The 144,179-nt window shown below is 33.3% G+C and overlaps 12 protein-coding genes across 23 annotated transcripts; 5 read left to right on the top strand and 7 right to left on the bottom strand.

Moving 5' to 3' along the window:
• Positions 1–7,471: 7,471 nt before the first annotated feature.
• Positions 7,472–7,995, bottom strand: LOC137809294 (uncharacterized). Its single transcript, XM_068610425.1, has 2 exons — positions 7,798–7,995; positions 7,472–7,708 (listed from the first exon to the last, which is right to left on the bottom strand). The coding sequence occupies exons 1-2, from the start codon at positions 7,993–7,995 to the stop codon at positions 7,472–7,474; spliced, it is 435 nt and encodes a 144-aa protein (XP_068466526.1).
• A 3,789-nt stretch (positions 7,996–11,784) lies between these two features.
• On the top strand, positions 11,785–13,968 carry LOC137811143 (large ribosomal subunit protein eL13x). The gene is made up of 5 exons (XM_068612756.1): positions 11,785–11,899; positions 12,562–12,677; positions 12,779–12,912; positions 13,259–13,417; positions 13,540–13,968. The coding sequence occupies exons 2-5, from the start codon at positions 12,569–12,571 to the stop codon at positions 13,759–13,761; spliced, it is 624 nt and encodes a 207-aa protein (XP_068468857.1). The 5' UTR covers positions 11,785–11,899; positions 12,562–12,568; the 3' UTR covers positions 13,762–13,968.
• Positions 13,969–16,728: 2,760 nt separating this feature from the next.
• Positions 16,729–19,861, bottom strand: LOC137809293 (probable LRR receptor-like serine/threonine-protein kinase At3g47570). Its single transcript, XM_068610424.1, has 2 exons — positions 17,221–19,861; positions 16,729–17,108 (listed from the first exon to the last, which is right to left on the bottom strand). Exons 1-2 carry the CDS (start codon positions 19,859–19,861, stop codon positions 16,729–16,731), a joined length of 3,021 nt encoding a protein of 1,006 aa, XP_068466525.1.
• A 13,153-nt stretch (positions 19,862–33,014) lies between these two features.
• LOC137811142 (acyl-CoA-binding protein) lies at positions 33,015–34,988 on the top strand. Of its 2 annotated transcripts, XM_068612754.1 has the most exons (4): positions 33,015–33,277; positions 34,250–34,367; positions 34,506–34,568; positions 34,653–34,988. In XM_068612754.1, the coding sequence occupies exons 1-4, from the start codon at positions 33,266–33,268 to the stop codon at positions 34,730–34,732; spliced, it is 273 nt and encodes a 90-aa protein (XP_068468855.1). In that variant the 5' UTR covers positions 33,015–33,265; the 3' UTR covers positions 34,733–34,988. The 2 variants fall into 2 exon arrangements, with proteins under 2 accessions (XP_068468855.1, XP_068468856.1); XM_068612755.1 differs by lacking the exon at positions 33,015–33,277 and having other exon boundaries at positions 34,223–34,367.
• Positions 34,989–45,107: 10,119 nt separating this feature from the next.
• On the bottom strand, positions 45,108–51,103 carry LOC137811140 (uncharacterized). 2 transcript variants are annotated; one of them, XM_068612752.1, is made up of 4 exons: positions 49,437–51,103; positions 46,810–46,865; positions 46,535–46,727; positions 45,108–45,609 (listed from the first exon to the last, which is right to left on the bottom strand). In XM_068612752.1, exons 1-4 carry the CDS (start codon positions 50,085–50,087, stop codon positions 45,259–45,261), a joined length of 1,251 nt encoding a protein of 416 aa, XP_068468853.1. In that variant the 5' UTR covers positions 50,088–51,103; the 3' UTR covers positions 45,108–45,258. The 2 variants fall into 2 exon arrangements, with proteins under 2 accessions (XP_068468853.1, XP_068468854.1); XM_068612753.1 differs by having other exon boundaries at positions 46,535–46,724; positions 49,437–50,315.
• Positions 51,104–55,230: 4,127 nt separating this feature from the next.
• On the bottom strand, positions 55,231–58,001 carry LOC137811139 (mediator of RNA polymerase II transcription subunit 32). 3 transcript variants are annotated; one of them, XM_068612749.1, is made up of 3 exons: positions 57,789–58,001; positions 56,489–56,723; positions 55,231–55,869 (listed from the first exon to the last, which is right to left on the bottom strand). In XM_068612749.1, exon 3 carries the CDS (start codon positions 55,862–55,864, stop codon positions 55,424–55,426), a length of 441 nt encoding a protein of 146 aa, XP_068468850.1. In that variant the 5' UTR covers positions 55,865–55,869; positions 56,489–56,723; positions 57,789–58,001; the 3' UTR covers positions 55,231–55,423. The 3 variants fall into 3 exon arrangements, with proteins under 3 accessions (XP_068468850.1, XP_068468852.1, XP_068468851.1); XM_068612751.1 differs by having other exon boundaries at positions 57,717–57,892; XM_068612750.1 differs by lacking the exon at positions 56,489–56,723 and having other exon boundaries at positions 57,789–57,989.
• Positions 58,002–58,748: 747 nt separating this feature from the next.
• On the top strand, positions 58,749–84,190 carry LOC137811137 (transcription initiation factor TFIID subunit 1). 6 transcript variants are annotated; one of them, XM_068612742.1, is made up of 21 exons: positions 58,749–59,508; positions 59,882–59,988; positions 61,018–61,080; positions 61,243–61,288; positions 63,069–63,317; positions 66,507–66,625; positions 68,261–68,417; positions 68,656–69,769; positions 70,886–71,088; positions 71,224–71,461; positions 75,033–75,369; positions 75,612–75,821; positions 76,287–76,379; positions 76,777–76,980; positions 78,268–78,474; positions 79,878–80,364; positions 80,539–80,723; positions 80,868–80,990; positions 81,613–81,675; positions 82,141–83,217; positions 83,540–84,190. In XM_068612742.1, the coding sequence occupies exons 1-21, from the start codon at positions 59,463–59,465 to the stop codon at positions 83,903–83,905; spliced, it is 5,694 nt and encodes a 1,897-aa protein (XP_068468843.1). In that variant the 5' UTR covers positions 58,749–59,462; the 3' UTR covers positions 83,906–84,190. The 6 variants fall into 6 exon arrangements, with proteins under 6 accessions (XP_068468843.1, XP_068468846.1, XP_068468849.1 ...); XM_068612745.1 differs by having other exon boundaries at positions 66,479–66,625; XM_068612748.1 differs by having other exon boundaries at positions 58,800–59,508; positions 61,243–61,339.
• A 1,511-nt stretch (positions 84,191–85,701) lies between these two features.
• LOC137811136 (formin-like protein 14) lies at positions 85,702–96,875 on the top strand. The gene is made up of 17 exons (XM_068612741.1): positions 85,702–85,971; positions 86,044–86,741; positions 87,043–87,264; positions 87,402–89,341; positions 89,552–89,678; positions 90,032–90,103; positions 91,445–91,543; positions 92,424–92,465; positions 92,543–92,623; positions 92,717–92,767; positions 92,849–92,930; positions 93,074–93,168; positions 93,341–93,412; positions 93,516–93,632; positions 95,191–95,259; positions 95,436–95,502; positions 96,265–96,875. Exons 1-17 carry the CDS (start codon positions 85,899–85,901, stop codon positions 96,417–96,419), a joined length of 4,062 nt encoding a protein of 1,353 aa, XP_068468842.1. The 5' UTR covers positions 85,702–85,898; the 3' UTR covers positions 96,420–96,875.
• A 1,318-nt stretch (positions 96,876–98,193) lies between these two features.
• On the bottom strand, positions 98,194–101,727 carry LOC137811135 (urea-proton symporter DUR3). Its single transcript, XM_068612740.1, has 9 exons — positions 101,307–101,727; positions 101,033–101,140; positions 100,846–100,941; positions 100,640–100,722; positions 100,306–100,526; positions 99,954–100,216; positions 99,576–99,814; positions 98,805–99,454; positions 98,194–98,667 (listed from the first exon to the last, which is right to left on the bottom strand). The coding sequence occupies exons 1-9, from the start codon at positions 101,490–101,492 to the stop codon at positions 98,372–98,374; spliced, it is 2,142 nt and encodes a 713-aa protein (XP_068468841.1). The 5' UTR covers positions 101,493–101,727; the 3' UTR covers positions 98,194–98,371.
• Positions 101,728–108,274: 6,547 nt separating this feature from the next.
• LOC137811134 (ubiquinol oxidase 1, mitochondrial) lies at positions 108,275–112,058 on the top strand. The gene is made up of 4 exons (XM_068612739.1): positions 108,275–108,663; positions 108,766–108,894; positions 111,140–111,628; positions 111,766–112,058. Exons 1-4 carry the CDS (start codon positions 108,382–108,384, stop codon positions 111,823–111,825), a joined length of 960 nt encoding a protein of 319 aa, XP_068468840.1. The 5' UTR covers positions 108,275–108,381; the 3' UTR covers positions 111,826–112,058.
• A 772-nt stretch (positions 112,059–112,830) lies between these two features.
• LOC137811133 (uncharacterized) lies at positions 112,831–127,479 on the bottom strand. 2 transcript variants are annotated; one of them, XM_068612737.1, is made up of 23 exons: positions 126,878–127,479; positions 126,131–126,413; positions 125,887–125,955; positions 125,668–125,805; positions 125,447–125,564; positions 124,876–124,958; positions 124,161–124,256; positions 123,721–123,889; positions 123,428–123,570; positions 123,227–123,313; positions 122,842–123,027; positions 121,630–121,797; positions 118,969–119,089; positions 118,788–118,857; positions 118,125–118,212; positions 117,908–118,028; positions 117,460–117,653; positions 117,229–117,337; positions 115,736–115,891; positions 115,480–115,582; positions 115,149–115,304; positions 114,342–114,487; positions 112,831–113,432 (listed from the first exon to the last, which is right to left on the bottom strand). In XM_068612737.1, the coding sequence occupies exons 1-23, from the start codon at positions 127,024–127,026 to the stop codon at positions 113,239–113,241; spliced, it is 3,147 nt and encodes a 1,048-aa protein (XP_068468838.1). In that variant the 5' UTR covers positions 127,027–127,479; the 3' UTR covers positions 112,831–113,238. The 2 variants fall into 2 exon arrangements, with proteins under 2 accessions (XP_068468838.1, XP_068468839.1); XM_068612738.1 differs by having other exon boundaries at positions 118,797–118,857; positions 126,878–127,328.
• Positions 127,480–130,994: 3,515 nt separating this feature from the next.
• On the bottom strand, positions 130,995–134,171 carry LOC137811132 (uncharacterized). Of its 2 annotated transcripts, XM_068612736.1 has the most exons (6): positions 133,529–134,171; positions 133,208–133,326; positions 133,049–133,123; positions 132,743–132,856; positions 132,483–132,653; positions 130,995–131,187 (listed from the first exon to the last, which is right to left on the bottom strand). In XM_068612736.1, exons 3-6 carry the CDS (start codon positions 133,069–133,071, stop codon positions 131,139–131,141), a joined length of 357 nt encoding a protein of 118 aa, XP_068468837.1. In that variant the 5' UTR covers positions 133,072–133,123; positions 133,208–133,326; positions 133,529–134,171; the 3' UTR covers positions 130,995–131,138. The 2 variants fall into 2 exon arrangements, with proteins under 2 accessions (XP_068468837.1, XP_068468835.1); XM_068612734.1 differs by having other exon boundaries at positions 133,208–134,171.
• Positions 134,172–144,179: the final 10,008 nt, after the last annotated feature.

The raw sequence follows: 144,179 nt of genomic DNA, 5'->3' as shown, positions 1-144,179 counted from the left end.
TCATTTTATATGTGAACTAAATGAAGGTAAGGGTAGAGTCTTTCTTTCTTTATGTTTTTACCTTGAAATAAGAAGTCAGGAAAGAGTGGAAGTTAATAAAAACGGTCTCTTAACATTAATTTAAAAAATAAAATAAAAATATTAATTTAGTGAAAATTTATTTTTTCACTAATGACAAAATATTCCATTGTACTAATAAAATAAGATATATTAAATAAGAATAAAACTATAAAATTTATTTAAAGCGATTATAAAAAAGGAAACTTTCTTTATAAACAAAACCATGAGTATAATGCATATAACACCTCTTGCAATTAAAAATATGCTATAGTATAAAAAATAATAATATTTTATATTAACAACTCTCATTTATTTAAAATGTACATTCTTTTACACCTTTGAATGAATAAGTTAGTATTTGCTGGAAAATAGTAGTCCTTTGCTTGAGTATCTCAATATATAAAGGTCTGTAATACATTTTAAAAATAAGATATAGATAATTATTTATTGAAATAGCGATTAATAGTATTATAGATATAAGTATTTCTAAAGTAAAAGATAAAATTATTTATGTTTTAGTTTTCATTTTTGTTCATGCTGCTGCATTTATAAAACTGAAGAGTAATACATGTAATTATTGATTTAGGTTTTTTATGTGAATATTAAATAGAGTGGGGTGGTCAATTATTAATAGTAAATATTACAGAAGGAAAGAAAGAAGAAATCACATAGTAATAAAAAAAATGATTTAAAATATAAGAAGGCTAATATTTTAAATAAGAAGAATTCCTACATCCTATTAGATATGGATGGATTCTGAAAGTCTCAACAATTTGTAAGAGTCATTTTTTAATAATATAATATAAATTATTAGAAAAATATTTATGTTAAAAATGAAGTTTAATACTTATACTTTCAAGATATTCATATTTTACAAAAAAAATTATATTTTTTAAAATAAAGCTCAATTATTCTTGTTTATTGTGTTAATTTATTTATTTTTCTCTTATTCTTCTTGTTTAATTATAATTTATACTTATTTTATTCTCCTATTTAACTGTTTTTAATTATTTTCTTATTTTATTCTTATATTAATATTTGATTTTATTTCAATATTACGAACATTGCGTTATTTTTTATTATTTTTTTTAAAATATTTGGTATATATGGACAGGTATTGAATTAAAAGAAAATGAATGTATGATTTATAATTAAAGAGATGATTTATTTTAAAAAAATTTGAATAGAGATTGGAGTGTTTGTTCAAATTTCGAGAGAGATATTACGAAGTGGACTTTAAGCCTAACTCAACCCCATAAAACCGGCTCATAGGGTTGAGGTCTGCACCCATTTATATATTATGAAATGTCTTTATCTCTAGTCGTTGTGGGATCTCCAACACACCCCCCTCACGCCGAGAGTGATTAGCAACAGAAATAGAGTAATTATTTGATAAAAGAAAAGTAGAAAGTTTAGCGTACCATTGGCGACCAGCTTGACGAAGGCCATACAAAGACCGTTGAAGCTTGCAAACATGCTGGGGAGAAGGAAGAGAAAGGCCAGGTGGGGGGGTCATGTATATCTCTTCATGGAGATCACTATGAAGAAATGCATTATTGACATCAAGTTGTTTTAAAATCCAATTTTGGTAGTGGCAATAGCAAGCAGAAGGCGGAGGGTAGTGAGTTTAGCAACAGGTGCAAAAGTGTCTAAGAAATCAAGTCCTTCAAGTTGGGTAAACCCTTTGGCAACAACTCTAGCTTTGTGGCGCTCAACAGTGCCATCAGAATGGTATTTGATTTTATATACCCATTTACAACCAATAGTTTTCTTTCCTGGAGGGAGAGGGGTAAGTTGCCAAGTATTGTTAGCAGCAAGAGCTTGAAGCTCATCTTGCATGGCAGATTGCCAAGAAGCATGTTTGGAGGCTTCATTATATGTCCGAGGTTCAGGATGAGAATTGATAGAGGAAATAACATTTCTAAAATTGGGAGATAAGGAATTGTAAGACAAGTAATTATGAATAGGATATCTACTACTTACAGTGTTGGTTGCAGTGTGGAAATCTGCAAGATAGGCAGGTTGTCGGTGAGGACGAGCTGATCTTCTTGGAAATTAGGGTGAGATGCTTCCTGGAGATGCAGGCGGTGATAATTCTGATGGAGGTGCAATGTTGGATGCAGGAGCAAAGGCACTATTTGTTGGAAGATCATAGGATAATGAGGCTGGTAGAGGAACAGTATTGGGTGCAGGAGTAGAGGCAACGTTCAATCTCCCTAGTGCGACGTTCAACCTCTCTAGAGCGATGTTCATCCTCTCTAGAGCGATGTATACAAAAGAAGACAAACAATAAGGCGACAACGATCAGAACCACAATAAGAATGTGAAATTTTTTTAATATCTCAGACATTTGATAATGATGATCTTCCCCATGAACATCATCATAATCCTGAAGAAATCTACGATGGTGTCCATCAATCAGGTCAGTGGCTGCCAAAGCTACTGTTGAGAACAAAAAGAGAATGCACATGAGTTTGGTGAGTGATTTTGTCCACATCATTTTGTATGAAAAGAAATTTGTTGAAAGAGTTAACTCTGAAAACAGTAAAAAAAGGTTTGTGGAAGAGTTAGTTGTTTTCTTAATAAATGTTATTCCTACTCCATTACTTGATAACATCACTCCTCATGAAAAGTTGTTTGGAAAACCATATGGCATTTCTTTTCTAAAAGTGTTTGGTTGTCTTTGTTATGCTAGTACCATTACTGCACATAGGAAAAAATTAGATGATAGATCTATCAAAGGTATTTTTCTTGGCTTCCCGCAAAATACAAAAGGTTATATTATCTTAAATTTAAAGTTTCATAGCATAGAGATATCAAGACATGTAATCTTTCATGAAAACCACTTTCCATATAAATTGGACAGTGGCTTGCCTAAGAACCCTAACACTTTATCTCTCCCTATTTCTAATGCATATAATTATGCTTTTGATTTTTTTTCTGATACTGCACCTCCTGTCGAGCCGGTTTTATGGGGTTGAGTTAGGCTTAAAGTCCACTTTCGTAACATGGTATCAGAGCCATTTCGAGCCTATCCTAGCAAGTGTTTGTGTTGGGCCTATCGTGCCACCCGCTATCGGGCCGCTATCGGACCACCCATAATATATAGTCCCACGCACGAGCTTCTATCTATTACTCTCGGCGTGAGGGGGTGTGTTGGAGATCCCACATCGACTAGAGATAAAGACATTTCATAATATATAAATGGGTGCAAACCTCACCTTATTGAGTCGGTTTTATGGGGTTGAGTTAGGCTTAAAGTCCACTCCTTTTATAATTATTTTATTTTATTATTCTATTTTTGTTATATTATTATTTTTTAGTTATCAAAACATATTTTTTATATTATTTAAAAAATAATAATTAGAACAGTTAACAGTTATTGAATTTAGATAAAAATATATTGTTTTTTTTTACAGAAACAAATTATAAAGTTGATGATATAAGAGTTTTTTAATACAATCTCTTTAAATCTTAGCCCCTTTGCTCCATCTTGCCTCACCGACATCAACGTCTCTAGAATCCGATACAGTTTCTTCCCACATGGTCTTACTACGCTCACTTCTTCACCATCTTTACTTTCATTATCATCATCTACTATGTCATGTTGGACCTCTTCCCCTCCTCCGACCATCCCCACGATGCCCCGCGGAACTTTGATTCTCAGATGAAGATGACTTTGATCTCGAGAAGCCCTCCTTATGGACATCAAAGGTTAGATCTATGACGTTTGGTAAAACAGGTATAGGGAGAATAAGACCACTTTTGTGTTTTTTATTTTTGTTCTTTTTTTAATTTTTTTATGTTTTTGGATTCTAGGTTCTTGGAGGCATTTTTTTCTGTTTTTTTTTTCTTTCTTAGATGTGCATTTCAGAAATGGAAAAAACTTACAAACTCATTGTTTTGTCCTTGTTAAGCACTAAACCCACAAAAAGGAAGTTTTTGGGTTCAAATTTTGGGTGATTTTGGTATCTCGTTCTCTTAAACAAAACTATGAATGATTACACTTTGTTGCACAAGAGGACGTTTGTGTTTTCAGAATTGAACTGCTCACAAGTTGGAAAACTCCAAATCTAATCTAAAGTGCAACATTTTGTATATAGGATTTTTGTTTCTAAAATTTACTTTGTTTTTCTATCATTCCATTAATATTTCTTTGGGCATTGCCTCTATCATTAAAGGGACTTTGCCTTTGTCTGGGTCTCCTTTTGGGAATTGTGTTGTGCGTTATTACATTTTAAGATTATTATTTTGTCCTCAACGTGGCGAAGTGGCGATGAGTGTGCACCTGTCCATTGGAAAGAATGGAAAAGGTGAGAAGACAAAGCTTTTGGTTCAAGGGGACTCCATTCGAGGCGGCTAATGTTACCAATGAAAATGAAAAATGAAAGTAATAAAATTAACAATGCAATGATAAGGAGAGGGTGGGAAAGGTCAATATAAATATTATTAAATAATTATAAAATATAAATATTATTAATGAGAGTTGTAGAGTAAAAGTAAAAAAGAAGATAAATGCAAAACAATTATTTGTGTATAATATTTGCTCTTATACATTCATTTAGCACAAACATCATTGACCTTTCTCTCCCTCTCCTTCAACATTACATTGTTAATTTTATTAATTTCTTTCTCATTGGTAACATGAACCAAAGTCTCGGAAGCGAGTTCCCTTGTCTTCTCACCTTTTCCATTCTTTCCAACAGACACACTCATCTCCAAGTTGAGTACACAATAGCAAAAACCCTATACTAATAGAGGCAACGACCAAAGAGATATTAATGGAATGATAGAAAAACAAAGTAAATTTTAAAAACAAAAATCCTATATACAAAATGTTGCACTTTAGATTTGATTCAAATTTTTCCAACTTGTGAGCACTTCAATTTTGAAAACACAAACGTCCTTCTATGCAACAAAGTATAATCATTCCTCATGTTGTTTAAGAGAGCGAGACACTAAAATCACCAAAATTTGAACCCAAAAACTTCCTTTTTGTTGGTTTGGTGCTTAGTAAGGACAAAATAATGAGCTTGTAAGTTTGTTCCATTCCTGAGATGCACATCTAAGAAAGAAAAAAATAGAAAAAAATGCCTTCGAAAACCTAGAATCCAAAAACAAAAAAAATAAAAATAAAAGGACAAAAATAAAAAAAAACACAAAAAGTGGTGTTATCCTCCATGTACATCCTTTGCCAAACATCATAGATATAACACTTGATGGCCATGAGGAGGGGCTTCTCGGGATCAGAATCGTCTCCATCTGGGGCTCGAATTCGCGGAGTGTCGTGACGGTGGTTGGAGGAGGAGAAGAAGTCCAAAACGACATAGTGGATCGCGAGAATGAGAGTGAAGAGGGTGAAGGAGTGGGTGTAGAAAGGACATTGTAGGTCATGTGAGAAAAAAAAATCAAATTGTAAGTAACTGTTCCGTAAAATGTGAAAAAAATAACAATATATTTTATTTAAATTAAAATTTTGCTCTATCATATGCTCTGTAATTTGTTTCTTGCAAAAAAATGACAATATATTTTATCTAAATTCAAAAACCTGCTCTATCAACTGCTCTGTAATTTTTTAAATATACTTTGATAACTACTCATACAAAATGACAATATAACCAAAATAGAATAATAAAATAAAATATTATAAAAGAATACAATATAAATAAAATTGTATATATAAAAAACAGTTATAATAGGGAATTCTCTTTATATATAGGTATAAATTTATATTTTAAAATTTTTTAAATAATTTTTCTAATGTTTATTATTTGTCTAGATTTTAATAGATTATATAACAAAATGGAAAATATAAGTGTTAAAAGACTAACACTAGAACGATAAAGACAAACTTGAAGACTTCTTTTAAATGACAGGGAAAATAAAAGCCATTTTGAATACCAATCTTTATTTAGTGTCTTAGAATTTATTACGATAAAATCATGACATTGTAAATTACTGCTTTCTTCTTTAGAATATATATATATATATATTATAATTTTGCATGACATTTGTAAATTTACCATATATAACTATTGTGTTAGCTATATTTTTCACAATATATGAGTAGGTGCACTTAGATAATTATGTGCCTTCTCATATATATTCATATTTATTATAATGTATTATAAATTTATATTGTTAATCTAAGAGTGTGTTTGGATTGAGTAGGAGATGTGTGAGGATTTGAGGGAGTGAATGTGTGATGATGTGAGAAGAAAATGTAAAGAAAGTGGGATTCCTTGAATTGAGGTACGTTAGAGTGAATATGTTGGGAAAGTTTACGGGAGTTTGTCAGTGATGTGATACTATGAGAGATTTTTTTTTTAAGTACAAAATGTTATTTTACAAATTTACCCTTGTGTGTTAAAAATATTTAATAATGAAATGAGTTATTTTTGTTTAAAAATAAACCACTTTCACATATTCCTAGATTTGAAAATTACAATTAAAAAATAAATATGTATTAAATGTAAATAGGTATAATTTTAAAATTACAATTAGAAAAACATATGTATTTAATAAATTAAATAAAAACAGAACTTCGGGTAATTTATTAAAATGTTAAACATCTACTATAAAATTAAAAAATAAATCAGAAAATAAATCATATCTTTTATAAAAAAAAATTACTTTTTAATATTAAAAATTGTAGTAATGAAAAATAAAAAATACTACAACAATAAAAGTATAATATAAATAACAATAAAAAAAATCTTATAACAAATTATTATGAAATAAATTACAACTCATAAACATAATAATTATAAACAAAATATATTAATATAAACATAAAAACAAATTAAATAAAAAGAGAACATCAAGTAATCTTTTAAAATATTAAACATATATTATAAAATTGGAAAATAAATCACATTTTATATATAAAAAATACTATTTTTTAATATTAGAAAATCTTACAGTAATGGAAAATAAAAAATACTAAAAAACAGTATAATAAAATAAATGAGGGTAAATTCAAACAATTCGAACATAACACATGCTTACTTGACTTTTCATCTACATCTCTTTATTTTGCATGGAGATGATATTTACTGCTCACAAGTATACTCTCTCATTCTATTCCTCCACAAAATCCTCGATTCAAATGACAAATCCTCGATTCAGTCCCACTAGTTATAATTGGAAAACGTTTTTTGAGCACCCCAAAAGTTCTCTCAATTACATTTCTAAGGGATGAATGTTGATGATTAAACAACTCTTTTGCATTTTGTGACTCTATTCGCGAATATTCTTTCAAATGGTATCTCACCCCCACGATAAGGTGTTATTATATTTCATTTTAACATAAAACCTGCATCACCAAAATAGTATTTTCCTACAAAGATTGTGGAAAGCTAGGTTAGTATATACTACTACAACCTTTTAATTTTTTTGCACACCCAATACCCTATAAGTAACCTTCTGGAATAACCAAATGATCGTCTTTTACCAAAACATCTTTCAATATCCTTGAATCGGAGGCAGTTCCTTCCCAACCGGCTAGGACATATGTGAACTTCATGTCAAAGTCACAGCCTGCAAATATGTTTTGGGTTGGCCAATCTTTTCTCCCTCGAAAACGAGGTGCATCAGCACGTGCAACCTTAACACGTACATGACTCCCATCTATGGCCCCTAAACAATCCTAATGTAAACAAAATTTCATAACTTTAATTGAACACAAAATAAAAAAGACATTAGACATAATTTAAAGTAATGTTATCATCAACAAACCTTAAAGTAGGGAAAAAATCGACTGTTGTTAAGGATGTGTGGTTCTACAACCGTTCCATTTGGTTGAATTAAGAATTCTCCCTCCAACCTTAAAATTGCAGTCAAAACATTATGGAAGTGACGTGAAACTGTTTCTCCAGACCAATGGAAAAAGAATGACACACTTTGATTTTTCACATTATGCCCAATAATGTGCATAAATTTCGGTACTTGTTCTGCCACGGTTGATCGATATGCATCTTTAGCACGTCTAGTTGTCCGTATTCATTCACATAATTTAATGAAAGCTTTCGGTCCCATGCGAATAATATCACGAGATTGTTCACTCTGAACCAAGTACTCCATCAATTCTTGTCAGTGACACTCTTTTTGTGGTTGAGACTCACTCATACAGTTACTTATACTAGGCACCGTGCGTAACAAATTCAATCCAAAAGCAATCATACAAAAGATCATGACTGATGCACCTTCATTATTATTTTTTATTTCTTCGATTTGTGAAATTAAATTTATGTTCGCCGCAACAAGATCGTCATAAATTACAACTGTTTCCTCAAAGTGTACCATCTCTACCTCGTCATAATGTCTTTCCGAATTCATACCGAAGGCGATTACCGTTTCGGTGTAAAAGTACACCAATACAGTGACCCTAAAACATATTTTTAATTAATTTTAATGGAAAATTTATTATAAATGACTATATCATTTAATTTTTGTAATATAAAAAAATTATATAAATATATACATAAATTATATTTTTCAATCACATAATTTAATCAAACAACAAATAAATATAAACAAACAAAATAAATAATAACATAAAATTAATAACTATCATAACAAATATAATTATATATAAATATTCAAATTTCATATATTTATTTCAAATGTATAAAAAAAAACCTAAAAATTTAAAAATTCTATTTCATTTATGTCTAAATTTTTACTATTTATTTTAATTACTATATCATTTTGTATAATGTTTTTAATTATAACATTAACAATTTATGTCAAATAAAATTAAAAAACCCTAAACATTAGAAATTATTTTTTCCATTCTGTCAAAATTTTATTTATAAATAAAAAATTCATTTTTTTAAAAAGAATTCAAATTTTAAAAAATAAAGTAAAAATCATATTTCTTCTCTGAACTTTTACTGCTTTTTTAAATTACTACGAAATTTTTATAATGTTTTTAATTATAACATTAATAAATTATGTTAAATTTAAAAAAATGAAAACCCTAACATTATAAATTTTGAATTCCATTCTTTCAAAAATAATTTTTTTAATTTTTTTTATAAACAATTCAATTTTAAATAAATAATTACTTTCTACATTTATTATTAAAATATCAGATTTCTTCTCAAAAGTTTTACTGGTTTTTTTAATTAATACAACATTTTTTATAAATTTTTTAATTATAACATTAACAATTTATGTCAGATATAAAAAAAACCTACAAATTACAAAATTTTATTTCCAGTTATAAAAATATTCATTTTAAATAAATAAATTTTTTTTATAAACAATTAAATCTTATAAAAAAATTACTAAAACATTTTTTTAATATTTTTAATGATAACATTTCAAATCTAAAAAATATTAACTAAACATTATAAAATTTTATTTCCATTCTGTAAAAATATTATTTACAAATAAAAAACTATTTCTTATAAATAAATTAATTTTTAAAAACTAATAACTATCTACATTTATTATTAGAAATTCAAATTTTTTCTCTAAACTTTTTCCACCTTTTTAAATTACTATAACATTTTTTTATAACATTTTAATTCTAACATCAATAATTTATGTAAAATAAGAAATAACCCTACAAAATACAAATATTCATTTTAAATAAATAAATTTATTCTCTTATAAACAATTAAATGTTAAAAAAAATAACTATCTACATTTATTATTAAAAATTTAAATAATATTTATCTAAACTTTTTCAGTTTTCTTTAATTACTACAACATTTTTTTAATTGTTTTAATTATAACAATAATAATTTATGTTAAATATAAAAAAAACCTAAACTTTACAAATTTCTATTTCCGTTTTATAAATCATTCATTACAAATAAATATTTTTCTTAAATGTTAAAAAAATAATAACCATCTACAAAAATTAAAAAAAAAATCACATAAAGGACTTCAGAAACAACATTAATTTACTAACTCATTAACATAATTAACTAATATAAACTCTGAAAAAAATTAAATTACCAAACCATAATCAACCAAACATAAATATAAAACAGAAATTTAAAACAAAAACCAAAAAATAAAGAAAAAATTAAAAAATATGAAGAACAACACTGAAGAACACCACAATAGAAAACACAATAGGGATGAAGAACACACCAGGAGAGTGATTGAAAACCATATTAAGCAACACCATATATGCACGTTTAACAAAAGCCATAATCGATTATCACCATATATGCACGTTTAACATAATCGATTATGTCTTCAAATTTTAACAGATAATCGATTCCTGCCTTTGCATAATCGATTATCAACTCCATAATCGATTATGTGGCCAGTGTTTTTTCAGCCATAATCGATTAACCATCATTGAAGCAAAGTCAATGCTCACCCGAGATGAACCAAGCACAACGTAAGTGAAATCCCTACCACACTCTGATGCCTTACTAATCTCTTCAACCGCAGTAGAACTCAATACATATGAGGAGAATGTTCAGTTTCATTGATCAGTGAAGTGAAACAACCATGCATGGTTTAGTTTTATATACTGAAAAACCAAGTTATTGCACACACCTACTCCTCACCCACTGCATTCACAACCTTCACAGCCTTCAATGGTCAAACGATTCCTGAGCCAAAGTCATGAATCTCACGCTCTGATCTCGCATGCATGCAGGGGCAGTGCTTTATCGTGGCATGGAGGAGAAAAGCAAGGGCACAACGGTAACTTCCTAGGTTTGATGTGGCACTCGCTCTGCTCATCTCTACTTTCTCTTCATCTTGGAGAAGCCCCTAAACCCACTCCACTTTCTTTACACTTCCCTCCATCACCCGCATGGAACACTGGAAACAAACGGGGTGGCATTGAGACTTTCGTCGTCGACAACAGTACCACCCCATAACCAAACAGGACCTAAGTGTTTGAATAATAATAATATTTAATTAAATTTTAATATTAAGTATAAATATATAAATAATAAAAATAAAAAATACAAATACTCGAAAACATTCCTCTACTTTATAAATATAAATGTAATTAAAATAAGCTAAAGAACGATTATAAACTTTTGTCATAAAAATTGAATAAGATAATATAATTATAATAGTAAAGTTAGGTTAAGCTCTATCATAAAAAAATGCATGATTACTATAAACTAAACAATATTTTTAATTTTTAAAACTTTACCATTTGCGTCGTCTGAATAAAACAATCACTTTATCATTGTAAAAGATGATTAAATATATTTTGAATTGAAGTATAATAGTTTGTAACATGTATAAATAAATTATATAATGAAAACATAGTTATTGAATTTAAATAATTAATATTTTATTTACATATACTTGTTTTTGTTTTTTTAATATTATATTTACAATTTATTAAATTTTTATTATAGATTTAATCAAATAGAAATATTAATTAATAATTTTTAAGATAACATTTTAAATTACTCTAAAGATGTCAACTTAAAATTATTATGCTTATTTTATTTTAATTTCATGAATCCAAAACCTGACAAAAATCAGTAATTTTCTATAAGATCTCAAGATTTATTTTAACATAAATTTTAAGAAACAAATAAATATAAACATAAAAGCACATAATAATATATATACTCATAATATATATATATATATATATATATATATATATATAAATGAGAATACAAATTTCTAAACAAACATGCTATTTTGTTATTGGGTCTGTAGCCCAAGCTTTGATCCAATAACAGGCCCAAAAGTATTAAAACCTAAATACAATCCTAGCCGTTCAATCTAGATGTTGTGTGACTCATAGGGTACTTTAAAAACAAGCACAAACCCTAGTTCTGCCTCTGTCTCCGTCATTTTTCGGCAGTTGCAGTTCCTGTGCGTGACCGAGACTCAGGTAATTGTGCATTTCTCTTGTTAAAGCTTCATTTCGCTGTTACGTTTCCGTCGCACTTCTGAATGTAAGACGTTCTCCTGTTTTCGTTTAGTCCTTTATGGATTCGTATTTGGGATTGAATTAGACTTACAGCTATCACAGTTTCTGATATTCAAGATCCCTCTATTTGGTGTTTGATTTGTATTTGTATTCTTCAACTGTTATTGTTTTTTTTTTTTATATAAATATGACTCTGAAATTGTTTTTTATCCTCTGCTCTGTGAGATTAGCCTCTTGAGTGGTGTGACTACTCTTACTCTTTAAGAAATGTATGTATTAATGTATTCAGCTAGCGAGGCTATCCGATCTTTTATAAGAAGGAACTGTTGCAAAAGAGCACCTTTTCTTTTTATCTTGTGTGTTCAATCATCTGGTTTAGTGACTGCTTTTTAAACAAAATTATTTGTAAGTCCTTTAATTTCTGAAGGGACGGAGGTCTATTATGGATGAATTCCTCTTTGTTTTTTCTGCACCAAACTAATTTTTCTGAACTTTTTGTTAATACTATATTCCTCATTGTTTACAGCTTAATTCTTAGTGTGTTTGATTTGTGATTCACTCACTCTGGTTATTTTATAATTAAACAATCTCATTTATTGTTGTGGTTGGCTTTTATATGTTAGGTAAGCCATGGTTAAGCACAACAATGTTATCCCCAGCGGGCACTTCCGCAAGCATTGGCAAAACTATGTGAGGACATGGTTCAATCAACCAGCGAGGAAGACAAGAAGACGTTTGGGTAATTGACATATTTTCTTCCTCCTTTTGAAACTCCTTACTAGCTTGAATAATTGTTGGTTGCTTTAATTTCTAACAAGTTGACGTTGTTGCATTGTTCAGCTCGTCAGAAGAAAGCTGTGAAGATTTTCCCCAGACCCACTGCAGGACCTCTTAGACCTGTTGTGCATGGTCAAACTTTGAAATACAATATGAAAGTTAGAGCTGGAAGAGGATTTTCTCTTGAAGAGCTGAAGGTAAACCTTGTATCTCTTATATTTGGTTAAGATTCAGTGGTTGTAATTATTGTTCGATTTGGAATTTAAATTTGTTACTCATTTTATTTGTTATACTGAACAACACAATCGTTTTTTTTTTCCATTGATAAAAGTATGGGAATATGCTTATTTCTTTATTTTTTTTTTATTTTTTTATTTATTTTCAGTGATAATTTTTTTAATGAATTACTTCATTGATAGCTGATGAAATTATCCAAAAGTAATTTCAAGCATTTATTTATAAAATGTGAGTGTGTAGAAGCAATGAATTCTGCGTTTTTAGTATATCTCTTGATATTAGGTTTGTTTCTGTATTATGTTATAGGCTGCTGGTATTCCCAAAAAGCTTGCTCCAACAATCGGAATTTCTGTTGATCACCGCCGCAGAAACCGTTCATTGGAAAGTATGCAATCAAATGTGCAGAGGCTGAAAACCTACAAGGCCAAATTGGTTGTCTTCCCAAGACGCGCACGCAAGGTCAAGGTAATACAAATGTTGAATTATATATTTTGATTCTGTCGGCAGTTTTTTAATGTTTGATGCAATAATTCCTTGCAAGGATCTTAAAGTAAAATAAACCCTTCCCTTTTGTTAATCGTTTGCAGGCTGGTGACTCTACTCCTGAGGAACTTGCAAATGCAACACAAGTCCAGGGTTCATACTTACCTATTGCGAGGGAGAAGGCTCCTGTTGAACTTGTGAAGATCACAGACGACATGAAGGCATTCAAAGCTTATTACAAGCTAAGACTTGAACGCACCAACAAACGCCATTTTGGTGCCAGACTGAAGAAGGCTGCCGAGGCAGAGAAGGAAGACAAGAAGTGATGATCTTTTTGTAAGTCCCAAGTTTATATAGTCCCTTCATATGATAGTTGTTGCAAGACAATTTTTGCTCGAGATTAGTTTTATCAAGAACATCCTCTGTCGAAATCAGGATCTCTCCACCTATTTTTATTTTGTTGGTTTATCTACAAACCTTTTATTTTGTCTGGATTATCGGGCAGAATTTATTTTTGCTAAGAATGTTTCTAATTGTTCGCATTGTTATTTACTTAACACTGATCGGGAACGTCTTTAATTTTACTGGGATGCATAAAAATATCTTCAAATGATTTTTAACTAATTTTAAGTCCGTAATTACTATACACAGTGAATAATATCGTTAAAAAAGATCCATTAACCCGATTGTCAGTAATTTTTGAGAGAATAGTGTGTTGTTGATTTCCGTTACTCTTTTCAAGAGATACAATATCCTCTTCTGGTTTCTGGTTCATAAGTTCGACTATATCCTTTATATCTCTTTGATTTCAATTTAGCCTTTTGTGCCATTAGTATAGCCTTTTGATGAGCTTTTTATGTTGGCCTCCAGTTTGTAGTACTCGTGAAATGTAGTTTCAGAATATTCATAGAACTATTTTTGGAACTATTTAGAATTGTTGTAGATTATTCTGGGATTGAAATGAATTAATTTCTAAAGTATTTATGCCGAACAAATATTTTTAAATGTATAAAGTATTTTTCTAGTTAAAATTAGAAAAAAATGAAGAATGATATTTTTGTTATCCTTTGTTAGAAAAATATCATTTTGTTATCATTTGTTATCCTTCCAAATTTACGGCTTTAATATTTTGTTATATATAAATATAAATATTCGGATATAAATATATTCATTACCTTTTCTCAAAGAATTGTATTATGTATGCACTTAACAAATTAGATATGATAATGTTTTTAACACAAGTTATTTCGTTATAAATTATTTATCTACAAGTAACAATGTTTTATCCTGATAATTACATAGTATACTGTAACTATTTATTTACAATTTTAAATTTCAGTCACAATAAACCGGCGTTCTTAATTTCAGGAATCATAATGCAATCAAATTTTATACGAAATGAATATTTATAAATACATAATTTTGTATTTATTTTTAACAAAAAAAATTTGAAATTATAAGATAAGAGATAATTGAGTAAGCCTTAAATTAACCATCCCTCTGTATTATGGGAGTAGAGAGTCAATTAAGCCTAAAATTAAATAGAAGTGCCAGCTATGAACATGATTTATGTTAAAATGGTATAACTTTTAGATTCAATGAAATAAGAGTAATTACATCAATGGATGTGAAAGAGTTCTTTGTTTTTCACCTTTTAAAATTTCCTGCATAGATTATAGATAAGAAAAAAACCCCTAAAGTATAGATATTTCTGGAAGAATTTATACACTACTTCAAAAAAAAATAGAGAACAAAGGTGAATCAATTAGTTTACCATCACTCTAATATCATAGTTAATGAATTGAATCTCATCTTAGCTAATAATAAGAGAATATTTCATCTCACATTAAACTTTTTAATTATGAAATCAAGAAAATAAGAATATAGGATAAACGTAAAAATATAATGTGAGCATACTAATATAAAGATTATGAATAGTTAAAAGAAAAATAAAAGAGGAAAAATCAAGTAAAATAAGATGGAGAAGACCGTTATTTGAGTTTTTTTTTTTTTTTATAAAAAAGTTGGTGTATTATTACACTATTATTATGTAAATGGATAAATTTTAAAAAATTATATATTTTACTAAATGACGCGTGAGACTGTAATTCATAATAATATGCACTATCATGATAAGAATGCTTACAAGATTTCTCTGAGAAAAATGTATTCATTTAAAAGTATTTTAAAGAGAGGCAAAGTGACTATAATACTCAAAATCAAATGTAGATGATAGGAAAATTTCAAATGAAAGATCTAATTAAATTCTTTATACACCTAACCTAACCTGCACCTCACACTTTTAAATTTCCAAAAATATCCTCCATTCTGAAAAAAAATCTGGAATTAGAAAAAATACATTCTGAAAAAGTAATTTCAAAAAAAGTAAATCCAGAATAAACTAGTGTTGTAGAAATAAAAATTCAGAATAAAATTAAAATATATTTTCAGAATAGAAAAATACGTTTTGTAAAACAAAATTCATTAACATATTTAAGAAAAAAGATCCAAAATATATTTTTATCCAATATCTCTTTTTTATTAAGGATATTTTTATTATTTCACATTTTTTTATTTAAGGATATTTTATTATTTGATATGGTAATGAAAGTAATTGCCTAAGATCTATAATAACCCATATGTGTGGCCCACCTAGGTGAAGGTAACTCACTTTTCTTGCCTTTATCTTCCCATATTTGACTTGGTGTTTCCTTTGCTATGGTTTGGCTGAGATTCTTTTTACTCTCCCTAGTAATTCAGTACTTTTCAATTAAGACCTAATTACAATTCCAAAGTTACTGTTGCAATTTAAAATCATATAGTAAAAATAAAATATACAATTCCAAAAATTAATGAGTTCATAAAATACTGAATACATAAAGTAAATAATTATTTTTGTGGGTAAAGATGTTTTTATTTCCTTTCATGCTTTTTGTAATCTTTCATAATCTTCTTATTCAATTTCTTTTGTTGATTTATGTATTCATCACAACTTTCCTGAACCAAAAAAGATAAATACATAAATGATTTTGACAGATATTGTTGTTTCATTTAATGCTTCTTGTAATATCTGAAATGAAATAAAAATAGCAACCAAAAAAAATTATATTTGAAAACCCAAAAAAAATAAATTACTATATAACTTGTTACCAAAATAATCATGAAAGGGATTCGAAAAAAAAAAATAGAAGACAAAAAGAATAAAGTATATGATAGAAACATGAAACTTTTTTTAGAACAATAATAATTTTCTGTTCTATAGTTATACAGTGCATAATTAAATAGATTCTGGTTTACCCAGCAGCAACAGCAAGAAAGACCCTTTTGATTCGACTAAGCTCCTTGATAAGATCAACCACACTCATTCTTTCTTTTGGTGATTCCTTAGAACAAGCAAGTCCAACTATGAAAAGTGAAACTATGCATTCCTTGACATTTCGATTAAGATGTGAGTTGTTTCCATCCAATGTTGTTGGTTCATATGTTGGAACAAGTTGTGGGTCCAAAATTTGCAGAAGATTACTAGGAAATGAAATTGAAACAAAGTTATGAAGATTTAGACCATCTTCAAACACTTTATCTGTAGGTCTTCTGCCTGTTAGAATCTCCAACACCAGAATTCCAAAGCTATACATGTCCCCCAAAGTAGATACCTCAGAGCTCATTCCATACTCTAAATATACACAAAAAACTGTTAAGCACAATGCTAAAAACAATAACAATTTGACACCAAAAGATATCAGAATTTAAATGAAAAACATGGTGATTCAAACTTTAGAATGTACCTGGAGGAGCATAGCCAACAGTACCCTTTATTCCAATTGTACTTGTTTTCTTAGAAGTGGTGGCATCAGTTGTAGCTGAGAGAAATCTAGCTATGCCAAAATCACTCACATGAGCAATCATATCATCATCAAGAAGGACATTGCTTGGCTTCAAATCACAATGAATGATTGTTGGCTCACAATCATGGTGAAGATAATTTAAGGCAGTAGCTACATCAATGATGATATTTAATCTTTGATCAAGACTCAATAATCTTGGATGTTCTTCAGGGTGTAACCATTGCTCCAAGCTTCCATTTCTCATGTACTCAAAAATTAAAGCTTTAAATTCCTGACCTTTGTAATCTGTGCTAGAACAACACGTCAAAATCTGAACCAGATTTCTATGTTTAATGCTTCTCAGTGCATTGCATTCAGCAAGGAAACTCTTGTGAGATCCTTTATGTTTAAGGTTTAGAACCTTTATGGCAACTACTTTATCTTCTGACTCAAGAGTTCCTTTATAGACAGAACTAAAAATCCCACACCCTATCAAATTTGTAACTGAGAAGCCATCAGTTCCATTGTATAGGCTTTGGTATGAAACTTTAGCTAGCAGGTTAATTGTTGGCGAATCCAAAGATGCTTTTTTAGTCTTTTTCCTCATCCAATAGATAGTTAGAATAACTAGCATGAGAAAAACAACAACCACACTAACCATCACTGACACTATGATCAACTTGAACTTGTGTTTTACAAGTTTCTTACCTTTGACAGGACATGAGGGTAGCTGTAGTTTTGAAATACCTCCACAAAGGCCACTATTTCCAGAAATCACTACCCCACTTGCATTTCGGAAGACACCTTCAGTTGGCACCTCACCATCCAACATGTTAAATGACACATTCAAGTATGCTAAGAATGAAATAGTCTGCAGAACATTAGGAGTTGATCCAGATAATTGGTTTCGTGAGAGGTCTAACTTTTCAAGTCCTTTGAGTGATGCCAAAGAGGATGGTATGCTTCCTTGTAAAGAATTCCCTTCCAAATAGATTTCTTCCAACATTATGCATTTTCCAATGCTATCAGGAATGACACCCGAGAGATGATTATCAGACATATACAACGAATTAAGGTTTTTTAAATTGCCCACTTCTTTTGGTATACTACCACTCAATGAGTTTTGTGACAAACCCAACACGTTTGTTAGAGATGAAAGCTTAAAAACCTCTATTGGTATGATTCCTGTAAGGTTGTTATCCGAAATGTCTAAGTATTGTAACTTTTGACAGTTTCCTAGACTTGGTGGAATATTTCCTCGTAACATATTTTCTCCTATTTCCAGATGAAACAATTGACTAAGATTCCCTATCCAGTCTTTAATGTCTCCTGACAACTTGTTTGAGCCCAAATTTAAAAACTCCATTTTCTGAAACTTTCCAAAAGTTGTTGGGATATTCCCAGTGATATAGTTATTTTCCATGGCCAAAATATTTAAGCCAATTAGATTACCAAGTGCAGCAGGAATTTCCCCAGATATCTGATTACCTCCAAGATATAGTTGAGGGAGTTGATTGGATAAGTTGCCCAAATAATTTGGCAAATGGCCACCAAAATTATTGTAGGCTAAATCTAAGACATTCAACTTACTACAATTTGTTAATGATTCTAAAAACACCAAATCATCAACTGAATTTTCACCAAGAAAGTTTTTATCAACAACAAAATAATAAAGATCTTGTAGATTCCCCATACTTGGAACTCGTCCAGTAAGTTTGTTTCCACCCATTTCAAATATTGAAAGATTAGATGCATTTGAGATGGATGGTGGGATTGAGCCTGAGATTTGGTTGAGATTAAAATAAAATGTTTGGAGATTGGAGAGGGTGTGAAACATGTTGGGTGGAAGGGAGCCATTGAGCTGATTTTCTGTAGCTGAGATCACAGTAAGAGAGGACATATTATAAACACACAAAGGAATTGTTCCACTTAGTTTGTTGAAATTAAGTGATAGAAGTGTCAAGCTTTTCAGATGACATATTTCTTGTGGAACACCTCCCTCTAAATTGTTTTCAGACACAGAGAAACGAATCAAAGATGAAATATTTCCTATGAAGGATGGGATTACTCCTGTCAAATGATTCCTATAAAGGGCAAGAAGTTGAAGCTTTCGAAGTGAGACAATTTGAACAGGTATTTTTCCAGTGAGATTGTTCCCATTCAAGAGTAAACTTGTGAGATGAGCAAATCCTGTCAAATTTGTAGGAATTTCACCTACTAAGGAGTTATTTTGAAGAGAGAGTTGTTGTAATTGTGACAACAATCCTAACTCTTGTGGGATTTTGCCGTGGAAGTTGTTGTTTGCAATGTTGAAATCTTTCATAAAAGAAAGATTGCCAACATGGGGAGATATGAATCCCTTCAACTTGCATCCCTGCAAGTTCAAGTGTGTAACTCTTTGAAGCATGGAATTGCATGTGACTCCATGCCAGTTACAAAAGTGAGAAGAAGTATTCCAGGAGAGGAAGATTCCATATGGATCATTGGATATGGAGGCCTTGAATTTCAGCAATGCTAGATTATCAGTATCATTTCCTGATGTAAAGCCTTCTGTGTTTGGGGTAAAGCACAGTGTGAGGAAGATGAAAGCAAAATACTTCATTTTGATGAGAAATTGAAGATTGGTTGGTGGTGATCTTCTTTTGTTTCATGACTCTATATATAAGAATTGGTGATTAGAAGACATCATAAATCAACATAATCAGTGTAACAGTGTATTAGTGTAAAAGTAAAATGTTACTTTTAACAATTATAATATGGTGGAGATTATCAATATAATCAACACATAAAATTTATTAATGGATTAAAATATTGATGTAAGAGTGTAGTAAGAATTTTTTTTATTTAAATTTATAAAAATGGATGGGATTTTATATAATTAAAGAAATTTATAAGTTTTAAAACAGGATTTTTACAACGAAATAGAAGTAGAGTTTTGAATATATAACTTCTGTTTTTTAAATACGAATAATTTATTTTTATAATTTTTCAAAGATCTAATTATTTTGGTAAATTGTAAAAGAAATTATCTCGGTAAAAAAACTCTAAGGCATGTTATTCAAATATAATATCATGTTAATTATTTTTTCAATTAATTATTATAATAACTTAAATTAAGACAATAGATCTCACTGCAAATAAGAAAAAACATGAAATAGTCTACTAAAATACATTATTTTGATTTATTTATATTTATTAACGTGCATAACAACAAGTAATAAATTATGACAGAACCATCTCTGTTTTTTTATGAGAGTGGGTTGATTAAACAACTCTCAAAACTATAATGAATTGCATATAAATATATAGACTTTTAAAAAAATACTGTAATTATTATATTGTTTCAGGAATTATAGATACAGAAACATGTTAATATATGATTTTTTGATACCAATTTGGATAGAGGTATGAGTAACTCCAGTACTTTTATTTATATTATATTTTATGGTTGATTAAAAAATTAATAAACTATGACAAACTAAGTGATTAAACTAATTACTATATAATATGATTTAATTATTTGTTTTATTGTTCCCCATCAAAAATCATGGTTTGAACGGCTGCAAATAAACTATGTTTTGTTTGTCACGTAGGAATTGTTTCTTATGTTCTCAGCTTTTATCACGGTTTGTTCTTTCTTTCTATCAACTTTTCCTTCACTCCAAATTGATACGACGTCTTTAAATAATCAATTTTTATTGCTTCCACTTATACATAATTTGTGTTAATTAATTTGTCTGTTTTTCAAATAAAGTAAAACTAATTCATCCATCAACTATTTACTTAAAATCTTTATTATTACCTAAATATAGGAATTTATAATGATTTTGATATATGAAATGATGTGATCAATCCAATAATAAGTAAAGTTCAAGTTTAATAGGCTCATCAATGAAGAGATGAATAGTTTTTTTAAAGTAAAAAAAGCCACATATATTAGTTTCGATTTGTATGTTTGATTAATTATGTTATCTTATTTACATAATTAGGGTTTGATTTTGTTGCTTAAGTTACGTTTATTTCTATTAGGGCATTAGGTTTCAAAGGGGTAACCTAATTAATTATACTATTATGGAAATTTTTGGGTAAAATTCACATGATTTTATTAACAATTATGAAAATTCAATATTATATAGAAGCTCATCAAGATTGTTTGAAGATAATATATTTTCAGTCTATTATATTACATCATATGGATCTTGTTAGTTACTGTTGGACACTAGCTAAGGAACTTAAAGTATATTTATATTAAAAAAATTATGAAATATATTAAAGTTATAGGAAAACACATTTCTTTCTAATGATGACCTCTATTTTAATATAAACCCTAAATCTAACAACACTTATGAGTGATCAGAAGTAAGATTTCAACTTATATTATATTAATTTGAAAATAACTTTGTATAAAATATATCTGAATACGTGGCTTAATTATTTGCATTATTATTGTTACCCACAAAAGTCATTGCTTACGTTCTTCACATAAACATTTTTTTGTGTCCCCTTTTTTCCCATTTTCTATCTCACTTCATTGTTTATCAAGTCTTTTGATGGAGACAAGAATGAAACATTTAATAGTATAATTTTTTTGTTTTTAATTTTAATGGTTAGAGTTATAAATTATTTCAGTACTCTGAGTTAATTTGAGTTAACTTCTCATTTTTCAATTTTAAAAATAAGTTTTTTACTCAAAAATATTTAAACTATTATGCTTATTTAAATGTTTTGATATTTTATAATGAATTTTACAGAGGGGGTAAATTAAAAAAAATAGTAGAAAGTATTAAACAAATGGCTAAACAATCAAAGAAGGTGAGTGTTAGCCTCCGTAATTTCCTTTTACTTTTCCACATTAATGTTCCTCCTTTTTAGATATAACTACTTTAAAAGTAAAAAACAAACTAAACAAAAAGAGGTATCAAGTTTTTGGTCTTCCAGTTTTCAGGGTTTTTGTCTTCCGGTTTTTATGTTCATGGTAAAGACATTTTTTATTATCTTTTAACTTTAAGGTGTTTATAGTGATTGTATTTGGACCTTATATATACAGATAATTAAATTAGGCTAAAGTGGTCTTAGTCATAATTTTATATGTTATTTATTATTTAACATTTGTTAATTACATTATTAAGACATTGATCTTAAGAATTAATAGTGCATGCGTTCGAGATGTCGAAATTCCAAATGAAATTTAATATCTCAACAACTCGACAATAGAATATATTATAACATCTTATTTACTTTCATTGTAAAATAATATAAAAAGTGTGATGACATTATTATCATTAAATGGATACTTTATATTATTTATATATTTAACAATACAAAAACATTTTTATATTTCTCAAATTCTAATGTAATGTTTCATATTCTACAACTCTAACAATATTTATGGAGTTTAACGATATAAAATCGATGAAGATAGAAACATTGTTATTTATATGAAACCTAGTAAAGTGTTCAATGAACATTTGTGCGTTTATTATAAGTTTTACAAATTACAAATACTATGATTTGGTAGTGAAAGCTATTATTAACCTTAAGGCTTTGTTTGGATTAGAAGTTGTGGGTGAGTGGAAAGTTGAGGGTGTGGGGGAGTGGAAGTGTGAAGAAAGTTGAGGGTGTTTGGATTGGGATATGTTAGAGTAGATGTGTGAAGAAAGTTTATGCACTCTCCCCTTTCTCTTCATTTTGGAGAAGATGCAAGATCTCCTACACTTTCCCTGCAATCTCTCCCTCACCCGCACACATAACTGGAAGCAAACAGGGTGGTACTGTGACTTCCGTCGTCGCAAACAGTACCACCCCTAGAAGCAAACGGTACCTAAATCTCCAAAAAGGACTTGAACCAAAGACCCGTAACTAGAGAGATTGATTAAAGTCATGAAAAGCTTTTTGTATAACAACTTGACCATAGCATAGATTCCCTAACCTCCCACCTTGTGACCATTTCCTTTGGTATGCTACCACTAAGAATTTCCTCACAAAGTGATTCACTACCCTCCCACCTTGTAACCACCTTCACCATTTCCTTTCGTTTGCTACCACTTGAGAATTTTCTCACAAATCCAACAACTTTGTCACTATGATTGAAAACCTCTTGTGGTATTGACTTGTGAATGAAAAGAACAAGAAAAAAAATTGTGGAATTGACCTGTGAATAAAAAGAAAACTAAATAAAACTAAAAGATGAAATTTAGAAAATATTTTATAAACTGTACTAGATAATAAAAAAAATAAAACTTTTAAAGGAATGATGAAAAGAAGAAAACTAAAAAAACAAGAAGATGAAATTTAGAAAACATTTTATAAAGTGTAGTAGAGAATGCCTTCCCACGACTAGTTGTGTGATTGTAAAAAAAAATAAAAAATTCATAAACTTTTAGAAAATTATTTAGAAAGTGAGAAGTTTATTTAGAAAGTGTGATAGAGAATATTCTAACATGTTTAAGAAGTTTTTAGAAAATTCTATGAGTTTTTAAAATGATTTCCAAAAAAAATGACTTAAGATGTATGAACTTACATAATTACCTCATGAGGGAATTATGCAAGTTCTTAAACTTAATTACTTCATCAAGAAGGTGGTTTTGACTTTTTCTTCATATTACTATCATAGAGTTCTGGCAAAAGAAGATTCCATGTATTTGCATTATTTTGTTTTGCTTCTAAATGTTTTTTTTTGAACTCTATCTCTTCTAAATGCTTCAAATAAATGGGAATTTTTGTAAGATCTTCAAGTCTATTGAGAGTTTAATACTCGAGGTTATGTACTTTTTTTTTGAGTTTTTTCAAAAGACAAATTAACCTTGCATTTATCATTTGACGGCATGTTCTTCCATATTTCTTACTTTGTGCATTTGATTTTTTTTTTTTATCATTTGTTCTTTGATTTTTTATTTAGCAATAAAATCATCATAATTCTTAATTAAGTTATTTTTTCCAAATCTTTCTTCAAGTTGATAGGTTGTTTTTAAAGATAAGATGACTCATTAATTCACTAAAGTGTTATTCACTAAAACATTATATTTTAGATAAAAACCTACTGAATTTTATCTTAATTATTCAAGTGTCGAAATGGCAGAAATTTTTTACTACCTTTGTTGTTTATGAATTTTGAAATACATAACAAATGGCTTAAAACCAAATTGTAACTACACAAACAAATACTCAAGTAAGTGCCAAAGTCGGCAGCAAATTCAACTAATGGGTGAAATAATTCCAAAAAATAAAAATACAGGGAAAAAGAGATAATCTCCTACAAATTTCTACATACATCAAATGAAGATTGTGTTAAAAATACTTTTCTATGAATATGAGACTTGTAATGAGACGAAATTAAGGTAACCTTTATCTACCTTCTATGAATAGAAAAAAAATAAAAAATCACAACGATTGAGAGAAAAACCTGATTAAAAGGTAAAAAAAGGGGTTTAATAAAGCTTATACCTTTTTTAGAATGAAAAATAATAAAAATAACTGAAAGGGGATAGTATGTACGAATTAGGATGAGTGCAAATAACAAAAACAATAATGGCAAAAGTCCATTGAACCAAAATAAATTGGGCCAAGCCCCAGTTACTCATCATTCCGACAAGGACAGTTTCTTCCTGCACCCCTACATTTTTCTTCCTGCAACCCCATAATATTATGCAAAGACCAAATTGTCTCTATTATTCTTTAAAAACCTTAAAATGCACTTGAACTGTATTTATTTTTTTGCATTATGGATTATGGAATCCGGAAAAATTTTGGATTGACACTTCCGGTAAAATTTCAGATCCACCAATCCGTAATTCAAAATATGCACCATTCTAAAAAAGCATTCTGGATCCACAAATCCGTAACAGAAATATGCATTCCGGATTTAAAAATATGTAATTTAAAAAAAAAAACATTCCAGATCCATGAATCCGTAATAGAATTAGACTTCTAGATTCAGCAATCCAAAAATCAATAATTTATGCAAAAATTGCTTCCGGAACATCCCCCTCATCCGGAAAAAAAAAATATTCAGTTCCAGATTGCTGAATCCGTAGCACACTCCTAGATTCCTATTTCCGATAACCACAGTGTCCTTTTTCAAATAAAATATTAAGGTCAATTTCGGGATTTAAAAAATTATGGTGGTGCAGGAAGAAAAATGTAGGGGTGCAGGAAGAAGAAGCCTCCGACAAGAATCCAAAAGGACAGTCTATACATAGTTTCTATTTTATAGTTTTATTTGTAAATATCATAATGTATCAAATACTTGTTGGAATTTTTCTTTTGGGTAATAAATATTTGTCTTATACTTTTTCCATTCGAAATATATTTCTTCTTCAATACTTGTTAGATACTATTGTTATAAAGACAATTTTCAAAAATAATAATTTATTATGATTTAGAAGTGACATAATAACATAAGAAAACTACGAAATGAATTAAGAAATCATTTCCAAATTGTAAATTATAATACATGAGCAATTTTAAAAAAAAATCATATTTTAAAAAATGTATGAGTTATTTCCAAATTGTAAGTTAAAAGTGTTGTAAAATTTATTTAATATATTTATTGTTTATTGTCATGTTATAATAATATTATAATTATAATGATATGTTATGTATATTATTTATTTTTCAAAATTAAAAAAAAATGTTACAACATCTAAGTGTCTAGCCTTTTTTACAAGTAAAATAAATGTTACAACATCCCGTAATTTTTAAAATAATCATTTTATCTTTTATATTTCAGATTATCCATTTTACTTTTTTAATAAGTTTTCCAATACTTTTAAAATAATATTTTTAGAATCAAATTTCTGGAGCATGATTTTTAGAATAAAATTTCAGGAACACCTTTTTTGGAATATATGAAATGTATTTCAAAATAAATTTTCAGAAACAAACTTTTCTAAATATAAGATGTTTTTTGGAATAAGAAACTTTCCAAAACAACCTACTTTCTCAAACATGTACAATAAATTCTGAAAGAAGCTTCCAGAACAACTCTCCATCTCTTTCTTCTTCATTTCAAGAGTGCACCAATGATGGAGAATGGAGGTGAAGTTGTTGTAAGATGCACGATAACAATATTTTAACCTTTTTATCTTAGTATGGGTTCTAGTTAGTAATTATTAGGATACATGAAGTAAAAGTCTAAACTAAGGGACAAATGGGCTTGAAAGGCACATGGGTGATAACCCAAATTTTATTATGTGATTGGATAGCGAGTTATGTTCTGCACCTCCACAATCTAACCCCCCACCCCCATATAATCTGAAAATCCAATTTTACCCTTTTAAAATTATATTTTGGACTCTACACTCCGAAAAATAAAATATAAATTCCAAAGTGCACATTCCATAACAGATATTTTAGATTATGCATTCCAAAATACATCTTTTATATTATGGATTACGTATTTTATATATCTCTTTTGTATTTCAGATTGTACATTTTGGAATGTCCAATTTAAAATACAATAGATGTATTCTCGAATACACAATCCTAAATACATTATTTTTTTTAATTAATTTTGAACATAATTTATTTATTTTAAAGATCCATATTTTATTTTAAACACAAATAATTTATTTATTTTATTTTTTATTAGTAACAATGTAAAACACAATAAATCATGACAATATATTTTATATTAATGATCAAAAGTTTTGCACAATATTATTGCTAAATTTAAAATACAAAATATAAGTATTTTGGGAAATTGTCTAAGAACTATAACTACGTGTCTATCATCTATCATCTGCTCCGTACAACACGTGTATGTCTTATATAAATTATCCTCTCATTTGTGTTGTTATAGGTTAACTGCAATAAACTGTGAGTTTCGTCTCATGCTGGAGTACCTTATGACACATATCTATAGTCAAGCATGCACTACAAAATGTCAGTAATCCTCCTGAATGTATCTTGCATTCATTGAAATTACATCAGACACTTCAAATGTTAAAACAAAAATCATGATAAAATAATAATGGAAATAACCCACTGGGCAAGCATTCTCTTGCTTTGGCGACGATCATGTTTGACCACCATCCGAACTATGTGGACAATGATGTAGTAATATAGTCGGTCGATCTTCATCTGCTTGAGGAAATGTGTAGGGATATGGCATGGATCTGAAGTAGTACATGTATCCAATTGCATATGCTAAGAGATGAGAAACCAATGTCATATGAGTACGAAGATGGTTAAAAATGTGGGGGAGGTTGAAGAATTGTCTACTTTTACCCAAACTATTGTAGTATCTGCTTTGGCAAATAGCGTTGGGAGCACATCCCGATTCGATATATTTATGGAACATGATTATTGTCTCAAACAACCGACTAGGACCATGGTTATCATAAAGACTTCAGAACACCCCAACATGGGTAAGACCATCTATCTTCACACGCCCAACACCAACTATATATATATATATAACATCTAATGACATAACGAGATGTCTGAGGGAAAATCTCTTGATATGTGGCTCTTGATATGTGGGATTGATATTGTTGTGTCTATTAGTGTCTAAGTTCAAGAGGGGAGGGGTGAATTGAGCTTATAAAATTTTCGCAAGAACACACAATTTACAGTATACCAGAGGCAAAAAGAACAGATTGTTTTTACACAAAACAGATTGATTCTTCAGAGCAGTCTAGCAAAATTTGACTTTGTTCAAATTAGAATTGTAATCAACAGAGGATTATAACAGAATCAGATTAGTTGGATTTTATGAGTATGAAGAATACAGCTATGCCAAGAAATCAATCAACTTCATTCAACACAAGGTTTTAATGAGAATAAATCTTTGACAGGTTTTAATGAATAGACAATTTGTTTTCAGATCAATTAAAACAGCATATACAACTGCCTTGATTGTGATTAGAGAGCTTTAACAGATCAGGAAGAACAGTTTTTATTAAACCCAGAATTAACAGATTCAATTTCAAAAGAACAGATTTAGTTCTTGACAGAAATAAGCAAAACCAGAAATGAGTGCAGGGATGAGAAGAAAAGGCACACAAGTTTTTATACTGGTTCACTCATACAGAGCTACGTCCAGTCTCACCTTACCCCAAGGTGGAATCCACTAAAAACAGTACCAATTACTTACAAACACAGCAGTTCTTGAACACTACAAGAACAACACAATCAATGCTGAAAAACCCTATTTCAGCACACCTTGCACTCCAAGAAACCCTATCAAGGAGTGACTAACACTTACACCTTTACAAACCAGAATAAAGGAAAGATTACACCTGAAAAGAAGATGCAAGAACTCAAAACCAGTAGTTCAATTTGCTGCAGAACTGCACCAGCACCTTCACCAAGATCAAAGGTTTCCTAGAACAAGCACACTTGAAAATCTCTTTGGAAAACCTTTCAAAAATCTTTCAATCTTTCTTCTCACATGGAAATTGTTTGATCTCTGTCAAAAACGTAATTGCTCAGCACTTTTTCATGTGAGAGAGACTTTTCTTTATATAGAAAACAGTTTCTAACTTCTTTTCAAAAAACAGTTGAAAAGCAGTTATGAAAACAACAGATTCATTTTTGAACTTAACAGATTTATTTTGTGAAAACCGCCAACTCAGCTAACTGAAATAACTGTATGAGTTGTACCTTTGGTGCCCTAACTAAATTATGAAAAACCTTTCAACTGACCAAAGAGCAAACCGATTCTTTCACAGTGAAACAGATTAAATGATAACAAATAGGCCAGCTCAGCTTTAACAGAAATAACGAACTAAGCTTTGCCTGTGGTGCCCTAACAAAATTTTAGAAAAGCCTTTTAACAGAGAAGAAATAAACCGATTCTTTCTCCATAAAACAGATTTATTTGTGTACTGATTTAAAACTTTTAAAAACATTTTAAAAAGCTTTTCAAAAACCATTTAACCACATCATGTGCTTGATCTAGACTTGGTTAGGCATCTAGGATAGGTCACATAGCAAAAGGCAACCATACACAATTACAAGCCTAATTACAAACGAATTTAAAAGCCTATTACAATCTTCAAAGCACTCAAGCTATTTTCTTCATCAAACACACATCAAGCCTTGGTAGGGAAGAAGCTTCCTCCAGCTTCAACAGATATCCCACATTCTCATCCCCGAAAAGTGTTTATATATCCATGCTTTATGAACTCATATTATTCATATATCCAATTAGAAATTAATCAATTGTTCAAATGATGTGTATTATTTATCTATAACAATGTGACATAATCTCTTAGCTGATCGTACATGTGGGTGAGTTGATATAACCCAACTAGACAAGGAGATAACCAAGGACACAATAACCACTTCACAAATAAGTCGGTTATCTCAGCATCTAAGACAAGACCCTACCAAACTTTAGAAGGACCTTAACAAAAGAAGAACTGAACATAGGCTAGAGCATCAAATTTTCTTTCTTCTGGTATTTTTAAAAGACAAGTTTATTTGAATATTTTTGGCTCATTTTGGGGGTCCAAACAGAAGAATAAGCTCAAGTAGGATGTGCTTAGTAATTTGGGCTTGTGTCAAGCCCACCTTTCATGACATGTGCACCTAGGTTTAGGGTTTCTTTGACCTACCTTATAAAAGGTTTCTCACCAATGACGTCCCTACTCCTCTCACTCTTGCTCCCCAAGTCACTCTCTCTTATATGAAGGGTGTCTTGCCTCATATTTTTCTACCCTTGAATTTGAATTGAGAAGAGAAACTCTACTTGAGTGATTAGTGAACTTTGTCTCCTAAATTGTTTTTGCGTCTTATCTTGAGAGTAGTGCACCTCAAGTGGTGGCTCCTCACCACTCATATTGGAATTCCCTCACCCTCCAAGTGGCATGATTCCTTGCTCCATTTTCCATAAGCTTTCTTCATGTTTTCATCCTTTTCCTTTCTTATTTGGGCCATTTCCATTCCTTTTTATGTTCTTCCTTTTTCTTTTCAATTTTCATTGTGTTTTCTTTCCATTTTATGTTCTTTATTTCCGGCCATCATCATCTAAATCACCATATAACTGTGTTTTCTCTTTGCCCTCTAGAAGAGAACCTTCACACTTACTTAACCACTTGGTTAAGTCCGTGTCCAGTTGCAATCTTCTTTGGGTTTCTCACCATATTCTGCCTAAACAAAAACTTATAAACAAAGTGAAACCCATAAAAATGTGTAATTCTAAAATCAACTCACATCATGAGTGCATCAGGTCCCCATGCGTACCCATCACACATCCTTATATTGTCGAATAACGACAAGTACAACATGTTAATTGATGTCACACTTCTATAAAAAAAAATTGTGCAACAAGATGTAACAAATAAGAACGAGCTGCAAACTTTTATTTGTGGTGGACGATGCACTCCTCGTACACCTCGCACAACCAACTCAATCGGATGTGAGCACCACGATACCCTACAACTTTCTCACCACATCACCAAGCTCTACACCAACTAGTTCAACCAAATGATGATGCTAATGTGAAATCCAACGTCACATATGAACAAAAATGCCTTACAATCAGGAGATGCAACAGTGTTGACACATAACTAACGTTGCATGGTGGCAACAACTCGTTGTTAAGGATCATGATCTCAATCTAGTGATGAGGGATCTCAAGCTCACTTAACTCATGTTTATAGGAGACCAACTTTAGTTACTCATGATCCTCACCCTCCCATAATCTACACGTTATGTGGTCAACATAACTCAATAGTTTTAATGTGTTATAGGTCCCCCAACAAATCTCACTTGCTCATAAAGTCTTGTAGTAGCTGGTGGCAACAAAGAGGAACGAGTGCGAGTTTGATTATCTCATCCCCATCTACGAAAAATTCATCCTCATCTCCATTGGGGAACATGTATACCATTCTTGTGTTCGTACCTACCCCCTCACTATTCTAAATAATAATTAAATAAATGTTTTGTAAAAATAAAAATCACAACAAAGGAAACATGATTTCATCATGTATTCAATGTCAAAATGATATACATTTTTTTTTCTCCAATGTCAAATATCAAGAAAGAAATTATAAATGTATAAATATCAAATCGTGAAAATGGTCAAATGTATGACCTATAAAAAAGTTACAAAATTAAGGAATAAAGAAAAGTTAATATAAGTTTGTTAGGTTACCTAATAAATTAAAGGTGTTTTAGTAATTTAAAACAAGAACGGTTATGAGGACGAAGATGAGTATTAGGACGAGTTTGGGGACGAGGACGAAGAGGATATGCACATACTCATACTCTTAACCAGTAAATGCGGGGATTTCTCATCAAAATCGAGAGGGGTTTATACAATACCTGTGAAGATGAGTTCATTTGTCATCCCTAACTGATGGCAACACATCAACATCATTAACAACGATAATTTTTCCTATCCCTTTTATAAAAAAATGTTGTCAATCTTTACTTAACTTTCATTTACGATGGAAATTTACCTCTAATCGTAATCATATCTCTACCGATAATAATAAAACAACGACTACTTTGTTTGAAATAATAAATACATTTTGGATTGTCCACTCTTGAATGTATTTTCTAATTCTAAACATTTTTTGAATACCTAATCTAGAATGCATTTATATATTAAAAACCCGTTTCTAAATTTGATGCATTCCAGAATATATACATACTTGCCTTTTAAAATATATTTTGAAATTCGAAAATTAGAGATAACACCAAACTAGAAAGATAAACCAAATAAATACTTACCTCTTCTAGAGGCACAAGTTAATACAATTTTGGGAGAGCTTAAAAAATGGAAATGGGGGTTGCGATAGAAATAGAAGAGAAAGAATTAGAAGAGAAAGAAGTGAGAAAGAAGAAAAATCAAGTTTAATATAAATATAAGGAAAAAATAACTTAATCTTTTCACGTTACTATTGGGTGCATTTTAAAGTTATGGGCTCCACATTGCATAGCGGGATTGGGTAATCGCTAGTCCATATAGCAACGTGACAGAAAGTGCCCCAAATTAGTAAAATACTTAAAAAGTACTTTTCTACATATATAATGAGTTTGAAAATTGTACAATTTTAATTGATAAGAAAATAACATTTTTTAACGATAATATCATAATTAAAATTATTATGGTTCAAAATAGCTAATCTATGGATTTAGTAAATAGTAACGGAAATATATTTAGAATATGTTGATAAACTGTAATTATGATTCATCTTAAAATACATTTATACCTAACTGATAAATATTAAAAAAGTGAGTGTATATTAATACATGTTTATAGAGTTTGTTAATTTACATTTACTTTTTTTTTAAAATAGCTGATAAAGTACAATTATGATTAAGCTAAAATATATCTTAATGTAGTTTATTAATATATTTTCTATTAAAACCAATGAATATGCTAATTAATTTATATATATATATAAATTAATTTATCTTACCGTTATCGGCGAAAATATAATTTTTTTAATGATATATACCAAGGCAAAATTGAAAGATATAAAGAAAAGAAAATGACTTTAACTTACTTTAAATGAAAAGAAAATAGTTAATGAGTGTCTAAAAGTAACAAATATATCTTGGATTTAAGTTTCTAAATCATTTTTAAGTTTCTAAAATTAATAATTCTTTTGATGCAAATTCAATTAAGTGTTTTTGTGAGAAGTTTTTCTACTGTTAGGAAGATTAACTAAGATCATTAAAAAATAAAAAATTCTTTTAATTTCTCCAATAAAAAAATGAAGGTTTTAAGAATAAATTTGCTTGGACAAGTTGATAGGTCAGGGATGAAAATAAAGAAAACGACGAAATAATTTTGTACTGACAACATTAATTTTTGTAGATTTTTATAATTTTTAATTTAGAATCTTTAAAGCGGATATAGGAATAGGAATATGGTTGCGTTACGTAGACGCGCGGCGTGAAATTGTTCTCCGGCCCACACCCCAAACTCTGCAACTATAAGTAGGCTTCGAACATAACGCCTATCACCACCATCATCGTTATCATCTACAACTAACGAAGATCCAACAACCCGATCAATCTCTCTCTCTGTTTCCCAACGAAAATACTCATGGGTTTGAAGGTTCGTTTGTTTCCATAATCTATGTGCTTCTTCCATATGTTTCAACCTTTGTTTTTCATCAATCATTATATGTCTCCTTAGCATACATAGTTGTTGTTTATATTATACATAGCATTCAATCTTGTTCTTGCCTTGTGCTCGGCTATTTATTTTATTTTTTTTGTGGGGGGTTTCTCTGATAGCAAATATCTCTTCTTGTATAGTTTTCCAGATCCATGTCACTGTTTAATTTGTTAGGGGGTGCTAGATTTCTTGGCAAAAAAGGGTTTTTTTGTTTGTTTTGGTTGGTGGGTATTTTGAAGAGTTGTCTCGAAGTGAAAGAAATTTTATGGGGTCTGTTTTGTGGCCTGAGAGGATGTGATACCCTTTGATTTGTTGGAACTTGGAATAGTGAGTGAGTTTTTTATTTGAGTAAAAGAAATTACTAGATGATTGTAATTTGTCTATGTACTGTACTTGCATTTCTTGCGGCCTTTAGCTTTAGTTGCTTGATTATTTGTAGCAGAAACCTTTTGATCTGTAGTTTGTATTGCTGTAGGCTTGAAGATACTGGTTAAGTTTTTAAGGGGATTGATTGTTCTTTAATGGATCCGCAAATGCAGAAGCACATGCTATCAAATTAGTAATTTTGTAATGGGAAATTATGATATGTTCGGCAGTATTGGTTATATTCGTAAAGCAATGTTTTATGCTACTATTTGACTAGATTTTGGAAATAATACAGTTGTTCAAATACTGTAATTAGCCTATTCTTCAGTCAGTATGAAATTAAATTCATCAAATATGCATCCCAAATCCCCAGGCAGGTATGTTAATCAATAGTTTTATAATGAACATGGATTGTCGTTGATGTACTGTATTTGTGGGTATGTTCTGAGTTTTGAACTAGTTTTATACTTCTATGCTTGACATTTTGCTTATAAAAAGAATTGAAACTTGAAGCATCACACACTGTGGAATATGGTTATGCAGGAGGACTTTGAGGAGTATGCTAACAAAGCAAAAACTTTGCCACCAAATCAAACAAATGAGAACTTGCTTATCATTTATGGATTGTACAAGCAGGCCACTGTTGGACCTGTTAACACCTGTGAGTGATGTTTATTTAACAAATAACTGTAATAACTCCTCCACTTTTGAATCCTCTCTTTCAATAGGATTCACCCCACTTCTTTTCTAAATACATAAGGACTATCGTTGTTCATGGATTTTCCATCTGATTTTACAGCCCGTCCTGGAATATTGAACATGAAGGACAGAGCTAAATGGGATGCATGGAAGGCTGTTGAAGGTAGTAGATAGAAGCTAGGTCGATCAATTTATGTTTCTTGCTAGTACTTTATGTTTTCTCAGAGCATCTTACTATTTTTTGCAGGGAAATCCAAGGATGAAGCAATGAATGATTACATCACTAAGGTGAAACAGCTGCTGGAAGAAGCTGGCTTGCCTGCTTGACAACATTGTCATCTCTTGCATTATGATTCCGTGCTACAAGTTCCCAACTGTTTGGAAATAAGCAATTGCAATGTTTGAAGCTTTCATAGTTATAATATAATCTTATTTATTCCTAATTATTTAGACATGTTCCTTTGAGTTCAGTTTTATGTATCACTGTTCACTATGATTGAAAATGCTCTCAGACACATGCAATGGACCTCAAAATTTCTTTAGTATAATTAGAAGTTGAAACTACTTCTACTTTTGAATTTTATTGCTTGATCTCGCGTTTTCCCTATCCACTCTGGTTAATCTGAATTTCATCAGATGCTTGTGTTTGTTTTATCCTTGCTCTGTCACACTCCAACAGTGCCTTTGTATTTCTAACTACCGTTATTGATGATGATGATGATGTTATGCTTGTTATACCAACATGGCATGCAGTGATTTCTTCAGAAATATGGAATTTTAAGGATTTCAAGCATATGGGTTATCTTTCTCATCTCATGGATAATATGTTGGAATATGAACTATTTGATTTGGTAACTGCGATTCTGTAGAATAAGGATTAAAGAAAAAAGTATCATACAATGATTAAATTAAACACTGTTCTCAAGGGTTGGCTTGTCTTTTTCACTACCTAGTGGTGAGAGTTTGGATAATTAGGTTCAAACCCTTGGTTACTCTCAAAAACTATGATTTTGAGTTTACAATTTCAGACCATAAAATCTTGCTTATACAATCTTCTACTGTACAATTTTTTTCTTTTTTTCTTTGTCTAAAATTTCAATTTTTTTTATAAAATTATAAAAATACATTTTTTATATGATCGATTAGAGGTTTTACAGTGGAAGGGGTGATTCCAAACAGTTTTTCATCATAAAGGCAACTCCATTCTCCATTTTGGTATTTCTGAATCTAGTAACAGTAAATTTCTGAATTTTGATGTAATACCCAAATTCAGTAACATCATTTTCCCTCCCCACTGTAGACCTGACACGAATGCTATCTGAAATGCAACTACTGGTCCATAACAAAAGGATATGGCACACTTATACAGCCATTATTTTTTGGATCACTAAATTTTAGATGATATCCTACACCTGACATCACGTACAAAGGATCTTTAGAAGGATATGTAAAATCAATTTACCTCGTTATCAGTGCTAGGTTTTTGTTGGTGCACTCTGTGGTCCCTACAGTTGCTTTGGTTGGTATTTTTTATTCATCATTTATGGGCTTTTGCTTCTTACACACCATATTTTTAAAATAACTTTTTTATTCTCTAGATACGACTTTTAAAATAAATTTTCAGATAAAAGTTTCTATAACATATGGAATGTATTATACGACATATTTTTTGGAATAAACTTTTGAACACATAAATGAAACTTTTTAGAACACGTTAAATACGTTTCAAAATAAAATTTTCAAACCTTTTAGAACATATATGATAATTTGAAGAACGAGTTTTTCTTATTAAAGTTAAGGTTTTACTCTCTTTCTTTCTTTTTCTTAATTTCTCATACAACAATGATATTCGTAGAACATGAGTAGCTTATCTATTTATTTCAATTGCCCCCAAAATAGAAATGTATTTTTTTTTTATTAATTTTGAAATGGAGGTAGTTAACTGGTAGTTGTTTTGGTAGATATAAATGAATACTGTTTTAAATGGAACAAACAATGGTAGTTGGCAAAGTTAGGCACTTATGAGTATTCCATATCGATCTATCCTGCATTCACGTGTCGATGTACCCAACAAATCTTAAATAAAGACACGAAAGTAGTTGGTACATAAAAATATAGTTAGGAGTTTTACAATTTTCAAAATTCTTATCAATTTGGTTTATGATTTGATCAAAATAGACAAACCTTTAACTTCTATTCTACAAATTCGACATACACTTTAAAAGATGAGATATTTCCATTAACAAATGGAAATTGTAGTTACCTTAAGAAATAATACTTATATTCCCTCTAATGTTTTGAAATAGGAGGAGCCACCACCTCTCTTTGAAGTCAACGGCGGCTGAATCAACCGACGAGAATAGCGGTACTACCATGTCGCCCGAAACAGTATTGTCCGCTTTCACAGAGCATCAGTGGAACACATCCCGAGGCAGGAGAAGAAAAGGGTTGACGTCCTATCTCGGCTCTCGGTCACCAAGAAGAAGAGCCACCAAAAATCAATCATGCAAATATGGCTAAGACACCCAGTGTCTCAGAAACCGAATGTCTGGCAGTCACCGAGGTCCAAACCGATAGCTGGATGATTCCTATCATCCAGTATCTCAAGCACGACACCTACAAGCTAGAGGAAGAGAAAACAATGAAGTAGTAGTGTGCCCCGACACACTATGTTGAACGAAGACCTATACAAAAGACGCTACTCGGTCCCCCTGCTCAAATGCATCACCCGAGAACAGACCAAGTATTTCCTCACGGAGATACACGAGGGGGTATGCGACAACCATTCAGGAGCTCGAATGATGGGTGCCTAGGTCCTCAAAGCCGGCTATTATTGGCCGACCGTTCAAGTACACTGCGCTGAATATGTGAAGAAATGCGCCAAATGCCAAGAGTTCGACACTCTGCACCATGCTAAGCCAGAAGTGCTACATAGCCTCACGTCCAAGGTTGTCAAACTCGCAAGTCTACGTAGACTCGTGGGAGCTCCGTAGACTCGACTCGTAAACTCGTAAGAGTCTACTTTCCTATTAAAAAAAATAATAAAAAAAATTAATAGTTCTTTAGAGCATTTTTACTTCTACTAGAAGATGCAATTCTATTGAGCTCACTTAAATTTGATCCACACCCTCCCAGACTTTCCTTAAAAAATATACTGCTCCTCCAAATTTAACTTCTTCCCAAAAAAACTAATGTGCAGCAAGCCCACTTCATTCTGCAGCAGCCCAATACAAAAAAATAGAACCCTAAACCCTTCCCTACCCTAATTTCACACCACCCATCTCAAGCAGCAACCTGCGACCACCGCGACGCCACCACCTGCAACCCGCGACCACCGCGACGCCACCACCTTCAACCCGCGACCACCGCGATGCCACCACCTGTAACCCGCGACCATCGCACGCTCCGCTTGATCTACCGCCGCACTCCACAGAAGAACACGAAGACGCAGTCCACACGCAAACACAAACGACACCGTTTTGAGTTTAAAAAAAATCCAGTTGGACTCGTCAACTCGGACTAGAGTCGCGAGTCCACTGCGATTTCACCGAGTCCGCGCCGAGTCCACCGAGTTTACCCCAAAAATGAGTTTACTACCGAGTTAACTCGGTAAGGCAAAGTGGGCATGTAAACTCGGACGAGTCAACGAGTTGACTCGCGAGTTTGATAACCATGCTCACGTCTCCATGGTCGTTCGCCATTTGGAGAATGGACATCATCGACCCATTCACCAGGAAATGGGCAAACAAAGTTCCTCCTTGTTGGAATCGACTACTTCACAAAATGGATCGAGGTCGAGCCACTCGCATCCATCTCTGCCAAAAAACGTGCAAAATTTTGTATGGCGAAGTATTGTGTGTCGGTTCGACATACCGAACACAGTAATAACGGATAACGATCGACAAATCATTGACCAGGGGCTCCAATCCTTTTATGTCGACCTCGACATCAAGTCTATAACGGCCTCAGTCGAGCACCCCAGACCAATGGGCAAGCCGAGGCCACTAATAAAGTCATCCTCAACGAGTTGAAGAAGTGTCTCAGCAAGGCGAAAGGCCGATGGACAGAAGAACTGATAGAAGTCTTATGGGCATACATATGCACCCCCAAAACAACCACTCAAGAAACACCATATAGTCAGACGTATGGAACCGAGGCAATGATCCGGTTGAGGTAGGCGATCCTACCATCCGAAGACAGATGTTCGACCTTACCCTTAATGAGGAAAACCTCTCGGTCAACCTCGATTTGGTAAACGAACTTCGTGACACGAGCAAGATTAGGGAGGCAGCATACAAGCTTCGGATGACAAGACACTACAACACCAAGGTCCGACCGAGGAGCTTCCAGAAATGAGACCTCGTCTAGAGGATGCGAAGCGACGCGAGAAGAAGTGAAGAGATGTTCTCATTCAACTGGGAAGGACCCTTTCGAGTCTGAGAAATCGCAGTTGGGGGGCATACAACTTAGAGTGGCTTTCAGGAAAAATTGTACCGAGAACGTGGAATGCCACGCATCTCAAATTTTACTATAGCTAACGAAATAAAATTTACGCACTCTTTCCTCGCCTGACCTTTTTTTCCTAAGGAGAGTTTTCGGTCGGGAAGGTTTTAATGAGGCGAGTCTTTTCAATGTTATCCTATTTGCACCTCTCAAACATCAGTTCGGTCTGGATGAAGTCTTAATCGGCATACCCTGCTGACACCGCCTAACTTGGTTTGGTCTGGATGAAGCCTTAATAGGCAGCCAATACCTCACACACTCGGTTCGGTCTGGTTGAAGCCTTAATCGGCATACCCTACCGACACCGCCTAACTTGGTTTGGTCTTTATGAAGCCTTAACAGGCATACCCTACCACCTCACATGCTCGGTTTGGTCTGGATGAAGCCTTAATCAGCATTAAGGGTGGTCATGGATTGGATTTTCAAAAATCCAATCCATATCCAATCCAAATCCAAATATTTGGATCAGATTTAAAATCCAAATCCATATTTTTTATAAAAACAATTTGGATTTCTATAAATCCAAATCCAAATATTTGAATTGGATCTAAAATCCAAATCCATATTTTTTATAAATTTATATAATATAAAAAAATTATTAGTGTAATGTAATTTAATTTTTTATGATAAAGATTAATTATTAATTTTTTAATTATTAATTTTAATATTTTATAGTAGCTTAACATTTTTATATTTACGCATTTATTATTTATTTAATATATATTTAAATAAGTAAGTTTGATTTTAGGAGAAATTTTTTATCCTGATTTTATTTTCAGTTATATCTATTCAGATAAAATATATATTAAATAATTTTAATATGTTTAATTTAAAATTTTCGTATTATGCTTATTTTAATTTTGATAAAAAAAAAACTTAATAAAAAATTACTCCGTTGTTTTTATTAAGATAAAACATTCTCTATTTTTTATTTTTTTTATAAAAATTATTTAATTTTTAAAATATTAAAATAAATTGTATAAAAGGGACTATTTTTTTACTGATGTCAATTCAGTAGAAAAAATTTATTTTTCAAAATTCTAAAATGAATACCCTCTTGATGAATAACAAAAATTTAATATTTTTATTTCATGTATTTTTTATCTACATTTTTGTAAAATAAAAAAATTGTTAAAATTTATCTGTGCCTCAGGTGTTCACGTTATAATGGTTTGAAATAACTAACCTTTGAGCGTGAAGAACTGAAATCTTGTAGTACATTTCACATTGTGACCATGCAATGAATATGGATTGGTTATTTGGATTATCCATTTTCTAAAATCGGTATAAATAAAATGGAACTCTGATATGGAAAAGTTTTAAAATATGAATCAAAATCAAAATCATATTTAAACAAATGGATTTTGAAATGGATTGGAGCAGTTTACAAATAGAGCAGTTTATTTTAATTGGACACCCTTAATCGGCATACCCTGTCGACACCACTTAACTTGGTTTGTTCTGGATGAAGCCTTAATAGGCATACCCTACCGACACCTCACATGCTCGATCGGCATACCGTGCAGACACTAGGTCTAAAACTCTAACAAGACTACGAACAAAGGCTGACCGCCTATTTACCTTGTTATTTGGAAAGGCACTTATGAGTAACCGACCAATGGTTTAACTTGTTAAATTTTTACTCAATTACTTATTAGACCGAGTGCTCACAATATTTAATGAAAACGACTGATGCATTGATACCGAGTGTTCAAGCTGCATGAGGCCTCGAACAGCTCATGCTCTAGCCGAGATATCTCCTTGGCATGGCGATCTCGGTCTTGAGATCCCAACTGGATCATGACAAGGGACCGACACAACATCTCCAGACCCCCCTTCAGCAAGTTCAATGTCGGGACGACCCGGATCACATCTCGGGTGGCCTTAGGAAGCGCAAGCCACACCACCCCCTAGGATCGCTAGGGGTGACATAGAAACCTCCATCGAGCAATCAGTCTCGGGTGGGGAGACCGCCTTGTTGGCCTCACTCGGCCGTGGTGAGTCGATGTCAATAGGCTCGCGACGAGGTGGTGGTGTCGGGAGAACTTGTTGTTGCAATGTTGCTCCCCTCCCTCAGCCGTTTCTTGGACTTACTGGAAGGGTCAGCCGAACCCTTTCAAGTTCGGGATCCCAAGCCCTTAGCAGCATCCAAAGTTTTGATGCTCGGCCGACCCTTCCTCTGGGCAGCCCTCTCCCTGAAGGCATGCAACACACCGCCATCCAGGGGACAATCTTGATCCATGAATCCTGCAAAGAAAAGTCAACTGTTAATCAACGGAAAAAATACTGACCGAGGACAAAAGAAATAAGCATACCCTTAATGGCCACCCAACGTGACGACTCGGTGTACACGTCAATCAACTTTCGCGTAGGAAGCTTCCTCGGGAGCGCAATGAAGAGCGAGAGAACCTCTAGCTCCTCGTCACCCCCGACCAGCTGAAGCCATTCTTTAAAATCACGAGGCTTGTTGGTCCAATAAAGGGAAACCTCGACCGACCGGTCTCATAAAAAAAGTAGGTTGTTGCCTCTGGCTGAATATAAACCTTGAAGAACCTCTCCTTGAATTTTTTGTAAGAGGTGGAAAAGGAATTGAAGATGACATTACCCGACTGACTAATCAGGGAATGCCACAGAACATGGTTGGTCGAGTGAGACGTATAATAACTCAAAAAACATGAAGGAGAAGGATGAAGACGCAGAACGTCACATATCATGTGAAAGGCTTGAATGGACGCCTAGGTGTTTGGGTGAAGCTGGGTAGGCGCCACGTTGCGCGTCCGAAGGACACCCATCCTGAAATCATCAAAGGGGAGATAAACATGTAAGTCTGAAAAGAGACATAAATACATATAGAAGAAAGGAGGACCGGTACCAGGTCAAACCATACAAACGCTCTCGGTCGGAAAGCAAGGCTCAACACTAAAGAAACTAGAACGTGCATTGATGACTTTTTACGGAAAGTGCACCGCATTTGTCAAAAATAATAATTGTCCCTAAAGGACGGATATCGATCCCACAAGGAACAGTGAATTATCAAGTACAATATTCGCTAAATATAACAACGAAACAATAAAAAGTTGGTTATGTTGGCACTGATCAATAAGAAAACAAACAAAGAATTAGTTGCTTCAATTGGAAAAATAGGGATTAGGTTTCATCTCTCTCACTCTCATGTATTTTAATTAGCATGTCAATATTAAGTTCTTTGATTGAAATTGATGCCCGTAGAAAATTCATTTATATCGATCTCTCGCATATAAAATTCTTAAGAATGTTTCTTAAATATCGATCTCTCGCATACTTATAAAAACAACTTAGAAATCACAATCAGATGTTAATGACAATTAACATTTCAAGTCTATCTCTAACACTCAAATATGTTAAGTAATGATGTTTAGGTCCGAACCCTAAAAATACCTATCGGTCATATTTAAGATTATCAATTTGTCACGGAAAGTTAAAAGTAAAACAACAATACCAATAATCAATCAAGAATTGAATATTAATATATAAGATATCACCTCAATACATAAGAGTTTGGGCAGATTACTCTCAATCCCAAAGGGTAGAATTAGCCACACATACTTCTAGCACCTTCCATTCTTCCAATTGGGTTACAATTCACTCTATGGTATTTTCCTCTCAATCTGGCACCCTAGGGTTGAGCCTCTAGCTCTCTATTTATCCTAGTTTTCTAGGGTTAGGTTGCTTCTTGTGTCGCGCTAATGGGCTAAATGATAAAACATAAAAATGACTCAATCTTTCTTTGCATCTTTTTTTATTCTGGGACCTTCCAGCTTTTTCTTTTTAGCTCAAATTATTCTTCTTTACTCCAAATCTTCAATCATCCCTAGAAATCTGCAATTAACACCAAATTAGGGATTAAAATGCTCTTATTCAAATAAAACTCATAAAAAATGTAAATAGGTATAAATTCATAAATTAAGGATTATTTTATATGTAAATTAGACACTTATCACGCATCCGCCTTCGAAACCGGGACCCCTCCCTAAAATTTGGAGATGGAGACCTCGGTCGAGAAGGTGGACACGATCCTAGTTACCTTAGGATCAACCCAAGCATACTCCACTCGAGAGGTAGCTTGCTTGGGGGAGTTCGACCGACAAGAAGTCGGTTGTAGAGGAACCAAAAGACAAGGACGAGGATGAGGACGAAGACGAAGAAGAAGGACGCGCGGGAAGAAGAGAAGGGGGAGCAAAAGAAGAAGAAGTAGGCCGAGACAAGGAAGACATCACTAACCTTACACAAAGCCGAAAACCGAGACATTGCAGGAGGACGAGGGAATACTCGAATCTCAGAGCAAACGACAGAGAAGTAGCATAGTGTCTCGGCACTATTGGGACCACTATTTATAGGCTCCATGGGCCTCGAGAGAGGAAGCACCACAACGATCTCAATCGTTAGATCTCCTAGATCCAACGGCTCGCAATGCTCCGCGCCCAAAAAACCTCTCATCAATGCGGGTCACATCACGTGCGCAGGCGCCGCCTGAGGTCACGTCATACCTCGGGAAGTCCAACCGTCACACTAAACTCAGAAGACCAACCGACAGTCAACATTTAAGACTCTTTGGATGAATTCATCCTCGAGCTTGGGGGCAAGTGTACTAGTATGGACCGAACGATCAACACCATGACTCGACTCATACGGCCAGGCCGACCGAATGACATGCGTCCGTACGGGCCGACCGAGACCCTCGACCCATTAACGTTCAAATCAAGGTCAGTAAAGTTAAACTACCATTAAGAATTATGTAATATGTCTCTAAGTATGATTCACCTCACTAATTCGGCCCAATAAGATAAGTCAATTAAAATAATATAAATAGCGCATATTCAAAAAACAAGGTACCTCATTAATTATTGCGTTTGTTTTATATATGTTGTGCTCGTGCTCAAAGTGTCAGAGTGGAGCACCCCCAAAGACACAGCGTGGCACTGCTCCGGCAAACATGTGTGTAGGAATCATCTGCATTGCCGTGGAGGTAGTCGCGGTGGCGGTGCGGAGGGTTTTGGTGTGTGATGCGGTGGTACCACAAGCAAATGGCTATGAGATGGCACGTTGATACGACGAAAGCTGCTAGACCCATTGCAATGAGGAGAATCACAACGATGTTAAAAAAGGGGTGGCCGTGGTCGTCGTCCATTGTTTAACGGTGAATGCAAGAGATTTGCCATTGTTTAATGCACGCCTTCTGATTCATGTTTTTGTCTCTTGCTTGATTTGGTGATGACTGATAAAGATTTGAAGAAATGTAATGGGTACGGAAACACAAAATCTGAGAACCAATGAGTATAAGGGTGATATCTTTTTCTTCCATATTTGTTTTAACCACTAACACATTTCAATTATATTTTCTTCTATGAAAGTAGCAGTTAAGTCACAGTGTATAAATTTATTGCTTAGTTGAATCACCTGCAGTTGAACTTTTCTTTTGATGATTGATCGGAAATTTACCACTTAACTTGTTTTTTTTAGTATACAGTGACTTCAATATAGAAACCTAAAATACTACAATTTTAGAGTACATGTGAAGTAGCTATCAGTATAAGTGACAGCCATATGCAACAATATTCCATGCCATGGTACGTCAGATTCTCCTTGGTCTACACTCAGCATGAGCCATGTAAAAAACAGGAGAAAAATAACTTACAGGGAAGCTCTCTAGCAGAGTTTTAAACAACTTTTCCATGGAATAAAAGTGGAATGATCGAGAAAGATTGCTTGTCATTTGTTAAACCCACATCAAAAGCCCTTGATTATCATCATTTAAATAAATTCTACAATTTTTTAAAAAAAAATACAAATAAGAGGATGTTCCAGTTATTAATCCAATACATCTCATTAATCTGCTGACGACAAACTGCATTCAATTTCTAAACCTTGTCATTAAGACAAGACGACTAACTGAAAAGTGGAAGAAGGATAGCAGTCCTCCACAACACAAGACAGATGCAAAGGAATGTCATAGAAAAACAGGAGAGACAAACAAATTAGGTAAAATGAAATGGATATAGAAGGCGTGTGAATGTGTGTTTCTTTTGTGTTTAGTGACATAATGCATCTTAACCGTTATTGTTGTTGTTGTTTTGGCTTTTCAGAAATGAGTGGTTCCATCAGCAAATGGACAAAAATGCATTTAAGATGGATGCCCACGTGGGGGAGGAAGAAGAAGATATTTAAGATGCCAACATAAGCAGCAGCGGTATGATTTCATTTCACAGGGATATCCAACTACCACTTTTATGAATTGAAAAAATATACATACCCACAAGAGATAGCTTGTTAGCTTTAGAGGTGAGGCTTCCTACTGCTACCAGTCTCAGATTCTATTGAACAAAAGGATATCTAGAAATATAATATTCTCTTACACGAGATGCCCCTTCCCGTGAAAGAATCCCCTCAAGATCGCCAATAATTCTGGCCAACCATATCTCCAGATTTCGCTGGATTTCTTTGAAGTTGTTCCTCGTAGACTCCAAAGACCGTCTTGTGGTTAGTGTGGTCTCGCTTCTCAACTCATCTCTGTAATTGCTCTTCCCAATTTCAGTTTGCAATGACACTAGGTTCTGTCCAGTTTCAGATACCCCCTGTTGAAGCCGAAATGCTTCCAATAAAAATTCTGTTTGAGTTTGGGTTCGGAATTCTGAACCGAGGGAGGGCTCGCAGGGATCATTAGCCTGTTCAAAAATAAGGGTGTCAGGCCCAAAATTGCAATCGGTCTTATGTGACAAAGAAAAATGGTCCAACTTTAACTAAATGAAGCAATAAGATTATGTCAGCAGAAGCAGGCTTGCAGGGGGGCTGTTGTTTTGGAAGAAAATACATTAGTAGGTGGTGCCTCTACCTATAACGTAAACTTTAAAGTCAAGTTTCTTCAAAACAGACTAACATCCACACTACAAACAGAAGTACTAACATCAGATTTTCGGTGTCTCTTTCAATCCCCGATCCATAACGTTGTGCATCATGCTTGCACAGCACAACAAATAATACAAGCTTTAATTTTTCATTTCCTGGATGAAGCAGTTGATAGCCACACACATAACCATCAATAAATATCTTATATAATCAATCAGTTGGCACGAAGCTTGCTCCACCCCAGAGACAGTCTGACCATTGGTTTTACATATATACATAATACATCACATCCAATAAATATGGTATTGATAGTTCTATGTGTACTCATGGACCTGTATTCAATTCCCGAACAAAATATTAAATTAAAATATGGTATTTATAGACACAACCATCAACATGGGACCAATGATAAATTATATTAGTAGGTTGACATATCAGACAATTTATTTTCAGAATATCACCATAATTTATACTTCTCAATAGAGTTTTAAAGGACATATACCAACTAACGGGATGTACAGAAGTTTATTGATAGGCAGTTGACACCGTACACTTTACATATCAGCTGACCTCAAAAGACACATTTCAAAATATACAGGCAGTGCCTCACAATTAATTAAAGGTTTTTAAGTATTTAAAGCAAAAAGAGAAAAGAATTATTATGATTTCAACTTTTAGATCAATTACAATTTGCAACATAGCAACACCTAAAACAAAAGAAGAAATAAGACATGAGTTACTTACTATTCTTCGGCATAAATCCTCTATTTTTTCTGAAAGCCCTTGATATCTCTTTGCCTGCTTCTTAATCAAAGATGACACCTTGGAAGGATCATTTTTACCAATCTTCTCTAGATTTAGTAAGTCTTGCTCAAGTAATTTAAGTTTAGAGGAAACTCCAGCAGAATCACCATCTACCTTCCAGGGAGACTCCCTTCTGGGGGGAAAAAAATTCGTTTAGTTGGATATGATTCCAAATGCTTCAGAAGTTATCTGCATTTACACTATCAATTATTTACCTTGCAACGAAATGCTTTGTATTATACATTGATTCAAGGGATTCGTACTGTACATCCTGGAAGAGTAGACATTTACAGGTCAGAAATTGAAAGAGAAGTATGTGGACAAGTAGTTCCTTAAAAGTTGCCTGGTAAAACATTGAGAAAACTAACATAATGGTTTTTATTTCAGGTGTAATGAAATATGAAGTCAAATGAGCTTAGATCTTCTTGGTACTTTTTGAAACAAAAGTTTTCTCACTTAGTGCCTTTAAGAATTTAGGTAGGATGGTGGGTTCTTTTATACTTTCCAAAGGTTAGAGTTTGCATTGATCACTAGTCTGCAATATGAAATAGTTAATGGGGGATCACTGATTAATCGATTTTAATGAATACCTAGTTTGCTTAGACCATTTCATGTGATTTATTATTGGTTGATAATACTCAACAAAATGATATTTTAGAAACAAAAAACCAAAAAATATTTATGGGACAATTTAATTAATAGAAATAGGAGCGAACAAATAAATATCTATGTTTTGAGACTGTCAATGAAGGTTCATTGATCACACGTATTAATAAAATAATACAAATAATTAAAAAATATATAAAATAACAATAGAGAAATATAACATCATAACTTAATAATACTAAAAACTAAAAATAACATATTTTATAAGTTTTTAACATTCAAAATACACATAAAAATCAAATATATCATAATATTAATATTTAAGGTTCAACATACATAATAATGTTTTTTGAAAATAAAAAGTTACTCGAAAAGAAAATGACAAATACTTTACATTATTTTATTTTTAAGGGAAAAAAATCAAAATAACATTTAAAAATATTTTAGAAAAAACTGTAGACTTGTTTTGAATCAGTTTTAAGCCGGATTTTTAACTGGTTCAGTTGAAAATGGATTTTATGGTTCTAAAGGACTGGACACCAGACGGATTCAGTCCGGTTTATACAGTAGAGATAAATATACAACAACTTCATACTCATGCGATTTACAATTTAAAGGAGATTTCACTTTATCATCGATTTACAATTTAAAGGAGATTTCACTTTATCATCTAAACAAAATCATTTATTCCTAAACTCGCTTTCAAAACATCATTTCCAAAAACAAATCAATTTTCTAACATCAATTATTTCAAACCCACTTCTACCCAAAGTCTAAATCTAATAAAACAAGAAATTCATTTCTCCCTAGTGGGTGCTTTAAAAATATCCCTAGCCTGTCGTATATTTCCTTCGTCAACCACTCTCGAAGAATAAAACATGTGTTTGCCAACTGCTGTTTGCAATAGCAAAGAGTAAAAGATTGCGAGACCCTGATACCAGCAGCAAAGAGCAGAGCTAGACCTTTTCCATGTCAATCAATGCATACTAAGGGTGAGTTTAGAATTCATCGATTGCAAACTAAAAAAAAAAGGTCATATTTTTCAGTTCTGCTAAAAAATTCGTTTGGAACCAACGTACACTTTTCATCATTTGTGAATGCAATTCAACGTACACTCTCCATAATGCAGACTATGGTTTCTTTGGGGTATGCATAATATAATCAAAACATGCATGAACCACCAACCAACACCAATAACTTAAGCGATTAGCAACCATGTCCCCAGCACAGACAATGAAGAACCTAGAGAATAAAGGCCCTATATTTCAGCACCGGATAAGAATGGTGACTACTGCCTGAAAGTAAAGTGGACCAGGCATGCAGAGCAGCATAACATGCAATAGGGGACAGATTGCTACAAGCAAAGGACAGAAGTAGACAAATAACAATTGGATGGTCCATGGCTCCACCATGGCGAACATTATGAAACCTAACCAACTACATCTAAACTCCAAAGGGAAAAAGAAGGCCTCTCGGACCCCCAAGTTGCCATTACATATGCCATTTCTTTTTCCTCTTAGAAAAGTGATGTCTAGAGCAAAAGTTATGTCGTACTCTCCTAAAGCTATAACCTTAAAAATCGAGTAAAAAGTGGTGCGGTAAATGAACAGTCCACCACAAGGTTAGAACGGAGCAGAAACATCCTGACCCAGAATCCTAAACCAGGTCATCGTCCTTGAAAAAGAAAAAAACTTTTCGCCATAGCCCACTTTTTAACCATGATAAAAGTATTAACTATCTTCCACTTTTAGAAAAAAATGAATTAAATATCTTTCTACTCCCTTATAAATGAGTTTTAATACCTCAAAAATATTTTCTATTATCGTCTCTCGAGTGTAAAAATGGGTGATGAGTAATTCTTAGTTTTCAAGGATGAGGAGAGATATTGAACAGTGACAATTTTTTGTGAATGACAGGACCACACATCACACAATTTTATAACTAGGAGAGACCAAAAAAAGTTTGCTTTTCAGAAAGCGAATACTGCCATGATATGAAACGACTAAAAACATATTTAATCCAAAACTAAGTAAATTAAAATTGCAAGCACCATTTTCTTTTGTCTCTGTAAACTTCAAATTGTCTTATGCATGTGTTGATTATGAACCTTTACCGAAAAGTAAGACAAGAAGAAGCAATTATTTAATCAAAATAAGCCAATTTAAACACACTCATCTAAAATTTCAGCGAAAAAAACGTAATCAAAGTCAACCAAGTTAAAGAGAAATCCACAAACCTGCCAAAGCGAGGCTTTCTCAGACCAGAACTTGGAAGCAGAGGCCATGAACTCAGAATCAAAGCCATTGTTTCCAAAATGTTGACTATGCTGTTCATAGATAACCTCAATCTCCTCTTCCAAACTCCTAGTGGACCCCACCAAATCCTCTTCCTCCTCCTCCTCCTCCTCCTTCTGAAACCATTCCCCACTCTTCTTACCATACTGCTCCCTGCCACCCAATCCCTCCTCCTCGATCCTCCGCGACATGAACCCAATCATCTCGTCCCGCTCACCCACCTCCTTCTCCGCACGCGTCACGCACTCCTCCAGCTCCACCACGCGCCCCCGCAGGCGCGCGATCTCCTCCGCCGCCGCGTCGATCTGCTGCAGCAGGCGCTTCTCCTCCGCCTGCCACGCGTTCCGGTGCGACGCGAAGATCTCCACCACGCGAGCGTTCGCCTTCGAGTCCTCCTGCCGTCGCGACTTCATCTGGCGCAGCTCCTCCGCCGCCTCCGCCGCCCGCTGCGACAGCATGCGCACCTTTCCCTGCAGCGCCGGCACGGAGTTGTTTGCCAGCGTGGCTAGAAACATGGAGAAGCTTAGCCCTAAATACGAACGCAACAGCTTGTGAGTGTCTTCTTCTTGTTGCTGCTGTTTCTCTTCGGCCATTGCGACAAGGGTTTGGGTGTTGGTCTCTGGGACCTGTGAATGGCTTTAATGAATGGTGGTGCAGCGTTTGTTGGTGTTGCTGGTTTTGCTTCTGCTGTGTGGGACTTCTAGAACTCAGCAAAAGAGAAACAGTGCCTTTCTGTCCTTTTATGTGTGCCCTTTGTCTCTCATGCTTCTTTTAACCATCTCTTTTCAACTTAAAACACTTCTCATTTCATATTCAAATATTTTTTCACAACCAAGTTTCTCTATTTACTTCTCATCAATAACATGATTAGCTAAGCTATGGTGGAGATCTCATTACCATATTTGAGATCTCACACGACTACAAATAAAAATAAGAGAATTTTATTGTATATAAAAAGATATAAATCTTAGTTCATGAATTGATTTTATAGAATTGAATTACAAGCTTGTAATATTAATAAATAAAATAGAATACAACAAACTTATTTTCTTATTCTCTTTCTTGGATGACATGAATGAATGATTGAGGACTTTTGTTTTTAGATTAGTCTTAAAAAGTGTGATGTGTGCAAGTGTATAAAAAGGCTTGTCAATTCACTTTTTACTATTTTGAAGAGTTGCAAAAAGAAATGTGGGTCTATGCTCTCTCTCTGCCAATGTGTGCACAGAGTGGTGGTATCTTCAGAAAATGAAAATGACAGAATACTCATATTTAAACAGAACTTTTGGAATAAATTGAAATTTTTAAAATATAAAAACGAGGTGTTAGTGGCAATAAGGCATTTAAGAATTTTTGTTACTGTTTAAAAAAGTGATTTGAGTGAAAAAAAGAATGATTGAGAATTAAAATAAGAAGTATTAAGTTAAAAAGTAAGTGTGAAGGGAAAAGCAGTGACAGGGGAAGAAACAGTGTGTTTGAGAAAAAATGATTAGTGGTTATAAGGTTGTGGGAAATAAAGGGGTGATGATTGTACCTTAGGTCTGGAATAGAAGCTATAAGCAAAAGCACATGGAAAGGAAGATAGCCAAAAAAGCAGAAAGAAAAAAGTGAGGGAACAACTAGATGACAAGTCCACAGCTATAAAGACTATACCAATAGTTGTAGATGTCAATTTGGTGGACAATAAATATTTTAGAATTAAGTCTGTATATCATAAAAGATAATTAAATAGGAATACTTTTTATATATTTTTTCTTCTCATTTCGTTTTTCTCTTTTTTTTTTCTCAATAGTAAAATATAAATTCATTTCAAGTAATATTCAAGTTTATTGTTGTTATTCATTTCTCACATTAACAATGACACTGTGAATTAATATTGTACAATTTTATTTATCATAAATATTAATAAAGCTTTCTATTTTATAAATAAATTTGGAATTTTTTTATCTTACTTAAGATCCGTTCATTTTGATAAGGATCATGAATATTTTCTTATCAATAAAAAAGAAGATTGTCTTACAAAATGTACTTTTAAGTAATTGTTCCATAGATTGTATCTCTATTGATGTGAAGAATAAATCATCTGACGAGAGAATTTTATTTGTACAAATGATATTTTGAACTTGGAATGAGTATGAAGAAATTAACATTTTTTTCATCTTTTGAGTTGTTTTGTCAAATCAGTTATTCAAGATCTTTGTTCTCTACCTGAACCTAATTGAAAAAATGGGACTTCATCCCATGGACTCGTTGAAAATAATTCTGATATAGTTTTTGTAGCGTATTAGAAGTTGAAGGTGCCCTAGTGGGATCCTCATCTATGGAAAAAAGATTTTTTTTCAGTTTGATAAAGATCGAGTGGCATTGCTTATTTCGTCTGAACCAAGAAATGTCAATTTAAAATTTACGATTTTCTCTCAATTTCAACACAAGGTGTCTTTGATTCCACCATTTTGTAGCATATCCTACAAACATGTAATAACACAAAGTAACAATATGAAAATCATGGCAATTAACAATGAATGGATGAAGTTTTTCATTTTTTCTCTCCTATGAAAAATATGATCCATGATCAATTTTACATCCAAATGTGAAAATTTGATTTTCAAATATCAACATGTCATCCATCTCGTAAAAAAAAATCAAAAGTATCTACACAAACAAATAGTTAGCACAATTAAGAAAAAAAACATATGACCTAAGTGCTCACTAAGTATTTACTCAATTAGTCATACATATATCCTGAAAGTTAAGCACTCTTACTCAAAGTCCTCTTTAATTCTTAAGAAGAACATTCAATCAATCAAACAATTATATTCAAAGTGAAATATATAAATACATAAAAGTTATATTAATGAGGTGAAGAAAATTAAAACTCAAAGACAACAACAAAACTTTAAAGACAAGTAAAAAAACCACAAAAGCAAGAAATATGTTAAAACAAAGAGAGTAAAAATATGGCAAAAAAAAGTATTTTAAAAAACATGAGTAGTGGTATTTATAATTATTACTAGAAAATTGCAAAACAAAGTAAAGATAAATAATTAAAAAAAATCAAGTTAAGATTCTCTAATAAGTTATCACATAAAACTACATTTCATAATTAGGATACAAGAAAATTAAGAACTCAAAGAAATTAATGGACTAGAGACTCAAGTCCAATTAAGAATAAAAAAATAGCACCCGAAAGATCAAGAAAATTTAACAATTATATGAGTTAATCAACACATTTACACTCTTTAAATATTACACTACTTCAGTTCAAATGGTCACAAAACAAAATTGATTTGAATAAAATTATTGATTGCATCGATTGGACCAACTCCATCATTCAATAGATTGCCACGCAAATAAAGTCATCCAAACAACAACCAAGACTTAACAAATATCACTAAAACATAAACAAGCATTGTAGTTATTTTCTAGAATGCTATTGCACTATACTAAATCAAATACTTTGTAATTGAACAACTCATACTTGAATTAATTTCACATTGAATAAAACCACTGTTTAAAATTGATACACATTATTCATGTAGAATTAAACCACTTTAAATCAATTCAAAGAAATATAAGAAATTTGTTCACACACTTGCTTCTTTCATTGTTTCAATTCATTAAAAATTCTCAAATTGAATGACACTTATCTTTATTGCTAATGAAATTTAATTATTGTACCAATTGCCACCACTTGCAATAGATTATTCTCCAATATTCGAATAAAGCACCAAACAAATTGATGTAAGGAGTTGTTGCACTTTCAATTTCTTCATTGTGTTAAATATTTCCAAATTAACATATGAATTTGACCTAAAAAATTGATGCTCAATAGTTGCTTAAGGAAATGCTCGAATTAGGAAATCTCATTTACAATTCAACGAAACTGAATCATAAGTGTATCTTTAAACAATATGTTCATGCTATTACGATTCAATCACCAAAGATTGTTCGATCCAAATGAAAGTTGCAACAACTTCAAATGTATCACTGATTCAAGCCACGAAAAGAAAAAACAATTGCGCGCCACAATTCATCTAGTAATTGTTTCAAGGATTAAAGACACTGACAAACAATGATTTGGTTTGCATTGCTTAATTCAAGATTCTTGTGTTGACTAGTGAATACTACACATAACACCTTATGAGCATCAATCATCACCGTGCACAACTTCAAGCAAAGTAATAGTAATGTGTTAGAACAAAAGTCTAACTCCTATAGTTTTGATTAAGTATTGAAAACATAAAATAAGATAATGTGTCATTTTTAAGATGGATGTTTTCAACAATAGATCATGTAAGACTCAAGTGTTTGGTAGAACACTGTGAAGTCTTTTTGTAAGTCTATGTCACTATCGGGATTATTGTGGGACGAAAAAAAAATTCAAAAAAATAAAAGAGTTACAATTAAAACTACAGAAAAACCTAAAACTATGCTTTGCAAAATACAATGTCCAACGTGAAAATGAGTGTGGGTTCTTAAAAATATTTACTTTATCTCGAAAAAGAAAAAATATAAAATGCATGAATAAAAAAATATATTTTTGGAATTTTTTTAATTTGTCCGACAATGATTGGCCTGAATACTACTTATTTTCATTTACAATGAAAAATTATGGTTTATGCAGTTCTAAAAATCAAAAAGTTTTTTAAGTTATATATTTTTAATTTAGATTTTTTTTTAATTTTATTTCTTTAAGATTTTATGTTTTTTATAAGTCACTTTGTTTGGACTACTACACAATGGAAACGATTATGCTTAATATTATTTACAAATCATACCGTAAACAAAGATAATACAAACGGTACACCGATATTGTTCACTATTTGTGTAAAATTTATTTAAAAGAAAATATATTTTTTAATTTTTGTTGGAAATAATAGAAGGTAATGTGAATGGTCATATAAATACTCAAAAATCATACATGTATCTAAAATTTAGTGTAAAAAATTATATTTTTATTTATTTTTTATTTTACTTTAAAAAAACGTTGGTGATGGTATATTTTAAAAAATAAATAGCAAATAGCAGAAGATTTGGACCTAATGAATGAGCCGAAACTTTTTAAACAAAATAAGAACTGGTAGATCTATAAATAAAAGAAGTAGTGGTAAATAGTAAAAGGTTTGGCCAGCTGAATGGGCCTAAGGTTTTCAAAAAAATATACAGTGCATATATAAAAAAGGGGGTAGCACTAGTGAAAATATTGGGTCGAATGGATGGTCCTTAATTTTCTCAAAAGACATGTTGCCTTCGATAATTAAATACAAATAGATGCAACAAATATTTAAATCAAAGATACAATTGTTAAAATCATTTCAATTTTTTAAATAAATTCTAAACTGTTTTACGAAGCACATCCTGTTTCTAATAATATATATTTATAAAATATTTTGAAATGAACAATCCAAAATATTTCAAAATTAATATAGACTTTCCATACTAAAATATTAAAAAATTATTTCAAACTACATATTCCAATTACTTTTAAATTTGTGGGCATTTCTACATGTTGTATTTCATATTTAATAGTTGAATTAATTTAAAGAATTGGTTACATGTTCTATTTCATATTTTGGAGTGAATTTAATTTAATCAATCTGTTGTATACTTCGTTGGTCCTCTTATCTACAATACAATGTATATAGTTTGGATGTGGTCTTTGTGTCAATGAAATTTCTGAATTGCACTACTTGTATGAATACATTTTACAGTGTTTAATAAATTCACTCATGTTAATTTATAGGGTAAAATAAAATACATTAATTATCACCAACATAAAATTAAGGATTGTTGTCTCATGCACAATGCACACAAGTTACACTCTTTAACAGCTTAACAAAGAGCTAATACTTAATATTAGCTAAAGCAGTACCTAAGCAAGATCAGCATACAGAAATATGTAACATTAATCATCACAGTTACCCTAATGCTATTGAGTAGCATCTTCAGAAAATCTCGCATCAAATGCAGCTGAGGGATGGGAAAGAGCTGAATTAGCAGAACTAGCTCCAGAACCATGCTGCAATTCAATGACAAGCCATCGAACTGCTTTACTCATCTGTTCCAACCGAACTGCACTTATGGGAGGAAGACCAGTCATGGTAGCTTGTCCAGGTTTTCCTGCCACAGGCCTTGTTGCCTCATCCACCAGACACTCGGATCCTATCCTTTGCTTCACAGACTCCACAAACTCCTCAGCTTGATCACATGCTACTCTAAACAATTCCCACTTCTGCTTAAAGTTCTCCAGAGCAGTATCTGTTGCTGTTGTTTTAACAGAACCGGCACTTTCTTTCGCTTCTAACACATTGGCAGCGGCGGCAACAAAATCTTGATAGGCATTATTCAGAGAATCAACTACACTGTCCATTTGGCCTGCTTGTGTTAAACAAATCAATTCTAAGATTCTTGTAACTACAGATCCTAAGGGAAAGTAACACCAATGGAATTAAAGCTTGAGAACAGTAGCTACTAATATCACAAGCTATTTGTCTCCTATCCAGATAATATATTTGTATGCAAGACTAAAATATCACTAAGAAACACAACACAGTATGAATTGTTGAACTATCAAAAAAAGAAGGTGGTAGGAGAAACACTGGTATACCAAGCACCCTATAAACATATATTATACACAGATCCATCAATTACATTTTATCAAGTATGTGATCAGGAATAGAAATATTATAAGGTAAAAGAAAATTACTGGTTATGAATCTAATACAGTGAAACTAAAATCTGCCAAACCCTGATATTATAAATTCGAATCTGTCATTGTAGCCAATCAAGAAGATTTCAATTCAATTTACAATCATGGTTGTGAAACTTGCGAATCAACTCGGCAGTAAACTCGGTTTTTGAGTAAATTTGGCAGACTCGGAAAGAACTTGTTCAAACTCGCGAGTCTGCTCTGAGTTGGCGAGTTCAGTTGAGTTTTCGTTTTAACCAAAAAGATATCGTTCTGAATGGGGAAAATTAAATGGAATAAACTCACTTTAGGGTTTCGCGTTGCGTTTTGGTTTCAGTCACATTGCATCTTCTCTGGAGCGGAGGTGGTGCGTCTTCTCTGAACGAGTGCGGCGGTGGTGGCGATTGGGCAGAGGACGTGGCGCGGTGGTGGCGGTTTGTGCGTTCGTGCGGTGGTCGCGCGTTGCAGGTCGACGGTTGTCCCGGTGGTGCCGTTGGGTGGTGTGGAATTAGGGTTGTAATTAAGATTTTTTTTTATTGGGCTGCAAAATACAAGATGTGCTCCAAATTATACTTTTTTCATTTAATTGAGGTGCAGTTTTTTTTTTGGAATGCTCTCTGTTTCTTTTAATTGCAAAATCTTTTTGCAAATTTCATTTGGTTTTGTCAGTTGAATTTGGAGCAGTGTATTTTTTAAAGAATGTCTGAGAATAGATCATACTCAACAGGGGTCAATCTAAGTACATCTCTTATTTGTAAAAATCTCCAGAAAATAAATCAGATATTAGACGATAGACAAATATTAACAAACATAATTAGAGGATTGTACATAGAAATTTGATATTTATCAATTTCTAATTATTTAATTTTTATGACTTAATTTTCTTTTTCATGTGAACTAATACTTAGACTTCTGAGTTTGAGAATCTTTCTTGCAGTTGTCCTAGAACATATTCAACAATAACCATTCAACATATATATTAATTGATTGAGGCACATTCTTATGGCATATATTTAATTTTTATGACTTAATTTTCTTTCTCATGTGAAGTAATACTTAGACTCTTGAGTTTGAGAATCTTTCTTGCAGTTGTCCTAGAACATATTCAGCAATAACCATTCAACATATATACTAATTGATTGAGGCACATTCTTATGACATAGACATTGAACTATATTTCTTCTCAAGATAGGCATTCAAATCGATATAACTGTTATCTTCAGAATGATCAGCCGAGTTCTTAGGGCATACACAAAATCAAGAGAGATAATATAATTTAACCACTTAATCATTGAATCTCATTGGGCTATTTCTGATGATCAGGTGCAAATTAGACTTTTAAATTAGAAGGCCACTGGAAAACAAACTAATATACAAGCACAGCAAGAATTAGTTTAGTTTATCTGACCTAGCCACACGAGAACTAAATTCAATTAAATCACTGTTTCTTATTTCTTGGTTTGAAACAATGATAACAGAAATGCATCATACACAACCCCAATTTGCAGTGTCAGACAAATAATCCTTACCCTACCTCTAATTCATACCAAGAAAACATATATCATTGGCAATTCAAGATGCAGAGCACAAATCTGTTGAGAGATACCGTTTCGGTTTGATGAAGAATGTCTCTTTGTTTGTGCGTGTGGGACGAGAGCTTTGCGCGTCGACGAACCCTAATTAACCAACACCTGAAATGAAAACTCCTCTGTTGTTTATTCCTCTGTCAAAGTTTATATGCTTTTTGTAAGATTCTGTCCCTGTGTTATGAGTGGAGTTTTTTATGAGGTAAGTGCATAGCTAGATTAAGATTTAACTCACACCAATTTTGACTTTTGACATTTTTAACTTTTAACATATCAATGCATCATATTTTTTTATTTTACAAAATACACATTAACATATATTAATATTTTCACTTTAATATTAATAACTAACTTATGAATAGTTATGTATATCAACGTATACCTAAATTAGAATTTTACACGTATATATAATATAGTTTGTTTTAATTAGCTAAATGATTGTATTTTAAAAACTAATATTTGATATTGGGACCATACATAAAAAAAAGAAAAAGAAAATAAAATATAAAAAAAAGCATAATAAATTTATTTATTTTAAAGAATTACCCATATAAATTTAGTTAAAAAAAATCTAAAATATATAACTTAACTTAAATTTAATTAAAAGTATTTTTTTTACTAATATTAGAATAATTGAGTTTATAAAATAAGGTAACACAGATATGTATTGATTGTTAAGAGCACTAAAAACTTAAAAAATATAGTAAAACTTATCAATATAAATATTTTAATAAAATTCCCTATTTCGTAATGTAAAAACATATTATATTTTTAATTAAAATTATTGTTTATAACTATTTATAAAGATATTTCTTCTGAGTGCATATAATTTATTATCAATTTTACTTTTATTAATACATCTCATTCTATAATTTTGTATTCATTTTTTAAACCAATTAATTTTTTACAGTAAAAAAGTTACTTTTTATAGAACTATAAAATTCTTTATTTATTTACAGGTGTTTCCACTAGGTATTTTTGAAATGTTTTATCCTAATTTTTTTTGTATTTTGTAGAAGTTTAGGGGTGCAGGAAGCAATTGGTGAGAGTCAAGAATATCACCCTCTTCGTGTCACATCCTCTCCCCCAAGAAACCAACGATCTCACTTTGAAATAAATAAATAACACACCGTGCGGCATCAACAAGCTGCAACTCAATTCGGAAAAGAGGGTCTTCTCCCCAACACCGTGGACGGCGACGAACACGTAGTCGCAGATCTCAAGCATCATCTTGAGGGTTTTCTCAACCTTGTGCCCTCCTCCGCCACGTCCGCATGCGCTCGCCTCTCTTTTCCTCCTCGACGGCGAAATGAAACGAACGATCTCATTTGGAAATACATAACACACTGTGGGGTAACAACAAGCTGCAACTCAATTGTTGAATCGATCAACTCTAAACGCTGATTGCTGAAACCCTTCGTCCGTTCACGGTCCAGGCAGTATTCGGTTCTGCTGAATTTAATCCGGTTCGTGGAGAGGAAACCTAATTTGCGGGCTTCGTTTTCTTTAGGGGATGAAGAGGAAAATTGCAGAGTGGAATAGGGTTAGTGAAGTTTAAATAGGGTTTTCGAGGCACAGAAGCACTTGAAGAAGACAGTAATTGGAATTGATTTTGCTGGAATTTTGTTCTGGAGCTGCTGTGATGAGTTTGTGCTGAATTTGGGCTATAATTCCAATAGCTCTGGTCGGACAGCATGGGTTACGATTCGGCTAGCCCCTCGCAGGATGGGAGGGACGAAGGTAAATGTCTGCAACGAAAATTGGGGAATTGTAGCATGAGAAGGGATAGGAACAGGGAAAAGAAAAAAATCAAAATAAAGGAAAAATAAATAGCTTCAATATGGTTAGAGGGTTGCGAAATTGGATGTATATTCTAGTTGGTCAGTGTTGTAGGCTCGAAAAATGTTTCGTTTGCTTGTTCAGGCTGTTTGTTATCATATTTAGGTTTAGAGTTGGGAGTAGGGTGGAAATGGTTAGGCTAAATTTTGAGTTAGTGGCTGTGTGCTGAAATGGGATATATGTAACTGCAGTTCACGTGGTGTTCTAGTGTCTTATATGGTTTGTTGTTTGGTTTAGTTTGTTAACTCCATGTGTGATGAATTTGAAATGATAGATGATGAAGAAGAATATGAGGACTCTGGCAAGGGTAATCGATTTCTTGGGTTCATGTTTGGAAATGTAGATAATTCTGGTGATCTCGACGTTGACTATCTTGATGAGGTAATTTTATGCCGCCTTTCATGTTGCATTTGAATTTGGTGGTCAAACCATTTGGAAAGTCAGGATCGAGCTGATGCATGCATAAATGTCATGCTTAGATTTCTGTGTCAGTTTTTTTTACTCAATCATAGTGTTACTGTTATCTTCCTGGACTCCTATGTGCATCTTAGATAGTTATACAGCCAAATGAAATTGCTAAGCTATTGTAGATTTATAATTGGTAAGTAGAGGTTTTTAAGTTACTAAACTTTTATTTTGGAAGATTTAAAGCCACTATATTTTAGATTCGTACTTTATGGGGAACTTTAACTTGAGTCGTGCATTGTAAATTCTCAAAATACAAAAAAAAGGAGGCATTTTGATGTGTGTTGCTCAGTATGATTGTCCAAAGTCTAAATTAACAAATTACATGCAATTCAATTTTGGAGGATTTTAGTATTCGTGTGCAAACTGCAAATATTTATTTATTATTTGCTATATGTGTCTGGTTGCATGGTGGAGAACATCAGGAGTTACTTTGCCTTCTGGAAACGTCATTTCAGTGAAAATGATGTTTGGTTATTGTTGGATAGGACCAATTTTGCCTCGAAACCTTGGTTTGACTAGAAGTGATAAAAAGTAGCTTTTGTGTTAGGTTGACAAATTTACTTTTAAATTTTATAACAAACTTGCTTTTAAGGTAAAATATTGAAACATAAATTACTCCACTTAAAAATAAATGTTAACAAATCCAAACAATAAGATTTTTCTTAATTAAATTTATGTTCTAGGCTGCTGTTTATACTTTATGCCTTTACTTTCTGTGATATGGGCATGCCTGATTATGAATTATACAGGGAAAAATAAATTGAAGGTTCTAGGGAGGATGGTCTTCCTAGAAAACAATTGCATCATTTGTGATATATACATGTTATGAAAATTAAATTATACCAATTGTTGAATGAGCAATCGCTTCTTGGTTTATTCATGTATATCTGTTTTGGCGAAAAGCTTTAAAGCTGGTGCTAAATAAGCTTATTTCTTCTTTAGGATGCAAAGGAGCATCTTTCTGCATTAGCGGATAAGCTGGGTCCTTCACTGACAGATATAGATGTAAGTAAATCTAAATATCATTACCTGTCTGTATTGTTCAAGTTTGGAATTCAAAGTGCTATCTGTTGACATGCTTAAGAAGTGTCAAATTATCTGATTTTCCTACTATGTTTCATTCATTCTATTTCTATTTTGACGATGATAGAAATTTGTTGTTTGCAGTTGTCAGGAAAATCACCACAAACACCACCTGATGTTGTTGAACAAGGTGAAGTCTGCCAGGAAAAAACTATATCATGCAGTTTTTGATATTCTGTTGGTATCATTTTTTTCCCTCATCAACTGAGAGCACTTCACCTGTGTTTTATTTCTACTGGAATTCTTTCCCACATTGCATATGTTTTGTAGGGTTATAGACGCTCATTGTCTTTCCTTCTCAAAGAAGAAATTTCCATACATCTTATGAGATATTCTGGCACTATACTTTCTAACACACTCTATTGTTGACTGAAATTTATTGGAAATAACAAAATTTTGTTTCTCACTTATCTGATGACTCTCTCCCCTAATTTTGTAGTTTATAGTATTGTAAAACCATCCAGCTTCCGCCATGTGTCATTTCTGCATACAATTTGGGCCCACTTTTTTTTCTATCGTTTTCTCTATCATGCTCTTGTGCTAGATTTTAATTAATTTACCAATAGTAGAGTATGTGCTAAAAAGAATCTTTCACTAGCATTCCTCATCTTAAATATGTATGTATATGGCATTGGACGATTAGAGTGGACACTAAACTCTCCATTCTGGAAAATATTTTATAAAAATGTTTTGTTTGTAAAATAAAAACATCAGTAGTTATGGCCGATGCTAGGGGTTAATAAGGGCCACTGATGCAAGTCAATAGAAGAAGATCGATAAAACAAACTGATGTGAAGTTTCAGTAATGACTTGTAACTGGTATTGATCAACATGTGTGAATAATAGTCATTCATTAGCAGTCATACATTGTTACATAAATATTGGTTGGCACCTAAAATATGGTTAGGTGCTCTTCCTGGCTTCTGTTTTCTCCAAAATGATTTTCCTTTGGGGAAGTGTATTTAGTCAAAATGAATTGATTTATGAAATACTTTATTGGATTTTCTGGGATTTGATCTGTATAGGATGTTAAGGTTTTATGCAGTTGTAACTCTTTTCATGGGGGTTTGTTGTATTTTAAAGCAAAATGCAAGAAAATTACAGTGAGTGGCTTCTGCTGTTGAATTTTATTTGGGTTACGGATAGTTTCCATGATTTTGTGTGTATGGAATTGTGATCCTTGCTTACAAGGTTCTCACACGACTGAGGGTCAGTTTGGAGAAACTTCTCCACAAGCTCTCCTAGGAGAGAAAAAGAAAAAACTGAAATCAGTTTTTCAGTAAGTTAAATTAACAATAGACTCATTTATATTAATTATTTCCTCTTAGCTTTTGCTAAATCTGATTTTTAACTTGCATAAGTTAATTTTAGCTCATAGAGAAACTGATTTCATTTTTCCGTATATTTTTCTTATAGAAGTGCGTAGGGAGAAGTTTTCTCTAAACAAGCCCTTGGTCTTCTTATTGTGGCATACCTGAAATTCAGACATGGGGTCCCACAGTACTTTTCCTGCATAGGGCATTATACCAATTTTCCTTTCTCCCATCAAAAGACTTAGTCATGTGATGTGACAGCTTCATGTGAGGGGAAGGGTTTTGATTTGAATCTCATAATTTATTCAATGAGTTACTTTGACAGATTTGTGGAGGGATTTGAGAGTATTTCTGCTTGATGCAGTATATTTGTTTTCGTTATTTTCTGTTGGGAGGATTTCTGACCCTTCTGCTCCAACATTTCTTCTTCCTTGGAAATTTCATTGCATAAAGCTAATGCACATGAAGAGCATTTGTTGTCTGTAAAATAGTTTGAATTTGACACAATGAAGCTTTGTTTAAAAGAGCAATATAAGTCTTCTCTTTTCTCCTCTTTCTGTAATTTAGTTTTCTAACTTTGGATTTTTCTAATGTTAGACTGTGATGAAAAAGCTGAAGACGCTGTTGATTATGAAGATATTGATGAAGAGTATGATGGTCCAGAGACAGAAGCTGCCAATGAAGAAGACTATTTATTGCCAAAAAAAGAATTTTTCTCTGCTGAGGCATCTGTATGCTTGGAATCCAAAGCTTCTGTATTTGATGATGAAAATTATGATGAAGAATCTGAGAAGGAGCAAGACTCTCTGAATGAAGATTCTAAAGTTGATAATATATCCTTATCTGGTAATATTTTTTTTACACGAATTGCACCACCACTTTGTTATTGCTGTTGTATTTTGTGTGTGTGATTTTAACTTCAAACATGAATTTACTTGTTATGTTGGTTTTACTCCTCGTAAAAGTGCAAGAAAGATATTCATTCTTGTAATCTAGCTATAGCATTTTTAGGCAGCCTTGTTCAGATGTTAGCTGGAGACAGATTTATGGTTTGTTTGGATTTCAGTTGAAATACCCAATCTAACTTTCAGTTTTCGATCAACAGTCTGCCAACATATGTCACACCTTTTTCTCAGATTCAGTTGGAAACAAAATTCACCTCAAAATCCAATTAGCTTAAAAGCTATAATGAGTTGCTTTTTTTTAGTCTAGTTGAGTTCAACTCAACTTAATTACCTATCTGAATTCCGAACACATTTACTGTTATCATGAATGAGAGTGCTTCAACTTTTTTACTAAATTTTTTGTGGTTCTCTTTATTTGCACCTTAGAGATAGTTCTCTTTGACTTTCGTGATGACATGCTACATTAGTTGACTCCCTTTGAGCAATAAATCCAGGAGGTTGCTCCATGTAGACTTCCTCATCACAATCTGTAGAATAGTTGCGATGCAGAAGAAAAGCAAGATAAATGTCATTTTGGCAACAGGAGAGAAAATGTTAATATAATCTTGTCCATAGGTTTGTGTGTGTCCTTTGGCAACCTGACTAACTTTTTAGTGATAAATTTGTGCTTTAGGTTTTGTTTCAAGTGTACAAGTACAACCGTTAACACCCAACAATTGATTTTCTTGTTAGATCAAGGTTAAGAGTAGAATGTATACCCTTTTTGAATACAATTGGCCAATCATTTTATGAGGAAATAGGATTAGGATTGACTTCCACTATATCATTGTTAGTCGAAGATGAGTCTTGTATTCAAATGCAAATACGTTGTGGGTGGTGTTGATATACCTGAAGTGGTGTTGAAGACGCATCTCGAGATATGGTAGAGTCATTTGGTGATGAAGGAAGATTGACAAACGTGAGAATCTCACTATATATATATCTTGATTAGAAGGATCAAGTGTATAATGAGGCAAGCTAAAAGGAAGAGACATAAACAAAAACAAAATATTGATTGAGCTCAAAAGATAATCATTGATACCCTTTTTGAGTACGATGGTATCGTAGAAAGACATATTTGAACAATTGTGGAGGCTTTGTCTTGGCCAAGTGTGAGGTTATGTACTAAACATGTGGAATAAAAAATAGATGGAGGACGACTAGATAAACGAGAATGAGGAAAAGGGATGAAGTGAGTTACCTAATCATTAAGGACAAATGATGATATTTGATTAATGAGATAACATGCGGTTAAGATAACATTTCCCCAAACACGATGTCAAAAATGACTACGAAGGAGAAGGGTTTGTGTAGTTTCAATAAGATTTTTGTTTTTGTATTCAACTACTTCTTTTGGTTAAGTATGAGGATATGAAGTTTGATGAAGAATATCATTTGATGCCTTGAATGGTTGGATATGGTGAAATTGGTATTCTCGAACATTGTTACTCCAAAAAGTGCATATGAATTCTCAGAAAAAGGACTTTAAGATTACCTCAATCTCACAAAATTGGCTTATAAGATTATGTCTGTACCCATTTATATGTTATAATTTGGCCTTTTTTCTATTCGTTGTGGGATCTTCAACACACTTCTTCATGTTGAGAACAAGACATCTTGTGCGTGAGACTAGATATATCTTGTGACACAATATGCCCAACAAATCTCATTAGGATAGTCTCTGATACCATATTAGAAAATGGACTTTATGTTTCACTCAACCTCACAAAATCAGCTTGTAAGATGAGGTTTTGCACTCACTTATATACTATAATTTGACATCATTATATTTAGTTGATGTGGGATCTTTAACATGAATGTACCAAATTGTGATTTAATTTCATTACAAAATTTGTTAAGATAGATATAAATTTTGATCAATTTTTCATCAACAAAATCGAAGTACATATATTGAATAGTTGTCAATAAAGGTAACAAAATATTTAAAGCTAGAGGGAGTAGTTGTACTACAAAAAGGACACCTAATCTCGGAGTGAACTAAAGAAAAAGTAGATGAAGCTTGTTTATAAATAAATACTATAAAGAAAACAGACAAATATGTTTACCTTGACACAACTCAACTCAAACTAGACAAGTTTTTAAAATTTAGTACAATCTATTGCAGTTTTTTCCATTTGGGATGTTCTAGTGTGCACAAATCATCATTGGAGAAGCTGCTTATGCACAATCAGTCGTGGATGGAGAGAGATGGTAAAGGCCATGCGACTCACATCCGACACCAATCTTCCATGTTATTCGATCTTGTAAGGTACCATTTGTTGGTAAAGATAATGTCATGAGATTTAATTAATCGGGTGGCAAAAAGTAAATTAAATGGGTAGTTAGGCACATAAAGAACAAGTGTGGTAGATCACAAATAGAAAAGATGGATGTGAGGGTGCATCAAACATAGTCTTTGGCTGGTGTTTAGACGGTTGTGTAGATCAGCTTTGGGCGAATTTGACCTTGTGGCCGCTAGAGCACACAGAGGTTGTAGGAAAAGTCATCAAAATGGTGACCTAACCCAAAAAGAGGGTAGACAACAAAAACTCTTCATTGGAGACAATGAGCCAAGATGGTTTTCAAGAGGCTCCAGATACCATGTTAAACTATAGGAAATAGAGAGCATTGAGAAAAAACTGTGTCGATATGAGACAACCTGGATGCTGTTTTATATTGAGAATTGAGAAAACAGAATTAATACAATAAATAGATGAGAGATGATATCCTCTAATAATAAATATATGATAGGCGAATAAATAAAAACATTTCTAATAATGCATATATAATCTAATGCATATATAATTTAGATATTCATGGGTCTAAAACATATTCATAATTATAAAATATTTGTACCTTATGTATAATTATAACACTAACAATACTTGCTTTGTGCTTGATCTAGAGCTTTAATACCATATCTTTCAGCACAACTAAACTTAATTCAAGAACTGATGATTCTGTGAGGGTTTAAGCTTGGAAGTTTTAGGAAAGAAAAATAAAAATGCTTGTTTTCCCTTAATAAACGGTAGATGTACCTCATTTCATATTGGAATCTTGCAGTTCACATATGCTAGCTTTGTTCTTTCAGAGGAGCAGGAAGAGAGTGTGGTAGATGCATCTAAAGAAGAGAGTGCTGTTGAACGGGAATTACATGTTGACTCACTGCAGACTGAAGAATTGGATGCTGATGTACAAAAACTTGAGGAGGTATATTTCAGTTTTGTGACCTCTTAATTATTTCTTTTTGCCTTTTGATGTTTGAATACGAGAGATTGAATGCACCTTGATCGATATTTGCTTGGTTTCATATAATATGTTAGAATATTATAAAAAGCATAAAGCAATATCCCTTGTTTATTCTTATACTAAGTCATAGTCTGAAGTCCCAGCTATTTGAGGAAATAAATAATAAAACTAAGAATATGGAAATTAATCCGAAGAGATAAGATATGCAATGATACTATGTAGATATCATTGGATATTGCTCATATATTCTAACAATTCTCATGAATGATGTTTAAGTTCTGTACTATTCTGATGATTAAGTGAATATATGTACTGTTTTGACTCTGAATCATATTTGACCTTCAAGTTGTATATTTAATACTTTTGATTAGATTACTTGTAGTCTTGCAGATGAGAATATAGGTGATTCAACTATATAAATAAAAATAATTGATGGATGGCTTAGTTGATGTTGTGTGGACTTGCTTAAAGAGGGTTGATCTTCTGATTAATAAGCAGGGTAAATAGAAGAACATTTTCTGCTATTAAGAAAACCGATTGATCCTGATATATCTTTTAAATTCCTTTATACTGGAGGAAATCACTAAAATTAGTCGCTACTCATATCAGGCCAAACTTGTCCAAAGAGAGAATTAAAGTTAGATCACATAAGTAATTTTTTACCTGAAGCTGCCTACTCAATGAGTGCATATACTGCATTAGTTTACGTAGTACTCAAACTCACTACATTGATGTGAATGGTAATCCATTGTGTGTGTGTGTGTGTATATATAGAGTCGTGTGGCTTGAGCCCATGAGCACATGCTGAGGAATTCAATCCTTAGACAATGTCACCCTATGATCCCCATTCTTCATAATTTTGTCCCCTTTGGGTTTTGATTAATTTTAGGGAAACATATCTCCCCCATAGTGACCTCAACCCCTCACGCTCACCCCCACCCCAAAAAGAAATATGAAAATATTAATCTGTAAAGTTAAATAATAAGTTGTTTTGAATACCAAATAATATAATCCAAAGGGACTGCAAATTCAAACCTAAAATGATCTTGGGGACATTGTGGTGCTGTTTGGTCCTTGTATTCGACCCTGCCTAGTGGGAAAAGTTGGTTGTAGTAGTGGTGACGTGGGACAAGCAGAGATATGCATACTTGCACATAACTCTCGACCTTGTTTTGAATGGTGGTTTTACTGGCGTATTTACTACTTGATGCATTTTAGAAACATGCAAATAGGATGGCATTTCAGTTTGGTGCTTAATTAATTGTAAATGGCTAAAGTGGGGTGGAGAAGAGTAAAAAGATTTCTCTGAAATGTAAGCATCAACTTGAGCCCATTTACTATTAACTGTGAAGTATACCGCGTTTAGTACCCTGCTATAAGCCCAACCAATTAGTAATGCTTACACTGACATATTTTTTTCCAACTAACTGTGATGTATACCGCTTTTAGTACCGTGCTATAAGCCCAGCCAATTAGTAATGCTTACACTAACAAATTTTTTTCCAACATTGATGATAATTATTGTTGATAGGATTATAAAAGATTATGTTTGACTTTCTATTGACATATTAATGTCTTAATTGATGAAACAAACAGGAAGGGCCTGAAGTTCAGAAAAGGTCTACGGCTGTGCCATTGCCTGTTTTATGTGTGGAAGATGGTGTGGCAATTTTACGCTTCTCTGAAATCTTTGGCATTCATGAACCTCTCAGAAAGGGAGAAAAGAGAGAACATCGGCAACCTATTCCAAGGGGTAATTGGAGATTGGAAATGTTTACCTGAATTTTATTTTGATGTGTCAGTCTATTAATCTTCTAGGAGAGATATGATTAGAAAAATTAAAATTGTTGTTGCACAATTTGTAGAGTATGTGAGTGAAATTTAGGGCTGCCAATGGTGAGATTTGAATGACACAATGAATGCTTATCTTTCTGCAGTGTTAGTCTGTGGGGCTTCTATTCTAATTGGCCTTTTACCTATCGTGTTTACAGATAGATACAAGTCTTTGGATTTTACTGATGATTTTGTAGAAGAGGATGAAGAGGAATTCCTCAAGGGCTCCTCCCAGAGTCTCTCACATACTAAACAAGTTTCTGTAGTTCATAATGATGTATTAGAAAGCAACGATGTTGACTTGGAGTTTCCAAAATTTGGGTTTCTTCATGCGGAGCCCTCAGTGGTCAGGAAAGATGATCATCAATCAAAGGACTCGTGTCATAGTGCTGAACCAATGAAAGGGGATTTTGAAGAAGACCTTTCATGGAAAGATCATCCTTTCATATGGACCAACTTTTATCCTCTTGATCAGCAAGACTGGGAAGATGAAATCATTTGGGGCAATTCTCCTGTTCCAAGTAATAATAATATTGAAAGCTGTGAAGTTTCTGGACCTGAGTTGGGAGTTTCTGGTGGCAGTGAAATAGAAATTGAAAGTGGGATCCAGACTATTCAGATAGAGCCTTACAAGATACTGGAAGATAAAGATCATAATGTCTCGCTCAGCTCTCCTGTCTCGTTGGAGGCCTTTGGCTCAAGGGGTTCTTCTGGAGCTAAAACCAATCTAATATCTAGAAGTCTATTTCACCCCCAACTTTTAAGGTTAGAATCCAGATCTGAAGTGGATAGTTCTAGTCTTGCAGATGGAAAAGAGGGGGAAATATGTAAGCATAATCAAAGTAGTCAAATTACGCGTTTTAACAAGGCTATATCACAAAACAGAGACATGATGGAGGGTTCCTGGTTAGACGAGATAATATGGGAGGAGCTTGATCAGCCTATGGTGAAACCAAAGCTTATCTTTGATCTTCAGGATGATCAAATGCACTTTGAAGTTTTGGATAGCAAGGATGGGGCGCATCTTTGCCTTCATGCTGGGGCTATAATTTTAACTCGATCTTTAAAATCAAGCAGTGGGGACTCTTCTGAACTTCCAGGACATGGAAGTCAATATGGATGGCGATATGTTTCTAATGACAAACATTATTCAAATCGTAAAACTTCTCAGCAATTGAAATCAAATTCCAAAAAACGCTCAGCTCATGGTGTCAAAGTTTTCCACTCTCAACCTGCTCTGAAGCTGCAGACAATGAAATTGAAGTTGAGCAAGTAAGATTTTATTTGTTTGGAGGAGGTAGCATTTTTTGTCTGTAGCATGCCTTACCTGTTTTGAGACATTTTTGGCTCAGAATATTGTGTTTTTTAAGATGAACTTCTGGTACAATCTTACATTCAAGTTTGTTTGATGATTAGGCTACTAGATACCCAATATGGTGAGAGCATCATATCTCCAAATATTTTTGGGTTTTCTATTTTTCTTGCCTCTGTGCACTATTCTTGAATAATATAACTTCAGTCCAGAGTTTTTCTCAAACCAGGTTCTTTTGGAAAAAATGATTGTTTATCTGTCTCAGTGTAGGTGAACTTTTGTTGTACACTTAAATGGATAGAGTCCGTGATTCGTGCAAGTTACTAGATTCATTATCTTGTTGGTTTCTCGTTGTTTATGATTTTTTCATACTATACCAATTAAATGGATCTGATTTCACACACCGATACACTTAATATAAATGCAAGTTTGCAGTTCAGTTCTTTTTTCCCTGAACAATTCATGCAAGTAAATCCCTCTCTGTGTATACTTAACAGAACTTGTCTCATTCTCCACCCTAAAATGCTACATACATGCACTCTTATCATTTTACTCCATAACTTATTTTCTGTCCATCAACTCAACTCCTCATCTATGGTCAAACCTTTATGGAAGCAAAATTGCTGGAGAAATCTCTGTATCATAGAGCTTAAGATGATCTCGACCAGTTACAGTTTGTGGCAGATAGAAAGATTGATTCTTTATATCTTGACCTGTGCTTCAGAAATGATATTGCAAAACAAGAATAGACCTTGACATTTTTTTTATCAGCAGGCCTAGACATCGATGCTTTTGTTAAAGAATGGCCCATAGCATTTAAAGTTTGAACCTAGCTCACTGTTTCTATATTAGCTCATAACCAGTCACCATTAGACTAGTCCATTTGTTGACCTATTAGTTGCCCATAACAATTGTGAGATTTCTTATGTTTTTTATCAAGTTCTTGCAAAACCTTTGTTTATTTGTGTATAAGTGAGTCATCATGTCTGTCCTTTAATTTATATGGTGCTTTAATATCTATTGTCTACATGTGCATTGTAGATTTTGTCATTATAATCTTACCAACTCTTTTGCAGTAAAGATATTGCAAATTTTCACCGGCCAAAAGCATTATGGTATCCCCATGACAATGAGGTGGCTGTCAAAGAACAAGGGAAATTGCCAACACAAGGACCCATGAAGATCATTATAAAGAGTTTGGGTGGAAAGGGGAGTAAATTGCATGTGGATTCTGAAGAAACTCTCTCAACTGTTAAAGCAAAAGCTTCCAAAAAGCTAGGTTGTGAATTTTTCCTTCTATAATAAAATTTCTTATTTCTGTAATGGATTTAAAATCATAATTAGGCTGCAAATTTATTCTAGATTTCAGTGTACTTTCTACTCTTCTGTATGACTGATCTGAAGTTTTTTATAGATTTTAAGGCATTGGAAACAGTGAAAATGTTTTATTTAGGAAGAGAGCTTGACGATCAGAAGTCACTTGCTGAACAAAATGTTCGACCAAATTCCTTGCTACATCTTGTTCGTTCAAAGATACATTTGTGGCCAAAAGCACAGAGGGTTCCTGGTGAGAACAAGTCCTTGCGTCCTCCTGGGGCATTCAAGAAAAAGTCTGATATGTCTGTAAAAGATGGACATGTTTTTCTGATGGAGTAAGTGACTTGAAATTTTTATCCTGCTATTACACAAGGAGAGATAAAAGAAAATGAAGCACTGAATTAATATTAACTTAGATATATTAATATACATACATATATATATTGATATAGTTGATATATTCTATGTATTTGCAAGCTTTCATATTCATATTCAATGTACTACGTTTCTTATTTTTTATGCGTATATTTTTGTGAAGTGTAGAAAAAGTCTCATGAAAATCAAAACTGTGGACTTGATGAAATCCTTTTCCACTAGTTGTGCTTTATATTTATAAATGGATCCATATGCATTTTCCTTGACTCGAAAAACCATTTACATCCAGCAGCTTGTCTGTTAGAGGGTAATGTAACTAAATCCCATGTATTTGCTGCATGAGAGCATCATACTCCTGCTGCATTGCAGCTAACCAATTAGCATCTTTAAGAGCTTGCTTAACACTTGGAAGAAGCAGTGAAGGGAGAATTTTGTGTTGAACAATACCAAATTTGGACCTAGTTTGCATAGGGTAAGTATTAACAGGAGGTGCTGTATTATGTACAAGTCCAGTAATTATGACAGGTGAAATATTAGACATAGACTCAGATGAGGATTATTCTGTTGAATTAACGTGAATTCTGTGTATATTTGGACCTAGTTTTTATAACAGGGGTTGCTGTATTATATACAAGTTCAGTAGTTACAACAGGTGCAGTATTAGACATAGACTAAGAGGACCGTTTTGTGGAATTAATAAGCACATAACAAAATGAAGTAGTGTTAGATGTTTGAGGTAGTGGAAGAATGGGATTTAAATTAAAATACTCATTGAGATCTTTGACAGTATTGGGAGTATTAGGAGAAAAATGAGAATAAGGAAATTCATGTTCATTAAATCGAACATCCTTTGAAATGTAAACTCTTTTACTGGATTGTAACCTTTGTGTATTTGAGAATATCCTAGGAAAATACACTCCCTAGATTTAAAATCAAGTTTATGAGAATGATAAGGTTTTAAAAGAGGAAAAGAAGCACATCCAATTTTTTTGATAAAAGCAAAGTCTGGATCTTTATTAAAAAGAACATAATAAGGAATAACAAAATTTAAGAAGCTGTAGGAAGTCAATTAATAAGATACAAAACTATAATAAAGGTATAATTCCAAAATTGTAATGGAAGAGATCCTTTGGGCAGCAAGGTAAGACCTAAATCAATAATATGTCTGTGTTTCCTTTCAACAACACCATTTTGATTATGTGTATGAGGACAAACAAGTCTATGATTTATACCACAATGAGTTAATTAAGAGACTTGTAAAAGGTCTATATTCTCCACCTCAATCAGATGGGATGTTTTTAATTTTGAAACCAAGCTGTAACTCAACCAGCTTTTTTAAATTCTGAAAAACAGACGTGTCACCCTTAGACTTTATTGGAATTATCCAAGTATATCTAGAACAAGCATCAACAAAGGAAACATAATATTTGTACCCTGCATAAGAGGTAAAATGAGCAAGTCCCCAAAGATCGGTAAACAAGCTCTAAGGTAGAATAAACAAATTTGGATGCATGAGATGACAAGTTATGTGATTTACCAACACAATAGGATGAGCAAAAGTAAGAATTAGCTTTATTGGACAAAGAAATTTTACAATGTTTCAATACAATTTGCATAACATGACTATTTGAATGACCAAGTTTATTGTGCCACACATGAATATTGTTATTTACCTGAGTGAAACACTTGGAAGATGACTACAATTGAGATGACTGCAATTGAGGGTGGGTGAAACTGGAGATTATTGAATGGATAAAGCCCATCAATACCAACAACACCTTGAAGAAGAACTTTATCCATCCCCTGAGATTTATCAAGACACTTGTCAGGATGAAACTCAAAGAAAGCATAATTATCTTTGGCAAATTGACTAACACTTAACAAATTTTTGGTGATAGAACGAACATGCAACAAATTGTTTAGTTTTAGAATGACATGTGAATCATTAGATGAGACAAATGAAGAGACACCAACACCACAAATACTCCTAAGAAAATCTGGTCAGGATTATCAAAATGTTGAAGCTGCTTTACCTTCTGAGATTCACCAGTAACATGGAAACTTGCTCCATAGTCTGGTATCTAGGATGTTAATTTTTGCTTGAGAGGTGGACTTCATCAGTAATATGCTAGGTTGAGTGTTATGTCCATAGTTGTTATTAGGATTTATCCATGTATTTGATGGCTTATATGAGCCAGCCGATTAAGGAATATATTTCTGTGGCTGGATCAATAAAACATCGTGATTGACGGGGTTGATACGAAACATCATACCTGAAATGGTAAACATTGGCGGTATGACCAAACTTAAGACAAATCTGACACTGAAAATTGGCAAACTTGCCACCACGACCTCTACCAGAACCAGTAGCACCAACACAAGAAGTTCCATTATGGGAGCCTCCACAACCTTGTGCATAAGAGACGTGAGTGTAATTCAGGAATGGTGATACTTAAGTGTTGAAGACTAGAAGGAGGATGGTACATGATAATATTTATTATTCACTTGCTGTGAGAAAAGTTTCATTTTGAAGATTGAGAATAACAAGTTACTACTTTCTGAGCTACAGATCTGTTTTGGTTAATAAGTAATAACATCCTTTGTATCTTAAATTCTTCAAAAGCAGTAAGCTAGAAAAACTTTTCTGTGCCTGATAGTTGAAACTACTCAGTGTTTGTTTTCACATATTATCCGTTTCCATTTGGATTTATTTTAAAGTTCTGGACTGTTGACTTTGGGTGACTAAATTTTGGAAGTATCTTTTTTCTTATTGAACAGCCCTTCAACTTGCTTGTTATGGAATTCCATATGTTTATATTTCTTCGTTGATTGAAATTTAGGTAAGACTGGGATGGTACCATGGTGTTAGATATAAGAGAAACTATATATGATTATATAAATAGGGAAAGAAGGGTAGAAGTATTCATTAATTTTGTTAGCATTTTTTGTATTGGGCATTGGCTCAGATGTAGACAGGGAATCCTTAGATAATAAAATTCTACTCATATTCAGTTTCTGCCTTCCGAACATTTTTGCGCATTAGTTAATACTCATCTGAAAACAGAAATTATTGCAATTTATTTTTGCATATCAAGCATGTTCTAATGACTTCAACTCTATTATATTAAGAAAAATGTGGCTTTAGTAGTTGACTTTAATTTTTCTTTTTAATTTGTTGCCTGCAATGGGGATCCTCTTTTTACATTGTATCTCTTTTGGACTTAGCTAAATGAATGAGGATTGAGGATACCCCATTAGGATTCTGGGAATTTCATTTTTATTTAGTGTATTTTACATTTCAGTTTTAAACTGCACTGTTGGTAGTTAGTTGTTGACATTGTTTTTTGTACGATGTTAGTTGGCTGGTAGGTTACTAATGCCAACTGTCACTAACTGTTTTTGTAACTAAATGTACACAGTTTTAAATTCCAGTTTGTACTCCTTGATCAATACACTAATAAATTCTCTCTTTCATGCGTTTTCTCTGAAGTTTCTATGTTTCTAATGGCATTGAATATGTTCTTTTTGTAGGTATTGTGAAGAAAGACCTTTACTTTTGAGCAATGTTGGAATGGGTGCAAGACTTTGTACATACTATCAAAAATGCTCACCGGATGACCAATCTGGCTCTTTATTACGCAACACAGATAGTAGCTTGGGGCACATTATTTCTCTGGATCCTGCTGATAAATCTCCTTTCCTTGGAGATTTGAAACCTGGTTGCTGTCAGTCATCACTAGAGACAAATATGTATAGAGCACCCGTATTTCCTCATAAAGTTCCACTAACTGACTACCTGCTGGTTCGCTCATCCAAGGGAAAGTTATCATTAAGGCGCATTGATAAAATTAATGTCGTCGGACAGCAGGTTTGTAGATTGTTGTTTTGTGCTTTTTTTTAACTGTCTTTTAATGATTTAGAATCTGACTTTCCATTTGGTAAATGTGATGTTTTGAGCAGTCACACTCATAATGCCGTATTTGATTAACTTCTCCTTGTTTGATACTGCAATTTGCCTAACAAATTCCAAAGCTGTCTCTGAGAATATTATAAAAAGTACAATTTATATTTGTGATTTGTGCTAATTTGTTTCTAACTTACTCTTTGCAGGAGCCACTCATGGAGGTATTTTCACCGGGAAGTAAAAATCTTCAGACTTACATGATGAACAGGCTATTGGTACACATGTGCCGTGAATTCCAAGCAGCTGAGAAGCGGCACTTGCCTCCTTATATCCGTGTCGATGAATTTCTCTCACAGTTTCCTTACCAATCAGAAGCATCACTCCGTAAGAAAATCAAGGAGTATGCAAATTTACAGGTATAAGAGTGTCACAAAGCTTGCTATTCTCCAAGCAATTTATAGGAAATGGATCCTCCAAGCAAATTTACATGAATGCTTAACAGCATTCCTTAGGGCTTGTTTGGTTTATGACAATGTGTTCTGTTTCATTTCTTGTTTTCACAGAGAATTACAAAAGTGATATTGTTTTCTCTGTCTTTTCTGTTTTCAAAGATTTGTATAGAAACAATAAAATAGCAATTCTTTTCATTGTTACCCTGTACAAATTTTTTAAAACACAGTGATTTTTTTTTTAATTATTTATGAAAATAGGAAATGAAAAATAAAAGGAAATATTTTCTCCAACAAAACTAACCCTTATATTTTCAAAAAACGAGAAAAATCATAATTTCTGGAAAATAGTTTTATATTGGAATTACAATCTTAATTTTGTGTATTTTTAATATGTTTTTCTGTATTCCTGAATATTATCTATTACTGCAGAGGGGAGCAAATGGACAGTCAATTTTGGTCAAAAAGAGAAATTTCCGCATGTGGTCGGAGGATGAACTGAGAAAAATGGTTCCGCCAGAGCTTGTGAGTTGTCATATGACATTCATTTTTTTTATTTATAATTTAGACATGTCTTTCTGTTGAAACATACTATTAAGAATAAAAAAGGATTGCAGCCTGTTTTATTTTTATTTATACTGTGCTTTTGGGTTGTTGAAAAATGAGGCTTCATTAAATAACAATGCATTTTATTGGGTGCTCAATGTGGTTATTTATGCTTACCTTGTATTGCTTTTATGATTTGGTGGTCTATAATTTACATGTTGCTTAGCTTGGGATAAAGTGAATTAACTGCGTTTCAATCTTTGTTCCAAATTTGGGTGCTTTTGCGTTATTGTTTCTTTGTTGTAAGATGTATCCTGTTATATTGTTTCATTTGATAAGATTCTTTCTGTCTTGTATTTATTTTAAATTGTTTTAGGTTTGTGCCTATGAAAGCATGCAAGCAGGCCTCTACCGGCTAAGACATTTAGGAATAACTGAAACACACCCTACAAATATTTCATCTGCAATGAGCCGGCTTCCTGATGAAGCAATAGCATTGGCTGCTGCATCACACATTGAGAGGGAACTTCAGATTACTCCTTGGAACTTGAGTAGCAATTTTGTTGCTTGTACAAGCCAGGTGATCTATGTTAAATCTGATTTTTGGTTTATTTGGCATTGGCATCTATCCTGGTCATGTGTTAAAAATTTGTTCACATATGTCCATTTGATTATTTTTGGGTAGAAGTGAAAAAGGGGATTAAAAAGTAAAAGGAAATTAGGGCAGGAAAATTTAAAGAAAGAATAGATGAATTGACTGTCGAGGATGCGCTGACTACTATATGCAATGATCTCATTCCTGGTATTTTTGTCGGATGTAAGCTTATAATGAGTTATTTACTGACTTGGGTAGGTCATTCATACATTTGCACTCTTTGTTTGTTATTTTATACAAGAATTTGAAACCTGGAAACATGCTATTTTTTTCACAAATAATCTTGTGCCAGGGTCTGATAATTCTTTAGCAAAGAATATTTTAAAATAGAATTAATTACAATAGGTTTAGACTTCGTGAATTTTGGTCCCAAGAGTTGTTTTTTCCAAGCCCATTAAGTCCCCTGTTTAAGATGATTCAAAAGGGATTCTGCTACCAAACACCTCAAATCCCAATTTTCTACTTAGTAATTGTTTGGAATTATTTGAACCCTTTTTTAATTCAAAACCACCAACTAAAACATCAAATTTCACCCAAAATGAATAAAATCTTATGAATTTCTTCAAATTTGATCAAAATTTCACTAAATTTATGACTTCTAAACACTTGAAATTATTTCAAATACTAATTATATTACAAGTTGTCAAATGTTTGATTAAAAAGTAATCTAAGATTGGTCTTTAACTGAGCTTAATGTTGGCATGTTAAGATTTTTGTTATTTGGATTGGAAATTACTATTTTAGGGTTTGTAGTAGATGAAAATTGAAGGCAGGATCAATTTTTCTTAATTTTTGAAGTAAATGAACTTAATTGATTCAAAAAATCAAGTAAAATACATGGGAGTGCTAACTAAAGGAATAAAAGAATACAGTTATGTTTTGCAAAAGGATAAACATTTTACTTATCCACTTTATTTCCCCATCCCTTATAAGTTCGCTGTAGTATGTTATAAATATGACCTCTTAAGCTGTGAACTGTTATGTTGATAAGATTGTCTTTTGCTTCTTGACAATTGCGCAAAGAGACTTGTCCTTGCATCCTTAAGTTGCCTAGAATGGCTGCAATTCTTCCATTTGTTGCGTGTCATATAATTCCAACAAAATTTGAATACAAGTTGAAATGGATGTTATACTTGAGTTTAGAGACATGCATCAATGGAATTTATGCTTCCATTTACATTTGTGGTAGTCATAATTTGCTTGTATTCGCAGGGTAAGGAAAATATTGAACGTATGGAAATTACTGGTGTTGGTGATCCATCTGGTCGTGGCATGGGTTTCAGCTATGCTCGGGCACCTCCAAAGGCACCAGTGTCTAGTGCAATGGTGAAGAAGAAAGCAGCTGCTAACCGTGGAGGTTCTACTGTTACTGGTACAGATGCTGATCTCCGTAGATTAAGCATGGAGGCTGCACGAGAGGTGTGTGGTATTTTGGTGATCTGTTCTGAACTTTATATGCTTATGTAAGCTATAGAGCTTGATATTAAAAAGAATTTTCTTTCTGGTAGGTGAAATTTTTCTGACATATTGTACTCAATTGTAATAAAGTGATTTTCAAGCTCCACTTCAAATATGAAAATTATTGCAGCAATTTTTTTCTCTCATGTTTTACTCAATTGTGTTATGAATAGAGCTGATATTAATGGATACGTTTGTTTTTGTATTGAACTGAGACAAACTGCACCTCAGAAGTGAAAATTAGTGCAGCAAAATGTTTTGATCTCTGTTGGAGTTCCCACATTCATTAAAAATATTTCCAGATTAAGGTATATAAGTGGAGGGTAGCTCTAACCTTATAAACCAGTTTTGTAATGTTAATGACCTAAATACAAATTTTCAGATGCTAACAGAGTCTACCTTAGTGATTGTTGCTAGGCTTATTTGGTTACTCACTATCCAGCTATTATCAGACCATCCATAGATGTCTGGTCTTGCTAATTTCATGCTTGACTTTTTAGAGATCCCTCATTTATCTAGAGTGTAATTAAATTAAAGTATATAAGTGAAGTATAACACTCATTCCCAAGCTTGTTGGTGTTTAACTAGGATTAAACCCAAATGTTAAGGATTGTTCAGATTTCTCCAGATTTTATTCCAAACAGTAGTTTGTTTTGTTTTCTCTCTATATGTAGCTTTTTTTAATCAAAAGAAAGAATGTTATTTGCATCACTATACAAGTTGTAATGCTAACCAACCAGGTTAGCACTACTACCTATACCAATCATATGCAGCATTCTTACTTAATACAATTAAAAGAAAAAGGAAAAACAAAAGTGACGAGTAACAGCAGATAACATCACTGCTGCTAGCAAATTACTTCAATTCCTATTGGGACGTGTAAGTGTCTTAATTGTTGAAGTGCGCAGCTGCTGATCCATGATGCTTTGAAAGTCCATAATATAACTGGAAAAAGACAAGCTAAAAAATGATGATTTGCATTTTCAAAATCATTATAACGAGGACAATATGATATCTCATTTCAAGTAGCTAATCCGTAGGCAGTTGATTATGTAGCAATCTCCATAGGATGAATGTTTAGAAGGAAGAATGGCTTTGCTCCAACTTGTTTTTCCCCAAGAAACCTGTGGTTTAGCAATTGGAATGAGAGTGTTTAATTTGTTGTACAATATCATGTGACACTAATAAAATTCCAACATATCCATAGTTGCTTAAGCAGCAAATTAATTTTCCACTACTCCATTTGGCTGGTTTTGCCTTATTAGTGTCTACTTGACTTCTGACTGCAATTATAATGATGGAACAGCATTGTATGTTTAATATGTACCATTCCTGTTTTTAATCTCAGTTATGTTCTGATCCAGGTTCTTCTTAAGTTCAATGTTCCTGAGGAAGTCATTGCAAAACAAACCAGGTGGCATCGCATTGCTATGATACGTAAACTTTCAAGTGAGCAAGCTGCATCTGGGGTTAAGGTTGATCCGACAACTATTAGCAAATATGCTCGTGGCCAGCGAATGTCCTTTCTTCAGTTACAGCAGCAGACTAGAGAGAAATGCCAGGAGATTTGGGATCGACAAGTTCAGAGTCTGTCAGCTGTAAATGCTGATGAGAACGAGAGTGATTCGGAAGGGAATAGTGATCTGGATTCTTTTGCTGGAGATCTGGAAAATTTACTTGATGCTGAGGAGTTTGAAGAGGGAGAAGAGGGTACAAATGACTTAAAACGTGACAAGGGAGACGGTGTTAAGGGTCTTAAAATGAGAAGACGCCCAACTTTGGCTCAGGCAGAGGAGGAAATAGAAGATGAAGCAGCTGAGGCTGCTGAATTGTGCAGGTTGCTTATGGATGGTATGATATCCTGTTGATCATTGAAGTATTATTACAAGATATTTTTTAGTACTGAATGTACCAAAGCTGATGTTTTTAGGGCTGTTCTAATGCAATTGGATTAACATTTTCAAATTGAACTCAGATGCTACTTGTCATATTTGACCCCTTTTTTTTGGATGATAATTTGTGCAGATGATGAAGCTGATAGGAAGAAAAAGAAGAAAACTAAAGTAACGGGGGAAGAAACAAGATTGGTATCAAAGATGCAATCGAAATTTGCCTTTGACAGTTCTGAACTGGTTAAGCCATTAACAAATACTTCACAATTAGATGGAAATAATCCCTTGAAAGAGGATGTGATTACAGATCTTAGGGAGGTAAGATCATTTATTTACATTCTCCTGTCAGTTGCATTGTTTAAACATTTATTTCACAATTTATATGAAGATCTGATCATAAATATGTAAAGACTTATTTATTTATAAATGAGGCCTAATTATTTTATTTCATGATTTTGGCAGGAGGAAAACTTTGGTGCTAAAAAAAGTAAATCACTGAAGGCCAATAAAGCAAAGAAGAATGATATTACACCTGTTTCTCTTCCCAATAAAAAAATCAAATTGAATATGGGAGAAGGAATTAAGGTAAGTGATCAACTTTAGTCTGTTTCATCACTCTCTTTTTTACTTATAGATAATCCATTTTAAGTGGTTGAGTTTATGTAAAAAGCAACAGGTATATTCATGGCTGTATCAAAGTTTTGACTGCTTTATATATAGGTTTTTTTGCTTAGTCTTTTGCTATAAAAGTCTTTTCATCTCGTATTTTGAATTTTAACTTCAATTTGAGTTTGTAACTGCTGCATGTATTTTTCATTTAGATTTTTGTGTCATAATTATTTTCTTCTTTTGATTTTAATAACCTTGGATCAACCATATGCCAACTCATAAAAGGAGGTTAGGCCAAAGTGTACATCGTAGTAATTGCATTTCTTTCCATCACATTATTGAGAAATTAGGACTGCTCTGTCTGCAACTATTTACTACATTTATCAGTAATTGCTAGAATTGAAGTAAATACATGGAAATAGTCTTCTTGACACTTGTTCAAATTGCAATACATTATTGTGTTTTGCAGATATGCTAAAAGTTTGTTGAACTCTATGTTTTTGTCTGAGTTTTGTATCTGCATTCTTTCAGGGAGATCAGAATAATATTTTCAAATTTTACTCTGCTTCCTGAAATTATCTCTGATTTGTGTATGCAGAACCAGGTGTTTAAGGAGAAAAAACCATCAAGGGAAACTTTTGTTTGTGGAGCATGTGGTCAGGTGTGTGTATCTTGAGTTGTTTACATATGTTTTTAAGTATTTCATCGGGGACGGGCATCAGTATATAAAATGGCAGGCTCCTGTGTCCAATATTTTGGACATTAGTTGTCCCAGTGTTCTGTCCTGTCAACTTTCGGTATATCAGTAGATGTTTCATGGGTTTACAGTTTATTTACATAAACTTCAAAATTAGTTTATTACATGTTTCTAGGTTCAATGCCTTTAATAAATTTTGCTAAAATGGTATTTTTTTAAATTCACTTTTGTGAATGTGAAGGTAAATTGTAACTACACTAGTGTATTTTGAAAACAAAGTGTGATCAAGAAACCAAAAGACTTCTGTATTTTCTACGTTAGTAATTAATAAAAATCTAGCAATTAAAACAGAAGGGTATCATGGGTTATCTTAAAGTTTTGCTCTCCATTGTTCAATATTTTATTCTAATTATTTCATTGATGAACCAGCCTGGGCATATGCGAACAAACAAGAACTGTCCAAAATATGGTGAAGATCTTGAAACTCAACTTGAATCTGCAGATATGGAAAAATCATCTGGGAAACCCATAGACCACTCTAGTCACTCCCAGCCTACTAAAGCTCCCTCCAAAAAGTCCATTTCAAAAAGCACCACGAAGATTACTCCTGTTGACAATTCGGCAAAAATTCCACTGAAATTCAAATGCGGCTCCTCAGAGAAATCTTCTGATAAACCTGTAACAGAGACCCTGCAGAATTCTGACAAGCCAGTCACTTCGGATTCAGAAACTGCAAAGTCTGCTAAGGTTAATAAGATAATTATTCCCAAAAAAGTGAAACCAGATGATACACAGGCTGAATCTCGTAAGCATGCTGTTGTTATACGGCCTCCTACTGAATCAAGTAGAGGGCCTCCTCCTACTGATGCAGGCAGAGGTCAGGTTGATTATAACAAGTTACCAATTAAAATACGACCACCAACAGAAATAGATAAGGAGCAGAGTCACAAAAAGATCGTTATAAAACGAACGAAGGAGGTTATTGGTGTGGAACTGGACAGTCCTGGTGGAAACACAGGACTTCAACACAGAAAGACTAAAAGAATTGTTGAATTGTCGAATTTTGAGAAACAAAAGAAACAGGATACCGTGTATGGAACTGGAGGTTTTCCAAAGTGGAACACTAAAGAGGACAGAAGATGGTGGGAAGAGCAAGAGAAACGTAGAAATGATGCAAGACTTCGAGAAGAGGACAGAGCAAGGAGGCATCAGAAAGAAGAAATGAGGATGCTCAAAGAGCAAGAGAGGTTAGATGAAATAAAAAGATTCGAAGAAGATATCAGAAGAGAGAGGGAGGAGGAAGAACGGCAAAAGGCTAAGAAGAAAAAGAAGAAGAAAAAGCCTGATTTAAGAGAGGAGTATTTAGATGATCCCAGAGCAAGAAGACATGATAAGAGAATGCCAGAAAGAGAGAGGAGTGGAAAAAGGAGATCTGTTTCTGAGTTAGGAAAGCTTAGTGCAGATTATATGCCACCAACAAAACGCCGAAGAGGGGGAGGGGGAGAGGTACATTTCTATGTTTGTTATTTCTTTTATTTAGTGGTTAATTTATTTGCATGTATTGCATCTTCATACATATTAAGTAGGAAGCTTTGGACATTTTTTGGGGGGCTTTGAAAGAACACTATTTTTGTGAGTAATATATGCAAATGCCCAAAAGAAAGAATGCCATTCGGTTGTGTTTATGATTTGTGTAAGTAAAATTATGCTATATGATTTTGGTAACAAATAGTTTGAAGTTTGGTATGTCTGCGGTTATAGTCCTTGTTACTGTTATATGATTTGTACATGGTTTGAGTTGTATGGTTAATTCAATCTATCTCTGAAGGTTGGTTTGGCAAATATCTTGGAGAGCATTGTGGACACGATTGTGAAAGATAGGTACGAGCTGTCGTATCTTTTCGTGAAGCCTGTGTCGAAGAAAGAGGCTCCTGACTACCTGGACATTATAGATACGCCTATGGATCTTTCGAGAATCAGGGAGAGAGTACGGAACATGGAGTACAAGAGCCGAGAAGATTTCAGGCATGACGTCTGGCAGATTACATATAATGCACATAAATATAACGACGGGAGAAATCCGGGAATTCCTCCCCTTGCAGATATGCTTTTGGAATATTGTGATTATTTGTTGAATGAGAATGATGATAGCCTCACTTCAGCAGAAGCTGGCATTGAAATTAGAGAATTCTAAACCCTCTCAAACTCAGATCATGATCTGGAGGTTTTGGTACCTCTAAACGATTCTCAAAATATAGTGTAAATTCTGGTTTAAAAGGACACCAAAATACCTCCTGTAATTTTTTTAACGATATCCCAAGAGGGTTGCAAGTTGTGTGGAAACAAGGGTGATGTATCAACCATGTAGCTTGTTCAATTTTCAGCGTGTAACATTGTAGATTCAGGCCACTTAAACAATTATTTTAGATCTTAAAAGAACTAAATAAAAGCAGAATAGCCGCACCAGTTATGGACATTATCTTTACTTTTTTATACTTCGTTTTTTAATTATATTATTTCTCCATGCTTCAATTAATTTCCTTAACTTACAACGTTAAGTTTTTACTCCTTTAACTTTCTTTTACATTAAATCATTTGAATGATGTTAAACACTTTCGTTCAGAACTTATCTACTAAATTTCTTACTTACTTCTTAACCCTACATGTTAAAGTTAATGCTTTTTGGGAAAATAAATAATTCGGTTGTTGAATGTGCTAGCATTATAATATTACCTTTTGTTAAGACTATCAAGTCCTTTTAAGTTTTCGAAACTTTCTTCTTGTACATCTTTAGATATGTAGGAAAAGTTTAGATTATTTATAATTCAAAAACATTTTACATTGTATAATCTGAAAATTTATTTTAAACTATATATTTTAAAATAATTTTTTATATTATTTAAAATATATTTTAAAGTATACAATTTAAAATATATAGTCTAAATCGAATAACTTATAATATATTTCAAATGTTTTCGGATTTTGAAAATGTATTTTAAAATGTGAAATTCAAACCATATTTTCGAATTATAAAAAAAAAACGTGTTATGGTATTTTTTAACTTAAACACTCGTACCATAATAATGAGTCTCCTGTTACATGTTTTCTTTTTGTCTCATTCTCTTATCTACCGTTATGGGTTATCGAAAGCAATGGTTATATGTAAAATGTTACAATTTAATGTTAATGACTAAATTACATCTGTTATGTATTATATTGTGACAGTTAAAAGTTTTCATTTTATTAAAATAACATCTATGCTTATGAATAACCTGTATGGTGTTAAAATAATTAATAACTTTTAAAACATGAAATGATAAAATTGAATCGAATTTTAAAGATGAAGGGTCTAATTAAAATTAACATAAGCAAAAAAAAGAAAGAAAAAAAAAACTAAAGTGTAACTTAACATATTACCTATACAATAGTACAATAATGTTTACATATCTAGTGTTGCTTTATTTTTAATTGAAGTTAATAAAATCTTAAAAAAAATCAGTATCTTAACAAATAACGAAGTAACTTTATGATAGGCTAAGAAAAAGGAACAAAGGTAACTATTATAAATTAGGAAGCAATTTAATTTCATAGTAGTTTGATATGAATTTAGAAAATATTAATGAATTTAATAATTATTTAATTTGAATTTTTTATGTGTGTATATATACTTACTAGTTAAGTTAAGGTTGGTGCTGGAAGGCAAGGTGCCAGTTACTAGATTGGTTTTAAATGCAATTGGTTTTTGTTTTGGTAAAAGATCAACAAACTTAAACAATATGTAGCAGTTTTGATTTGTTGTGTTTACGAAAAAAACTTAATAAATTTAACTGTCTTTTTCTTTGATTTTATTCTTGAATATAATAAAAGTGAAAATCCCATTTGTTCTCTCTTACCAAACAGTAGTTACAAAGTGAACACAAAAAAAAGAAAAGATCTTAATTCCATAATTTGTGCAAAGCATGAAAATGAAAAAACCAGTCTTCTCTGTTTAATTACAAATTACAATCCCATTTCAAATTTCAAAACCAAAACTCTCTCTTTTCTCTCTCTCTTTTCTCTCTCTCTCTCTCTCTCTCTCTCTCTCTCTCTCTCTCTCTCTCTCTCTCATTCTGTGAGAGAGAAGTGCATACAAAGCTCTGAAACTCTACTCTGCCAAACTCCATTGTTGTTCCTTCCATGCAACAACCATGTCTCTCCTCAGCAGATTCTTCTACAAGCGTCCTCCTGATGGCTTACTGGAATTCGCGGACAGAGTCTATGGTAAGTTCCTAATTCCCATTTCGCTTTCGATTTTGATTTTGATTTCATCAAATTTTCCATTTTCCTTTTCAGTATTCGATTCCTGCTTCTCCACCGAAGCGCTTCCCGAGGGAATGTACCAGCTCTACCTCCGCCAAATTCTCTCCGACCTCCACGAGGACTTCCCGGAATCCTCCTTCCTCGCCCTCAACTTCCGCGACGGTCACACCCGCAGCCGCTTCTCACGCCTCCTCTGCGACCTCGACGCCACTGTCATCGACTACCCCAAGCAGTACGAGGGCTGCCCCCTCCTCCCCCTCGCCCTCCTCCACCACTTCCTCCGCCTCTGTGACACCTGCCTCGCTGACCCCGCCGCCGTGGTCCTCTTCCACTGTGAGCGCGGCGGCTGGCCCCTCCTCGCCTTTCTCCTCGCTGCTTTCCTCGTTTTCCGGAAGGCGCAGAGTGGGGAGCGCAAGATTCTAGAGATGGTTCACAGGGAGGCGCCGAAGGGGCTGCTGCAGCTGCTGTCGGCGCTCAACCCGATGCCGTCGCAGCTGCGGTATGTGCAGTATGTGGCGCGGAGGAACATTGGCGCAGAGTGGCCTCCGCCGGAGAGGGCGCTTTCTCTGGATTGTGTGATACTAAGAGGGGTTCCTGGGTTTGATGGGGGAAATGGTTGCAGGCCGTTTTTTAGGATTTTTGGGAGGAATTTGCTTAGTAAAGGCGGGCTTTCCACGCAGATGATTTATAATATGCATAAGAAGAAGAAGAGTTTGAGGCATTATAGACAGGTTTAGTGTGTGTGTGTGTGTGTTTGTTTGAGTTTGCTGTGGGACAACTAATATATGGTTGCTTGAGTGCTTTTGGTGCTGTTCTCCAATTCTGTGTGTGGGTGTGTATTTGGTTCTTTTGCTTATCTATCACTAAAATTTAGTTTTACTTTGGTAATTTGTGTAAGAAAGGTTTGCTGTTCTCCAATTCTGATTGGAGAATAACGATAAAAATAGCTAAGGGAAAGTATACAAGTTATTGGTTGTTGTGTTTGTGTGAATTAGTTGATGCTGGAATGAATGTGTTGTGTTTTTATCTCAGGCAGACTGTGATGTGATTAAGATTGATATTCAATGCTTAGTACAAGGGGACGTGGTATTGGAGTGTGTGCATTTGGATTTGGATCCGGAGAGGGAGGTGATGATGTTTCGAGTGATGTTCAACACTGCTTTCATTCGATCAAACATTTTGATGCTGAATGCTGAGAACTTGGACATTCTGTGGGATTCAAAGGAGCGGTATCCAAAGGGCTTCCGGGCTGAGGTGAGTTTTATGTTATAGTGTATGTATTGTGAAAAGTTAAGACTTCGATTCTTTGTTGTATTGTAATGGTTGTGATTGTTCTGCTCTGCATTAAGGTTATTGGTTTTAATCTGATCTTGGAAAGCCTTTAAATTTAGGTTTTGTTTGGGGAGGTTGAAAACATAAGTCCTCAAAGGGCTCCCACAAGTATTTTAGATGGCGAGGTGAAAGGTGGATTACCCATTGAGGCATTTTCAAGGGTTCAAGAACTTTTCAGTGGCGCAGAATGGATTGACAGTGGTGATTCTGCTGCTGTATGGCTGCTCAAGCAGCTTACAGTCTTAAATGACCCCAAAGAGTTTTCAAGGTTTCAGGGTAGAGGAAGTTGGTATTCATCACCTGCTGACTCTGAAGAAGAAAACAATGAATCGAGCACTGCTGATAGTTCAGATGAGGCCTTTGATGTTATTCCTAGGTCTTATGCTGATCCTTCTAAATTATTTGCATCTGATACACCTGATTTGGTTCATTTAACTTTTGAAAATAACGGTGGAGATTATGTAAATCTAACTTCAACAACACCTAATCAGTCACTAACTGATGATGTTTCATTACCTCTTCATGCTCTAAGTAAGGAATCTTCTCCTTGTTTGTCTCCACCATCACCTTCACATGTTCCCGCTACTCAACCTCTTCATATACCAGCACCACTGCCTCCATCATCAATACCTGTACAGCCAAGTTTAGCTCCTCCCCATCCTCCCCCACCTCCGCATCCTTTAGTTCAGAATCTGAACAATGCTTCTACATTGCCTTCACCTCCTCCTCCACCCACTCTCCCCCCTATAGGTAGGGATGCGAATAGCTCTCCTGGTTTACCTCCACATCCTCTAGGATCTGTACAAACAAGTTCAGCCCCTCTACCACCACCTCCTCCTCCTCCTCTTCCTCCTGCTCCAGTACCTGTACAAAAAAATTTAGTCCCTCCTCCTCCAGGTCCTGTGCAAACAGGTTCAGCCCCACCACCACCACCACCACCACCTCCACCTCCTCCAGGTCTTGTACAAACAGGTTCTGTTCCGCCACCACCTCCACCTCCTCCTGGTCCTGGTCCTGGTCCTGTACGAACAGGTTCAGCTCCACCTCCGCCCCCTCCAGGTCTTGTACAAACAGGTTCTGTCCCGCCACCACCTCCACCTCCACCTCCACCTCCTTTTGGTCCTGTACGAACAGGTTCAGCTCCACCTCCACCTCCACCCCCACCTCCTCCAGGTCCTGTACAATCAGGTTCAGCTCCACCTCCACCACCACCTCCTCCAGGTCCTGTACAAACAGGTTCAGCTCCACCTCCACCTCCGCCTCCTCCAGGTCCTGTACGAACAGGTTCAGCTCCACCTCCACCTCCACCTCCTCCAGGTCCTGTACGAACAGGTTCAACTCCACCACCACCACCTCCTCCTCCAGGTCCTGTACGAACAGGTTCAGCTCCACCACCACCACCTCCTCCTCCAGGTTCTGTACGAACAGGTTCAGCTCCACCACCACCACCTCCTCCTCCAGGTTCTGTACGAACAGGTTCAGCTCCACCACCACCACCTCCTCCTCCAGGTCCTGTACGAACAGGTTCAGCTCCACCACCACCTCCTCCTCCTCCAGGTCCTGTACGAACAGGTTCAGCTCCACCACCACCTCCACCTCCCCCAGGTGCTGTACGCACAGGTTCAGCTGCACCACCACCTCCACCTCCTCCAGGTCCTGTACGCACAGGTTCAGCTGCACCACCACCTCCACCTCCTCCAGGTCCTGCACAAACAGGTTCGGCACCACCACTGGCCCCAAAGCCCCCAGGTGCTCCTCCTCCTCCACCTGGTCGTGGTGCATCTCCAATGCCACCTCCACCTCCTGCAGCTACAGGCTCTGGTGTGGCACCACCACCTGGCAAAGCTTCAACAACAAATGTTGGTAGAGCTCATGGTATTGGTGTTACTGTTAATGCTCCAAAGAAAACTTTGCTAAAACCTCTACACTGGGTGAAAGTGGCCCGAGCAGCCAAGGGAAGTCTATGGGCTGATTCACAGAAACAGGATAGCGGACCAAGGTACTGATTACAGAATTTTGATATGGATATCAAACATGATTTTCATAATAATGATACTTGTGTTGTGACTGGAAACTGACATTTTTTAAAGTGTTTGTGGGTAATTTTGTTAATTTGCCTAACCTCCCTTCTTTTGATAGGAATCGAAGGGAGGGTGGGATGCAATTCCTATTTAGCATTTCTGATTTTAAATAATGAAATGTTTGTTAGGGCCCCTGAGATAGATATATCAGAACTTGAGACCCTGTTTTCAGCAGCATCTGCATCTGATGGGAGTAGTGCTAAAGGTGGAGGTCGGCGTGGTCCTAATATTAACAAACCGGAGAAAGTACAATTGGTAAGCAACTCCTTGGCATAAATTATTTTATCAACTAATGCTTTGGAGTTATATGCATGATTATAAGATCCTATCATGGTAATTAGGAATTATTCTGGTATTAAAATGGCCATTGAAAGAGGCATAGAAATTGCTTTTTAATTAAGATAAAAAGTCACAGAAATTTTATTGCCAAAGATGTTTTATATTGGATTGAATTGATAGGCAGTTATCTGACGAAACAGATATTCCTCAAATGCAGACAAACCTAAATGCAGAGCATTTTTTATCTGTAAATTGTCTGATTAGTTGTATTTAATTAGTAAAAAAATGTATAACTAATAAACCCAAACTCCTTTTCCCTATATTGTCAGGTTGACTTGCGTAGAGCATATAACTGTGAAATAATGCTCTCTAAAATCAAAATTCCTTTGCCAGATATGCTTGTAAGTTTCCCTTGCTCTCAGTTTACTTGGCTCTTGTTTATTCAGTGAAATTACTTTTCGGATGTTTCTATGTGTTGCATCATATGGCAAATCTGGATTTAGTCCTAAACTTTTTTGCACAAACATACTTATTGTATTTAGGTAGATACTGGTGTAGTTGAGTAATCCATGTAGATGATACCATATTGACAAAATTGTTGAGTTATGGCTCAACTTAATAGTATAAAAATATACCTAATGGGATTGGGTTTTACAGGAGGATTCCTTGTGCTTATTTTTTGCCGTTCTCTGTTCCTTCATTATATTCTTCTTTTATTTCAAAAAAGAATAAAAGTAAAAAACCTAATGGAGGAGCATGCATTTTGTTTTTATTTTTCTTAATTTGTGTGAATGCATCCAAGTATTCTAGTTTGGTTCTGACCAGGACATTTTGGAGTGATAAAGGGAATTTATTACAATTTTCTTGAAGGCTACTTGGAGTGGAAACTTTGATCAATTTGTTGAATTGATTACTTTATATTGAATCCTCAAGCAAAAATGGAATGTTAACAAATACAGTGGCAGATTGGTTTAACTCCTTGTTTTAGTTGAAAGCAAACTCCAAGCAAAAGTATTGAAATATAGCCACAAATGTCATTAATTGATGCTTCTAATTTTCTTCCAGTAAGTTGTTATTCTTTTGTTTTGGTTTGCTTTAGGAGTAATTGTCAATGTCTTCCTACATACTTCTCTCGTTTAATATGCTAAAAAAATTCTTTTTGTATGAAAAAGCATTCTATAGGATTTAATATTTTATTCCATGCATTCATGTTTATGTGAGTTTGAATTGGCTTATTTTGAGGTAAAATAAGTTTTTTTCTTAGCCAATTTTCCCTAGAGATATTTTGAAAAAAAAGCTTTCCTAAACATGTACCTAGTGAAATGATTATATGTTTTATTTTATCCTTGTCTACTTTTGATAGTTTACTTTGTAGATTTTAGACAAAGTCATCTGTGAAGGAGGTTTTTTCATTGTTGACAATGTCCTGTTTCACCTTTGAATTGTTTAGACTTGAAGTTGTCAGAGATTAATTGATGTAATTTTTGAAATTTATTGAGTGAGGTTAATAATCATTTGAGTTCATTATTATATTGAGCAGGTGGATTTTTTGATTGCTTTCTCTTCTCATTTTGTTTGATAAAAGCTTACATAATGAGAATATTTTAGCCTAGTTGTATTTTTTAATATAAATATTAATTCACTTATACTTCAGTCTGTGATGAGGTTGGTTTTAGATGACATTTTTTTCCATGTTTTCTCTTACTAGTTAGCATTTATGTGGGTTTTGTTTTTTATTTCAGAAAGCGGTACTGGCATTGGATTCTGTAGTTCTTGATATTGATCAGGTTGAGAATCTCATCAAGTTCTGTCCAACAAAGGAAGAGATGGAAGTGTTAAAGGTACATCTATGCCCTTGTCTGAGCAGGAACCCATAAAAAATGTATGAACTGTAATGTGTGACTTTATTTGCTACAATAGTATCTTGGTTGCAATGTTTTAACCTTTACACTCTTTTTACTTGGTTTCAGCCTCAAAATCTGGAATCATATAATGGTATATTTGTTTGAAAACATGAAGGTTGCCATCTTAGCTTGATTCAGTAACAATTTTTAAAAAGTACATGAAACATATTTTCCTATGGCTTTGACTTATTTTGTTAGGATTTCACATATTATAATTTCTTCATTATATAAAAGATGGAGAGACTTTCTCCTTTACAGAGAAAACCCTCTCTTAGCACATAGTGAAGAAAATACGACAACTCCTTTCCAAAATCATCTCCTGCCTCTCTTTCCCTTCTTCCCCAGTCTCCCCTATATAGTTCCTCTTCCATTTTCGCATGATCCTCAAATTCGCTTTACCACTCAACATGTGACAGCTGTCCTATATGGTATTGGTACATGTTGCCTTAACCCACATCTATTCAACCTTTTTTTTTTGTAGTATACAGTGTGTAATGGGCCTATCAAAACATTAATAAATTGGTTTAGATTGTTCCATTTTGTTCAAGGGAATGACAACTGTCATAGAAGTTTTTTATATTAATTGGTCAAATATATATATATATATATATATATATATATATATATGAGAGAGAGAGAGAGAGAGAGAGAGAGAGAGAGAGAGAGAGATTTCCAGCTTACTATTTTTTTTAAATAAATGCTCAATCTTCTTAATGATACATAAATTGTGAAAGTCTGGTTCAAATTTCTTCGTAAAAGAAGAGATGCTACATTGTCTTTTTTGAGTTTTTCCTCACTAAAATCTTTTTGTTTCCAGAATTATACAGGAAACAAGGAAATGCTTGGCAAGTGTGAACAGGTTTTTCTCACTTATACTCTTTAGTCAATAAATCCCTGTAACTTATTTATGTTGATTTTAATATATTCTTTTCTCAGTTTTTTATGGAGCTGATGAAAGTTCCACGTGTGGAATCCAAATTAAGGGTTTTTGCTTTTAAAATCACCTTTTCTTCGCAGGTATGTTATCTAGGCTATGAACTTATGATATCTCTCTGTATGCTTTTACTGTAATATTTTATGTGTAAAGACTTGTTTTTCTTGCTTCTTCAGGTAAACGATTTGAAGGTAAATTTGAACACAATCAACAATGCAGCCAGAGAGGTATGGTTTAATGGTTATTAGTTGACAAACATGAAGGCATATTTGGGCTGCTTCTTCATGCTACATTACTCGTACTTTTAGGTGAAAGAATCTGGAAAATTGCGTCAAATAATGCAGACTATTCTTACTCTGGGAAATGCCTTGAATCAAGGAACAGCACGGGGTAATCTTTTGTTAACTCTAGTGCTCCTTTAGTTTAATTAGGGATGGATTTCTTGTTGACATTTCATCTCACCATCATTTGACAAAATGAGAAAGTTTCTGCTATGCTTTTTTAAGACTAAACTTCTATGTTGCTCATTGCAGGATCAGCTGTTGGATTCAAATTGGATAGCCTTCTTAAATTATCTGATACTCGTGCAAGAAATAATAAAATGACTTTAATGCATTATTTGTGTAAGGTAGATATGTCAAAATCTTCAAATTTTATTTTGCATTTTACCATTGTATCTTTAGGGTATATATGTCTTTTCCACCCAGTTGAAACTTCACAATATTCAAGTTCTAACATCATTTGTTTGTCATAGATGCTAATTTTATACGATACCTTACAAGTTATTATTTTCTCTTTAGCTTCTTGCGGAAAAAATGCCAGAATTGCTAGATTTTGATAAGGATCTTGTCCATTTGGAAGCAGCTTCTAAGGTATTCTCTGTCAATAACATTTTCATTAACCTTATTGATGTTAGATGTACTACAGATGATCTTATGAACTTGCTTATTGGGTTGTGTTCTCTATGTCCAATAGATTCAACTAAAAGCTTTGGCTGAAGAAATGCAAGCTGTAAGTAAAGGTTTAGAGAAAGTTGAGCAAGAACTCGCTACTTCTGAAAATGATGGTGCTATATCTACAGGATTTCGTAAGGTGAGAAATAAAAAACGTTGGCTTATACCTGAATGCGTTATACTTCTCTTCTCTAAGATACTTCTCTACTAGAGAATAGGGAAGTTTGTCTTATTCAACTAATAGCAGCTTCAAGACATGCTTATATTATATTTTTTTTATCCATTCCTCGGCATCCCCATTTTCAGCACCCGAACACAAAAATATACTGCATAAAAAAATAAGAAGCCTCAGCTACAATTCTAGCTTGACTCCATTCATTCTATGAAAAAACTAAAGAAAATCATGAGGTTATGCTTTCAAGGCATCAAATCTTAACTAAATGCTTCCTTTTAGTCACTTTGCTACATAATGACATATTTGTTAAAAGTAGTAATGTGGTCTTCAATAAATTGTAGTATGGTTAGCAATTGCTAGCTATCACGTATGTAGGTGATTTTATGTGTCTTGTTACATGGTCCCATGGTGAAAACCTTGATTTAATAAGTGATTTGTTTGTATATACCTAAGATTTTCTCAGAATATTTTATAGAATCTTACTACTCACCAATCAAATCCTATGATTTGATACAATTTGGCTACCTATTAATTCATATCATAAGATGAATCTCAAATGACTTTGAATCTTTTGATACATATATAGATCGGTGCAATCTTGCATCCTTAATACATATAAAAATTCAACAATTCTTCGATATTGTTTTGATTTTGTTACTCTTATTTTGACAAATCTTGTGAAAGAAATTGAAAAGTCATAAAAACTTAATTTGTTGAATTAAAAAAAATGGAAGAAGCAATTATGAACTTATCCTATTTGACTATTCCACATGTTTATTTGTGAGTATTCAATGCAATTGCCTATTAAATTGCTTAATTTTCCATTTTTCTAAAAATAGAGACATCCCAAAATTAGATATTTACCAACATTTTCTTAAAATACTTATGGTTAAGTTGCTTTAGCTATTTCTAGTTTAATATAATTACATTGAACACTATATATCATCTATATAATGTATTTGATTTAACATTATTTTCAACCATCTTTGAATCTTTGTTAGGATACACAGAGGAGGAGTTAGTTAGAATTAGAATAGTCATGAATTAGTTACTTGATTTGCTAGTTAGATATAAATAAGAAAGAAGGAGAGGGGGAGGGGGAGTGTGTAATATTTTTGTAGATTGAGCTTTAGCTCTTTGTGAAGGACAAACCCTTGGAGGAGAGAGTGCTCTCCTATTTCTTGTTCTTTTCTTTCTATTCAATAAAAACCTTTCTTTTCTTCTCTTTATAATTCTTGGATCCTAACAATCTTCCACTTGAAGGAGTATATGAGTAAAAGATATATAAGGATCAGTAGCTTACAATAGAAGCTTAAGAAAAGAAAAAGATTACCATAAGAATTTACCCTTAGGTTTCTAGGTTGTGGATAGATATAACACAACAACTTTTGCTCAGAAGACAATATAAACTATTCTAATACTTACAATTTGATACAAACTATAATTCATGATTCAAAAATAACGATTCAAGATTTGAAAACCTTGTTTCTCAGTGATTCTCAGTAACAAATTTCTTGCTCAGGTGTTGAAGAATTTTCTTGATATTGCTGAAGCTGATGTGAGGTCCCTTATATCATTGTATTCGGAAGTGGTGAGTCCTGTTGTAGTAATAATTTTTCTCTTTCTTCTTTTTTTCTCGGTGTTGCTCTAAAGTTGGAGATTTTGATGCTCCATCCCAGATAAAAGTCATTAACTTAGGGCTGTGTTGTTGACTAAGTGTGCCAACTACTTATTTTTTGGTTTTGATCTTGAGTCTTTCTTTTCCAGGGAAGAAGTGCAGACTCTTTGTCCCAGTACTTTGGAGAGGATCCAGCTAGATGCCCCTTTGAACAAGGTTTGGTGTTCTCTACAGTCTACAGACTCCACACATGCACAATATCTGGGTTTTTTTAACGTTGTTTTTGGTTGCAATGATTAAGTAGAAGGGTATGCCATGGATTTCGGTTTTCCTTGCAGTGATGACTAATTTTGGGTATGGTTTTATGAAATTCAAAATCTTGGATTGCTGAAGCAGTGCGAATATGCCTTGATGAAGAGAATAACCATTTTTCCTCGATCAGTTTATCATAAGGGATTATCTTAGTATTTTTACGAGGCTAAACGTGTGTTTGTTATTTTATCATTTTATTCTTTCTGAATCTTATTTCCTTATGCTGTAGGCATGTAGTATCTTTGATTTTTAGCCTTTTAATTAATGAAGTAAAAACTCCTCAAATTCTCAATTGTGTTGGAGAGTTTCACTGTGCTTTGAGAAATTGGAATAATCATCACTAAGTAGGTATTTCGGGAGATTAATTTCATTCCATGGCATTACTTTCGCTGTCCTTTAATTCCCTGGATATGCCTATGGTTTTGGTGTCCTCCTGATTGATGCACCTTAGCATCGTAAAAATTCATGGTGCTATTATTTCTCCTGAGAGGGTCAACCTAGGTGCACGGTAATGTTGCTTCCTTGTGATCTAGAGCAAGGGTAAGGCCACACACATTTACCCTCTTAGATCATTGCCACCGTTTTCTTGTTATTGCTCATAAAGATGATTTTTGGTTTCTTTTGTAAATGATTATTCTGACTGCTAAAGTTGTGTTGTTGTTGCAGTGACACAAATCCTTGTTGTCTTTGTCAAGATGTTCAACAAGTCAAGGGAGGAGAATGAAAGGCAGGCAGATGCTGAAAAAAAGAAATTAGAGAAAGAAGCCTTGAAGGAAAGGGCAGCAAATAATTCACATTCCAAAAGAGACGTGATTCGGTAGATACATACCTGAACATCTAACAAGAAAGCCGCAGAGTTACTTTCAGTTCTTAACACACTGTGTTACAAATTTTGGACGGTCTGAAATCCAATTCTTGCATTGCATGCACCAGTGGGAAGATGATGGTGGTTAGTGAGTTCCTTCCCATAGTAGGATGAGGATGAATGTGCCTCTCTCCCTTTCTTCTGCACTGCTGCTAAAGGAGAAATACATGTACAGACTGTGGTGGTCTTTTGTAATTATACCACAACCCAACTGATATACAAAATTCACGTTTTCTTCCTCTTTAAAGTATAGGGGCCATATATAATTTTTTCAACTTCAATTTTTCTTGTGCTTTAGACCATTGCACATTCACTTCTCATTCTCAATTTGTAATCAATATACAGATCATTTTTGTAATTAAAAAGCACTTTAGATGTATCATAATGAATTCCTCTGGTGTATTATAGAAAATCATTGTCAACACCCAAAAGAGAAGAATATAATTGTTAAATAATGGATTAAAATGATAAAAGAGAATACTGAAAATATATACAAATAATGCTTTTATTATAAATAAGCAGATGTTTAGACATCATTCTAGATAAAAAAAAGTGTTTTCAAATACAATGTTATTCATAAATAAAAGTATAATAATAAACATCCTTTTAAATTTAAAATTGTAATAATGAATTAGGATTTGCTTGATAAATATTAATGTTTGATATTTTATAAAAAAAATTAAAATTTAAGTTTTTTTTAAATTGTTTTTGTTTAATAATTATAAAACATGTGATTTTATATATTAGGATGAGTATAAGCCTTATTTTATCATTGATTTTTCTTCAAATTTCTACAGATATTACATATTTTTTTTGTTTAATATTATATATAAACAATTATAATAATTTCAAATATTCTTTATACTATAATATTTTAAGGATTATGTCTAAGACTTACGAGATAATTGATAATTTAATTTTCACTCTAATATTTAATGCATGATAGATTGTCTAATTTTATTTGATGTTTAAGAGAAGTTTTCAATAATAATATCTTTTAATAAATTTATGGATTGTAAATTTGTCTCAGATTTACTTAATTAAAAATATCAATTAAAATGTTTTTACATGAATATCTAAGGTTGTAGAGCTATGTAGCACATATACGAACACTGACACGACACGGATACGAACACAGAGATACGTATAATCTCTAAAATGTATATTCTTTTGGAAGCAGGAAGATTGGTTTAAAAGAATTTGTTCCTTATTTTTATAATCATAATAAAAATTTATACGATAAATTTGAGTTTTTAGAAAATTATTGTATTTATACCTTTTAAAATTGTGTTAAAACCGTGTTAGAATTTTCAAAAATCCAACAAATATTTTTTGAATTGAACACTTCACCGATAAGTGTCCTACAAGTGTCGTACGAGTTTCGACACTGATACGTGTGTCCGATCCGGATACGTCCATTTAAGAGAAGTGTCTGAACCTCATAGTTGTAGAGTCTTTTATCGCTGTGATTAATATTTTAAAAAAAAATTATTATATCTAGGGATACATAGATCCCTTTTATCGAGTTAATATAAATAGTAATAATATATTTATAAAAATAATATTTTTTTGTAATAACTTTTTATATAAATAATATTTCATTAATAATAAATTGCAAAAAGTAGTTTTTATTTGATTTAATGTGTAAAATAAGTATTGGAAGAGGAAAAAAGTTATGTACTTTCACAGTATTATTTAGTAGTAAAGTAAAGTAAAATCAAGAGCAAAAATTAAATCGAATTCAGTTCAGATACCATATTCACTTGTTTTTCCTTGTGACATTCTCTGGGGCATTTCAATCATTCAATACACACTGTAACATCACAACATGTTACTGGTCCATAAGGTTGAACCTGATTAGCAAAACACTCTCTGTTTTGGTTTTAGCAAATATTTTGTCTAGAGATCTTATGCAGGAAGAGAAGAAGGGTGTGATTCAGAGGCTTCTAACTTTTTGGCCTTCCCCTTCTCAAGCAGGTAAAGTTGTTCTGCTTCTGGTATTGCTTGCATGATGGTCTGCAACTTCAAATTTAGCTCCTCCACCTTTTCCATTAGCCTGTCATTTGTAAACATGCCCATGATCACACTTTGGATGGTTTCCCAGCTCTCCATTAATGGCAAAACAATTATCACAGCAGACCCAACAGTACCCCATCCTATGGCAATCACTGCCCAGAAATAGAAGTAGCCCTTACTAAACTCACCTGTGGTAAGGCACAAATAAAAGTGAGAGACCAAAACTTGTGATGATGAAAACAAAGACTTTGGTCTTATTTGGGTCTAAGGCAAGAAAAGAGAATCACTTTCAAATGTTTGCTAAAGCAATGAAACTCAAAGTTACCTGCTGGGAGGGAGAGAATAGGCCAAAGTATGACTATCAAAACAGTGAAACCAATACCCCACTTCACCACCCAGGCTTTAGCTCTGATTAGCTTCTCTTCTTTAAACTCTTCAGCTGGCAGTTCAGTCTTTTCCTTTTCAACCACTGTGATTTGCTTGGTGGTGCTCCAGTCATAGTTCTGAGGCCACAACATGCTGCAGATACCATGAACCACTCCTCCAGTGAGTATTGAGACAAGGTTTCCAACAAGCATTGGTGCATTTCTTCCAGTTGTATCGAGGTTTACCCGCCCATATTGTATTTTTGTAACAGACAGCCATGTGATAATTCCTAAAAGACAACCTGTGACTGTTCCAAGAATGGCTCCAATTGCATTTGCTTTTCTCCATAGAAGCATAAAAGCAATAGGAAGAACTGCTGAGCCAATCAGAACTCCCATTGCAAGGTACATCCATCCTAAAGAAACTCCAGCCTTGTTTAGTATGACTGCTAGCAACCCCATGAAACACCCGAAGCCTAGCACAACCCCCCTTGACACCTTCAGGATTTGCTTTCCACTTGCATTAGGATTTATGTATGTTCGGTAGATATCATATGTGCATAATGATGACACCGCAATTAGTTCTGATGAACCAGCAGAAGTCACAGCCCTGATCAGTACATCAAAGTTCAATATCATCAGAAAAATTATTTTGTTACAAGCCTTGTAGCAAATTGTTAATTTGTTTGCTATTTCAAAATTGTCCAGACATAATAAAAATTGTAACTTACATAAAAAGCATGGTAAGAATAAGAATAGATCCTCCTTGCCCCATCAAAGCTACTGCTGTAGCAGGGGGAACAAGTCCACGACCTGCTTCACTTTCATTTATTGGTAAATCAAGGGCTAGAGCTCCTAAACCCAACGATGTAGCCAAAGAAAATGGCACAGCAAACCAGACCAAGCCTCCCAACAAGTAGCCTTTATGGGTTGACGAAGGTCTTGCTGCGATGGCACTCACCCAGTATCCCTAGGCACTCCCCATTTGAAGAATCATTAGCCACAAAACCAAAATAACAAGAAAGAAAATAGCACAAGTTATCGTTACATGCTTCAAATCAATCAAACAAACTGTTGATGTAAAGACAAATCTCTAAATTGATGCTTACATTGTCAACAAACACAGTGCCAAAGTTGCCAACAATGTTTATAATCCCAAATACCAAGCCACCTGAACTCAGCATTGTTAGGTAAGAACCTTGGTGATTCCCATCTACAGGACCACAAGATTGCCCTTGGTGTGATATAGGATACTGACATGTTCTTGATTTGCTTGCAACCTCTAGGAGGCGATTGTACACAACAGAAGGGCTACCAAGCTCACTGCTAGCCGTGTAGACAAGGTAGACAAAAATCACCAAAACAATGTGCACTGAAAAGTGTAAACCAACAAATTCCCAGTTTAACCATAAAAGACACTAATACAGCAAAATGCAAAAAATGATAAAATGAAGTAGAAACCTATGACAGAATGGATATAGCTTGCTAAGAATGTGGCCTTCAGTCCACCCGCTAGTGTATACACAATTACTCCAAGTGGTATTAGAAAGCTAGCGGCATAAAGATTCACTCCAGTTAAGGCATTCACAACCGCAGAACCACCAAGGAGCAACATAGCTGTCACAATTATATTTGTCATGAAGCAGAAAAAGAGAAAAACAACGTGTGCAGAAGTCCCCCAACTGAGATAAAGAAACTTGGTTATCACTGGAATGAACAAAATCTTGTACTCAAATCTGGAGCAAAACATAAATTAAAAGAACTCTGAATGTACAAACTCCAAACAGTAACATACCGGGCCTTGACAATTTCACACACAGTGTGAGCTTGAGGAGCCTTTCTTTTAATCTCTATAGCCATGACTCCAAACAACAATACCTGATCATTTTCAATACATTATAAACTTTCAGCTTTGCTTCCTTTTCCATATTTCAATATATGAAAATTTAGAAGAAAAATTGCTTTATTCTGAGGAAATATCATATAAGGTTCATGTCTTGCCTGGATGGTGGCCCCACTAGCATACCAGAAAGGTCCACTAACTCCATATTCCCAGGCAACATTAGAGCTTTGCAGTATTGTAGCAGCCCATGTCCACTGCACAAACATCATTGTAATAATAGTGATATGAAAAATTGACCTTCAGGCTCATCAAAGTATACAATATGAGAGTGTTTGAGTTCACTACCTGAGACACAATAACACTAGCAATAAGCCCTGTCTTAACATTTCTGCCTGCTGTATTGAACCATTCAGACGTGTGACGTGACCCAACATAACGCTTCTCCAGCCACACCTGATCCACAAGAATATTTGTACCAAATCAATTTATTATGACGAACTATGAAAGTATAAAACAGTGATTATGAGAAAAACATGACAAGGGTAGGCACTGATTTTCTACTTGTATCAAAGGATCAAAATAACTAATGAAAAAAAAAACACATTTGACTTTTACGAACCAAGAAAGAGGTGAAGACAGCAAAGAAAGCACCAAAACCAAGAATGACAGAGTAACCAACTCCCTGATTAAGCACTGGTTTGCCTTCAAAGAAACTGGTTTGCCTCATGCACACACCTCCATTCTCAGACACATGATAGTACTTGCTAGAAAATTCAAATGGTGAACACCCTGATGCAGATGCCATGAAACTATAACAGAAATTGTCTTAGTTGGTTGCTATGAATTGAATAAAATTATAATAGTATGCATCTCTCTCCATTTCTCGGGAACAAAAATGGAGATTTTGAGGCTTATCTCTAGATGGAAGGAAGGAAGGTAGTAAGTCAAACAAAGAGGGTATCCAATTATTTTAATCCAAGGAATCTATGGGTCGGATTCCTTCATGGAACTCTTTTGGTCAAATTGTTGAAATTTTGCATATTATTTTGTCAGCATCTCTAGAGAGTAAGAGTATCCCTCAAAGGATGGCCCTATTGCCCAAAGCAAATTAATGTCACACAATTTAATGTAATGTATCACAAAATAAATTATTTTTAATTTACTATATATATATATTCTATAATAGCTACTTTTTTTAATAGTATATCTTTAATATATATATATATATATTAAAAGAATACTGTGAATAGTACATATAAGAAAAAATATCTATTAATACGAAATGAAGATAACAATCACAAAGATAATAACATTTCAATACATATAAACATGCACTGAATTCTATAAATGTTAATTTTTAATTAATATTGTATTTTTTAACATAAATATACTTATACGAAAACTCATGCATATGATACATATATTAAAATCAATTATATCATTTATTTTTAAAGGTTGTGAGAGGTAATCTGGTAAAGATGAAATAAGAAAAGATCATGAAAAATTTATGTGATTTTGCAAGATAAGTTGCAAGTTACATGACAAGTCAAAGAAAAAGTGGTTATGACGTGACATCATAGACTTATCATATGTTAGAGCGGAAAATGAAAATTCTTATGCCAGCTTAAAGAAGTTGATTTACCTTCCTGCAAGTACTATGTGATAAGCAAACAACATATATTCAAGTTTGTAAGAGTGTATAAAAAACAAACACATATTACACATGAATCATTTTTATGTGTGAGAATCACTTATATTATATCTCAAATGAGTAAAATATTTAGTATCATTCACTGATGATTAATCTAGGAGACTATGAGTGTAAAGAAAGTCAAATGTATTTTCAGTATTCAAGGAATTCAAAGCACAAGTAAAGTATAAATGAAATGTTTTTTAGCATTCCGTAAGCAAGAGAGTATTATGGAAATATTTTCTCTTCCACATAGACTTTAGTAGGATGGTGTGAATGAATAGAACACTCCTAGATAGAATAAGAGTCATGTTAAGTATAGTAGAAACGAGAAGTCTTTATTGGAAGAATTAATTAAAACATCCTCTTACATGATAAATTGATCATCATCAACATCGATTATTAGACAATTATTATACTGTTACATATATGACGTTAGACAACAGTTATAATACTGTTACGTATATGTCGTTAGACAGTTATTATATTGTTACATATATGTGTTTATATATGTAAGTTACGCTTGGTAATTCTTAAGTTTACAGTTTAGTGGTTTTCTCTCCCATGACTTCATATCCCTCTCCCCTCTCTCTTATCTAACATGGTATAACAAAGCCATTTTTTTTCTCTTTTTTTTCGTTTCTCTTTCATGGCCTCTAGTGCATCTTCTTCTTCTTCTTCTTCTTCATCTTCCTCTGCCATTTCCACTACTCCAATCACTACCCCGTTGCTGCAACTCCATCATTTTCACACTCCTATATCATTAAAGCTTGACGATGACAACTTCCTAGTCTGGAAACACCAAGTTTTGGCCATGCTACGTGGTTTGGATTTCATGCACTTCTTGAAAGGTGATTTTGTTCCTCCTCGATACCTTTCCAATCCAGAAGAAACTCAGATCACCAACTCTGCATATCTCCATTATCAACAACAAGATCAACTTGTGGTTGCTTGGCTTCTCGCTTCGGTGTCTGCAACTATTCTCATCAAAATGGTCAGTCTTGATTCTTCCATGCAGATCTGGGAATGTCTCACTACACACTATGCCTTTCATACTCGTGCCATGATCAAGAAGCCGCGCCTACTTCTGAAAACGTCAAAGAACGATCACTCTATCTCAACATACATTATTGATATCAAGAAAACTATAGACTCGTTGGCTGCTGTTGGCGCTCCGATTTCTACAACAGAACATGTGGATGCTATACTTGATGGCCTTCTTGAAGATTACAATGGGTTTATTACCTCCATTATTTCTCGCAATGATCCTTACAATGTAGATGAGATTGAAGCGCTCCTTCTTGCACAAGAAAAACGTTTTGAAAAGCATAGGTTGGCTCAATCCTCAGTTATACAAGTCAATAACACATCCACAACGTGGTCTTCTCATAAATCTTTTAAACATAAGCCCACTCATACAACTTCTTGTGGAGGTCGTTCCAACAATCGATTTGCAGGTTCTCGCACACCAGTGTGCCGTGTTACAGCAGATATGTGTTGGCACAGGTATGATCCTTCTCCCTCAAGATCTTTCAATGTTAACATCACTGCATCTACACCTTATATTCATTCCGATCCTGCTCCTTCCATTCTCGGTGCTCCCTCTACTCTTGAGGATCACTTATGGTACCCCGACAGTGGAGCCACGCACCATGTCACGCATGATTCAAACTTTTTCACAAATAAACAAAGTCATCATGGAGCTGAAACACTCAAATTAGGCAATAATCAAGGTATGGAAATTTTGCATACTGGCTATGCACATTATATTGTTCCTCACACAACTACCACGTTTGTGCTTCGCAATCTCCTTCAAGTTCCTCATATAACTAAACATTTGATTAGTGTAGCACAATTCGCAAAAGATAACAATGTCAATTTTGAATTCTATGCTAATGCTTGTTATGTTAAACATGAGGACACCCATCAGATATTACTCCAAGGAACTGTTAAAGATGGTCTCTATGTGTTCCCTCCTTCACGTGAAACTCATGCCTATATTGTTAATCATGCTGCCTATAAACCTACGCTTCTTACTTTGCAACTTTGGCACAATAGATTAGGTCACTGTAATTTTCCTGTTGTTAAACATATTCTACGAACATGTAATGTTGCATATAAACCTCAAACACAGTTTTGTAATGCTTGTATGTGTGGTAAAGCTCATTGACTATTGTTTTCTAAATCTAACACTCATTACACAACACCCTTAAAATTTGTATACATTGATATTTGGGGCCCCTCACCGGTGTGTGCTTCCAATGGTACAAGGTACGACATTTCCTTTATGGACACATATACTAAATATACTTGGCTTTTTCTTTTACATCATAAATCTCAAGCCCTCAATACTCTTACACGTTTTAAAAACTTTGCTGAAAAACAAACTGGTCACACACTCAAAGTCATTCAAATTGATAATGCCAAAGAATTTCTTTGTTTTAAGAACTTCACACATGAATTTGGTATTCATCACTGCTTTATTTGCCCACACACGCATGAACAGAATGGAACCATTGAAAGAAAACATCGTCATATTACTGAAATGGGTTGTTGCTGCAACCCTACCAATTCAGTTTTGGGGTGAAGCTTTTACTACTATTATGCACATTATCAATGCCCTCCCCTGTTATTTCAAACAAATCACCTTATGAAATGTTGTTTAAAATTAAACCTGATTACTCTCATTTCAAAATGTTTGGTTGTGCTTGCTTCCCTCTCCTACTCCTGTATAATAATCATAAGCTAAACTTTCATTCTGAATGTTGCTTATTCCTTGGCTACAACTTACACAATAAAGGTTATTTGTGCCTCTCCTCCAATGGTAAGACTTATGTTTCCCGTCATGTAATTTTTAATGAACAACTGTACCCTTACACCCTTCCTGAGTACAAGTTTACTACCCCTGCTACCACTCATCCTGACAATACCAATTCCCATACTCCTTCTGACCATACTTAAGCCACATGCACCCTCTGTTTTTTCTTCACCGCACAACATTACTAATTTCCTTCTATCCCCTACCTATTGTTCTTCTCCATCTTCTACTCCACCTAATTCCCCTCTTACACCTACACCCAATCCCATCAATGCTCATCCTATGGTGACAAGATCCAAAGTTGGTATATTCAAACCCAAAATTTTCCACACCAACCTTCACTCTCTCATCCCCACTACTATTCATGACGCTCTCACATCTCCCCCTGGTTACAAGCCATGTATGATGAATAGCATGCTCTCAAAAGTAACAAAACCTGGACCCTTACTTTTCTCCCTTCTGGTGCCAAATCGGTTGGATGCAAATGGCTTTTTAAAACACAAATACAATGCAAATGCCTCTTTTCAACGCCATAAAGCTTATCTGGTTGCACAAGGATTTACTCAAATTGCAGGCTTTGACTATAATGAAACATACAGTCCTGTTGTAAAGCCTTCTACTATACGTGTTGTTCTCTCACATGCTGTCACCTCTGCCTGGCTCATTCATCAAATAGATGTTAATAATGCTTTTCTAAACGGTGATCTCCAAGAAGATGTTTACATGAAGCAACCACTAGGTTTTGAATTCGCGTCTCCTAACCTTGTCTGCAAACTTCACAAAGCTCTCTATGGGTTAAAGCAAGCTCCACGATCTTGGTTCCAAAAGCTAAGTTCCACTCTCCACACCTTTGGTTTTCATGCAAACAAAAGTGATACATCCTTATTTGTTAAGTTTATGCCTTCATATACAATATATGTGTTAATCTATGTTGACGACATTATCATCACAAGGTCTTCAAAACACGAAGTCACCATCCTCATCTCCAACCTAAGTGAATGCTTTGCTTTGAAGGATCTCGGCCCCTACACTACTTTCTTGGCATTGAAGTCACTCGTCTCAGAAATGGCGATCTGCTATTGTCTCAAAGCAAATACATTATTGATCTTCTACGTCGCATAAGTATGCTCTCCGCCAACCCACTTCCAACGCCCATGCAGTCTACTCTTCGTCTTCAGCAGGATGCATCCTCTGCCATGACAGATCCTACCTTATAGTGTTCTATTGTAGGCACTTTGCAATACATTCTCATTACTCATCCTGAACTCACATTCACTGTAAACAAAGTTTGTCAGTTCATGCATAATTCACAAGAGCATCACTAGAAGGCTATGAAAAAAATACTCAAATATCTTGCGGGAATATCCTCGCATGGGCTCCTTATCAAACACAACTCCTCTTCTAGCATTCTTGCGTTTAGTGATGCTGAATGGGGAAGTGATATGGATGACCGAAAATCTACCACAAGATATTGTGTGTATCTTGGCTCAAATCTGGTTGCTTGGTCTTCTCATAAGCAACGTGTGGTTTCTCGTAGCAGTACTGAAGCGAAATATAGAAGCATTGTTGTTGTTCTTACTGAGGTTTTTTGGCTGCAATCCTTGCTACATGAGCTGCACATATCCTCTAGGAAACCCCAGCTCTTTTCAAACAATCTTGGTGCAGTTTTGCTTAGTGTCAATCCTGTTATGCACTCACGCACTAAGCATTTTGAACTTGATCTCCACTTTGTCAGGGATCATGTACAACAACAACATGTTAGTCTCGTGCATCTTCCAGCACGGTTTCAAGTAGCTGATATTCTGACGAAACCCACCTCCAAACCTTCGTTTACTGCTTTTAGAACTAAACTTATGGTTAGATCTCCATCACCATAAGTTTATAGGGGGTACTTTAGACAATTATTATATTGTTACATATATGACGTTAGACGGTTATTATACTGTTACGTATATGTGTTTATATATGTAAGTTACACTAGGTAATTCTTAAGGGTTTAGGGTTTAGGGTTTTTCTCTCCCATGACTTCATATCTCTCTCCTCTCTCTCCTCTTCTAACATCCATAGGTTTGAAAACATCAATACAAATGTAAATTCAGAAACCAACTAAATATTTTTTTTGCATGTATTTGATGCATATGATGTACAACTTCCAAAGAAGAACAAAGTTGAATCCAAATTTAGAAAATGTATATTTTTGGACTATGCATAGTTTTAACATAAAATAAAATAAAATAAAGACTTAACTAAATTTTTTAAGTTTTTTATTAATATTTTTATTCAGTATTTATATTATATATTTTTTAATTGACTGACGTAACAGTTTAATTAATATCATGAATTTAAATAATAGAAAACAATAAAGTTTTAAGCTCTAGTTAAACAATATTATTTTATTTTATAAATTAAATACTAAAATAAAAATTAAATTAAATGATTAAAATATCTCAATTGTCTGGGTAAAAAGTTAATTAAAAAAATATTTTTTTAAATACTACTTGATAAATTTCTTAATAAAATCTTAAACTAAGTTAAGTTGTATAATATTAAAAGTAAATCATACCATCTTGCTCTTTAAATATATATTATATATATACTTATTTATTGTTTATTCTTTCTAAAAATATGTGGCACGGCTTTTAAACTATTGACTTGATACCCACGAAAACTCCTGTTATGAGATCTGATATACTTGCTCTCCAAGAAAAATTAAAGTTTTAATAAATCATCATTTATGATATGAGTGCTAGGCTGTACAAATATTTATGCAGTACAGATATCAAATAAATTTCATTAATTAATTCTTTATGTGGATTCATTTTTTTAAAAATTAATGATATGACAATAAATTATTTTAGAAAAAAATTTAGAAGTAACATACTGAAAATTTGAAAGACATATTTTTGGTAACATACAGAAATTTAGAAGCAGTTTTAATAAAAAAAAATAATGTAAAAAAGTATATTCTAGAAATTCCATGGCAATTAATCGTCACTTAGCCAACGCGTCAACGATATTCACCTTACGTCCTAGCCGTCGTGTCTCACAACTTCACCATATAATATATAACCTTCCTTAAACCCTTTTCTTCCATTACCAAAACCACTAACTTTCTCTCATTTTCTTCACTCAATATATTTCTCTCTTTCTTCATTATTCTCTCTCAGTCTAGATTTTGGTGTGTTGATGACGATGATGATGATGAGTCGCGGTGGCACCAAAAGGGTGGCCAACACTGCAGTGTCGGTGGCTAAGGGTTTAAGCTGTGAAGTTGGTGGATTGAAAGCGTTTTATGGCGGTGGTGTGAGGAGTGAGAGCACTATGGCTTTGTCGGAGAAGGAGAAGAAGGTTGGTTTGTCTTCTGATGGTGGAAACAAAGAGCAAAAAGAGATTGTGAGTTATTGGGGCGTTGAACCCTCTAAGATCACCAAACTAGATGGAACAGAATGGAAGTGGAATTGCTTCAGGGTATATTTTCTTCATTTTTTGTGATTTCCACTTCAAAATCTTTTATGAGTAGGTGTTGAAGATAAATGTGTATATTTACATAATTTTGTTGTGTTTTTGAAGCCATGGGAGACATACAAAGCAGATGTTTCAATTGATCTGAAGAAGCACCATCCACCCACCACGTTTCTCGACAAAATGGCTTTTTGGACCGTCAAAACTCTAAGATACCCCACCGATGTGTTTTTCCAGGTATTTTGGAGCTTTTCCCACACCCACGGAACAAAATCAAGTAAAGAATAAAAAATTATTTCACTGTTTGGAAAAGTCTTTTTTAATGTGAATATCTAATATATATATAACATTTTGTTCTTATTTTATAATAATAAGCACTAAAAATAATTTCTTTTACGTTTCTTTCAACGTGGTTTTCCTCTTGCATTAGTTATTTTATTTCTTAGCTTTTTCCTTTTTGTTATGTCTCTTATTTTTCTACTTTATACCCAAAATAAATACAGTATATTTTCGTTTGTTTTCAAAGAATGTATCTGTCTCTTGCAATTATTTCATTTTACCTTTAATTATTTTCTTTTCAGATATTTCTTCAATTTCATCAAATTTATCCATATACCCCATCAACTAATTGAAATGATCAAAATATCTTATTTAATTTGTCATTATTAAAAAACACATTCTAGAATGTTTTATATAAGTTCTGGATGTATGTTGAGTAAGTCACTTTTAAAAGGGTAAAGGTCTTTTCCGAAATTGATTGGGGTGCAGGATAAATTTGTAGGGGTGAAGGAAGAAGTACCCTCCGTTTTACCCTCTGTTTTTAGTGAAGTATTTTGGCAGATTCTTACTGCACCATCTCATTTGTCATTGGCACTCAACTCAATGTTAAATAACTATTGTATCCTTAATAAAATAGAAATTAAGTTAAAGTTAATTTACACCCAGTAAAATAGTAAATTTTCATAAAATTTTTGACTTTCAAATATATATTCGTAATTCCGAATATATATATCCGTAATTATGTTATTGTGTTCAGGATGTATATATATCTGAAATAGTTCTGGATAATTATCAGAAGAATATTTTGCTTGATTTGTTTTGGATGAAAATATCCAAAATGTGTCCCTGCCAATCCCTTTAACTTTTTCTTTGAATTTCATGTGGTCCTGTCCCATTTGTTAGGGGATAAAAGGGTCCTACAAACTTCACTCTCTTGATCCAATTGATTTGAGAAATGCAACCATTTCTTTCCATTGCACTTCCACACAAGAATTTCCGGAGTGCTTCACCAAACTATTGATTTGCTACTTCAATAGCAATTAGGCACATGGTTTCACAATTTTATTTTGTCTTTTCTAGTTGTTTTTGGATTAAAGTCCATAACATCAATTTTTTAACTTTGTTTAGTTTAGTGGATTTTAATCCATTAAAAGTACCAAAATCATCATACTGCCAAAAAAAGAGAGTTGAGGATGATTGGTTTCCGGATATGTATATCTAGAAACATAATGTGCCTTTCAGATAAAGATGTCCATAGTTAAAGAGTACAATTATGGATGACAATATCTGTAGGCAAACATGACACTTCCGGATACCAATATCCGTAGATAAAATTGACACTTCCGGATATTAATATCCATAGGCAAAACTGACACTTCTAAATATTAATATGCGTAAGCAAATTTGTGACTTCTGGATATCCATAAGCAAATCTGTGACAAGGACAAAGTTGGGTTAAGAAGGTTACATTGTTGAGTGATAACAAAAATGATATGGGGCAGGAAGAAATTGCCAAGTATTTTTCCTTTAGGGTTTAGGGTACAAATTTCAAAAATATTGTTTCATATATATGTTCAATTTTTTTTTTACCTCATTTGTGTTTTGAAATTACAAATTTTAAATTTAATTATTACGTATTAACTTCTTTTAGGAACGTAATGTATTAATTCTGTTGCCCGTTATTGAATTGAATTTTTAAATAGAATGGTTTTATACAAAATTTGGATTGGTTCATGTATACTTTTAAAAATATTTCGTATTCGTAAATGCTAAAACATTGTTATATACTGTTTAATATATATATTTATATTATTGTATTTTTGGGAATCTTATTGGATCTTTTTGTTTTTGCTTAAAATAAAATATATTATTATTGTTATTTGTATTGTTATTATTAATCTACCTAAAGATTAATAATATTTTTCACTAGAGTTAAGTTTAATTTTATGTGCATGATTCTCTCTAAATGTATTATAATCCTAGTTGGTGAGCGAGGTTCTTTAGAAAAATCTTCTTGCATTTAAAACTGTTTGTATGCAGCATAGGCGTGTACATGCATCTTCTAAATGAACATATATGCAGATAGTTTCAACATAACTTGGATGTCTTGCTCAGTTTTGAAAGAAAAGTAGTTTTGTATTATTATAGACATTGTGTATGAAGCTTATTATTTTCTGAATTATGGTGTGTGAAAATGTAACAGAGACAATATGGATGCCGAGCAATGATGCTAGAAACAGTGGCAGCAGTGCCTGGGATGGTAGGAGGCATGCTACTGCACTTCAAATCCCTTCGAAGATTCGAGCAGAGTGGCGGTTGGATCAAAGCACTGCTAGAAGAAGCAGAAAATGAAAGGATGCACCTAATGACGTTCATGGAAGTGGCAAAGCCAAAGTGGTATGAGCGTGCTCTAGTCATAACTGTGCAAGGTGTTTTCTTCAATGCATACTTCTTGGGGTATATGATCTCACCAAAATTTGCACACCGCATGGTGGGTTACCTTGAGGAGGAAGCAATACACTCCTACACAGAGTTCCTCAAGGAATTGGACAAAGGCAATATTCAAAATGTGCCAGCTCCAGCCATTGCCATCGACTACTGGCAGCTCCCACCAGACGCCACTTTAAGGGATGTTGTCATGGTTGTCAGAGCAGACGAGGCACACCATCGTGATGTCAACCACTTTGCTTCGGTAATTGACCTTATATATGTGTTTATATTCATTCTATTGGCATAAATGGGGAGATAAGAAATATGGAATGGTTTTTCTTTTACTTGTTCAAATGAGTCGAGAACAAAACTGATGCTATTTTTTGTAATGAATTGCAGGACATACACTACCAAGGGCGTGAGTTAAGAGAGACTGCTGCTCCAATTGGCTATCACTAGAGTCAATTTTTGGCTTCGAGTGTGAAATTTTAAGACATACTGATTTTGGTTACAGAATAAATAAAATTTCCGGTGACTGACTATACAGTGGGTTTTTGGTTGTCTAATGATGTCTGTAAATAATGTGTAGTGTCAATTTCTTCATAATCATATTTGATGCATTTGTAGTTCCACCGTGCACTCTTCGAAGTACAAGTGGAGTTATATGATACATGATATATTTTGCTTACAAATTCCTCTTTTCATTCCATTTGAATATGGACATTTCTTCCTCTTGGGTTTCGCCTTCTTGGTCATAAAGAATCGAGGTTGAAGTCTGCTTCTTACTGTCTTAGAAATCATCATAAATATGGCACCAAGATGAAAATGGCAGGTATGTAGTAGACAAGCTAAGATGCCAGGTATCTTTTACACGGTACAATTCTTTTCCATCTTTCCCAAACCATTATTCATTTACGAGAATATCATTATCTAAATTTCTAATTTAAACCTAGATAGATTCAACTGTAATGAGGAATTTTTAGTTTCGCTACAAGTGATGGTTTAGTGGAAAATATGAATGGAAGTTGCACCATGCAAACTTTCATGCCCCCATGGCAACTCGCTACATGTGACGTTCCCTCTCTTCTCTAAATAAATAAAATAATTTAATTTTATGAAAACAAAAAATAAATTTTTTACATATTATTATTTGATTACAATTTTTTTTATCAAAATAAGATATAGTATTTATATTATCATCTCATTTTTTATTTTTTCTTGGAAGTATCTAGGAACATGAAATTGGGGCTGTTAATTTTCTTTTTATAAAAAAAACACAATACGGAAAGTTGCATTTTGCACCCATGTTTTCAAATGTGTACTCCTATATGGTGTGAAATGGTAAAACTATTCCTGAAAAAATGCATTTCGGATCCAAGAATAGAATAGAATGTATTTTTTAAATCCACAAATACCTTTCAAAATTTGTAATTCAGAATTATTTTTCAGAAATATCTTAGAATGTGCAGTACGAAATATATTTTTTATTTTGTATTTCAGAACATACATTACAAAATACAAAATTTTATTTTAAAATATACATTGTATTCCAGATGTCAATCCAGAAAAGGTCACTGGATTTACTATCCAAAACTGAAACTACAACGACCTAATTTATTTCTAGAAGGGTAGGTTTGAAATTTCAAATTTTATAGGGGTGGAGCTTGAAAGTTTTGGTTGCAGAATGCAATACCCAACAGTATGATCCTAAAGGGTTTCAAAGTACAGATATCTGTTATGCATCATTTATAAAACCTAGACCACACATAACAGACATTCCGGTTAACAGGAAGAAGGAAAGAGCACACAAATTAAAATGCATATATTGTTGCAGCAGTACTCAGCGTTACGAACATTCCAGATACCTAGTTATTATGGAATTCTTAAAACCTCGTATTGATGGGAAATTCGAAGAGGGGATTGGTCTGAAACAGGCCTACTCTCAGACCAAAGCTCCAGGTTGACAGTGCCACTATCCCAGTGAACGAGACATTTGAATACCTCAGTAACATTAAATCGGTTCACCAGTGCCAAGCCAAGACATTTATCAATGAGCCTCCACTCACCTGAAAGAAAGTTACAATTCAAGTTTTACAGGGAACACCAACCTGCTGTCCATATTCAGAAGATTGACTTGAAAATAAACTACAATATGAAAATACATAGCGAAACTTCAATTCCTAGACGGGCCACCTATACTAAACATTGTTTTTCAAAATGTATGTTGGATTTTTCCCCTTCGATTGGGGCGAGTAGGAAAAGATGACACTTGCAAGAACAGGCATGTCACCAATTGCTTATTGGTTTGTCCAAGGTAGGCTTCGTATGGAATAATATGTTCAAGATAATTCTGATTCTGAATAAAATAAACATCTTCAGAAATAAACCAGTCCAAAGGCTGACACATTCTATACTTAAAGATGAAAAAATTAACAAGAATATTATTAATTAAAAAACAAAACAATAGAAGTCGGTTTCAAAACACTCCTGTTATTTTTTCAAATTTTGGTTTTCGTCCTGCTATTCTTTAAAAGTCTGGTTGAATTCCTATGATTTCGAAACCACAAAGAATTGGTCCACGCTGCCATGCCTACGTTTGGGTTTTGGTCCTATCCTACGGTCCTTACACCAGGACAAATTCTTAGTAGATTTGAAAACACCATGACTAATTCTTAGTAATTTTGCAAATATAGGCACTCAACCAACTATTTCAAGTATCGAGACAACCAAAATTATAAAGACTAAAATTTCAGACTCGGTTTCATGTTTAAAGGTTAACACACAAGCCAGCATGTCAGTTTCTCTTCATTTTTATAATTTGATTTTTAAAAATTAAATATTTTGAATTTAAAAGTATATGGTTTGTTGAGGTGAATAAATTTTTATTATTTTATTTATGGTTTCATCCCAGTAGAAGTTCCTACATTCCATATGTGTAGTAACGAGTTAGTAAAAAGATGAAATGGCCATATTACCATTAGGAAGGAGGTTTCCTTCAAAGAATTGCTCCCCATCATCTGGAAAGACTTCATGCACCGATCCATCCATTGAAGTAAATGAAACAAAAGATTCTGACGGATGCAAAAGAACGAACGTTGGGTGAACTCTTAAGCAAACCAACCTACAGAAAATACAAGGAAGCAGAATAGAAATTATAGCATTTGAAACAACTGACAGAAACATTTACAGCATAGAAAATGACAGACAAGAAGGACATATTGTCGTTAACATCTAAACTTTCCACTTGAATCCTCATGCACAATATAGTGAAAAAACACCATAACAATCACACAACGCAAATACTGCTTTTTGGTTTACTTTATCAAACTATGTGAATGTTTGACTTCAGATTAATGATGAATGTTAATCAATTGTGAAACATATTTTCAGTTAGAAATATAATATAAAACCATTCTCATGTCTTCACCTAAGAACTCAAGCTTTTAGTAGGTTCATGACATGAGATCATAACCTCTATGACACCAGCGGAAAGAGTTCAATCCTTGTTAGCCTCATTTTTCTAATATAAAAAGTTCAATTACAGCACAAGTATGCCTATACATTATCCACACTTCGCCTAAGAGCTGCCCAAGCTTTTAGGACAGTTAGATCATGAAAATTTGAAAGAATGATATCTTGGGAGATATTCATCCAAACGTACTTTTGAAAGAGTAAATTGTTTGGATACATAAAAATTGTCAAAATATATGTTTATATACAATTATAAAAGAGATATAATGGTAACATTGTAAGGAAACAAGAGAGGAGGCTTCAGATATAACCTTGAGAACCCTCCAGAACCAGCTCCAACACTACGGGCTATTATACTAGAGTCTATCTGGATGATATTGGGAACATTCTTTGGAACATAGATATGACGTCGAAGAACCAATCCTCCACCAATATCACCCTCTAACACCACCAGCCCAGGTTCTCGACTGAAAAAAAGATTGCCACAAAACACTTGTTAAATACGAAAATGAAAAGGGGGTGGGACAAGAATAAATACCATACTAAAAATGTATATATAGGGATCAAATTCTCCTTCAATGACTCCTTGACGATAAATTTTCCTTGATGAAATCATGAAAATGAAATACATAGGAAGCTTACTTAATGACAGAATACTCCTCAGAACACCCAGCAGAACGATACTCCGTACCACTATACTCCTCGTAACCATGGATCTCAATCCTGCTATGGAGCCATTGTGTTCCTGAAAGCAGATTGTTTATTATCATGAACATTATAGTGCATATTATAAACAATATACATTATTGTTCCACATGGAGAAAAAATACAAGCAACTTGTACGTTCCCTATCATTCAAAAAACAAAATAAATATATTGCAAATGATGATCAACGTACCAGAGGGAATGTGTGTCATGGAGATGATTCTACCCCCAATCCAGGGAACAACTTTAAGATCCCATTCACCATTTTTCAGTTCAATGGGAGTTTTTGAAAGCACTGTTCCCTTGGTTCCAGAAACCTCTTCTATATCAGGGATTGCAGTTGCATTTTCTGCCAAATAAAAAATAGCAGAAAGTAGCACACCTTGATATACAATTGGCATTTATGGGACCCTTGAATGCAATTTTGAAAAAATGTAAAATGCAACATAATTTGAAGGATAAACAATCGATCAGCCTCAGCTCTACTCACGAACAGGGCGAAAGAACTAAAAATCCATACAAAAGACTAAATTGAGACAAATAACAACAGAGGGAAAAGTAACCATACAGTAGATAAAAATACATCCAAACTAAACCGCGGAAATAGTAAGGAGAATATACAAACCAAAAAATTATCTTAAAACGCAAAGAAATATATTAGATCTTAAAAGCAGTACACTAAAGAATAAAATGTAGCATCAGCAGAGAAAATAATGGTAAAAAAAAGAACTGGTACAACACAAGCATAGATATTGTCACATAAATTAGGCTAAATTCAACTTGTAGTCTTTTATCTTATTTTTAATATTCAGTTTGATCTTTTATCTTTTGTAAAGTTCAATTTAATCTTCTATCTTTTAAAATGATTCAGTTCAGTTCTTTCTGACACATCTAGATGTAAAAGAATCAAGGTTGCCATTTTTTGTTGGTTTAAAACCGTCAATAGTTATTTTAGTTTTTAACAAGTATGAACAATTTTCTATCGGTTTTAAAACACCATAAATTGCTTTAGACCGGTGCACTGCTATAAAAACAATTAGTTGCCTCAACAAAGGATAAGATCCAGATCAATGACTATAGAGATGGGAACATTAGGAAGACAAGTTGTGACCAAGTTGTTAGCATCCAACTTGACTTGCTGCAATGCAATCCGAAGCTGGCAAGGGAGCAGAGACATAATCTCTATGAAGTGATTTGCAGAAGAACTGCAACAATTTCCATCAAAACCTTGTTCCAAGGAACAGATCCAGATGGAAACATAAACCATCTTTTACTTCATCTTTGTTGTTTGGAAGTATTTCTTTTTTTATCGGTCAAAAATAAATAAATTAATTGGACATATGGGGATGCTCCAACCCGTACACAAAAGATGCGTATGATACATTATGTCCTTGATATGCAATCAGAATACAAAACACCTCCCCTAATCAGTTTTGGACGTATATTATACACTTGCATTATCATATCAATGTTGTTATTGTAATTACAATGTTTGAGATGGTCAGGTGGCACTTCGAGAACTTTCAAGAGAAAAAGAACCAAATAGAACTTTTAAGAGAAAAAGAATAAAAGATAAAGAACCAAACTGAACATAAAAAACAATATAAAAGACTAAAAGTATAATTTAACCTATAAATTAAAATTAATATTCATAAAGCAGCTAAGGATATTTGAACAAGCACATACCCAAACGGTCCTTGTAATGCTTCTCACTAGTAGATACTAGCTTCAACACCTCATCTTCTGCAGGCAAGATTAGTTGCAGAACTTCTCCATCACTTCCCCATGTATCAAGCTGTTTATAACACAACTTCATAAATATTCAAATCAAAGAACAAGGTAAAAGATACAGTCTTTTACAGTTTCTTTGAAACAGGTTTCAAACTCTTCATAGTTTCATCTCAGAAAAATACATACCATTGCACACCCACCCAGTAATAATTGAATATGCAGGCGGCGTTTGGGTCTTTCCCATGATCCTTCAGTTTTGTGTACCCTCACAGTAACTACCGATGATTTAAGTTCAGCCACATAGTGTGTTAATAAATAATTTCCTTTTGTGAATTCGTATCCATCACCATCATCCTCAAACAGAACACCTTCAGCTTTCCCTGTCAATGATTAAGGGTGCATTTGGGTAAAAACTGTAAACACTTGTTAAATAAGTTCTTGTAAAGTTGTACCACGAAAGAAGCTAAGAACTTATTAGAATCATAAACTACTTTCACAAGCTCAAATAAGCTCTGTAATTCCATACAACACCCTGCAAATTATCATATTCATACGGCATTTAAGAGCAAGATGCTAATCTGAAGAATATAGACCTCAACAAGCATGCCAAGGACGTTTGAATGCATTGACTCACCATGTTCATCTAAGGCCACAAGAAGGGTCAAGTCATCAGACGGATTAGCTTCTCCAACATGCTGAAGAGGGAGGCCCACAGGAATAATTGAGCCACCTTTTAAGTATAAAGCTGGCAAATCCTGACATGCCCAGACAAAACAAGAAAAATTGAAATTTTTTGGAGAAAAAAAATATTAAAATAAAATGCAAACCGAAAGAGCAGAAAAATCATTTACTGGATGTGCATCACTGAAATCAAAACTCAACCATATTCCCTTAGGCAAAGTAATCTCCATCTTATCCAACCCTTCTTTTTGTAAGGTGCTGATCAATATACAAATAACATGTTAAAGCAGTACAAAATTGTACAGTAACGTGTTATACAGCTTTATGTAAAACTTCAAGTGTAAATAAACATGAGAGCTGCGACCCTGAAAAGGAGCATAGATCCTAAGACCACAAATAATTACAAATATGGGTTGTTAATGAATGAATGAAACATTACACATTTTTAATAAAAAAAAAGTGGACTAGGTCAGATAAAGGTGGAAAGAGGAATCAACTGAAATTCAAAGAAATGCACACATAAAAGCAAAATGAGCAGATGGCAGTAATACAATCATTTATGTTTCTCTTGTACAAATAGTACCATTCATATTGTTAATAAATTTAATGTTTTCTGATTATTAAAACAGGGGATTTACCATGATCAGATCTAACTTAAAAATGTACCATTTTTTATCATGCAACCTTTCTTGATGACTAAAGCCTATACCTAATTTACAGTCAGCGTGAAAAAAAAAAAGCATCAGAAAAACCAGCATATTTACTGTACAGTTATCTCTTAAAAATATAGCAGTTTTATCTAGGTTACTGATAAAGTTATGAAGTAGAAGAACCTTGCATACACTAAGACTGGACCAAGCAAAAACGAATTTTCAAGTTTCCTCAGGCTAGGATCTTTTGGATCTGCAAAAGCAAAATCAAGAAATAAATATGTAAAAATCATGATGTATACAAAGTAAGCTCATATATCATGAACCAAAGACACTAAAACGAGTAAACAGAACATGAACCCACCGGCAAAGAAAATAGGAGTTGCCACTGGAGTGCCCCTTGTGTGAGCAAAATAAAAAAGCGTGTAGATAAGTGGGATCAGACGGTAGCGCCTTTTCAATGCCAATCGGCAAACTTCTTCACACTAAAAGTTAGATCTGAAGTTAGACATGCAGAAAGCACCATTTCATTATGTGAGAATTAGAATGCCTGCATATTGTCCCATCCTATCGTTCATCACACAAATGTCTTCTTAGCCTTTATCAGACAGTGCTAGGATTGCATAAAAAGTAATTAATGTTGTTTGTAATAAAGAAATACACTAATCTCACAAAATATAGTCAAAAGGTGCTAGCAAATATTAATAACAAATCACCAAATAAAATCCTGTTTAAGCCAGTACTAGACTACAAGCTCTAAAAAAAGAATACATGCTATTGAGTGTCGTACTTACTTATGCCCTCAGTCCTAGATATCTTAAATGAATTAATATGTGTGTGTAAGCCCGTGTCCAATTGTATCAAGTTCCATTGAATGGGAAAAATAGCCACAAAATTATTTTAGAAGTAAACAAAGAATAAGTTAATAACAAATGTATACCACAAGAACTTAAGGCGTGAAATGAAATATGTAAGGTTATGTATTTCTTCTAACTCAAAATTGTTAAGTTGGTACTAAGCAAACAATCAAACTCAAAATACAAACTTTATAATTTTACTCTATTATGAAAGTCGATTCCAAATCTAACTCAATTTTACAAAATTGTCTTAAAAGATAAGTTTTGCACCTAGTTATATATTATAATTTGGTCATATATTTAGTCGATGTAGAATTTCCAACACAACCCCTCACACTAAAGATATCAAGTATGGGAATGGAGGGGGTCCCGATAGTGAGTGCAACCATAGGCCCAACAAACCTTGCTAGAATAGGTCATTAATATGCTCTGAAACCATCTTATGAAACTAGACTTTAAGCCTAACTCAACTTCACAAAATGGATCCCATAGCAATGTAAATAATCCAAGAGTCATCATTGTCCCAAATTTGAAAATTAAGGTTATCCCAAGATATGACTTGCTAAGGCACAAATTCTTGGGAAGGAAAGACTTCCTTCTCTTTTTTAAGTCTTCTACATTATCCAAGGTGAAAAGACTCGTCGAATGATCATGATGAATGAGCCCTATATTGAAGGAGTTGTTATGTTCTCTAAAAGGGCTTTCAAACCTGGAACTTCAAATCCTAGGAACATGAAACTAGCTCAAAAGGCAAGGAGGATCATTGGTGTTCTCATTGTAAGAAATATGGTCACACCAAGTAAACTTGCTTCAAGTTACATGGAAAGAAGAAAGCTTTCATTCGTCTATCAGAACTAAAAGGTCAACCTTCAAGAAAGGTTTAACCAGACATTTAAGATTCTGAAAATTCTGGTTGGATTCCTTCATCCTCTTCAATTGAAGAAGCAATGTTTACACTACATGCTGAATGGAGTCAATGGAGTCCATATCTTAATAATTGGATGTGATAATATCTATCTTTTGTTATCCCTCAGCCTTAAATATGTCCTTCATGTTCCAAAACTTTCTAATAACCTTATTTCCGTTGAAAAACTTACCCATGACCTAAACTGTTATATAACCTTTCCCACCCATTCACCACTGTTAACATCATACGTTTTCTTTCTGGTAACCACATTATTGTTGCAAATGGGACTCATATCCCAATAAATGGACTTGGTAATATTTCTTTTTATTCATCCCTTAACCTTAAATATGACAATTGGGTTCGAGCCATGAATGAAAATGAGTGCCTTAGAAAAGATCTAGACATGGGAGATTGTTGACTAGCCACAGGATAAAAAGGCAGTAGGATGCAGGTGGGTTAATAATGTAAAGTATAAATTTAATGGCTCATTAGATCATTACAATGAAAGATTAGTTGTTAAAGATTACACTCGAACTTATGGTGTTGATTATGAAGAGACATTCCCTCCAATGGCAAAAATGAATACGGTAATCATTCTCTCACTGACAGCTTATTTTGATTGGGAATTGCAACAATTTGATGTAAAAAATGCTTTCTTGCATAGACATCTAGAGCAAGAAGTCTCATGAAAATTCCTCTAGGTTTTAGGTCTATTGAAGATGGGAATAAAGTGGGCAGGTTGAGAAAATATTGTATGGACACAAGCAGTCGTCCTGTGCTTGGTTTGGTAGACTCAGTTAGGTTATGATCTCCATGGGGTATCAACAGAGTGGGAATAGAGGGAAACTTACTCTACTCTTGGTCTATATGAATAACATGATTGTTGCAGAAGATAAACATGAAAAACAGATCTTGAAAGAAAAACTTGGTGCCTAATTTGAGATTGAAGGATCTAGGAAAATTAAAGTACTTTGTTGGAATAATTTGAGATTGAAGGATCTAGAAAAATTAAAGTACTTTGTTGGAATAGAGGTAGCTTACTCAAAGAAAGGCATTTTATCTCCCAGATAAAATATGTTCTTGATCTTCTCAAAATATTATTTCAAAAAAAATTTCCCTCATAATTTGATCTTTTTCAAGTTACTCCATGTGATATATAATGATAAAAAAATTCAGCATACAATTTACATAAATGTGCAGCACATAACAAGATGGAAACTGAAAGAGAATGGTGATTTTGTACAGACAAAGATGACCTAACCTCTTCCCCAAAAGACCAGGGTTCATGGTCAGCGGTGGCTGCTTCAGAATGACCTCGGCAAAAGGGAAACATGGAACCCACACCCATCCACCGTCCAAAAAGTTTAGGTGTTGCATTTCCAGCAAATCCACCAATATCAGGACCTGAAAGTGGCTGACCACTAAGTCCCTGAACAGAAGGAAAGCAAATTATAAAGGGAAATATAACATTCAAATTAACAAACAATAACGCGAACTTAAACTATTAGGTGAAGATTAATGAATGATTTTAAATTATATCTCTAACACACATCCATGAAAAAGCCTTTTCATACTTTAAGCATTAAAACTCACAAGTTGTCCTATCTTTCTAAAGATCCAACTTTTTATTAGAAGAATGGGGGCAGGGCAGCAAGGATTGAACTCTATACCAGTTGGTTATAGACAAGTCTAATATAATAGCATGTCATGAACAAGTAATTCCTAAAGCTTAAGACCCATAAATGGTCTTACATTTCATCTCGATGCATTTAGTAGTATTATTGACTACATATAGTACTGTATTAATGTATTATACAGCCTGTAATTCTTTCAAAGGTAATATTATTTCCTTTCATTCAGGTTTTAAGTTTAAATTTGAAATAAATATTAGATTATAGCAAGCCGACAACATCTTAATTCTTCTGGAACTGAACCACATTTTCAAAAGTTGTGAAAAAAATTGCTCTCAATGAGAGAATTAAAAAAAAATCTCATTCTCAAGAAGAAAATAGAAGAATATCACAACTCAAAGAAATCTGGGAACGAATGGTATATGACGATATCTAATGTAACCATCTAGAAAATGACTGCCACTTGCCGTCAGATTCTTTGTCTTAAAAAGGTACTGTCTTATAGCACCAATTAAAAGTGTCATTTGGGTGACTAATTTTTTCAAAAACTTAAACTAACAAGTATTGGATAGTGGTTGTAACAACTAATATCCAGCTAGATGACATATACAATGTGTCCATAAATGTTTCTTGTCGAGATCTCATCTCATATAGTCTACCAACATGATCAAGTTAGTCCTTGTACGGTTTGAGAAGTCCTAACCTCACAACCAAGTTTTGTAAGGTTGAGTAAACATGTATTCTAAGCTTTGCAAGAAACTGCAGAAGTAAATGGTGCTAAGACAACGTCAAATGACAGTGTTGATTAGGTGAAGCAGCATCCATGCTACTGAGAATCTTACCAGCTGAAGTACCATTGAGATACTCATATGAAGATGCTCCCAGGTAGAAAGATTATCTCCAGTCCATGTTGAAGCATACCTTTGGCTGCCAGAAAATCCAGCTCTAGTAAGAACAAAAGGCCGCTTCTTTTCATTGGCTAGTTTCATGCCTTCATAAGTTGATCTTGCCATCAGTAGACCATACACCTATAGAGAACAGTTATAATAATTAATAACGCTTCATAACTATAAAGTAAGGCACCAAAACACTCAACAGATCTAAGTCATAAACTAACATTAGAGTCAAGATGCACTCAGTGTCCAATATTATAATCAAAGTGGTTTGTCAATTTTATAATTGAAAAACAAGTGCTCCAAAATCTTAATAAAGGGAAGAGTATATTACGTTATGATAGAACGAATGATTCTGACAACCTCCCAGTTCACCATCTCCTCTATGAACATTGCTTTCAGGCATTGTTTTTGTTGCAACCTAGAAAAGAAATGGGTAAGGAAATGGAACACATCAAGAGCCACAATAATAAGATTTGGGTCAAATATTGTTTCATATTATTCAAAGAAAATAAACCAACAGGATTATAATTACCTTAAAGATAGCTGGTTCGTTCATATCATTCCATATACCATCAACACCATTGGAAATGAAGTCTTTAACTAAATTTGCCCACCATGCACGAACTTTTGACTGTGTATAGTCAGGGAATACACATGGTCCAGGCCACACCTCCCCTGAGAATGTATATATGGGATAATGCATCACATAAAGAAAAGAAGGTCTGAACAGTCATAATTGATGTAAAAAACACTGCAGGTCTTGTAACATCATGAACAAGCACACAGAAAGTACAGAAATATTCAGGTCAAAAAGAAAAACGTTACCAACATAAGGAGTTCCATCTGCCTTTTGGACCCAAACATCATTTTTAGAACCACTATCATATACAAAATAACCCTCTTCCTGCTTGATTCCTGGATCAAGCATCCAAATAGCTTTAAAACCACTATAATGGAGATCTTTCACTAAAGATGCGGGATCTCGAAAACGCTCCTGAAAGATATCACATACTTTTCTGAAAAAAATATTATGTACATCCAAAAGTAGACTACGCATTTTTTAAATTACCAGCACAGGTTGGACAACTAATGCAAGCCAATAAAACAAATTTATATTATACAAATAATGCAAATACATCACTTTGAGACATGTGGCACGTACTAAACATTAAATCAATTCATTTTCATAATTAGAAAGATCTAATACCAAAACTATAACACTGTAAACTGATTATTGGTCCTTTTTCTAAGAATAAAAAACATACCTTGTCAAAGGTGAAACAACGAAAACCGTCCATGTAATCAATATCCATCCATATCACATCACAAGGTATACACTTTTTCCGAAATGTTTTTGCAACCTGCAAATTTTAATTTTAATTACTAACAAGTTAAGACAAACTATGCTTCTGAGCAACTAAACTAAAGTTAGAGTCTACAGAACTATGTTGATAGCAATGCATATATCCCAAATTCCTAGCTATTTTGAATGTCTACAAATAACCTTAATTTATCTGGTATGCATGAAATTTTTGGAAAACCGTGTTTAGCTTGAGAGCTGAAAGTTATTAAAGATTCTCTGGATGATGTAATGTCTACATTTTTTAAATGATTACGGATTTTCTTACTCAATTACAAACAAATAGTTTAAACAGTTTTTATACGCTTCATATTCCCAGGGATTCTGGATTACCATATCTATTGCATTTGAATGCTATGCCCAATAATGAAGAAACTTCAAATCCTGCCATATAAGCATGTATGATCCAAAACAAAAACGCCGGATATCTTTTACATATTAAAAAACAGATACACCAAATAGAACTTAAAATGATTTCATTTATTCTTAAGCAAAAAGATAGTTAAAGCAAAAAGACTACAGGAAAAACAGACAGAACATGGAACACACATCATATTCGGATTCTGCAGCTATCTGCATATATGAATGCAACTAAATCACTGCTGAGAAAAATCAAGTACCTCCAGAACTCTCTGGTCAGATAAATAACTCCAACGGCATTGATGATAGCCTAATGACCATTTTGGGGGCATAAACACAGTTCCTGGCAAAGAAATATAAATATATATATATATGGAGAGAGAGAGAAGAAAGAATTTTTTAATAAAATGTTGAAGCTGGAAAGTGGTGTACAGTATATTGTTCACATCCTAATACATGCACGAAATTTTAATTTGAAAAAAGTTCTTCATGAACTTTATACGTCAATTATAGGTATCACTTACGCAGATCTAAAGGAAGACTATAGTAAACACATATTCCAAGCTTTCTCAATTTGAAGATTACAAATATTTAAGCATAAAAATACTAATATTATTGATAATGTCTTTATGTTTTAGGCATAAATTTTATTAGCTCCTATTCATGAGTTCCTCTATAGCTATGGACTACTCTCCAAAAGTGATGAAAGACTTTAGTTTTTCAAAAAACATAATTGCATAAAATCTTTTTGTGTTGAATCCCTTGACAAAAGATGAAGAGGCATAATTTCCACACAGTTACCTAATTATCATTTTTTTTATTAGAAATTACCAATTGCTTTTGATAGGGATATCAAGACTTCAGTGGGTGAAGCAAAAGGGCCGAACGTAATGACAGGATGTGAGGATGAAGCAACAATCTGTATCGTTGATTCTCTCCTCAGATCAATCTGCTTATGAACAAAACAAATGACCATTAAACAGATTATTACAATAAGAACACAGACTTCTGTACAAGGTTATAAATTACAAAAGGGACACATATTACAGAACCTCACAGCGCCTTGTAGTGTCAGCAAGAATTCCAAGTGCCTCACCATTGGGAAGAACAGCTAACACCCATGGATGTGATTGATACAAAGATGTAGTTCCAGGTCCATAACCCCATGCATCTGTGTTCCATGTGAAAACCTGAAAAGGAAATATAACTGATCAGTATGCAGATAATAAGTAAATCTTTTTAAAAAGAAAAATTCCATAAGATTGAGTTACTCTTTTGCCCGTCCTCTCTAGATCTCCACTAACTTCTCCAGTTCCATAAAGGGAGGAACCTACAGGCAGCTGGTTCAGAAACAAATTCAATCAATTTACCAAGCCCAGGGAAAGACAGCAGCAAATTACTACGCCAGCAAAAAAAGTCAACAAACTAGCACTCTCAAATTTAAAAGATAACAAACATTTTTAAGATTACAACCAAAAGATCGGATACCAGGAGCACATAAAGTGAGTAACTGACCTCAAGTTTGACAACCTGCTGCTCTAGAAGACACTCAAACGTAGGGATATACGAAGGAACCTTCTGAGTAGAGATAGGTGTGTCTCTATCCCTGCTATTCGCAAAAGAAATACTGGGATACGCTGCATCCCGATCATTCACAGAACAATCAAAACGGAACACCCCATCTTCCAAAATAGGCTCAAAAATCATACTCCCTGATCTAACATCGCTGCCACTAGTAACTGCCTGTCCTTCATAATTAGCCATTTTGGACACAAACTTCTCACAAAACCTCTTTCTTCTGCACACCAAAAAAGCACTAGTCACAACACAACTATGCAAGTGTTAAACTCAGTCGTTGTCCAATTTAATCAAAATTAGTAAATAATCACGAAAACACTTTAACTGACTCACAACAAAATTCAGAAATACCAATAATCAGGTATGAGTAAAAGCATCAGCCAGAACAAGCAAGTTAGTTCTCTCTCTCTCTCGATTCAAAGGTTTGAGTAATAAGATACTCAAAATTCCACAATCCAAACAACTATTGGCGACTGAACATACAATATCAAGTTACTTATTTCTCTCTCTCTTGATTCAAAGTAAATAACGTCACATTTAGTAAAAAGCTACTCGAAATTCCACAATCTAAACTCGAATTAGCGACTAAACATGCAAGAACGAGGATCGACGGTAGCATTGGAAAGAGAAATTTAGTGTTTGAAAGTGCGATGCGGAAGAATGAAACAGTATGAAGGAAGGAACCTGAGAGCGGTTATAGAAGATGAAAATGGCGCGTTCCGAAGAAGAAGATGAAGATGTTGACGATAGCGAAGTGGAGACAGAAAGAGCGATATATATTGAAGGGAACCAACTTTGTAACTGCTACGCCATACTAGTGCTTCCTCGATCATCGCGTCGTAGCTTTTGAGTTCTATTTATGTCATTATTTTATTTTTAATTATTATTATATTCGATGCGTAATCCACGTTTTGTTGTAGTGGACAATCGAGTGTGGAAGAATAAATTTCATTCTGACATTGAACAATAGTGTGGTCTAGAAAAGAGGATTAGTTACACAGCACGAGCTTCTCTGTATTCTCTGGTGAAGAGAAATGATTCCACCATTGATTTATTTGATGTGTTAAATGTTGATGCAGTGAAAGGTATTCAATTTTGTAGATTGGAAAATGAGGACGGTGTGGTACCTACACTCATTGAAAACAAGTTGTGATTCATTATAAAATTTAGTGAAGCCATGTTCAGTATATAATACTATTGGAGCTGAGGTTTTTGTAATCCACTGTCTGGAAGACACCTATAGCAAGGATTTTTTTTCAATCTCCAAACCAAAATCTCTTCCCTTCAAGGATATCCTGGTGGAAATTACAATTTAAGTATGTGTTTTTGTTTGTTGTGAGATTATTTTTTGTAAAAAAAATAAATGTTTCTCTTCTAAATTTTGATAGATTGTAATATAGTTTTTTTAAAAAATGTTTGATGAGGTTATATTCACATATTTTTTCTATTAAATAGATAATTAAGTATTAGCAAATGTTTAAATCACATATTTTTTATTTAATGAATAACTGATATATTTTCTGTGATTATTTTGTAAGACAAACAAAATCTTCTCAAATTATATTATCTATATCAACAAACAAATTTTTGTACAATCAACTTTTCTAAAAATATTATATATTTGATGACAATAGAATCGTAGAATCCATACTGAGTCTTCATATAAGTCTTGTTAAGACAATCAAGTGGAGCAGGCCATACAGTCCGTTCGTAGTCTGCTAGAAAAAATGGGATAGAATCAGTAATTCAACCTGTCAACCTGTTTACATCCGTATAATTCACAGTCCACGTTGACCAACAGCGGAGCACGACAAAGTGGTCGACTGACCTGCACACAAAAAAAGACAAAGTTGTGTACTTCATGTCAAACACGTGTCATCTGTGTTTGAATGTTTGAATACATTAAAAATATAGAAAGTGAATTTTTAGATTAGACTAAACTTGTTGAACCATCATTTCTTTATCCAGGTTTACAGTGAGAGTAAGATCATAACCATTTATTTTGTACTATGACCATATTGGTTGAACCATTAATTTTATTTTAATTTACATAGTTCAACAACTGAAAACATTACCTTGTGTTAACATTGCTTATCAAAACATAATCAGAAAATTTTGGTAATACATATTAAATTCTTAATGTTTGGCTAGATGGAAGAAAATAATACTGATGTTTTATATCAGTACCAAACATAGGTTCAATATTTTATTCAATTATAATCAATTTATATTCCATTTTTTTTTATAATTATTGAATTTTATTATTCAATTTTTCAGTAACAATGCAAAAAGTAACAAATATTTTCATTGAATTCTTTTATATTCAATTTTTTAATAGAAATTTTTTTAATTAAATTCTTAAAAAAAAAATTGTACACGTGGGGGAGAAATTAGTCTGCTTCACTACAGGGGACGGGACAACTCGCATTGTCATCCCTACCGAAATGAACAGTGAATCATTAGAGAAAATTCTTCTATCACACTAGAATAGCTTAGAAATTTTCATGTTCTCAAACATTATGCGAAACTACGTTGAACCATATCATGTTTATTGTGTGAGTATGATCATATTTTATTTTGTACGATAACTATTTATTTTGTACTATGACCATATTGGTTGAACCTTGTGTTATCATTGCTTATCAAAACACATAATCTGATTGAAATAAGCTCTTATGATGTTGAGGATTTTGGTAGTACATATCGAATGGTTGTTGATAAATTAATTGTGGATAACTTATGTCAAGAAACTATTTGAATACATTCAAAATATAGAAAGAAAAAGGTCAATAATGTATGTTACTTCATATTAGACTGAACTACTTGAACCATCATTTTTTTCCTACTGATAAAGGTCAATAATGTATGTTACTTCATATTAGACTGAACTAGTTGAACCATCATTTTTTTCCCTTCTGGGAATATGATCATATTTTATTTTGTACGATGTCTAATTATTTTGTACGATTACTTTGTTGAATCATTAATTTTAATTATATGATTATTCTTAATTTGCAAATTTGATTAGAATGAATGAGGAATGTATACCATGCATCCAATGTTATTGAAATTAAAGAATATTAATGTTTGATTTTTTATACCATTAACAAACATAGTTTCAAATTTTTATTCAATTTATATTCAATTTTTTTATAACTATTGAATTTTATTATTCAACTTTTCAGTAGCAATGCAAAAAGTAGCAAATATTTCAATTGAGATCTTTTATATTCAATTTTTCAATAGCAAAAATTTTAATTGAATTTCTTAAAAAGAACAAAAACAAAATGGTACGCGGCGGGGCGGAAAGAGAAATCAGCTCGGTCACTACGTGGGCGGGCCATCTCACATTGTCATCCCTATCCAAATGAAAGATCCAAGTCTATCTGAATCATCAAAGAACTTACTACCACACTGGATAGTTTATAAATTTCCATGGGAAAAACATTTCTTATGTAATTATATATGATTCTTAAATTGTCCGGAGTTCTATGTTGGGCTCACTTTTTTCATCTTAGAACAAAAAAAAGTATTTATTTGTTATCTTTTGAGCACATTTACTTTTGGGCAAATTTTTCCTGCACCACCATATTTTCGTCCGGCATTCTCATATTTATGAAATATCAAAATTATACTCATATTTTATTGAATATAATTTTTCTAGAAGAAAATTTTTATTTTGGATTATGCCTGTACGAGTGTTTATAGAGGCCATGAATAAACAAATGCTTCAAGTGTTATGAGAGAGGCCATGTACAAGCCCAATGCCCAAATATGAGACGAATATAGCAGCCAAGAAGATGAGCCTAGCGGGCAGAAGGAAAAGAAAATAGTGAGGGAGCATATCCATGTGAGGGAGTTAATGATGATCTGAAGAACCCTCAACAACCAATCTAGCGTGAGTGACCCTAGAGACATAAAGAGAGAACATTTTTCCTGCAAGATGTAAAGTTTTAGAAAATGTTTGTTCTCTCATTGTAGACCACCGTGGATCTTGCTCCAACTGTTGTAGCGCTAGAATGGTTGAGAAGTTGAATCTACAATTAATACCTCATCCTAAACCTTATAAACTTCAATGGATAAATGAAGATGGATAATTAACTGTAGATAAGAAAGTGAAAGTAGAGTTCTATGTGAGAAACTATAAAGATAAAGTTTTATGTGATGTAGTTCTCATGGAAGTTTATCATATTTTATTGGGTAGACCTTGGCAATTTGATTAGAAAACTACGCACAATGGTCTTACCAATCACTACAAAAAAAGTGTATGTGGTGACGGTTATTTTCGTATAACCTGACATTTATAACTGCCACTTTTTACATTTGTGGCGGTACTGCGTAACGCCAGCATTCTTGCTGCCACAAAGTTTAATGTGACGGTCAAGTGAAAATCGTTGTAGCAGACGCCATATAATGCATTGTATAATGTGACGGTTTTCAGCATGTAATTTACGTCGGTTATAAATGTCGTAATTTTCAAACTGGTAAACAAATTTCAACGTAAATTGTGGCAGTTATAAACAACACTTAATACAATATAGTATGACATTTATAATACCCTTTATAATTGTCATAATTTGAATATTAAATATTTTATTTTATTTTTAATATTTATAATAATTTATTTAATTCTATTTTATAATTTGATTTCATAATATTATTTAATTTCATATTATAATTAAATTTCAATACACAATTAAATTTCATAACATAAACTAATTTCATAATATAATTAAATTTAATAAATATTAATAATAGAATAATAAAAACAAATTTATAATCAAAATATGACTTCATTCATTGAGAGAATAAGTTGATACATAATTGTTCAAGAGTAAAGAAAACACAAAAAATATTTTTAAATATCATCATAACATTCATAATATTACAACATTTCATCCCTAATCGATTTATCTTCAGTTTTGTTTTCCCATCTTTCTTAACTTCAAACACTTGATCCTATTACTTGATTAGGTGATAGAACAATCTGGTACCTGAAATAAATAATAAATAATTTGAAGTTAAAAATTATATCAAAGTTTATGTCATGTCAAAGTAATAGGTCACGTAACTTTTAGTAAATAATTATTTATTAAAGGAAAAAAAAATTGTTTTAAAAGATATGTAAAAAGAATAATATAATAAGGAAATAAATAATCATTATGCATAAATCATGTGACTTATAGTCCCATATATGTCCTGACAAGTCCATGTGTTGAACATTACCTAAAGCAAAATAACAAAACGGTTAATAAGAAGAAAACATAAATTATTGACTTTAATTAGAGCAAACTTGTGTTATCTAGATTTAAAATGACTTCACTGTCCATCCGAGACGAAACACATATACTCTTCTAGTAAAAGCTTAGGTTGAACTAAAAGTCTTTTAACTGAAGTTAGTAGCTTCTTTTTACCATAATGTTACTATACTAGTAGCTAGCGGCCAAAAGGAGAGTTTAGTGGGTAAATTTAAACAGCATGTCAAACTTAAGAAGCACAAAGTTACAACCACCGGCAAGGATCAATGGGCCAAGTGTTCAAACAAAGGTTAAGTCTACCACTCTATAATAAAAAAAACAGGGTTATTGTTCATGTATTGCTTTCATTTCCTCCGACTTTTCCATTTTATTTGGCACACATGTGTTTGAATCTTTTTTCCCCTAAAATCACGACGTGTCCACAATCTTTACGATTCACAGTTTATAAGACAATTTTCTTTTCTTTTCTCTTCGAAAAACTAGAAATACAATAGAGTAATTAGTAATCACTTTTGCAGGAACCTAAATACAAGACAAGATTGTATACAATAGTTTTCTGCTGGGTATCCTGGAGGCACATAATATACAAGGCAAGTCACAACCTCGGGAATTATCCATACTACATGGCAAATATAAAGGTTTCCAACGTAATTTTTCATATATAAAAGGATGAAAGGACTCAGACAGAATGAATCTTTTCAAACAGATTTCTTCTCGTTTATATATAAAGAATGACCAAAATACAGTTTATTGACCAATATAATGGAAAAAATTTAAATATGACAAGGTCATCAGTTATTCTCATCTGTAATTGTAATGCTTGTAAATTCATCCCAATTAAAGAATATCCATTATGAAAAGTTGAAAATCAAAGGAATCAACTCAAACATTATTTGTCACCAAGGTACAAAGAGCAATACGATACGTACCAAAGTTCATGAAAAGTAATATGAAAAAGAAATTTAGAAAAAGACTCACAAGGGATGAATTCAATGATGAAATGAGATCTTATTTTAGTGTTGTAGACAAACCTGCTAAGGTAATTGTCAGCAATAGAAAGAGACTTCAATGGTCCTTTGAAAGAAGAAAGGACATGTAGGAGATGATTCACTCCAACACAGGACACATAACAGTTTTCTAACTTCAAACAATTTATGGGAGAAAACATTTTAGATGCTCCAACAAAATAGGGAATTATATTCCTGGAAGATGTGTAAGATGATACACAATTAGAGACTATAATCTAATTTCATAACTTCCAACTATAACTAGAAATAGAAATTTAATTGACTTGATTCCTTCATCTTCAATTGAATTGTCACTTATATCCAACTCCTCCAAGTTAGGCAAATGTTCAAGAGAATACCTAAGATTTTCTGCATCATCTTTGCCTAAATTGTTTTCCCTACAACACTATGAATGGATTAAAAATCTTTTTCTTCGTGGCATACTGATGGCATGAAAATATAAATGCAAAAAAGCTTATAGAGAAACCACTTCATTAATTTTCAATACACATTCTATTATTCATAGCCAATAAAAGATGATTCTAACATAACACAAAAAAATACAACTATATTATTTAGTACGGTGTTACCTTAGAGCGAGTACTCGCAACATTTTCAACAACTTTCTAGTTCCAAAGCACAGTTGTGAATCACTCAAGAATCTCCTGTTAAATTCAGAAAGCCATCCAGTTATCTTAAAGCATGTGCACCGAAAAAATATAGAATGCATATGCTGATCAAATACTTACTTTATTATCAGAAAGGTCAAGGACAGATAGGCCAGAGGAAAGGTTCAGAAGAGTCACTAAAAGATCTTTGGCAAAAGTTTGTCCATGGTTGGGACCCAATATTCGCACAAAATTGGCTACTGCAATTACCAAATAAAAATACATAATACGGAAACACTGAGATATTGTGAATTCAATACTTTTAGAGGTCGTAACTTCCAGAAAATTCAATAAGAGTTTATATACACAACCAATTTAAGGAAAGAAAATACAAAAACAAAAATCTCAACGCGAAAACGAGATTTCACAAAAATATCAAACAAATTGAAAATGCCAATGCACCAATTTGAGATCGTCGGGGGTGCTAGGGTCTTTGGCGGTGCTGTGAAATGCGCCTTGGCGCTCTTGTGCCGATTAGAGGAAACCCTAGGTTTGAACTTCATTCTCTTCTCTCTTCTTTTTGTGACGATAATGGGTATTGTATAAGAAAAGAAAAATAGATTTAGGGTTTACATTGTGAAGGTACAAGTGATGGTTAGGTTAATCGAATAAGAAATTTGGAGATTAGAAAAGACAAAGAAACAAAGGATTTTGGAAATATGTTTTCAAAGGATTTTCGGAAATTTGGGACAATCAGGGAATGAAGATGAGAATAGGGTTTTGGGAAATCAAAAATTTGAGGAAGTGTGGGAAATGTAGGAAGCGAACGAGGGACTTGCAGAGATGATAGAGAGTGGAGAGCGAGAAAATGCGTGTGTTTCGAAAAACTCCAGCGTAAACAGAGCCGACAGTGGATGTGGCAGAGAGAAAATGGTGAATGGTGGAGAGAAGATGGTGGATGTGGCAGAGAGGAGGCAGAGAGCGGCGGGGAGAAGACGATGAGTGGCAGAGAGAAGAAAAGAGGGTTTCGAAGAGAAGAGGGATTTCAAAGGTTTTAGGGAATAAATTTTGGAAATTATGTGGGAATCATATGAAGAGAACTAAAAGCGGGAGAATTTTTTTTTTGAAGCTTAATTGTGACAGTTCTAAATATCACATTTCGAAGGAACATTATGGCGCTTACGAAAATGTCGTATTATACCGTAAATTGTGGCGGTTTTTAATAACCGCCATGTTTTAATCGCCATCACATACACGTTTTTTTTTTGTAGTGAATGAGATTACTTTCACTCATAGGGAAAAAAAAGCTTGTACTCTATCCCTTATCACATTCACAAGTGGTAAAGGATCAAGTACAAATGAAGCAAAAGAGAGAGGGAGAGAAAAAAAAAATTAGAAAACAAAAAAAAAAGCCCTTAGGGAAAAAAAGATGTGGGAGAAGAGTGTTCCTTCCCACAAGGTCATTCAAGAAGAAGAAAAATTTGAAAACAAAATTGAAAAGATACTTCTTTCTGAACAATCTATGGGCCTCCTGCTTTGTAAAGGAACACTTGCATGCACTGCCACACTTATTGAAACTTGTGTTCTACCTCCTCAAGTAAAAGAACTTTTAAAAGAATTTGATGATATATTCTTTAAGGAAGGCCCTAGTGGACTTCCACCTTTTAGAGGAATAGAACATCAAATAAACTTAGTTTCAGAGGCCAGTCTACCCAATAGACCAGCCTATAGAACTAATCCTGAAGAAACTAAGGAGATAGAATTACAAGTACAGGATTTGTTGGAGAAGGGTTGGGTTCAAAAGAGTCCTTTGATAACATACATGAACTTTACAAAGAAGATCAAGATTTTGCATCCATCTTTGCTAAATTTGAACATAGAGCACAAGGAAGATTTTATGTGTCTCCTGGGGTATCTTTTTAAAGAAGGAAAACTTTGCATACCCCAAGGAACACATAGAAAATTCTTGTAAAAGAATCTCATGAAGGAAAACTCATGGATCATTTTGGAGTTGATAAAACTCTAGAGCTTTTAAAAGGGAAATTCTTTTTGCCACACATGAGAATAGACGTTCAGAGACATTGTGTTAGATGCATTTCATGTTTAAAAGATAAATCTAAAACAATGCCTCATGGACTTTATACTCTTTTACCTTTTGCAAGTGTTCTGTGGGAAGACATCAGCATGGATTTTATTTTAGGGCTTCCTAGGACAACAAGAGGTTTTGATTCCATTTTTGTGGTTGTGGACAGGTTTAGTAAAATGACACATTTTATTCCCTGCCACAAAGTGGATGACGCTAATAATATCTCTAGGCTCTTCTTTAGAGAAGTGGTAAGACTTCATGGTCTACCTAAAAGCATAGTTTTTGATAGAGATCCAAAATTTGTAGGTCATTTCTGGAGAACTATCTGGGAAAGGCTTGGAACTAAACTAAAATTCTCAACTTCTTGTCATCCTCAAACGGATGGTCAAACAAAGGTTGTAAATAGATCTCTTTCTACTATACTTAGGGCAATTATGAAAGGCAACCATAGATCTTGGGATGAGTACCTTCCCCATATTGAGTTTGCATACAATAGGGTAGTTCATAAAACTACTAATATTTCTCCATTTGAAGTTGTATATGGGTTTAATCCTCTCACTCCCTTAGATTTGTTGCCTCTTCCTAATCCACAAGAATTTGTGCATAAAGAAGGAGCCACAAAAGCTAAATTTGTTAAGAAAATGTATGAGAGGATTAAAGAACAAATACAACAACAAACAGAGAAATATTTAAAACATAGGAATAAGGGGAAGAGAGAGATAATCTTTGAGGAAGGAGATTGGGTTTGGCTTCATCCTAGGAAGGATAGATTTCCAACTAAGAGGAAGTCCAAACTTAGTCCCCGGGGTGATGGACCTTTCCAAGTCCTCAAGAGGATCAATAATAATGCATATAAACTTGACCTGCTTGAGGAATACGGAGTCCACACTACTTTTAATGTCATGGACTTAACTCCTTTTGTAGCTTGTGGCGACGAAGAGGCAGAAGCATTGGATTTGAGGACAAATTCTCTTCAAAAGGGAGGGAATGCTGGAAGAGGCCCAAGCACAACCCCAAATGTAAGCCTAACAAAGAGAAGATCTGGGTCAACCACTAGAGCTATGGCCAAGAAGATTAAGAAGGATTAGGATATTGCTATTGATGGCAAAGAAACCTTTCTATATATATTTAAAAATGTCATAACTCTAGTGTAGAGTAGACTTTATTTTCTTGTCAAAATTAGATTGGGAATTTTATTTGTAATGTTTTTAGATTGAAATTTTTGTCGTACTTACCAACCTAGATTAAATTAGGGTTGCTAAAACACCTAATTTAATCAAGGCCTATCATGAGAAAGCCCATGAAGGAGGTGAACGTGTAACCCTAATCACACCTTCCATGTGCTCTTCTTTAGGCGCCAAATTCAAAGCTAGATTAGTTTGAATTTCCTTCCACTTTCTCTTGTTCAAATCTGGCACTCTCTAGCTATATATAGAGGTGCTTGGTTCATGTAAATTCAAGATTAATGAGTGAGTGAAATTGCTGCCAAAATATTGAGCCAATTCTCACTTTTGTCTTGCCTCTTTAGGATAGACACTTTAGTCTTCAACTCTTCACCTAGCTCAAGTGATTAGGCCTCACCTATCACTTTCCATACTTAGCATGCACCTCCAAGAAAACCGCAAGCTCCATGTGAGCCTCCTTGCACGCCTCCTCCATTGAAGCTTCCGCCAATCCTCTCCAAAATTCAATCAAATAATTCGGTCATGAAGGCACAATACATCAAGACATTGTATTTTGGATTATACATTACAAAATGAAAATTTTATGGAAAACTAACTTAAAAGGGTAATTTTGATATTTTTCAAAAGTATAGGGGTGCATGAAAAAACACATGAAGGTGTAGGAAGAATTTTTCTCACTTCTGATTGAGGTTTTCTTCACCCAATGAAGGAATTTTTATGGAAGGGGAACAATGTTTGCTCTTTTTTACCAAAATGGTATTGCTTTCGGAAAAATTACAGATGTAAAAAAGTCATGTCAATGTGACACGATTTCATTATGAAAAAAAATGATAAAGTCGTGTCAAGTTCGTATAACTTCAGTATAATCAGTTTGAATTCAAATCGTATCACGTTGACACGACTTCACCTCGATATACCAGAAATCATGTCATCTTGACACAATTTTTTTATAATAAAATCGTCTCAGCATGACGCAACTTCTTCATATGTATAATTTTTTCAAAAGCAACCTCATTTCAATAAAAAATAAAAAAAAATGAAAAAAATACTTCACTTTCATAAAATAATGCAATATAACTAACATTTGAAGCATTACAGCTTGACTCATCATAAGTTGAAATGATGAATCATTTTACTGAAAATGTAAATAAAATAAGATTCTAAGAATACTCAAATAACCACGTAACAGTCATGCTTAAGTGATTCGTATTATAGACTTTTTATTTATGTTAATATTTATTCTATTAAATGGAATATTTATTCTTAATAAAATATTTAACAAATAATAATTAAATTCTCTAATTTGTTTAATTTTTATTTTCTTATTAAATAGTAGGTAAATTTTGAGCGTACATATTTTAAAACAAAAAAATCCCATCATAACATGGATGAGAATCAGTTTCTCGACAACTTTAATATAATGATTATATGATTCTTCTTTAATTAATGTTTACCTTTTTTATATGTTGTTTAATTTTCTTTTTATATGTACCAAAAAGTTTGATAAAAAATTTGGCCAATGTTAACAAATCTTCCAAAAGAGACTTCACTATGTTCAAATACTTTTATGTATTGACTTGCTTTTGCAACTTGCATTGAGAAAGTAAATTGCAATCCACTTTTGGTGAGTTGGATAAAATTGTAATTCAAATGAAGGTAGTTCTGGAATGGTGACAAGAGATAGTTTTCTCGGATACTTCGTGTTTGTACAAACAATCTTTTCTTTAAAATATTGGAGATCACACATTGATATAGTATCTAAGTGGATGTAAACCATCACCTCATAAGTTGATTTTATAATTTTGAGTTAGGCTTAAGTTCATTTCTTAATATTGTATCAAAGTTCTTTAGAGTTTATCCTAACGAGAATTTGTTGGACTTATCAGGTCACCCTTTATCGGACCACCTATAATATATAGTCTCACGCACGAGTTGGCAGCCTCTGCAGGAGGGATGTGTTGGAGATTCTGCATCAATTAGAAATTAGGAAACTTTATAGTATATAAGTGGGTGCTACCCTCACCTTATAAGGTTGAGTTAGTCTGTTCTCTTTTTTGTCCTGCTATTCTTTATGTCCTTGTTCAAAATGCCATCAGCGGTGGTAGATAAGATAGTAAAGATTCAGAGGAATTTTTTGTGGGGTTGGGGTTCATAAGGAAGGAAGATAACTTGGGTCTCTTGGAAAAAGGTTTGTGAGCCTCGCGAGTTTGGTGATCTTGGCATTAAAGATTTGAGGATATTCAACTTGGCTTTGTTGGGAAAGTGGATTTGGAGATTGGGAACGAATAAGGGTGGTTTGTGGAAGGAGATTCTTGAATCTAAATATGGAGGTTGGAGAAGTTTGAGAGAGGACTGGAACCGTTGTAGGGGTTCGCTTTGGTGAAAGGATTTGAAGGAAGTGTGGGTTTCGGAGGGATGGGGAGGGAATTTTGAAGACGCTGTTAAGTTGAAAGCTGGTGATGGAAGAGAAATCTCTTTTTGGGAGGACAATTGGTTGAATTGTGGCGCGCTGAAGAGGTTTTCCCGAGGTTGTTTTCTTTGAGTTCGGTCAAAGATGCAAAGGTGGCACAACTTGGGGTATGGAGTAATGGTGTTTGGGTCTGGTTTTTAGACTGGAGAAGGTCGTTCTTCGAATGGGAGAAGCCTTTGGAGTGTCGTCTTCTTCAGATTTTACATGGGGCGGGTTTGGTTTTGGGAGAGAAGGATAGGTGGCTTTGGGAGGCAGGAGAGTTTCAAAATTATTCGGTAAGTTCCGTCTTCGCCTTGTTACGGCGGGATCGTGAGGAAGATTTGTCTTCTGTGTATAGTAGGTTGTGGAGATGTAAAGTTTTGCCTTCTGCTCTTCTCACTGCTTAGAGGGTGTTGGAGAATAAGATTGTTACTACGGTCAATTTGGAAAGGTGAGGAATCGTGGTTGACAATATGTTGTGCTGCTTGTGTGGGAAGGAGGAGGAATCTCACTGCTGTTTTTCAATTGTAGATTTGCTTGGTTAGTCTAGTGTCTTTGTTTTGAGTGACTTGGTGTGACGATCGTGATTCACTCTGATCCTGTTTCAAATTTTATTCAGTTCGGGATGTGTAATGCTTAGGTCTGGTTAATGAGTTTTGGGGAGTAATAGAGGTTGGAGTTGTGAGTGAAATTTGGAAACATAGGAATAATGTCATTTTTAATAGGGGAAAGGCCGATGTGACAGAAGTATTTGCAATAGTTCAAGTCAAGATTTGGTCTTGGATTTATTTAAGTCTCGTTTTAGGATGTTCTCCTATTCCAATTGGTGTTTGGATCTTGTGGTTTGTATGAGGCTGGCTATTTGATGTTTTGTTATGTGAGATTGTCTTATATTAATTTTGTGGTTGTGTCTGTTTGGTAGGTTTCTCTTAAAAGGGAGGAGGAGATGAGATGTTTTTTTTTATAAGGATTGAATCACCATTTAAGTGATTCATATTTATTAATTTTTTTTTGATAAAAAAAAATCTCACATTCACTCGATTGGCTGAGTATTGAATCTTACTAAGATCCTTTTGAAGTAAAAAAAAAAGGTTTGAGAATTGGCAAAGAGCAAGGATTTAGAAGATTAAAGATTTTTTCACTATATTTTAATGTTTGCTTGATAACAATGAAATCAATCATGGTTAATGTCTAAGTAATCTGGTTACAAATAATGACCCAAAATAGTAAATATATTCAAGAACGTGACTCAGCATTGCAGCATACTTAAATAACACAGACTTTGCATTGCATTCAATTTAACAAGGTTTATACCTGAAATTTGACATTTTTCAATTAATTTTTCTTCATTCTTTAAAAATGTTTTATTTGAAGAAAATAAATTTAAATTCTTAATTTAGATTTAACAAAAAACTATCTACTGGAACAAAATTTCACTTTCGAAACATTTTAAAAAAATCGAATTGCAAAATATATACATTGATCGATTTTTAAATATTTAATAATTCTAGTATTAAATAATTCATGCAAAAATATTAAATCCCTAGTTTTGACATTTTTTTTATAAATAGTTTATCTGAGCTAATTTAAGACTATAAAAATATAAAAACTTCTAACTTCGCATAAATGTATAATATCATTTACTAATTAACCCATTCTATATAGTCACTTGTCTTAAAAACTACCACTACGAGACATAGTTAATCAATAATATAAATATGTAATAACATGGTTATTGGAGCTTTCTTTAACTCCATTAACTATTTGTCATTGAAATTGTTGTAATTGGTAAATAGCGTGTTATTATAATAAAGAATACCTAGAGTTTAGAGTTTATGATTACAATATTTATTTAGTGAAATTGTTATCATAAACTTTAACAATATTAAAAAAGTTAAAATTTATAAATATTCTGTTTTTAAAATTTAATTAGTTGTTGGGTTAACATAGTTGGTATTTTCATAGTTATGAACTTCAAAGAAAAATAATTAATGAGAGATGAGATAATTAGCTTCAAATGTTTTTCATGCAATTACCTATTACTTTAACTCCTATTACACTACGAATCTAATGTTAGAAATATAACTTGCACTATGAACTTAATTTTAGAAATGATGATTCTAAACTAAAAAAGAGGAGTTATATATATAACAAAGTAAGTTAAAGATTATGTAGAAATGAAAAAAAAAATTGTAGCTTATTGTCTTTCACTATCTTAGAGGATTTTTTTTTACAAAAAAGATTGTAGGAAAATTATGCTTATGAGAGAATGACATTTGAGGATGAAACTTAAGAGTTGAAAATATTTATTACTTGAATTTTGAGCTTGATGTAAGTATTCGAGACATGAGCGTAATTTGAATTTGTTTGAAATAGTAATTTAATTTTATCAAATTATTTGTGGTTTTTAATTTTATTTGATTTAGTTATTAAATTTTTATATTTAATTATAGGTTTATAAAAAAAAGTCATTTACTTAAAAAAAACAAATGACTTGATTTATATTATATATAAATTGAAACTTAAAAATAAACAAATTAAAAATATTGGTGTTCTCCCATTTAACAATTTTGAGTATAATAATGGATGGATAATTATAAAGACAAATATGTTAACGTGAGAAAGTTTAGGTGAGAGTAATAGTAGAAATGTTGACTTAGTTTGATGGACAAATGACAATCTTGAAAATGATGTCACTAGAGAATTTGAGAAAGAGATATTAAAACATTTTTACATTTTCAGTTATTTAATTGTTATCACCTTAAGAAATTATGTGTTGTAGTTGTATTAACTAATCTATTTGGTATAGTTTGAAATTAAATTAGTTATGCACTACTATACTTAGTTATTTTATAGTTGTAGAATTATTGTCTACTATTTCAGAACTCCAACGAGTCTGTAGACTCTAGAGTCTCAACATTGTATAATCAACATTTTATCATATATAAATCATAAAACATGACATAATCAACATTTTATCATATAAATTTTTAATTACGACATCAAAATATGTAACATTCTCATAATTATTCTTTCAAAACATTCATTGCTTTAGCTTTTCTTTTCCGTCGTATTGACAGATCAGCTCAAAATCTCAAGGTGTGTCCCCTCTTGTCTGTGTCACATATTTCCCTTGTCAAAAAGAGACATATATTCTTCTTTGGCAAAAGAGATATTATGTTTTAACATTAACATTTATCTTAGCCTCGTATATTTAACAAAACATACAATTATCCTATCCTCAACAATAACATTAAAATAATCAATACACAAAATGTAGAATATTGCGTTGAATATTCATTCAAGAATAATTAATAGTAAAATGCTTTTATAGTCATTAAAACCCTCCAATTACGAAAAAGAATATATATATATATATATGTATATGTATATATATATATATGTATTCTAACAAATCAAAGATTATAAAATTCTTCCACAAAATAATTAATTATATATGAATTTACTTAAATCCCAAACTATAGTTTAGGTTAAAAATATTATGTTAATGTGACAAATCTGATTTTAGGTTTATTTATTGGGTCTCGTGACTTATCTTATTTGGCATCTCATTCTAATAATTTTATAACTTTAGATCTGATTTTCTTATATCTTATTATCTTTGTCTTTTTGTATCTCATATACTAATATTCTCATTAGTCTCATATTTTAATCTCTTTATCCCTAATTTAGCTCATATTTTAATCTCTTAATTTATCTCATTCTAACCTCTTGGGATGTAATTGTTTATATCATTTAATTAAAGTTCTTCCTAATGGCATAAACATTCATAATAGTTATTTATTTATTTTACCGGCATGTTATACATTTCTAGTTACAGCCCATTTTATCCACTTTCAAAGCTGTCCTAAATGTATAAAAATGCTAGGGTTGCAAATAGCTATGAATATGATTAAAGGGTTTATCATTCTATTGCCCCTTGATTCCTCCTCCTTTGTGATTGATTCTAAAGGTGTTCCTCATCAATCAAGTTACAAATGAGTATAATACTCCATGTCAAGGTTATTAAGTAAATCCTTACGAGTTTAAGGGTATGTTGAAGGGTCACAAGTCAATTCGGGAGTAAACTCGTTTTTTATTAAACTCGATGCAGACTCGCTCAGACTCAATCAAATTCGTGAACTTGCTAGTTTGAGGTTAAGTCACCAAGTTCTGAAAAAAAAATCTAAAACGGTGTGTTTCATGTTTCATGTTCACTTGCCATCTTCCTCACTATCGTCGCACCGCACACCCTCGTCACATACTGTGCATCCTCACCGCTACACTGCTCGTGAAGCATCGTAGGTATGTGCTGCTGTTGTAGGTCGTGGGACTTAGGATTTACGATTGGGAAATTAGGTCAAATTGAGTTTAGGATTAGAGATTTTTAAATTGGGTTGTGAATTTTTAATTGATTGGATTTAGGGTTATTTTTAGGTTGGGTTTGGGAATTGTTGGACAGATTGAGGATTTTTGGACAAATTATGATTTTTGGTTTTTGATAGATTGAGATATTTTTTAGATTTTTGGTAGATTGATTGTTTTTTTTTTAGATTTTTGACAAATTGTAAGATGACTGAAAGTAGCATGAATGTTGACTTAGTTGGAGGAAGAAGTTTAAATGATAAAATTCTAGATGCAGATTTTGATAATATAGGTTTGGATGATGATGTTCATGGTGATGGAGATGATCATGAAGATCTTGGAAATAATTTACTTAGAGGATTAGATGAATGGATCTTTTAAACTTGATAACATTTGTGTTGTTTTAATTATTTTGTTGGTGTATGAACTTGTTTATTTCAATAATATGGAATTGGTATCATGAATTAGTTAAAAAAATTTTATGTGAAGTACGAGTCGCGAGTCGGGTTTCCAGGTTTCCCACAAGTCTGAGTAGACTGTGGAGTTGCTCCATGTTTCTGATTAGAGAGTAGTATACTCATACATCCACTAAACCATAATTATCTTTATATGAATAATTATTGTAGACAATGAAATGCAATTTGTTACCACCACTGGCTCTGCTGTCACTGTCCCTAGAGAAGTCCCTTCATAACACTTCCTTACTCGACCATCTCTCAAGATAGGAACCAGAAAAACATTTCAGAATTGAATGCAAACACATTAAAAAGTAGCCCTGTATCACTCAATCATAAACACATTTCTATATCAGGTTTTCTCTAGCCAGAGTCAAAACTGCACACATATATACCTGCTTCACCACAATGAGTAAAAATCAAAATGAGCCTCAAAAGGAAGGCAACCAATACAAAATCATACAAGAGCAGGTATTAGAACCTAACAAACCCTTTCTCAAAATGTACTACTAAGTGAAGGATCAAACAAGTAAAAAGTCAGCTCCGAATAAATAATACCACTGCCTCTTGATTT

Source organism: Phaseolus vulgaris, chromosome 2 (genome assembly GCF_000499845.2).
Source record: "Phaseolus vulgaris cultivar G19833 chromosome 2, P. vulgaris v2.0, whole genome shotgun sequence".
Lineage (NCBI taxonomy): Eukaryota > Viridiplantae > Streptophyta > Magnoliopsida > Fabales > Fabaceae > Phaseolus > Phaseolus vulgaris.
This window is presented reverse-complemented; position numbering and strand designations above follow the sequence as displayed.

Bases quoted from the DNA above. Each gene is read 5' to 3' on its own strand.
- LOC137809294 (XM_068610425.1), bottom strand. From the start codon at position 7,995: ATGCACATTATTGGGCATAATGTGAAAAATCAAAGTGTGTCATTCTTT. The intron at 7,709-7,797 runs GTTTGTTGATGA...TGTTTACATTAG, and splicing joins GATTTTTTCCCTACTTTAAG to GATTGTTTAGGGGCCATAGA.
- LOC137811143 (XM_068612756.1), top strand. From the start codon at position 12,569: ATGGTTAAGCACAACAATGTTATCCCCAGCGGGCACTTCCGCAAGCAT. The intron at 12,678-12,778 runs GTAATTGACATA...TGCATTGTTCAG, and splicing joins GAAGACAAGAAGACGTTTGG to CTCGTCAGAAGAAAGCTGTG. The intron at 12,913-13,258 runs GTAAACCTTGTA...ATTATGTTATAG, and splicing joins TTTCTCTTGAAGAGCTGAAG to GCTGCTGGTATTCCCAAAAA.
- LOC137809293 (XM_068610424.1), bottom strand. From the start codon at position 19,861: ATGAAGTATTTTGCTTTCATCTTCCTCACACTGTGCTTTACCCCAAAC. The intron at 17,109-17,220 runs GTACATTCTAAA...GTGTATATTTAG, and splicing joins TGTTGGCTATGCTCCTCCAG to AGTATGGAATGAGCTCTGAG.
- LOC137811142 (XM_068612754.1), top strand. The intron at 34,368-34,505 runs GTGAGTGATGTT...CTGATTTTACAG, and splicing joins TGTTGGACCTGTTAACACCT to CCCGTCCTGGAATATTGAAC. The intron at 34,569-34,652 runs GTAGTAGATAGA...TATTTTTTGCAG, and splicing joins TGCATGGAAGGCTGTTGAAG to GGAAATCCAAGGATGAAGCA.
- LOC137811140 (XM_068612752.1), bottom strand. From the start codon at position 50,087: ATGGCCGAAGAGAAACAGCAGCAACAAGAAGAAGACACTCACAAGCTG. The intron at 46,866-49,436 runs GTTTGTGGATTT...CTACTCTTCCAG, and splicing joins AGAAAGCCTCGCTTTGGCAG to GATGTACAGTACGAATCCCT. The intron at 46,728-46,809 runs GTAAATAATTGA...TTTTCCCCCCAG, and splicing joins ACAAAGCATTTCGTTGCAAG to AAGGGAGTCTCCCTGGAAGG.
- LOC137811139 (XM_068612749.1), bottom strand. From the start codon at position 55,864: ATGGACAGTGTAGTTGATTCTCTGAATAATGCCTATCAAGATTTTGTT.
- LOC137811137 (XM_068612742.1), top strand. From the start codon at position 59,463: ATGGGTTACGATTCGGCTAGCCCCTCGCAGGATGGGAGGGACGAAG. The intron at 61,289-63,068 runs GTGAAGTCTGCC...TTCTAATGTTAG, and splicing joins ACCTGATGTTGTTGAACAAG to ACTGTGATGAAAAAGCTGAA. The intron at 80,365-80,538 runs GTATGATATCCT...TAATTTGTGCAG, and splicing joins GTGCAGGTTGCTTATGGATG to ATGATGAAGCTGATAGGAAG.
- LOC137811136 (XM_068612741.1), top strand. From the start codon at position 85,899: ATGTCTCTCCTCAGCAGATTCTTCTACAAGCGTCCTCCTGATGGCTTA. The intron at 91,544-92,423 runs GTACATCTATGC...TTTTGTTTCCAG, and splicing joins AAGAGATGGAAGTGTTAAAG to AATTATACAGGAAACAAGGA. The intron at 95,260-95,435 runs GTGAGTCCTGTT...TTTCTTTTCCAG, and splicing joins TATCATTGTATTCGGAAGTG to GGAAGAAGTGCAGACTCTTT.
- LOC137811135 (XM_068612740.1), bottom strand. From the start codon at position 101,492: ATGGCATCTGCATCAGGGTGTTCACCATTTGAATTTTCTAGCAAGTAC. The intron at 101,141-101,306 runs GTTCGTAAAAGT...CTTGTGGATCAG, and splicing joins CTGTCTTCACCTCTTTCTTG to GTGTGGCTGGAGAAGCGTTA. The intron at 98,668-98,804 runs GTAACTTTGAGT...GCCTTACCACAG, and splicing joins TATTCTCTCCCTCCCAGCAG to GTGAGTTTAGTAAGGGCTAC.
- LOC137811134 (XM_068612739.1), top strand. From the start codon at position 108,382: ATGACGATGATGATGATGAGTCGCGGTGGCACCAAAAGGGTGGCCAAC. The intron at 108,664-108,765 runs GTATATTTTCTT...GTGTTTTTGAAG, and splicing joins GGAAGTGGAATTGCTTCAGG to CCATGGGAGACATACAAAGC. The intron at 111,629-111,765 runs GTAATTGACCTT...AATGAATTGCAG, and splicing joins ATGTCAACCACTTTGCTTCG to GACATACACTACCAAGGGCG.
- LOC137811133 (XM_068612737.1), bottom strand. From the start codon at position 127,026: ATGATCGAGGAAGCACTAGTATGGCGTAGCAGTTACAAAGTTGGTTCC. The intron at 123,028-123,226 runs GTAATATACTCT...TGTTCTCTATAG, and splicing joins ATCATTCGTTCTATCATAAC to GTGTATGGTCTACTGATGGC. The intron at 114,488-115,148 runs GTTATATCTGAA...TATTTTCTGTAG, and splicing joins GGTTCTGGAGGGTTCTCAAG to GTTGGTTTGCTTAAGAGTTC.
- LOC137811132 (XM_068612734.1), bottom strand. From the start codon at position 133,071: ATGTTGCGAGTACTCGCTCTAAG. The intron at 132,857-133,048 runs GTAACACCGTAC...ATAGTGTTGTAG, and splicing joins TTGCGAGTACTCGCTCTAAG to GGAAAACAATTTAGGCAAAG. The intron at 132,654-132,742 runs GTCAATTAAATT...CACATCTTCCAG, and splicing joins ATTGAAGATGAAGGAATCAA to GAATATAATTCCCTATTTTG.